Raw genomic sequence first — 114,888 nt, 5'->3', positions numbered from 1 at the left:
AAAGACCAGGCGACGAAGATGGCGAGGAAGACGATCATGGAGATCGGGTGCCAGAGGAGGCTGAGGAAGAGGATGAGGAGCGCGATGAACGTGTAGTTCACGCGGAAGTGACCGAGGTTGCGCTTGAAGCGAGCGGTGGCTTCGCCGAGTGTGTCAGGGCGCGTGAAGGAGGAGAATGGGTGGACGAGCGACCCTCTCTCTCTCGCCATCGCTGCCGGTGAGAACAGATGGGTTTGGGTTTGGGTTTTGCGAGAACAGATGGGTTTGATTTTTGATTTTGGATTTTGGATTTTGATTTTGATTTAGGATTTTGATTTAGGATTTTGATTTTGGTTTTGATTTTGATTTGGCTGGATTTGGCTGTGCTGTGTTGCCATTGGATTGTGTTTTTTTTTTTTTTTTTTTTTTTTTTTTGGTTCAGCTACTGGGTTTATGAGTTGGGTCTGGTGGTGGCAGTGGCGGTGTCAGGTGTGTAGTGCGTCGGTGGTGGGTTGTGGTGGCTCTGGGGCTGAGGATCGGTTTGGATGGCGTTTGTGGCTGGCGTTTCTGGGGTATTGGGTATTGGGTTGAAGCAGCAGTTGGTTGAAGAGGTTATTTGGGTATTGGGTTTTTGTTTTTATTTGGGTTTAAGGATATATTATTTTATTATGTAAAAATATTATTTTAATGAGTAGGATAGGAAAATAAAAGTTGGGATGTTGGGTGTATTGTAAAATGGTATTGTATAATTGATAAAGTAGGTTTTTGGGATGGTAAAATAAGATGGGATTTAGAATCCGGATGTGGATGAGGTGCCAACTAAAAATATTAGTTGATATAAAAAATCTTGTAACTCAATTAACACTTCTTGATATTTCCAAAGAAAATTCATGGTTCAAATCCTCACATCTCAACTATCAATAAAGTTTTGGCTTTATCCCCACTAACCATTTTAACTCCTTTACGTTGCCACTACCACTTCCCTCCCTCCTCCCCCCAAAGTTGAAATCACCCTCGCCTTCATAGGCCTTGCCATTGCTTTCCATCACTCACAATCACTAGATCACCAAACATTGATTGCACATGACTACCGGTTGCCTGACTACTAACCCTTGTCCACCACTTGGCTTATTCGCTGACACCAACCCATTGCTATTGGCAACCACTCATCCACATCCATCCTTGTCAATTAACAATTATCCCCATTGCCACCACTCACTTTCCTTCCCCAATTGATATTGTTGTTGTGGATTAGTTAATATTTAATAGACATTTAGGGTTTGTTTGGTTGGAAGGGTTGAAAATTGAGAAGATAGAAAATTGGGAAAAAAAGTGAGAGAATAGAAGAGATTTAGTTTTCTCTCATATGCATTTGATGGATTAGTTAATATTTAATAGATATTTAGGTCTGTTTGGTTGGAATGGTTGAAAATTGAGAAGATAGATAATTGGGAAAAAAAAGTGAGAAAATAGAAGAGATTTAGTTTTCTCTCATATGTATTTGATTCGAAGAATGGAAAAGTAGAAAGATAAAAAATTATTGAGAAGAAATTTACAATTATGTCTCTATTAAATAAAACAAAAGGTAACACAATTTTTTTACACTTAATTATTTTATTTTTTTTAAAGAACACAAACCAAAGGATTCAAAAACAGATGAAAAAACACACACACAAATGAGAAGTACATAAAAAGAAAAAAAAACCAAAGAAAAAACCAAAACAGATGGATTTAGAAAAAAAAAAAAAAAAACACACACACACACACACCAAAGAATTTATGACAAACCCATGTACACGTTGCATATGGATTTTTAATCTTTTTCTTCATCGAAGTTTCCCCTTTAGTTTTTTCCCCATTTTGAGGAAAAACACCCGCCAATTTTTTTTCCTCTCCTCCCTCCAACCAAACACCTACTAAAAATATTCTCTCTCCACTTTTCTCTCATTTCTTTTCTATCCTCCTTATTCCACCTCCAACCAAACGGACCCTTAAGAGTGCATCTCCCAAAAGAACACATTGAAACATAATTGAGCCAAGTAATCTCTGAATTAGCCTACAAAGCATTTAAGAATCATTTAAACCAAGATTCTAGAGGCCAATCACAAAGGATAGCTTAGACCACCCAGAATGAATAAAGATTTTACCAATAATTTTGTAGAATATGGACATTACCAGAATATGAAGAAAGTACATTTATCTCGTGGTTGAATGTCAATTATTTAAATGAATGCTATCCTTATTTGATAGAAAGAAGCTACTAGTATGGGAAACTCTGTCAATCTTAAAAGAATTTGTATGTGAAACACATGCTTATTCAATGAGCTTCCTTCTTTAATCGCTAGGGGTCAATTTCTCATATTAGAGAAATCACAAAATCCAAAAAAGGATGGGTAAAGCAGTGTGTACATCTTGTTTTAGTATCTCTCATGGGGAAGTCAGTGGAGAGTATTTCCAAGGAGGAATTCAGACACCCCATGTTCCTGCCTATTACATGAGAAACCATGTCCTGTTCTGATAAACAAACCTCATCCAATCATTAACTGCCATCAGATTTCTTTTCCCACCTTGGTGCTCTAGCCCTACTCTAAACACGTGGGGTACCTCAGCTTCTGAAAGCCAAAGATATAGACAATCAGAGAAACTATATTCTTTCGTTTCTTTTTTTTTTTTTTTTTCTTAAAATAAAAAAAATAAAATACTACTGTTCATTATAGTTTAGCTGGTATTTCAGTACTCAAAGCTCGGTCTCTGGACCTGTAGAAAGGTTCAAAGGTTTAGATAGCTTGATAACAGCATAAATAATAACAAGAGAAACTCAATAAGAATGCATAAATATATAACCATAGTTGAGAACAAAGTAATAATAATAATAGTAGTAGTAGTCTCGTCACAAACAAACAAACAAAAAGAAGTGAAGCAATAGAAAACTTAACTCAGGCCGTGTCCTTATCAGTTTAACCAATTAGCTAGATCTCTAAGTTCAGCTGGTCCTAAAGTGACATAGCCATTCCATTTTCCATTGTTCCCCCACATGGCATTCCATTTCACAGCACCTTTAGCTTTTTCTGATGTTCTTATGACTTATCACATGCCTTATGTTCTTTCTTTTTCTTCTTTATTTCTTCTCTATGTAGATATAATAACAATCTCTCTGTACATTGTAAAATCATCTAAAATCTACTCAGCGTATTTTGATAAACCTGCATCTCCTAACAAGCTAACATGTAACTGAGAAGTTTTACTGATCCATTTTGGGTAGTGAGATAACAAAGTCCACCTAAAGGATGGCCCATTTGAGGAAATCCATCAAAAAATTCCTACCCAAGCACTCTTAACCGGAATCATTCACTACCTTGAAAAAATTTCTGCGCTCTCTGTGAGATTCTGACTACCAACGAAAGGCTATAATGAATAGACAAAACTAAGGATCAAATATCAACATATACTATTGTCACCACTACTTACAACATTTTATTATGGTTTAAATCTTTTGTTTCATTGTGTCTCTAATATGTAATTCACAGTAGGTGCTTCCAAATTGGGATTAAGCGGAAGAGTGAAGACCGTATAGAAGAGAATCATAACACAGAATTTAGTCAAAGTATACTGAGATATTTATGAAAACAATATTAAATTGCAAAAGCTTAAGAAAAATACATTTAATGAATCTAAAGATTTCACTTCACAGTTTTCGAGTGAATAAATTTCAGTCATGAGTCTGCTTGCTACTTGTTAGCATAGTTAAATTTTAAATTTCTCTAATAGTTTAAACTTTTGCTATAAGTGGAAATTTATCATAATATTGTGTTCAAACCCTGCTCATTGCAATTCCCAACTTTAAAAGTACTTAGTTCCCACTAACATGAATTGAAATTTCAATAGTCGTGATATGATTTAGGGTCTTGGACAAGTGTGTCAAGAACCGAAAGAGATGCAAAACAACCACAAGAAACCCTATCACAGTATAAGCTGGTGAAAAAATGCGACTAAAGAATGCATCAGGAAACCCTTTCAATATCATGTATTTGGTTTGAAGACTCACACCTGATTGTCTGGTTGCACTCAAGCAACCAAGTGATTAGCAAGATAGATTAGGTCCTTTTGAACAGGAAAGGGGAACATATGTTTTTCCAAATGATGTTGTATTCTTAAAGTAGATAGAATGTATTATAACTTGCAAGAGAGATGTGATCCTATTATGGGTTAAAATCATAATCTGCCTTTTGCCATCTTTATGAGTTCTGTTGTCTTAATTTTCTAATTGTGGCACTAATTTATCCTATAAAAATAAAATAAAAAAACCTTATTTCTTCTACAATGTGTTAGAATCAACAAGTACCTCATTGGATCATTAGGGGGGTTTTATTTTGGTTGGTTGGTTCTGGAGTTTATTCCTTCCATAGGAATGTCTGTTAACTGATGCAAGGTTAGGTACTAATACCCTATGTTGAATTGCTAGTGGTTCAGCTTGGACCCTATGTTCTGAGATGTGCAAGTGTTTCAATCAATGAATCTAAAAACAAAAAAGACACCCATAGAGCTGTAAGGTACTTTTGTATTGTATTGATACCACTCTAACAATTGCAACACTTATAACATGATTGAGATACTAGATCTTCAACCTCAAGAAACAAGCAACTCCAACCATTACATTAGTTTCAAGTAGTTAAAGTTAACGTGAAAATCACAACAAACTTAAATAGTTCAAATGAAAATGCAAGAATTATGAAATAATAAACTAAAGTATTAGTAAATTCCATAAGCCACTGAATGCACTACCAATTAAAAGTACATCAATTTCACCATTAGCAACATCCATCTATTTTGGATAACACAATGACATTTCCTTAATTCAAAATTGTCGCCACAATCACAAACTCTATCACCTTCAAAAATTTTCTCCACACACAAAGCCAAAAAGAAAATAAGAACAATAAAATGGAGTAAAACCCAAATTGATCCACCTTATTACTCATCCAACTGGTGAAGCTCAGCCTTCAACAGCTCAATCTTTAGCCCCATTGATCTCTGCAACTCCGCCCTTTGGCTCTCTGGCAACTTGACCAATAGCCCTTCAAATATGTCACACTTCCTTCACAGCAGCCCGAGTGCATTCCGCTTTCTCATCAAAATACAGTCTCTTTGGACTCTATAGCTATCTCTATCTCCTCTCTGGCTTCAGCGAACTTATGGTTGATCATGACCACCTCTTTGTGGCAGTCCTCCACCAACTCATTAGACTCAAAACTATATTTCCTCAGGAGTTTAGAGTGAGCTCCTGTGAAGAGAGTGGGTGGTTTTGAGCGAGTTAGATGAGGTAAAAGATGGAGATTTGAGGTGGGTGTAGGTGTAATAGGGAACTTATAATTGGGTTTGGGAAAAGGGACAGTCTAGAATGAGTGGAAATGGAAGCATTGCGAGTGAGTCCAGAGAAGACGAAGAATTCGGTCATAGAGATGGTTGAAAAGGGTGTCTGAGTCTGAGAAACAATTTGGATCCAAAGAAGTGCACACATTGTAGGCATAACAACCAAACTTTTGATTACTAGTGGGATCTCCATAGCAAGCCCCCTAGGTCTGCCAGTCAGGCATTCACCCAGGACAAGCCCACTCCAGCATCAAAGCCCTCCTCTACTGTCTCAGACACAAAGTTGATCTCCATTTCCAAAGACAAGTATGCTCAATTGGTTGTTCATCAAAAGCATGTGGCATCTTCCTCCACAATCACCCTAGCTCACTCAGGTGCTGCATCCCATTGTCTTTCCTCATCTACTTCCAATCCTTGGATCCTTGATTTGGGTGTCACTAAGCATATGACTAATGCATCTACTCATCTCACTAATTATCATCTTGCCATATCATCACACAGTATTGCCTTAGCCAATGGTTACTTAGCCAAAATTCATGTCTATGGCTCTACACAACTTAGTCCTGAGCGGATACATATTACTTGTTGTTTATGCAGATGACATAGTCATTATTAGAGATGATTTTGATGGAATTATCAAATTGAAACCATTCTTGGAACGACACTTTCACACTAAAGATCTTGGAAAACTTTGCTACTTCATGGGCATTGAGGTGGTGAGATCTAAGCAAGGCATCAGTTTATCTTAGAGGAAATATGTAACTCCCACCCTGTTGACACTCCTATGGATCCAAATCAGAATCTCTAAAGAGAAAATAGAGAAATATTTTCAGATCATAGCAGATATCATCACCTTGTTGGGAAACTCAATCATCTTATCATCACAAGGCTCAACATTTCATTTGCAGTTAGCGTCATAGGTCAGTTCCTAGAAGCCCCAAGAGTCCTCACATTGGGATGCTGCTATCGGATGGTTCAGTATCTGAAGGAAGTTTCCGATCAGGGCATGCAGATTGGGCAGGATCACCTTTAGACAGAAAATCTACCATTGCACCTTTTTAGGAGGAAATCTTATGACATGGAAAAGTAAGAAGCAAAAATTAAGTTGTTTGATCAAGTGCAGAAGCAGAATACAGAGCGATGACAAATACCACTTGTGAGTTGACATGGTTACCACATTTTCTTCAGAAATTATTCTTCACAATACCTACTTCTATTCCACTATCTTGTGATAATTAAGCCACTATACACATTGCTTCCAGTCATGTGTTCCACGAGAGGAACAAGCACATTGAAGTAGATTGCCACTTTGTCCAAGACAAGATTCTAAGTGGAAATGTTACTACACTGCTTATGAAGTTTGAAGACCAACTTGCTGATATTTTTATCAAACCTCATATAGGGATTATTTAGAGTCTATATGTTCCAAGTTGGGCTTATACAACATATAGAACTAGAAGGGGAGAATTAGAGAAATAGAAAGAGGATATTATGGGTTGTACACTTGTATTTTATGGGTGGTACCCTTCTAGAAAGGGTGAGGAAGGTTCTAGGAAGTTTCTAAGAGTTGTCCCCACCAGCTGTCCCATTCAAGAATTTCCTCATCCTGTTGTAATCATGCTTTCCCTATAAAAGAAATGAATAGTAAGAGGGCAGGAATCAAAATCAAGAAATTCCAGCACCTCCTTTCGGCAGATATCACTTAGAGGTACCTTCTTTTCTTTTCTTTTTTTCCCTTTTTTTATTTATATAAGGAACTAGTGTCCCAGCTTTTGGCCAAACTATTCTACTTCCTACCCATGAGGCACCTCGAAAACCCCATGAACTGTTAGTGTGATGGATGGAACTTGGGAACTTCGGATTTACAACGCACCCTTCAAGTCCATTGAGCCCACCACCCAGGTGTCCCCAAAGGGACCTAGCATTTCTTTCTTTATCAACATGCTATAAGTGATAATTTATAAAAATATCGTGTCCAAAGTCCAAACCCAGCTCATCAGAATTCCAAACTTTAAAAGTTCACATGTTGGCCCTCACTCTTTTTCTTTTTTCTTTTTCCCTGGAAGGGGGTGGGGTGTGTGTGGCCTTGGACCCATATGTTCCACCATCCAATAGTTAAACTTTTGGGAGTAATAATTTATTACAAGTTTTATTCAATTTATTTTGCGTTTCAACAGCAGGAAGAAAATTCATTTTAAGGTGAGTTCTAAAACATTATTTAATTTATCCAAAAAGTGATTCAGATTCTGAGAAATAATGGTTTAGTTTCATTTTTTTTTTTTCTGTAGCTATCTTGTCGTTGAACGTTCAGGGAGTACTTACTTGTACCATATAAACAATGGCAGGCAGCCTGCCCCATTATATTTTCTATCATATCAGTTGCAAATCACTCTTCTTTTCTTATTAGAAATAAAATTTTATTGAGAGAAGATTACTTCATGTTCACAAACATGAACACAAAGTATTTTAAAAAAATTATAACAAATCGAACAGAAAAACAAAGTGAGTTTTGGAACTCAAAATAGAATTTCAAAGTGTAAAACCCCACGCACAAGACCAATCAAACAATGTGCAAATTAACAAGGATTTCAACTGATCCAGAGGTCTCTCCCCATCCTCAAAAGTGCAGCTATTACGTTGCAAATTACTCTTCAAACAACAGTGAATCTGTTGAGGGAACTTTCATGAGCCTAGTAGCAAGAATTAAACATGGTCCTGATAAGGTCCAACAGCAATTGATGAGATGTAAATTATGAAGTATTTTACGAAGTGAACAGCATTTTTCTTTTAGGATTCTACACCTAGTGGCTTTTAAGATACTAGCTTAAAAACCAGCAAAAGGGAAATGTAATTAGCCTTTTGGAAGCATGTGTGGTGTGGGGATTGTACCCTTCAAATGGCTTTTCCAGAACTTTATTGTATTAGTAGGGAAAGGGATTCTTCAATGGCAGAGGTTATGTGTTGGTCTGCTGGGAGGATTCATTGGGATGTTCAATTTTGTCATCCATCGCAAAAATGGGAACAAGAATCTTTTGATCTGTTTACGGATATGGTCTACTCTTCAACGGTGCAGGGGTTTGGTCCTGATAAGGTTTGTTGGAAGCCAGTAAGGAGTAGAGATTTTGAGATTAGAGGATTCTATCTTTCTTTCTACCCTCCTACTCTCTTATCCTTCCCTTGGAGAATGATATGGCAATCGAAGGTTCCTCCAAGGGTAGCTTTCTTTTCATGGTCTGCTTCCTTAGGTAAGATTTTAACAACAGGCAACCTTCACAAAAGACGTGTGTTAGTTCTTGATTGGTGTTATATGTTCAATAGTTGTGGGGAGTCAGTGGGCTTCATTGCCCCATAGCTTGTGAGTTGTGGTCGTTGGTGTTTTGTTTGTTTGAAATTCATTGGGTTATGCCTCATAAGGTTATTGAGTTGTTCAAATCTTGGCAGGGTAAGTTTGGGCGACATCGCAATATAGATTTTGGGAGACTAGTGCCTCACTGCTTGATATGGTGTATTTGGCATGAAAGGAATGCTAGAAGTTTTGAGGGATATGAACATTCTACGCTAGAGGTTAAGTCCTTTTTCTTGCAAACTCTCCTTGAATGGAGTGTGACTTTGTCTCATTCTTGTTTTTCCCTTCCTGTTTTACTTGATCGTTGTAATTTTGGTTCCTGATTGTGTCCCCATAATACATCCCTAATGTACTCGGGTTGGCTTGTTAATTAATAATATTTTACATTACCTATAAAAAAAAAAGATGTAACTAGACTTTTAAGCTGAAAGGAATTTGTGGATAGTGGTATTCCCCAAATCGCTGTTTCCTACTTTTTCTTTAGCAATCATGGTTTAATACAAGTCACAGGTTAGCAGCAAAGGAGACTATTTTCCTTTATTTGTGAAAAAAGTAATCTGTTGATTCTGTTCCACTAACAGGATTTGGAATTTCAATAGTCGTGATATGATTTAGGGTCTTGGACAAGTGTAACAAGGACTAGAAGAGAAGTGAAAAATCGAGAACATAATTTGAGACAACTGCTGCACCGCATGAAACCCTCTCAGGGTATAAACTGGCGAACAAATGCCACCAAAGAATGCATCAGGAAACCCTATCAATATATTATAGTTGATTTAAAGAGTCACAGCTGAAGTGATGGTCTGGTTGCAATCAAGCAACCAGCTTGGGTTTTTCAGTTGATTAGTGAGATTGGTTAGATCCTTTGCACAGGAAAGGGGAACATATGGTTTTTAAATCATCTTGTAGTCCAAAAAGTAGAATGTATCATAACTTGCAAGATAGATAAGTGATGTGGCCCTATTATGGGTTAAAATCATAATCTGCCTTTTGCCATCATTATGGGTTTTCTTTATTTTCTATTAGTGGCATTAATTCCTTCTCAAAAAACTTATTTCTTCTAGACGTTTTCGGAATCAATAAGTACCTCATTAGATCATTAGGGAGGTTTTATTTTGGTTGGTTAGTTCTGGTTTTTATTCCTTTCTGTTAGAATGTCTGTTAACTGTTGTAAGGGTTAGGTAATACCCTGTCTTGATCATTTATCCTTTAAAAATCCCATAGTACTTTTGTATTGATATCACTCTAACAACCATAACATCTATAACATGTTTGAGATACTAGATCTTCAACCTCAAAAGCAAGCAACGCCATTCATTACATTAGTTTCGAATAGTGACGTGAAAATCACAACAAACTTAACTAGTTGAAATGAAAATGCAAGAACTATGGAACAAGAAACAAAAGTAGAAACATAAATTTCCATAAGCCATTGAATGCAGCACCAATTCATAAGTACATAAATTTCACATTAGCAACGTTCATCTATTATGAATAAACTAATGCCAATTCATTATTGAAAATTCATCTCTATTCTTAACCACCGCAAATGCAATAACCAACTCTTATCATCTTCTAAATTGTTTTCCACAAAATGAAACAAAATTGAGAAAAACCCAAATAGACCCACCTCATTACTCATTCAACTGTTGAAGCTCAGCCTTCAACTGCTCAATCTTAAGCCCCATAGACCTCTGCAACGCAGCTCTCTGACTCTCTGGCAACTTGGCCAATAGCCCTTCAAACCTGTCTAGGACTTCCTTGACAGCAGCCCGAGCACACTCTGCCTCCTCATTGAAATACACAGTCTCTTTGGACTCCATAGCCATCTCTATCTCCTCTCTGGCTTCAGCAAACTTGAGGTTGATAGTGTCCACCTCTTTGTTGTGGTCCACCGACTCAGAACTGTATTTCCTGAGGAGGTTCAGGTGAGTTCCAGTGAAGTGGGTTTGTGAGATTAAGCGAGTTGGATGAGGCAAAAGATGGGAATTTGAGGTGGGTGAGTCTGAAACGAGTGAGTGGAAGGAAGATGAAGATGAAGAAGTGGGTATTAGAGATCGATGAAAAGGGTGTCTGAGTCTGAAAAACGATTTCAATTTAGACAGAGAAAGATGTGATGAAGATGGTCGATACATTTTTGTTTGTTTTGGTCTTTTTGATTTCCCAAATAATCTCTGCACTTTGCACAACAACTACAACTAAAATACGACAGCAGATTGCAGAGGTTATGGCGTTGTGCTCGGTTGTAGACCTCGGTAGCGGTCGGGTCGGAGTTAAGTGGTTCGGATCCAATTTTGCTAGGTTCTTTCAGTTGTGACAAAGCGGGCTTCATGTCACCTTAAAGTTAAACTGATAAAATTGGATCTAGACCTCTTAATTAAACCAAAATAATAATAATAAATAGGATATGAGTGATAGAAATAGCAACCCGTTTTTTTACCCAATCCAACCCGGTCGAACCCATACCAAACCCAGCTCACTCATCAATTTTTTTATTAAAAAATTTTGAACTCAATTTCAACGTAGGTTTGTATACCAAAGTTATATTTACTTTTTTTTTCTTTTTCTTTTTTTCTACTAACTATATATATATAAAAAGAGGCAACGCCTCTATCTACAGTAGTTTGATTTATTCAACCCATTCTTTTTTCTTCTTTTTTTTTGTATGCCCCTACAGTACACATTTGGTTTATTCAACCCATTCCTTTTTTCTTTTTTCTTTTGGGGTTGGGGTAATATTTTCGTCCAGTCCACTTTTTATTATTTTTTTATAAATTTTTTTATACAAAAAGTTGTTAATTAACACAATAAATTATCACAATATTTTCATAATTGTTGATGTGTTAATTCTTTATATATATAAATATATATATATATATAAATATATATATATACACACACTCTATATAAAAAGAGGCAATGCCTCTATCTAGAGTAGTTTGGTTAATTCAACCCATTCTTTTTTTCTTTTTCTTTTTTTTTTGGGGTTGGGGTAATATTTTCGTCCAGTTCACTTTTTATTATTTTTTATAAATTTTTTTATACGTCAAGTTGTTAGTTAACACAATAAATTATCACAATATCTTCATAATTGTTGATGTGTTAATTCCTTATAGGTCAAAATAAAATATCATACTAAAATTAACCACAATTAAAAATAAAGGTATTATGAAAAAAGAAGTGTTATATCCACAACATTCTTCTTTTTTCACAACGCTTTCATAACAAAAATGTGAATGTATAAAGCTAGAGTAGTAGTTACATATTTTTTTTCTTCAATTTGCACTGTTTACTAGCCTTTTTTTTTTTTTTTTTTTTGTATATGATTAAACTGTGACCAATCACAACTGAAAATAACTATTTTGCAAAAATGTTGTAACTTGTACGTTTATTGTTATTATCACAATATTTTCATAATTATTGAGATCTTAGTTTTTTATTGATAAAAAAAAATGTGAAGTCCAAATATTTTAACATTAATTTCACAAAAAATCATAAGTGATAACTGGTCAGCTATTATTGATGAATAAAAAAACAATATCAGTAATAAATCCATTTTAAAATCAATAAAAACTTGCTATCTAGAATTTGTTATGAAAAATTAAAAATACTATGGAAATCTATTTCTATTTCTATTAACAATATAAAAAGAGCCAAAAGCTCATGAATAGTGTTTTTTGGTTTATTCAATTAGTGAGCTACACTTTTTTTTTTTTTTAAGATCTTTATGTGTTTACTTTGTACTTGCTATGTAAGTTTACATTGCAGATACACAAAAGTAGTAAGTATTATACACATTCAAATAAAGGGTAAATATTGTACAAATTTTGCAAGTGTGTACAAAATTTGCTAATTTTTATGTGTCTACAATATAAATTTACATTGTAAGTACAATGCATACATAGAGATATTGTGAAAAAAAATGGGTAGATTATGGAGAGAGAAAGGCTGAAACGTTCTGAAGAGGAAGAAGACGCTTTATCGCGCAGTACCAAGAAATTTAAGGAGAGTCATCAAGCTACAGGGGAGAGGAATGAAAACCACATGGCAAGGATGGGAAGCTACAGAGACAAACTTGTGGGTTCTATTCCTGGAGCCTTTGAAAAAGCATTTGGATTTGCTAGTGCGATGCAGGAAGATGTGGAATCCGATGAAGAAGATGAAAATACTCAGGATGAAAACATCAGACTCTGTTTTTCCAGAGAAGAAAAAACTCGCATGTGAGCACCATGGTACCAAACTCTCATAATCAAACCGTTTGTGAGAAAGATAGCTTACCCATTCCTGGTTTCGAAACTTAGGAGCATGTGGAACTTGAAAGGAGGTATGGAATGCATTGATTTGGGATTTGAATTTTTCCTTACTAAGTTTGAGCTCAGAGAGGATGTTGATAACATACTCAAGGGAGGTCCGTGGTTCATAGGACAAAATTTCTTAGCCATTAGGCAGTGGGAGCCAGAGTTCAAAGCATCCACAGCAACTTTTTCTTCAGTTGCTATGTGGGTCAGATTTCCTGAATTACCAATTGAGTTTTATGAGCATAATGCTTTACTCAAAATTGGTAGAGCTATTGGCCCTGTACTCCGTATTGATGCACACACTGCTAATGGAGCTAGAGGACGTTTTGCACGCATGTGTATTCAAGTTAACCTTGATAAACCCCTTATTCGAAGCATCTACTTGGGCAAGATGAAACAAATCATTCAGTATGAAGGGGTGGAGTCATTATGCTTTGAGTGTGGACGAATTGGACACAAAAGAGAGGCATGCCCTTTCACAGTCCGTGAACCCACCAGTGATGTACAAGCTGATCAGAGCATGGAAGCTACACCTAAGGAAACGGAGAAACCAGCAGAGAAAAGTCATGATGAATTTGGAGAGTGGATGATTGTGACTAGACGCAAGCCACTGAGCAAGGCACGTGACAAGCCTAGCAAAGTTAGCTTGAGTCAAGTTGATGAGTCTTCTCAATCCCTGCATGATAAGACTCCACCTAGAGCAATGGAGCTGGAAAGAATGGCGGGCAAAAGGAAGGCACCACAAGCTCAGATTACTGTGACACCTAGAGAAGAGGGGAAGTCCAACAAGTCCCATCAAGATAAATCAATCAACGGAAAGAGTTCCAAACGAAGTGGAACACGTGCTAACCAGAACCAAAAGGCCAAAAGTGCCGTTGGAAGCCAAAGGAAAGATATGGGCCTAACGAAAGATAGTGTATTTGTCTTTGGGTCTAGTGCAGGCCCTTCAAATATTAATGGGCCAAGCCAAAGCCCAGGGCTTTTAAATAAACCAAATGACTCAGTTAAGGGGTTAATAACAAAAGCTGAAGGTGCTCACAGTAGCACATTAAGAAACGGGAACAATGGAGAAAAAAGGGAGCTGGGCAATTTTTTACAAGGGCAAGATAATACCGATTGGAGATCGAACAATCCAATGGATCAGGCAGGACCCAACGGAAGTATGGGGGTGGATCGATCTGGAGCTGATGTTAGCGTGGAAGAACATGTTCCCGTTAACCAAGGAGAGCAGAGGTTTGGGCTATCTTCCCCTGAAGAGCAAAGCTTGGGAGAACACACCAAATCCATGGTGGCATTTTCTAACGGACAGGCCAGTGGTGCATGCCCCTCCAACAGCAAACTCAAGCTCATCAAAGACAATTTTAGAGATGCAAAGCTTGGAAAAATTTCTAACGGAGGCAGAAAAGGAATGGGTGAAGCCGGTGATCACGGAGAGGAAGATTCTTCAGAGCAAACCTGTGGAATGCTCTATGAAGGGGAATTTGCATGGGGTGAAGATGATACAGTTCGCGATGGCAGAGATCAATGGCACTATCCTCATCAGAGTAACTCAAGAGTTGATGGGGATTCTCAACCATTCGGTGACTCTATTTCGCGAGAAATTGGTGAGGAAGCCAGAGATGATGGCGGCATGGAGGTTGAGAGACACTGAGGGCTCCTTAAGAGCGGTGTGCCTTGATCCCTCTGTTTCCCCTTTTAAAATTATGAATATATTAATCTGGAATTGTAGGGGTGCTATGAAACCCCAGTTCAAAAAAACTGTGATGGATTTAGTGGAGTGGCACAGTCCTATTATCATGGTTATTACTGAAACCAGGATGAGTGGAGCAAGGGCTATGGAGATGATTGAAACACTGCCTTTTGATGGGGTGGAAGTGACAGATACAATTGGTTTTGCTGGGGGTATCTGGTTGCTCTGGAGGGCTGATTTGGTGCAAGTAGATGTGCTGGCAGAAACGGAGCAGGAGATTCATGCCATCATTCGGGTAAGATCTCAAACCCTTAGCTGGATTATTAGTGCCATTTATGCTAGTCCTAGGTTTGCAGAGAGATGCATGCTTTGGGAAAACCTTAAGTTGATAGCTAATTTACATGATCTTCCTTGGGCTCTTATGGGAGATTTTAATGAGGTTATCTCTGAAGGGGAAAAATCTGGGGGAAATCCTATCTGTCAAAGAAGAGTGCGAGCCATTCTTGACTGTATGAATGAGTGCCATATGATGGACTTAGGCTTTTCAGGGCCTAAATTTACCTGGGCAAATAAGAGAGAATTAGGGGGCCTTATCCAATGCAGGCTTGATAGGTGTTGGGCCAACCCTAGTTGGAAAAACTCTTTTCCTGAGGCCAATGTGACTCATTTGGCTAGAGTGAACTCAGACCACTGCCCACTGCTGTTAAACTTATATCCTAATCTTGTGACAAATTCTAATAGACCTTTTAGGTTCCAGCCCATGTGGCTTAGTCACAAAGATTTCCCTGCCATTGTTAGGGATTCATGGGAAGGGAGAGAAGAAGATTTACCTGGTGCTGTTACCAGATTCACTCAGAAGGCCCAAATCTGGAATAAAGAAGTTTTTGGGAATATTTTTGTGAGGAAGAGGCAGATTATGGCTAGGTTGCTTGGTACTCAGAGAGCCCTTGCCAACAAACCTAATAATTTTCTTATTAATCTACAAGAGCAACTTTCTGAGGAGTATAATGCGATACTTCAGATTGAGGAGGAACTATGGGCAATGAAGTCTAGGGTCAATTGGACCATTTTTGGGGAAAGAAATACAGCTTATTTTCACATGACTACCATTACTACAAGAAGTAAGAATAGAATTACCTGCATTTTGAATGATGAGGGAGTTTGGAACCACAATGTAGAGGAAGTTAAAGAGATATTTATTAATTATTTTGAAAAGTTTTATCGAACTGATCAGGTTGCCTGCCCAATGATCCAGAACTGGGATACGAATTGGTGTTTGAGGCTAAGTGAAGCTGATGCTAACTCTTTGACTTTAATGCCATCTGATAATGAGATATGGGAAGCCCTTAAATCCATGAAGCCATATAAAGCCCCTGGTAGTGATGGTATGCACGCAGGCTTCTTCCTGAGGTTTTGGCTTGTGGTTGGAAATTCAGTGAAGAGGGAAGTCAAAAGTATTTTTGCTAACCAGAGGGTGCCTGATTATCTTAATCAAACTCTAGTTGCTCTTATTCCTAAGCAGTTGGGTCCGGAGAAAGTGAGTCAATATAGGCCAATAAGTTTATGTAACACAGTCTATAAAATTGTCTCGAAAGTTCTTGTGCAAAGAATCAGACCCTTTCTTCCAAACCTTATCTCTCCCATGCAAGCTGCTTTCCTTAAAGGAAGAAAAGGGTCAGATAATGTGATCATTGCTCAAGAATTGGTTCATTCAATTGGGAAGAGTAAAGGCAAAGAAGGATATATGGTGATAAAGATAGACTTGGAGAAAGCTTATGACCGGTTAGAGTGGAGTTTCATTAGGTTGGTGCTTACACACTTTGGATTCCCAAACAATATTATCCAACTCATCATTAGCTGTGTTTCATCTACCTCAACTTCCCTCCTTTTCAATGGAAGCAAACTCCCTGCCTTCTACCCTTCAAGAGGGATCAGACAAGGTGATCCCATATCGCCTTATTTGTTCATTCTATGCATGGAATTTCTTGGGGCTCAGATAACAAAGATGTGTGAGGAAAAGAGATGGGACATGATAAAAGCTTCTAGGAAGGGGCCTAGCTTTTCCCATGTGTTCTTTGCAGATGATATAATGTTGTTTGCTAAAGCTAATGCGAAGAATTGTGATGCCATAGTGGAAGTTTTTGACACCTTTTGCAGTATGGTTGGGCAGAAGATTAATTATGAGAAATCTAGAGTCTTTTTCTCACCAAATGTCACTTCTAGAAGAAAAAGAGGTGTTTGTAGAAGGCTGGGAATTATGGCCACCAGTAATCTTGGAAGATATTTGGGTTTCCCCATCATTCACAAAGGCAGAATGGGTAGGGCGTTCAATTTTATTCTGGATAAAGTTCAAAGTAAGCTTGCTGGTTGGAAAACCAAGCTTTTGTCAAGAGCTGGTAGACTTGTTCTTGTTAAATCTGCGGTGGCTCCTATTGCAGATTATTACATGCAATGCCATAGCATTCCTATTAAAGTTTGTGATTCTATTGATAAGTTGACAAGGGACTTCATTTGGGGATCAACGGAGGAGAAGAGGAGGATGCACTTGGTTAAGTGGAGCACCATTACTTTGCCTAAAGAGCTTGGTGGATTGGGGTTATGGTCTATGAAGTATAGGAACCAAGCGATGCTAGCTAAGTTATGTTGGAGGCTTGCTCATGAGGAAGGGATGCCATGGGCAACAATGCTTCAAGCTAAATATTTGTGTCCTAGCAGGATGACTGAGGCAGGAAGAAAGCTGCCTTGCTCTCGGATCTGGGCAGCCTGCAAAAAGGGGGGACCAATCTATGTGAAAGGCCGAAGGTGGACAGTGAAGAATGGTGAGCTTGTTAGTATGTGGATGGACTTTTGGCTTCCTGAAGGGAGGTTAAGAGATCTCATTGAAGGACCTCTTGCTAGGGGGAGGCTGAACTTACAGTTAAGCAATGTTTTGATGAGAACAAAAATTGGATTCCATCTAGCTTATCATTTGATCTTCCTGAAAGTATTTCCAATACTATTTTGGCCACTCCCTTCTCTGTTGACTCCCACTCAATTGATGAGCTTATGTGGGCTTTTTCAAAGAATGGCTTTTTTCCCCTAAAATCAGCCTATCTCATTGCTAGGGGATTAAACCCCTTGAACCTGAACACTATGTCATTCACTTGGGTGTGGAAGACTGAAATTCCTCCTAAGGTTCAGTTCTTCCTGTGGCTTTGCTTACATGGTAGTCTACCCACGGCTGAAGTTTTAGGTGCAAGGGGCTTAATTCTTGATCCAGTATGTAAGATTTGTAACAGGGAGAATGAATCTATTGAGCACCTATTCAAGGGTTGTGACTTTGCCCATAATTTTTGGCAGCAACTACAAGCACCAATCTGCACTAGGAACTCATTTGGCCTCCCCTTTAAAGAATGGTTGGAAACTAATTGCAAAGACCCTATGAATGCCTATGTAAAAGGCATACCTTGGAGGATTATCTTTCCTTTGGGGCTGTGGCAGCTGTGGCTGCATAGAAATAATTTTATTTTTACAACTGGAACTGTAGATAATCAATGTTGGAAAAAATGCTTGAGGTATAGCACTGAATTTTTTGCTATTGGGCTGGAAGCTAGGAGCAAGCCGGTCAAATCTATCATTCCAGTGGGATGGGAAAAGCCTCCGTGGGGTTGGTTGAAGCTGAATTCTGATGGTTCAGCCTTAAATAATCCCGGAAAAGCAGGTGGAGGAGGCTTGTTATGTGATCATGAAGGTAATTGGGTGAAGGGATATGTTAGAGGCATCGGGTACACCAACAGCTTCATGGCTGAACTGTGGGCATTAAGAGATGGATTGAATATAGCTAGGGAGATGGGTGTGAACAACCTTATCATTGAGTTAGACGCGTTGAGCATTGTTTTACTTATGAACAATGAAGCTGAAAATATCATGATGGAACCTTTACTCTCTGATTGCAGGAGCCTCTTGAAGCAAATCCCAAACAAGCGTGTGCTTCATGTCTACCGTGAAGCAAATCAATGTGCGGATGCTTTAGCAAAGCTTGGAGCACAAACCGGCTCTAATTTTGTAGTTTTTTGTAACCCACCGCCTGTGGTGGAAAGTTTGTTAGCTTTTGATAATGCTAACTTGTTTTGTAATAGACTTGTTTCTTAGTTAATATTATATCTTGGTTTACCGAGATATTGTGAAAATGTTATGACACATATGTCAATTCCTTACAAGTCAAAATAAAATAATAAAATATCATATCAAGATCTAGCACAACTAAAAATACCGTGACATTTTGTTGCTATTACAATATTTTCACAACTATTGAAGTGTAAGTTCCTTATAGATCAAAATAAGATAATAAAATATTAGACTGGGATCCACTACGGTTGAAAATAAAGCTATTGTGAAAACGTTGTAATATTTTGTTGTATTCATAGACTTTTTTTTTTTTTGTTGGTTTGGTTAAATTTAGTAATCTATATATAAAAAGAGTGAATGGGAAAAGCTACCATAGCTTTGCTATAGTAGTTTTGGCTTGTTCAATTTTTAGTATTTTGTTGGCCTTTTTTTTTTTTTTTTTTTGTGAATGCGTAAAGCTACAGTAGATTTTCTACATTATTTTTGGTTTGTCCAATTCGCATTATTTCACATTATAATAAAATATTAACACAACAAAGTGGCACAATATTTTCACAATTGTTGAGGTGTTAATTCCTCATAGGTCGAAATAAAATGATAAAATATCATACTGGAACCAACCACAACTAAAATAAAGCTATTGTGAAAAAAGAAGTGCTACATCCATAATAATTTTTACAATACTTTCATAATAAATTATAGGTGGTAAATTGTTTTTAGTTGTAATTTAAACTTACTAATGAAACTACATTTTTGTCCATCAATAACAACCTACTACTTATGATTTGTTGTGAAAAATGTCATGGATATAACTTTTTTTTTTTTTTTGGTGAAAATGTTAAGATATCTTGTTGTCATTACAATATTTTAAAAACTGTTGAGCTATCAATTCTTTACACGTCAAAATAAAATATAATAAAATTATAAAGGTATTATGAAAATGTTATGTCATTTTATTGTATTTTTAGAAATTTTTTGTTAGTTTAATCAGTTTTGTTGAGTCAAAATTCACTGTTTCACATACAATTTTTATGAGTTGACTTTTTGTATTTTTTTTTTCTTAGCAAACCATTTTAAGTAAAATCACATAGTTTTACACACAAAAACAAAAAGTTAAGATAAAAACACTGTAAGGACCGCGTTTGGATTAGACACAGTATGGGATTGGGTTTAAGCCCAACAAGCCCAAACAATGAATTTATAGAGCGTGGGAGAAAAAACTAGTTCTACTCTAAAAGATGGACCTTAAAGTTGCTGAATTAAATTTATTAAATGCAAGTAAAGTAAGAAATTCTCTCCTCGGCATAGCCTAAGAAACTTATTTTATAATGTCTTAATGATGAACACAGTTACCAAAACCCACAATGTTATTGCCTAGATTTTATGATTTTTTCCCGATTTTCTTTTTAGGTCACCTTCTTGTGCTATATATTACAATCTTGGTGTTATCCCTACCATACACGTGTAGGTTGGATTCTAGGAGCTCCTTCTTGTTCCATCCAACACCTCCCAGAACCATCAAATAGTAGCTGTAAGGCTGCTTAGTCACTGTTTAAGTATCACCTCCACATTAATGTGGCCAGAGAGTTAGTTGGGAGGCATGTAATGTGGAGGTAGCAGCTTTTTGAAGATATTTGTTGACCCCTTTCTTTTACCCCTTGTCCAACGTCCGACTCCTAATTGTGATGTAACTTTGAAGAAAGTCTAGGGTGATATGGCACTCTTACTGACCTCGGACCCTTGTTCCCGAGATGGCTTTTCTCCTTGGACGTTCGTTGGACTTATCTCGTACTATCTTTACTTTTCTCTTTATACCATTCCCCTTATAACCTCATTTGGCCATCCTCGGATTAGCTAACATTCTCGGATTGGGCCATAGGCCCAATTCGTATAGTCTTAATAGTACCTCTTGATTAACTGGCCCCCACAAACACTTTTCATCCTTTGTATTTGAGGTAGTTTATAATTCCTTCTTAAATTTTAAAATCAAGCAATTTTTCTCTTAATATTTTGGAAAAGAGAAAATGTCATATTGTTATTCTCTCAGTTAAACCGTAATGAAATGATTCTTAAAATATTCTATTATGTAATGTCTAAAATAATCTCACAAAATTTTAACATCCCAAAAATTTTCTTTACATATTTTGCGTTGTAGATGGTAATAATTCTTAGAAAGTTGGAATGATGATATAAGGTGTTTTATTTGTTATTTAAAGAACATTGATTTTCTAGGTTTAAATTTTTGAAACTTATAATTTACCTAATGGAAAATTCGATGACACATACCTTTTGTTATCATTTTATTTTCTTAGCAAAACTTAGCTGTTTATTGTTGGAAGATAATTATATTTGTTATCATTCTTAGAAGATTTTAGTGAGTGGATATATTGACTTTAGCAAATAAGTACTAAAAAACTATTATAGTAAAATAGATATTTATATGTTAAATAACTATCCTAATTTTGTGGTTGATCAAAATTCTTATATGAATGGGATTAACTTTTTATGATGTAATTATCTAAATTCTTAAAACTAATGTATCTTTTGATTAATGCAAATCTCTATATATTTTAAAAATCAAATAATTTATATCTTTATTTTATGATAAAAATAAAATCTAAAATTGATCTTAATCACTTCTTTTTTTTCAGGGCAGCACGTGAAACTAGTATACATAAAAATGTCAATTTATCCATTGGTAGAACCGTTTTAATTGGGAATGCCTTCTGGTTTTTCATATAGCAACTTTTGAATTTAATAAGGACCCCACTATCAGTAGCCATCTTTTTCTAGTAACCCCTATAGATAAGTTATACCTACTACATTTATTGCTAAGAAAATGAAGTAGTTGTTATAAGTAGTTATAACTACTACATTGAACAAAGAGACACAATTCCCATTTCCCAGCAATGCAATTAGTTGGATAGTAAACTTTTTTCTGCCCAAATTGGTAGTATCAAGTACCAAAGATGGTCGCCCCACATTATGTTTATTGTTTATTTAGTAATTCTCAGTAGTATAATTCATCCAATAAAAAATTTGTAACAACTGAAAATATATATGAAAGGAAAATCCCAGCTCCAATTCTCTCAAGTAAATAATAAATCTATGACAAAACAAGAATTGTGGTAAAAAAAAAACAGGCAAATAAAAAAAGACACAGAATGAAACCTCTATGGACAAAAGGGTCTACCAAGGCGAGCCCTGTGACTTGGGATAGTGAAGTGCCTTATTCTCCCTTCTTGTTCTGTCAAATACCCTTCACAAAGGAAAGCATTAGAGAACTTGTCCTCCACAACTCTATCAACATCATGCACAAACACATCAGTCTCACCCTCCTCTCTATTCCTAGCCATCAATCCAGCTGTGTATATAGCACTCATTCTTCCTGGGGCATTATCATGGTACCCAGTAGGTGCATCCACCATGATCAAGTCCCATTCTATGTCATACACTTCACTTGGAAAGCCTTTGAGTGCAAGTTGGCACTTTGAGAATCTTGGATCACTCACAACTTTGCAGTCTTCTTCCATTCCAATCTTGATGAGCTGGTCAGCTTGGTGAACCTTGGTGTCATACTCAACATGGTATGACTCTAATGTGGGCAAACGTTCAAGGATTTGCTTGATCCATGACTTGTCTTCTTCTAGGAAAACCGTGCGGCCACCATGGTTGAGTGAGGTCCACATGAGACTGTCATGACCTAGGCCAAAGACTAGGAAGTTACATGGTGATTTTTTGGCTAGGATTCTTGCTGAAACTGAGATTTCTTTGAAGGTTTGTTGTGGGGTTATGTTGGTTGTTGCATAGTGGATGAGAGCATTGGCTAGGGAAGGTGGGGTTTTGGTGCAAGTTTGTGATAAGGGTAGGGATGGACATGGTGTTGTTGTTGATGATTGTGGTCCTTGAGTGGTGCTTGTTGAGTTTGAGAGATGGGTTTCTGAGACTGGTTGCTGGGAAGACGAAAAACTTGATCTTGTTACTAAGATGAGGAGCAAGAGAAAGAAAAAGCAGAGAAGGATGAGCTTGAGGTTGATTGAGAATGGAGTTTTAGACTTCATGGTGGTTCTTGATGGCCTTGAATTTTGCTTTTGGGGGGGAGAGAGAGAGAGAGGGATATCAAACAATGGGTTCTTTGAGTTTTAGGTATATGATTTTGATCTGAGGTTATAATCAAAAAAAGAGGGGTTTGAGCCTTGAGGAAGAGGAGACAAGAAATTATTTGATTCTGTTTAATTGAAGAGAAATGGAGTGGTAGATGAAATTTGGCTACGTGTAAGACAGAGGACTATAAGGTCCAACGTAATTGTCACACTGGGGCTACAGTTTTCCTTTTCATATGAAGGATGGTTACAACCAAGGATTGTGATTCAACCATATTTTGATCAAGGAGATGGTATGGTTCATTGTGAGTTAGGACTTGAGGTTATAGAAGAGGTGACTTGAAAGGGAAGGGAGGGGACCTAAGCAATAATTGTTTGTAGTATTGTAAATGAAAATATTACTGACATTACTTGTCTACTTGACAAGTAATTCTCAAATTTACATGTCTTCTGTATTGGATCTACCATGTACATTGAGTATTTTTTTCATCAGTTTATTATAGATTTTCTTCTTAATTATTTACTCTTTTATCTTTGCTAACGTCTCAATTTTATTCTGAAAACCATATATTTTGTATGATTTTGGATTAATTTTTTCTTATAACTTTTTAACTCAATTGTTTGTGTTACTTTATTTATTTTTTAAATCTCAATTTTTTAAGCACAACTATATTTTTGCCAATTTCCAACAAATAAACAAATAAGTTTTCAAAAAAAAAAAACTAGTAATTTAAAAGCACACTTATGATGATTTTAATCTTCTTTCATGTGTGAGCGACCATGGCCCTGGCCCTCCAATTTTTTTCTAAAATTGGGCCTAACCTGTGCGAATGGGTGGGATCGTGATGCTCAAATGTCAAATTCACTGTAAAATGTATTTCCTCTTAGATCAAGGGTTTTACATGGAGTCGCCACTTATTTAATTTAAATGGAAAAATAAGAAAACCTTCACTATAAAGAAATGCTTTTGTTGTATTAATATATATGACAATTTACATCAATTTTGTAACAAAATTTACAATGCTTTTTTTATCCTAGATACAATCTAAGAAAGTAAATTATATTGCTTTGTTTCCTAGTTACATTCTAAAAAAATGTAAAATTGCATAAACAAGAGCCTAGTCTAGAACTCTTAATCTTGGTTCGGAGGCTAATTTACGAGATGGAAAGGGATTAAGCACCCATCTCGCCCGGTAAAACTAGTCTCTTAGGTTAAGATGGCCAATATTATGTCATGTCAAACAAATACAAACAATATATCATATAAACATGTTAATTTGCAAGAATTGTAAACAAATATGTGTTGGGGGATTTAACATAAAGAGAAACAAAAAGTGAAATTTGTTAGATAACAATGTAAATGTAAAGAAAGCATGAAAGTAATGGCATGTTCATCCAAGAAATTAATGTAAACAAGGAATTCCTAGCCTAGACACGTTCAACTAAGCATGTGAAGGAAAACAAAATCGTCATATTATTTGTCATCAACATAATTGCAAAAGAAAATTTATTTTTAGGCCTACCAATCATCTAGGCAATCATGAAGAGCAAAGAAAATCACCCAGACATGTTCATCCAAGTATTTAAGCGAAGATCATAATGTTAATTAGACTTGTTCATCTAAGCATTCAAAAAAGAGAGAAACAACTACTAGACATGTTCATCTAAGCATGTTATGAAAAGCAAATAATAACTTAGAAGTGTTCATTCAAGCATGTGAAGGAAAATAGAGAATTGTTATGCTATTTGTCATCATCCACATAGAATTGTCATGTGAAAGAAAACATAGAATTGGCATGCTATTTCTCTAGACATGTTCATCTAGAGAAAATCAACTACCTAGACATGTTCATTTAAGCATTAAAAAAAGTAAAACAACTACCTAGACATGTTCATCTAAGCATTCAAGAGAAAGTTGCACATTAGCCTAGAAGTGTTCATCTAAGCATGTAAAAGGAATTTCAATGAGATATATAGGCATGTTCATCCAAGCATATCATGAAAGAAACAAATAATGACTTGGAAGCATTTACTCAAGCATGTGTAGAAACTTAAAGAGCATAATTAATTACTTACCAGCATAGAGCATAATTTTAAGGGGGAAGTGATCACTTAAAGGGCTAGGTTGAAAGCAAGGAAGTACTAAACTACAACCAAAGTAAGAACAATGGTTGCACAAAAGCTTTTCTTTTCTGCTTTCTCCTAAGCTCTCCAGAGGGAATGGGATCCAGAAAATGGAAAAGGTCTTCTCTGTTTATAGGGGAAGGGATGGCTTAGGTTTAAAGCTAAGTTATTAGCTTTCTTCTGAAGCTAAGGGAGGAGATAAACCTGTTTAGATAAGCTGGAACGGATTTGGTGTTGATCCCCATTTGAATTTTGAATTTTGATGCTAAACTTGTGTTATCTTCTGCACCTGTTTCGCATTTTGACTCTAACTTTCTGTTCAAAATACCAATTGATTTAGGATTGATTTCTTTTGAAAGGAAATTCAATTCTGTACAACTTTTCCAGAAAGAGAGAAAACTAGATTTCAACGTTTTCTAGGCCAAAAATGCAATTCAAGTTGCCGCTGAAAATAGTAACGTTTTTTAAGCATTTTTCTGTTTTTTGTAATTTTTCATAAAATGTATCTTTTCCTCTATCCAATTTTTTTCAAAAAAGCAGATAAGATGCCATAAAGGAAAACTTTTTCATTTATTTATTATTTCTTAAAAAAAATAAAATGAAATGAAATCCAATCAAAATTTACACTTAATTAATTTTAAATTAATTCTTGTTGGTATCAATCAAAATTAAGTGTTTAAAATAGGACATGATCGAATCCATTGTGTAGGTGAGCCACGATCATTGAAAATTATTTGTATGATAACTTTTGGTCAAATGGTCCGATCAAAGCCCATGACATAACATTGTGATCGTTAGAGCATCAAGATTTGTTTTGTATCACAAACTTGAAGATCTAACTACTGAAATTACGATCATGCCCTTGGTGCAAAATTACTGCTTTGCCCTTAATATTGGTTAAATGTAAGTTGTAAAATGGAGCGTCTACAGAACGCCCCTTATTGACAGAGCTTGAAAAGTGAATGTCAATGTAGAAGAAAGACACCAAATTTTGCAACTTGAAATTTAACCGATGTGTGATAAAAATTTGTTAAAGTTTTGGAAACTTGTTGGTTTCCGAAAATTTTTGATCCAGAATGTGTTGGCAATTTTCTCAAAAAATTTGAACCAGTAAATTATTTATTAAAAAAAAACTTGTTGGGTTTTCTTGTGAAAATCTTGGCAAATTTTCTAAAAACTTGTCTGTTTTTTTGAAAATTTTTGAACCTGAAACTTGTTGAAAATCTTGTTGAATTTTCTTTAAAAAAAAACTGTGTTAACTTGTCAAAATTTGTATTTGTGAAAACATGTTGGGAATTCTTGGAATGATATTGTCATGTCTTTTGAAAATTTGATAAAAACCTTGTTAGGTTTTTGTGAAAATTGTGTAATCGTTTTGACAAAATTGTCGAGCGTTCTTTTTATGAGAGATGTTTGAAAATCTTGTAAGATTTTCCTTGATTTCTGAAAAAGATGCTGAAGTTTTCTGAAAATCTTGTTTGATTTTTCAAGAATGTCATGAAAACCTTGTTTTGAAAAATTGTTGAAAAACCTTGTTGGGTTTTTTGAAAATTTTGTTCCCAAACCTTGTCGAGTTTTGAGAATTTTATTAGAAAACCTTGTCTGGTTTTTTGAGAATTTTTGAAAAAACCTTGTCAATTTTTTTTGAAAATTTGTTAAATAAAATATGAAAACCTTGATGGGTTTTTTTGAAAATTTGTAATAATTTTGAAAAAATTTCAGGTTTCCTTGAAAAAAATTATGAATTTTCTGAAAATCTTGTTTGATTTTTCAAGAACCTTTTCGTGACTTTCAAGAAAAAAACTTTGTCAAACCCCAGAGCCTGAGATGTTGGACAATACTAGTCAACTTTAGTAAATGCAAGAGACTCCTTAGTTGAGCCTTGTGTGATGTAGGAGACTTCTTAGTTCATCCATGTGAGATGTGAGACTTCTTAGTTTATTAGGTGATCTAGACTTAATGCTACTGTTGAATGCCGAAATGAATGAGAGATCTTTGCTTAATTCCTACAAAGATGAAAATTTTCCTTTCTCAAGCTTGTTAGAAACCAGTTAATTTGGAACAATGCCCCTAGTATTAACGTGCTTGCATAAAAAAAAAAAAAAGATGAAAAGCTTGTGTATGAAAATTAATGGGCCAATGCTCATAATTTAGGCATGCTTAATGCAGATAAAAAAACGCAAATGGACCAATGCCCCTAGTTTAAAACTATTTGCAAACAACTTTGGGTCATTGTCTTGATTTGGTGCCTCTTGTTTACCGAGCCTTTAATAGGTTGCCTACGCTTCTCTCTTCAAGAGGATTAGGTCAGAAAAAGTTCAAGTCTGTAGGGAAGACATCTAGTCCACCCAAAAGTTCCAACCAAACCTTGCATGGTATTTTCAAAATGGACTTGTCCATGAAAAATTTTGTTTTTGAAAGAAATTGATTTTCTTCCTGAACAACCATTTGGTGTATAATGGTGCTTTTTGAGAAAATTCTTTTTCTTTTCTAAATGATCATGAGATAATCCTTTCAACAACTATTTTAGCATATCATACTATTTCAAAGTCAAGTCAATCGTTTTGACTAAAAAGGATCAAAGTCATTAAATACATGTAAACAAATTTTCTTCTTCTTTTTAAACATTGTTGGATTAGGTCTTCAAAGACAACCAAAGAAATGAAATGTAGAGATGTTTGAGAGTCATGCAATTTTTTTTTTTTTTTTTTTTTTTTTTTTTTTTTGGAGAGTGCTTCAAGTTTGGGAGACACTTTTTTTTGGGGGGGAAAGAAACAAAGAGGAGTGCCCCAAATTTGGGAATCACATTTGTTGGAAAGAAACAAAAGGGAGTGCCCTCAGTTAGAGAATTCTTTCAAGTCATTTGAGAATTTAAGAAACTATGTCATGGAGATTACTTGCCAGTGGGGCTTGATAACCTCAAGCGTTTTTCCTTTTTAATCCAAGAGAAAATATTGCCAGAGTTAAGGGTGTGCCTATGACTAGCAGAACTTCAAGGAGGTCTTTATGTATGGGTTGTAATGTAGGCTAGGTTTAGGTTATGAAAGAAATGATATAAAAAGGCTCAAAATCCCCTGTAGATATTCCCCTCAAGCATGCAATACTCAAAATTTAGGCATTAGAAGGATTTTCTTGTTTCTCCCTTTCTTGACATTGTGCTGAAATTCTCATCATTCTTGTCATCTATTCACTGGTCATCATGGATCATTTGTATCAATGTTATATCACGCTTGTTTAGAGGATCTAGAGGAAAAAGGTGTCTATTATCTAGAGGATCTAGAGGAAAAGGGTGTACCACACCCTTGGAATGTAAATAACCTTAAGAGGTATTATTATTAATAAAGGCCCCCTTCACCCTCTTTGGGTTTGTTGTATTATGAATCATACGTTATTGACATCTATCTAATTATCAAACTGAACCTTAGCCATGCCTGGCTCCTTGGACCACATGTCATGGGAAAATTGGTAACTTTTAGTCATTATTTTAAGTATTAAACAGAACCTTAGCTATGCCTGGTTCCTCGGACCACCTGCTTTGGGAAAATTAATACTCCTTGACGTCTATCTAAATATCAAACTGAACCTTGGCCATGCCTGGCTCCTCGAACCACATGCCTTCGGAAAATTGATAACTTTTAGTCATTATTTTAAGTATTAAACAGAACCTTAGTTATGCCGGGTTCCTCAAACCTCCTGCTTTGGAAAAATTAATACTCATTGACATCTATCTAAGTATCAAACTGAACCTTGGCCATGCCTGGCTCCTCAGACCACATGCCTTGGGAAAATTGATAACTTTTAGTTATTATTTTAAGTATTAAACAGAACCTTAGCTATGCCGGGTCCCTCAGACCACCTGTTTTGTGAAAATTAATACTTCTTGACGTCTATCTAAGTATCAAATTGAACCTTGGTCATGCCTGGCTCCTCGGATCACATGTCTTGAGAAAATTGATAACTTTTAGTCATTATTTTAAGTATTAAATAGAACCTTAGCTATGCCGGGTTCCTCGGACCTCCTACTTTGGGAAAATTAATATTCCTTGACGTCTATCTAAGTATCAAACTAAACCTTGGCCATGCCTAGCTCCTCAGGTCATATGCCTTGAGAAAATTAATAACTTTTAGTCATTATTTTAAGTATTAAACAGAACCTTAGCTATACCGGGATTCCTCGGACCACCTGCTTTGGAAAAATTAATACTCCTTGACGTCTATCTAAGTATCAAATTGAACCTTGGCCATGCCTGGCTCCTCAGACCACATGCTTTGGGAAAATTGATAACTTTTAGTCATTATTTTAAGTATTAAACAGAACATTAGCCATGCCGGGTTCCTCAGACCTCTTGCTTTGGGAAAATTAATACTTCTTGATGTCTATCTAAGTATCAAACTGAACATTGGCCATGCTTGGCTCCTCGAACCACATGCCTTGGGAAAATTGATAACTTTTAGTCATTATTTTAAGTATTAAACAGAACCTTAGCTATGCCTAGTTCCTCGGACCACCTGCGTTGGGAAAATTAATACTCCTTGACATCTGTCTAAGTATCAAACAAAACCTGAGCTATGCTTGGATCCTCAGGTTGCTAAGTATCAGGTCAAAGTCTTGGTTATTGTGGACTTGGTGAAATACCTGTTTTGGGTAAATTGGTACCCTTTATTAATGACTTTGTTGCCAGGTGTAATGATTCCAAACAGCAGTGGTTTTCACTGCAACAAAAGTCCTAAACAGATGCCCACGAGCATCACTTAAAGCATTTACAGGCATGTTTGTGTAAAAGTTGACTATCCCTTTAATCTTATGAACTTGTTGACGGGTAAGGCACAAAGCAATTTTTAAACCTATATGCGCGTTACAATACTGTGTATGTTCTTAAAATTAAGTTCATGCTTTTCCGAGATGATTAACTTAGTAAATTTCACCTACTTTTGCTGTTGATCATATGAAACAGGACAATTACACTATTACTCAAGTGGATTAGTGAGAGTAGTGCTACCTCATTATTATTTTTATTAAAGTTTAACTAAAATAGAAATCATGTCAACTTCAGTATTTAAATTGTAGTGAAAAAGAAAATACCCATAAGTTTCATTGATAAAAGCCTTAAAACAAGGTAGATCAAGTACAAAAAGGCAAGTTGCTTACAAATTAAAAAAAAAAGGGGGGGGGGGGGGGGGGGCAACCTATTTTTTCATTTTTATTACAAGTTTTTCTTTTGCATCCTTGGGAATTTGGGTATTTGCTGCCGTGGTAGTCTCATGGGCCTTATTCTTGGGATCCTCTTTTGGGGGTATGGCAAGAGTTGCCAACACCAACTCCATACTCTGAGAAGTACCTTTTTCCTGGGAGAGATCCTTTGGAACAAATGGAGGCAATTCGGTGCCTTGGACTATTTCTTTGTTGGCATCCCCTGCTCCTATAGTGTCCTCGGCCAGATCTACCCCCTTTGAGAAAGTGTTGGCTACAGGAGGAGCTTTGGATGGGATGCCCTGAATTTCACCAGCCTCCGAGGACACTGGGTTAGCCTTGGAGTCCGAAAAGCTTGAAAGGCGTATAGCTAGGGGGTAGTAAATACTTTCTTCTCTCCTAAGTACAGAAGAAGCCTCAACCCCAACTTGGTTAAGGGTTTCATCCCATACCCGAGCACAATAAGTCCTGCATATAGCAGGGACCTCAGCCCTAAGGGCGTCCTCAGTCTCGGCCACCCCAACATCGTACCCATGCTGCTCTGCTTCGTCTTTGGCTTTCTCTGCATCATCCTTGGCCTTCTCGACTAGAGCCTTAGCCTTCTCAATCTCCTCAAACTTCTTTTTTAGTGTAGCAATTTGGGTCTTGGAGGAGGCCAGCTGGTCCTCGGCACTACGCAACAGCAGCCTTTGGCTCTTGGCTTACTTTTCAACATTTTCGAGAGCGGCGGCCATGTATTTTCTTTCTTTTTCCTCCTCCTGCAGCCTCTTCTTGTGCTCTTGGAGGCTCTTATCAGCCACTTGAAAGGCCTCCACGGCGGCAATACGCCTTCCTTTCTCTTCCTTCATTTGCCTATGGCAGTAATTGGTCATCTCCTCTGCCCGGAAGGAGGTTGTTGACGATAATTGTTAACCAATGTTTAACAATAATTGTTAGATTATGTTTAACAAACGTTGTCAACTTATGTTTAACAAACGTCGTCAAATTATGTTTAACAAATATTGTGAAACTAGGTTTAACAAACATTGTCAAATTAGTCAAATTCGTCAAACATAATTTCACCCATAGGCCTTTTGGCGTATGGGTTTTATTGATGTGAGTTGTATCCATTCAAGATAATGTATCTCTTAATTACAATCCCTTGTTTCAAGGGAAGACCCTTTGATTCCAGGGAAGACCCTTTGATTCCAACCATGTCATCTTTACACATGAGCTTATTATTATTTTTTTTTTTTATTTAATGGGATATGTGTTTTTTATTTATTTGTGGCTGCACCTAATAATTTATTTAGGCTGCCTATGTACCCTTAGTGGGGATCAAGCCACTTCGTAGTTCTTAATTTGAGGTTTTAGATTCAAAATCCTCAAATTGATTTTGACCAATTTAAATGATGGACATTTAAGTCAAATACTTTGTATTTAATTAAGCATCAACTTAATTTTACTTTTGGGTGAAATAATTGGTTTTAATCTCAAGGATAAGTCAAAGACCATGTTTTCATAGAAATTGAATCAAGGATTCTCTTTTTAAGAAGTTAAAGTTCCAAGTAATTTTCCCATTCTTTAATTTGCTTCTTTGTAGGAATTTTAATAATATTTTGATTGAGATTTCCAAATTTAATTAAGGGAAAGAAAACTCCTTTGAAGCAATTTTATTTATGAACATTGGGAATTAGAAAATTTCCTTAGATCAATTTTTATGGTCATTTTATTTTGAGAATTATTAATTCCAATCTTGATTAAGAGATTAATTCCAATCTTGAAGGAATTAGAATTCTTATTTTATTCAAGAGAGTCGAAGACTCCATTAAAATGGTAGAGTCAAGGACTCCAATTATGGGGTAGAGTCAAGGACTCCAATTAGTGGGGTAGAGTCGAGGACTCCAATTATAAGGTAGAGTCAAGGACTCCAATTATGGGGTAGAGTCGAGGACTCCAATAATAAGGTAGTGAAAGAATTTTTATTTGGTAATGTTCAAATAGGATTTAAGAGTTAGGGACTCTTGTATAAAGCTTCATGCATGGAGTTAGGAACTCCTTATGAAACCCAACCCTATTTGTTTTACCAAACAAAAATTATTTGAAGAAGGGTGAGAGAAAGATTTTGGTAGTGAGAGAATTTTTATTTGGTAATGTTTAAATAGGATTTAAGAGTCAAGAACTCTTGCATAAAGCTTCATGCATGGAGTTAGGAACTCCCCATGAAACTCAATCCTATTTGTTTTACCGAACAAAAATTATTTGATTTGAGAATGAGGGAGAGAGAGATATAGAGAAGAAAGGGACTGATGAAATCCCATATACAAACCTATGCTGCGTAATCCTCCTCTGCTTGGTGTTGCTCTCTGCCTCTCTTTTTTTCTCTTCTTTCTGTCTTTGCTGTGTGTGTGTAATTGCTCTCTTTTTGTATTTCCGCTTCTCCCTTTTTTTTCCTCCTTTTCTTTTTTTCTTGTACGTGATTCTCTCTATTTATAGAGAAGTTCCAAAGAAATTGTTCCCTTATTTTCCTCTCAATTGATCAACTCATGGAGCAGTTTGCATCAATTTTTCTCTCCACAACTACTAATTTTGTGTTCAGCCGTGCCCACTATTCAACTTTTTGCTCTTTTTATTCGTTCCGTCCCATTTTAAATTACCTCTTTTCTGCTGGTGACATCTCCACTTTTCAACTTTTCAGGCTCACTTTCCTTATTTTCTAGTTGTGCCATTTCCCATTTCCCATTTCACTTTTTTGTTTTACTTGTTTTGTTTTTATCTTTTCCTTTTCATAGGTAGTAGGCAACAGACCACTCACGTGGCTTTTATTTTTATTTTTTTTCTTAGTATAGGCTAATCAACTTTTTGTAGATCACCATGCATGACCTTTGCACCTATCCTATTGTTTAGTCCATAATTGCCGTGTAAATATAGGTACCTATGACACATTTTATAAGTATTTTTTTAGTTTCAACAGAGGCTTGAATATCCTGCCAAGGAAAGAGACAAGGATTAGAAAAGAGGATAAAGAAAACAGATTGGGGAAAAAGGGAAAGGACATACCATAGCGAGGTATCTTTTAAGACTGAGGAAGACTTCATGTCTCCTCATGCCTCGTAGCTCGGCCATATCCTCGGGGAGCAGCAAAGCCTGCTCCGCCGCATCTGCAACGTAGCCGGCTGTTCCTCCTTGGAAATCACGAATGGAGGCGTTGGCAAGGAGAGGTTCCCCGTTCAGCATTGGGGCAAGAAGCCAGGCCGGAGGTCCTATCTAGGGGTCGCTTCTCTTCTCAATGCCCTTCTGCCCCGTTTTGGCTTGTTTGGATGCCCTTTGAGCCTCGTCCTCACGGGGGGGAAGGGTTTGTCCAGCTCCCATCACTTCCTTCTCTTTTTGCTCTCTTTTCCTCTTTAGGTCAGCTGTTTGGGAGGGAAAAGTAGGTGGAGGAGTGGGAGGCTTGGTATGAGTCACTTTCCCAGGTGCATCCCTCCCAGGTTGGGACTCTATCAAATCCAACAGACTAGACTTTGGTTTGCGCTGAATACCCATCTCATCAATTATTGGTGAGAATCGTGAGTCGAGATCAGGGATTGAAGTTTTCGGGGATAAGGCTTGGTTGAAAACTTCAAATTCATCCTCGAAATCAACTACTTCTACCACTTCTTCCTCTTCTGTGTTGATGGGGCGAGATGAAGTAGCTACTCCGGTTGTTTGTTGTGGTAACGGGGCTTCCACTTTTGGTATACCTTCAAAGATGGGAGTTGCGGCTTGTATTTGGTTTTGGACTAGGAAGAAGGAAACTTGGTGCGGCTACACTGATCCTTTGTAGGCGCAGGTCATTCGCCTTAATAACGCACTTAGGCGCAAGGAAAGTCTTAGAAACTGGGGTGTAGCCCAATATCAGGTGAGCATCTCTAAGCTGACCATCAGAATGGATAAAGATCTCAGCCTTTAAGATTTTATCTAAACTCTCCCGATTTACAAGACCGAAGTTAGGGACAACAGAGTGTGGGTCTACGAGATCATCAAGAAAGCCAGGAAGATAACATTAACGAAATATAAGTCAAAAGAAACCTTAAATACCTACATAAATCAAGGAAAAATAAAAGTGAAACAACTTTGAAATTGCGAATCTGAGCCTAAGGTCCCACCTGGTTCGCCCTCCCTCGTCGGACAAGGGAGGCCATCGTGCCAGTCCCTTGATATAATTAGAAAGTCTTTGTTTAAACCTTTATTGGAGTCAGGGAGACATTGGATCAGCCTAACCTCGGGGTACCTAGACTTAAGGTAATACCCCTGCCCGGTGAGGTGGTGGAGGTTGTAGATCTAGTTGACATCGTGGTGAGTCAACCCTAAACCCATTTTTTCATTAAGGGTATCTACACACCCTAGTATTCTAAACATATTGGGGGCACATTGGGTAGGGGCTAACTTATGAGCCCTAAGGTAGTCTTTGGTGACAACACCCATGGGGATTCTCATCCCACCTTCTATGAAGGCAATCATGGGGAAAACTACCTCTCCCTCTTTCCTATCTGTGTGCCATTGTCCCTCTTCGCAGTACCTTGTGCCCGCCCCTGGAGGTATCCTATACGTTGCCCTAAAATTTGCCATCCCCTCCTCGGAATCTACTAAGCTCTTAAATCTACCCATTTCTAAAAAGGGGTGGGAAAACTAAAGAAATTGAGAAAGGAAGTTAGAACCGAGGAGAAAAAGAAAGAATACGAAGAGAAGAGGAATGTGTAGAAAATTAAATAGGAAAAGTTCAAGAAGACTTACAGAAAGAATAAAGGTATCCTCGAACAGGTCTTTAGTATTTGTAAGGGCTCAGGTGAATTGAATTAGTGTGCAGGTTCAAGGTATGAGCGCTAGAAAGAAATGAATGCTAAAGTGAGAGGAGAAGTTGATTTGAGAGGTATTTATATCAAGGGAGAAGCTAGAAGCGGGAAAATTCCTGTTCGGTACCCAACGAAAGTATCAGTCGTTGGATGTGCATCATGCAGTAGAACGTGGGGAACAAGAGGCCGTAAGAATTTAATGAGGGCACGTCTCGAGTGTCGTAGCGCCAGAAACGTGCCTTGAGCAGTTAAAAAGGCTTCTTTTCTAGTAGAGGAGAGAGGCAAGGGACACAGGACAACTGTGGTAACATCGAAATCCTCCTTTCTTCCCAAGGATTTAGAAAGAAGGATCTCGAGGGGCTATTGTAGGGGCCTTGGACTCCAAGGCCCATCATTTGGGTATATGATGAGCCTAAAGCCCAAGCTGAGGACTAATAGCGTCTAAGAAGGGATAATCGCTGTCAAAAGGGCCTATGTTAGCAAAAGGAGAGGTCAGTGGAGATCATAACTACCCTGGGAGTTGTGTCGAGGATGAGAGCCTCCTCGGCTAACCAAGGCCGAGGTCAGTAGAGGTGGCTTGTCGTCTGGAAAAATGTCTCAGAAGCACTCGGATGATATGGATAAGCATTACAAGAATTCAGAACAGGGAGATGTTCTAAAATATCTAAAGAGAAAGCTGCTACCTCCGCATTAAATGCACTACAGCTAACTCCCTAGTCGCATTAATGTAGAAGTGATACATGAACAGTGTATTTCAGTCTTACAGCTACTACATGAGGACTTATGGGGAGGGTTGATGGGACAAGTATCCACACCAACCGTCTGGCAAGCACATGGAGGATGAATATGAAAAGGAGAGGCAGTATAAAAGATGGAGGAGGGAGTAAGATAAGGAGATCGAAAAATTCAAAAAAGAAACACTGTAGCAGTCTACAGTCAAATTTGTAATGTTACCGTAGAACTTTATATAAGAACCAGTGTCCTCGAATTCCGCCGAGGACGTCTTTTTCTTCAGTATACACTTGTGTGTTTTCATTATTTTGTCATCAAACCTATCTAACTCATTGTTCGGTTAACTAAAACCCAGTTTTCTAACCCATTCTCTATAAATTCATTGTATTTGGGCTTCTTGGGCCTAAGTCCATCCACGTGTTGGGCTAGGAACTCAAATCAGGTCCTTACAAATCATTTATTTAAAAAAAAAAATTTATAACAAATTAAAAAAAAAGTTGTTTAAAAAGTTAATCATTTTTTTTCGTTTTTCCATTAAAATTTTCTTAATATAGTTTACTAACATATGCCCTAAGGGCATACGCTAGTAAAATTCATTTCAAATTTGCCTAATTAAAGCAAACTAAGTTTTAAGAACGTGGATTCTAATTTGCATAACTGGTAAAGTCTCTTATTATTGAATAAGAAATCTGGAGTTTGATCTTCGTTCATACCAAAAATTAATTGATGTCTTGATATGATGATAAAGAACAATCATCATTCATCAAAAGCAAAGGTCTTAGCTATTAAAACTCTCTCAAGAAAAAATATTTAAGGAATCTGATTCTCAAAATAATAATAATAATAATAATTGAGGAATCTAATAATTTAAAATAAATGTTACACCATGTACTTTTAATTTGGTTTTGATATAAAATTGATATTACACACAATTTGCTTTGAACTTGTTCTTTTATTTTAACTAATTATTTTAGTGTTCAATTTTAAATTATATTATTAAAATATTTACTTTAATTTACATATATGTTTTTATTTTTTTATGGGAACATATATGTTCTAGTAAAAATTGCATTATCTAGAGAGATTCAAAAATGAAAATCAAGGAAAAGTGTGAACCAAAAAAATAATAATAATAAAGATTATATATATATATATATATATATCGAAGTAAAAGTTACCTGATGACATGGATGGAAGAGTGGAAGTCAAAGTCAAAGATCACCAAGGTCACATTGTTAACAAGAATCACCTAAACCACACTACTACACTAGCTAGCAAGTCAAAAGTTTCAAGCTAAACTACTCTTTAACGAATATTTCCTAATCCAACAACCCCATTTGGCCAACATGAAAGGTTACACCGTTACATAAACCCTCTCACTGTCTCAGGCATAAGCATAACCCACCATATCAGATAATTTTCCCATGGCTCGCCAGCTTCATCAATTGATGCAAACTCTCCCAATCACGTCTCAACTCAGCCTAGCAGTGATAACTCTTCTTTTGTGTGCCATTGCATTGCTCATGTGTGCTTCTCATTCCCGTAAATGGCATCATCGTTGGATTGCATGCTATGGTTTTGCCAATGAAGATCCTGTAATAAATCTCAACATTAATGAACCAACAATCCTAACTACTGCTGGGAATGGTGGTCATGAAAGCATGATGATTAGCGGTGAGCTCTCAGTGTGGAAGAAGAACATAATCATGGGAGGCAAATGTCAGCTACCTGATTTTTCTGGTGTCATAATATACGATGCAAATGGGAATATAGTTACCCCTGCCACTGCCAGAACTCCACGCCCTTTACTCACTTGGAAGTAATTTGAGTTGCATCTTATGCTCAATGTTGTCATAAATCTTCACTGCAAACTAGGTTTGTAACATGTTTCCGGATTGACATCTTTCAAAACAAGTTTGTATTTTCGAATATGGCCTTGCATGGCTCAGATAGAATCTGTTATACATGCTCGTTTGGGAGGAATAATTTTCCAACTTATTCTGCTTATTAAATTTATGTACAAGATTTTAAAGTTTTACTTTAATTGGTGTAAAATGCTTACTAATGTTTAAATTTTGTTAAATAGTGGTTTAGATATTTAATTGGGTAAACTACATAATTGTCCTTAATCTTTACATTGTATGTCATCTCTAATGTTTCAAATGGATGGAAAAATATTGACATGACTAACTGATTAAATAAAATATTAATGTTTTTCCCTGGTTTTGTTGCTATGAAAATGCAAGGAAAATGAAGTTGAATTTTTCAATTATGGGTTTATAATCCCATTTGTTTCCCAAGAAAGAAAAGCAAAAGAAAATGAAAGGGAAAAAAATGGACAAGTGGCACTAGCTTTTCTTTTTTAAACCGTTTATACTAACGTGGCAATATATGTAGCAGTTTATGTGGTAAAAAAATAATAAATTTATTTTGACTGTTAGTCATGTTAATATATTCCATCCATCACTTAACGATTGTCACCATTTCGACATCATACCAAAATGTTAGAAACCATATTGGCACATTTAAAAAGTTAGGAATTAAATTGAGATACAGTGTAAAGGTTTAAGGACCAATTATATAGTTTACCTTATTTAATTTTAAGCTAACACAACTTAAACCAATCCTTTTGACCCAACTGATAAATGGATGTGTTTGGTATGGATTTTGGTTTTTCAAATGAGTAAGTCCACTGCCACAATAACTTTCGTAACTTTGGTCACAATTCGCTTACCTGTTGAGTTGTAAGTGGTGAAAAAAAAAAATTTGTGGATCCATGCAAGTCTACAACTTCACCACTCATAAGTCGCTAAGTGAACAAGTTGCGGCAAAATAATAGAAATAATTGTAATATCAAACTTACTCTTTTCGAATATATGTGGTAGATTTGGATAGAATTCCTAAAATTTAATAAGGTTAGGTGAAGGTTGTATACGTAAAAAAGGCAGCAAGAATCGTAGCATTCTTTCTAAGGGAAATGCAACAATTGTCGGGTTTTTTTTTTTTTTTTTTTTTTTTTTGAGTGGGTTATAATATAGTATATCAAAAAAAAAAAAAAAAAAAGGAGAGATTTTAAAAAATTATACATAATTAAAATAAATTAAAAGCTAACGAAAAAGACCAAGGACAAACGAACTCATCTGTAAAATATACATATATTGTGTCCATGTATGCCTCTTTGTATTGATATTAAACACCGTAAATAATCGGTGTCTTTATTTTATTTATAAAGAGAACTAGATATTAAATCCCCTGAATTGTAAGACTTTAAAGAATAAAAATAATAAAAAGCGAGAGATATGCACATGGATAGAAGTTGGAACCAGGAAAGGCAAAAACTTATAGAATTAGCCCATTCCAAAAATTAGAGGAATGTGCAAAAACTCAAACATTACAGTGTTAATGCAAAATTGAAGTACATTCATTCAACTGGACCTCAGTGATTCTTTCTTATTCGACCAAGAAGCACGCCCCCTAAACCCAACAACGCTAAGTTTGGAAGCTGCAGACTTGACAGACCTAGACTTTTTGATGGCTGTTGGCTTCTTCCCACTTGAAGTTGAAGGTGCTTTTCTTGAGGTATTTGCACTGGATGATGACTTTACTGACTTTGATACCTGAACTGCTCGCTTGGAAGATTTTGCCGGAGTAGATGCCTCTTTACCTTTCCTTGTAACCTTATTTTTCGAGCTAAGTTTGGAAGCTGCAGACTTGACAGACCTAGACTTTTTGATGGCTGTTGGCTTCTTCCCACTTGAAGTTGAAGGTGCTTTTCTTGAGGTATTTGCACTGGATGATGACTTTACTGACTTTGATACCTGAACTGCTCGCTTGGAAGATTTTGCCGGAGTAGATTCCTCTTTACCTTTCCTTGTAATCTTATTTTTCTGATTTGAAATCTTAACCGATTTAACATTTGTCCGATTCTGCTCAGTTATTCGGGACCTTGCAATGTCCCTCCGAACATTATCTACAGTAAGCGACTCCAAGCTCTCATTCTTCCTCAAGGCCTCCTCTATTCGGGTGGCCAATACGAGGTCCCTTTTAGCCACCAAACTTGTCACTTTCCCTGTAAGACAAAGATAACTTGTCATTTGAAAACCTGATCAGGTACTTTTGGCCTCGACCATCAGAACTGATAAATCATCACGTTTTAAGAATTTCTTTACTTAAACAGCGGTTTTAATGTACATCTGAAGAGAGATTACAACACAGATGTAAATGGATTCGGATTAAAAAAAACAAAACTTTACAAGCTGAAAATTGAGCAAGATTCATTTTTTTTCTGAACAGACTATAAGTTAAGATGCATCCCTATTTGTCTCTTTTCTTTATTTATTTCTCCCCTCTTCTTAGATTTGGAGAGAGCTCTACAACTCAATGCAATATCAATTAAACCTTCTACCATCAAAGCTATATCTAGCCTCATTTAAAATACAGAGTAAATTACGCCAACTCTCTTGAAGTTTTACAAAATAACATTATCCCTCTTTAAGGTTTGTATAAAGGCAAAAAATAAATCCATGTTCTCTCACACTGACTTCCTCTGCTCAAATTAATTTCCTCTTTTGTAATTATGGTTACCTCTACCCTTTAACCAACTTTAAAAAAAATTTCCTCCACCTTAGCCTACTGAACAGAATCTCTCTCTCCTTTTCTGTTAGCTAAGAATGAAAAAGGTAGTGTAGTTAGTATAAGGGTTAGTGTTAACCATAGTTAAGAAATCTTTCAATAGGCTAAGGAAAAAGATGGTAAAGTTAGTATAAGGGTTGCACTTGGGACAAAAAGAGAATTTACCTACATGTGCTTGTTATGGGTTTAGGGTTAGGAGAATATGTGAATCTATACTTTATAATTTTTTTTTTTTTTTTTTTTAATAAAATAGGAAAAACTCAGATTAGTTGCACATTGCAAAGCATACTGTACAACAATCCTCACTGTTAATCAAACTCCCATGGGCTAAGCACTTTATAATTATTAAAGTAAGGAATACAAGATTCTGTTGAGAATTAAAAAATGGTTTGATGAGCTATTTGATAGCTATTTGGTAGAAGAAAGTACATAGGGTTTTGATAGGACTTGATTTGGGGTTGTAAGGAAGAAGGAAAAGAGAAGAGGAAGGGGTCAAAGATCATACAAAGGGCAATATGTCTCAATGCTTAAAAAAATCAATATTTTTATTAATCAACTCTCTCTTCTTTGAGTTTATTGAGTATATATATATATATGGACTCTTTCTTATACTAGTACTATTAGCACTCCTAGTTTGACTAGTAAACTAAAAAGTTAATAAAAAGACTTTTGGATTTAAAGAAAATAAAACCTAAAATATTAAGGATCTCTTACAAAATTCAAGACTCAACTAAATTACCAAAATAACCTTAATTTGCAGAAATTACAGTTTTTCCCTAGACAACAAATTGACCATAACTTATTAAATAAAAACCCAACTAAAAAACTGTTGTAATCCTAAGATACATGTAACTAGACCTTTAAAACCACAACTTTTACTAAAACTGGACTTCACATGTGGGCTTTATAAAATAATTCTTGAATAGACAGATTTGCAAAGCAGTAACAATTCAATCTTCCATGGTTGCATCATAGGATTAACCATAGTTAGTGGGAAAAATTAATTTGAGTATGGAATTCTTTTGTTTTTTTGCTGTAAGTTTATAAGAATGTGTGAAGTTTTTTACTTTAAATAGCAGAGAAACAAAACATATTATGTGGAGAAAATTGTTGCACACCTTTAGCACCCATACGGGCCGTTCTTCCTGTGCGATGAAGGTAATCAATCTAAAAGACAATAAAAGTAGGATTAAAGCACCAAATGCAGGATTGAAAAGAAACAATTAAAAGAGAAGAACACCTGAATGAGGCCATAGATACGATGCTTACAGAGTTTGAGGGAAAATCAAACATGATAACATGATCCACATCCAAGTCCAGTCCCCTGGCAGCCAAATCTGTGCACACCAGTGAGGGGCAATCTCCATCATCACTCTTAAACCTTTTAAGGTTTTCAACCCTGGGTTTCGGAGGAAAAACAATATGTAGGGATATCTGTATCAGTACCATATTTTGATATGAATACACAAATTAATTCAGGCTCAAAAATGCAATTGTAACATAAAATACATAAATATTAGCAATAAATGTCTAGATTAAATTCAGTTAGTATTCAAGCTTGCACATGTATAAGTGCTTTGTGCATACACATTGTGGCTTTTACCAGCAAGTGTTCAAAGTCTTCATACCCATAAATAGATATATATATATATATTGTCATGGTGTCCTTGGCGGGAAAGGAATTCTAGAATTTTTAAAGGATGAACAGTCTATTCTCGAGCTTAAATAGTTTTTCTTTCATTCTTTGTTTGATTGGACTCTAGCTTTGAAATCTTTTTCTTGTTCCAACTCTTTTAGATATGTTTTACCATTGTAACTTGATAGGTTAATTGTCTTGTAACCATAGAATACCTCCTGTATACTTTAGTTTCTTTAATCTTTGAAAAAGTTACATTATTTATCAATAGAAAAGTTAGCTCCTCATATTGAACCAAAAAAAAATTCTACAATAACCAGGGTGGCTGAATTGGAAATGGTAGTATGTGTGCTGTTCTTACCCGTACACATACTATTACTTCCGTTATCATACACAGCATGAGCTACATAGCCCACAGTCAGTATTAACCACTCAACTAAGCATAAATCCCAACTAAATTGGCATGGACCATGAATCCTCATCAACTAATCAGGATTAGACACTCAAAATTTTTTTCCATCAATCTATCCTATATCTATAATCATACGTTTTGTTGCCTCAATATCAATGAATACCTTTTTTCACTCAATAATCTTGAATAAATCACTATTTTTTCATTAATGTATTAATTAATCCCCAAAGCATCTTAAATGACTCTCTGTCTCTCCCTCATCTTTTGCTCAATGGGAGCCACCTACCTTTGAATAGATGACCTCATTTCCAATTAGTATTCATAGTGATCCATCTTAATTTTCTCATTTCCACTACACTCACTTTATGAAAATGTTGCTTATTAAGAACTCAACATTCTATACTAATCCTATACAGCATAGTTATCATATCACAGTTTCCCCTTCAGGCATAGTGAGTATGAGACAATATTCTCAAAGCATTTCACCACTTCATCAACTTATATACGTGAGCCAAATCCTCCTTAATATCCTAGGACTGTTCAACAACCCCAAGGACTCAACAAAATAGACCAGCCCAACATGTGGCCAGTTCCAAAAATATTATCAGTCAGTGGTGGGTCTTTCAGGCAAACAATCTCCTTCAAAAAAAAAAAAAAAAAATTATCAGAGGCTAAAAATATCCAATTGTTGGTTGGATGTTTCCTAAAAGTTAACCCGAAGAACCTGACTGCATCTTCCACTTCTCTTCATTCTCCATCATTTTTTTCCCTTAATGCAGTCATTTGTCTATCTCATTGCTGAAACCCAGATCTGACACTGGTCAGCAATCCCCATGTCCAACATTCAATCTCTCTTCTTCCTACTCTGCAACCACCTGTCAGTCAGCCTCAGCCAACATCTCTCTCCCCCTTGTGTAAATCTGACACTCGACAGAATCATCCAGATCTGCTGTTCACTCCAGCCAACTCTTCATTCTTATCATCATCAACTCAACATTCGATGAAACCAGCCAGCTCAACCACCAATCCAAAATCAGTGTTTAGTCGATAACGCCGTGAATAACCTTGTACTCTTATGAGAATCTTAAAAAACAAATAATTGAAACATTTGAATCTTAAATAGCCAACCAAAATAAATATAAAAGAATAGCCTATTAAAAGAAAGGGGGGGGGGGGGGTGTGGGGAAAGTTTCTCTTCAAAACTAGATAAATGTTGTGTTACTCGCACAATACTAGACATAAAGCACCACCAAGATCCCCAATATCCTCATGATACAGCCAGCTACAAAAAACCAGACATGACAAGTCATTTCCATACATAAAAATCATTTACGCTTACTCAACTACACATACAAATTACCATCAAATGTAACATGAATGAAGAGTCTTTTTTTTCTTTTTTCCTTTTTTTTTTTTTAATTTACGAAAAAGAGAACCCAAGTACACAGGAAGTATACAATGGCAACCCAACCTCATTTTGTTGAATGAAAAGTTCCTCCTTACACGTGATAACTTATATTTTCAATCTACCCCATCTAGAATATTGAATATGTTCAGAGGGCTCTAAACCACATTGGAGCCTCGACAAGTTGGAAAGAGTTCAATCCTTGAATCTTGACAAATAAAATAAAAGAAGACTGAAGACTTTGTGTGGCAGAGCTTCTTCCATACATTTTTACCCAAATAAAATTGCTCACCAAATTATCCTATCTGAATTTTAACAGGCATATTGTATCCTTTGTGACCAAAACAACTGGCTTGATTCATGGAAATTTAAGTACTAACCAAATTCACACAGTTTGTCCTGAATATCAAGCTCAAATAATATCATATAGTTCTATGCAAAAACACTACTATACCTTGACAATACTTGGTGAAAAATAAAACTTCCAATCAAATGAAACATCAACTCAGAAAAAATTTAAAATTGTGATATGAGAATTTACAACATATAACAGAAAGAAAGGAAGGCCAAAAATAAGAGGAAAAGAAAACCCTAATGCCCACAATCTAAGCTAGTAGTTGGTACAGACGCAAGATAAGGACCCCCAATTACATAGACTACTTTTTTTTTTTGATAAGTAAACGGCCCAATTACATAGACTAATGATTGATAGTCATGCCATTTTTGGAAATTTTAGATGCCAAAAGAAGCCAACCAGTGGCCTTATGGATGGAGAGCTGCTATTAGTTGGGCCTAACTCCTAATGCCTCATCAATCAATGTCTAGGATTTGCTTTGATTTATCAAGGATAATTGTAGCTTGGTGTTCTCTGATATGATAATCATCAAGCTAATTAGTGTATTTTTTTTTATAGGTAATTAGAAAACTTATAATAAAGAGGAAAAAAAAGAAAAGACAAGTACAAGATGTTCATGATGATGAACAACAACACAACACAACAGCAATAAAACAGCAACACAGCACAACACTACACAACACAATAGCAAGAGAGAAGTCAGGAAACTAAGCTAAGGGAAGGCATAAACTCAGAGAGGGAAGAACACTCAGTAAAACCCCAGCACTGAGACCACTCCATTAGACTGCGTTGGCATAAAATCTTTAACTCCTCCAACGTTTTCTCTTTATCTTCAAAAGATCGACAATTTCGCTCCAACCACACAATCCACATTAAGCACCCTGGAACCAAGTTCCAAATTTCCGAATTATGCTTCCCAAGCCATTGATGCCAACTAGATAACAAACCCGCCACCGAACCCGGCATAACCCAATGAATACCAAAAGCCTGAAGCATGAAAGCCCATAGGGAATGTATAATAGGACAATGAAGAAGAAGGTGGTCTACCGACTCTCCATCAGAGCAACACATACAACACCAATTAGCTAGAGGACGACCCTTAAGCATTAGGTTATCCAAAGTGAGGATCCGACCATGGGCAGCAGTCCACAGAAAAAAAGCCACGCGCTTTGGAATCTTTGGTTTCCAAACACCCTTCCAAGGAAATAAAGAATTCGAGGCACCCCGAATCTCATGGTAGTAAGATTGGGTGTTGAACTTCCCATCCCCTTTCAGCCCCCAGCGAAGAGTATCTCTCCTATCACCTCGAGGAATACGAGGATGGATAAGCTGAAAAAGAGAGTAAGAAGCAGCCAACTCCCAATCTTCAAACGCTCTATAAAACCTTAAATTCCACACTCTAACAGAACCCCCTTCTGGAGCCCACAAAACCTCAGAGATGCAAGCATCCTTGACCGCTGAACAAGCATAAAGCGCAGGATAGCGATCTTTTAAAGAATTCTCACCAATCCACCTATCATGCCAAAAGCGGATACGAGTACCATCACCCACTTCATAGTGTCTATGATTTGTTTAATTTTATTTACTTTATGTATTTAATTAAAGCTTTTCTTTTCCTAATTGTTTTCCTTCAATAGATTAGTGCTGAAGACTCTGGCAAACCTAGGTGCAGGTTCCTAGGTTTTACTTCCTTGCTTGGTGCTGATTTCTAGACTATTTTTATTTTTCCTGTTCTTCATTCAATTTTGGAGTTGCATCAATTTGGTTTTTTCCTGTGTCAAGAATACTCATTAAACAGTCGTAAAATAGTATGCATATTTTAACTAAAATCAGACTACAAATATGTAATGACATATATTTTGAACATGACATGATTTCTTTCACTTGAACCTCTAACATCACGGTTCAGCAGCCTCCTAAATGAAAGCCATGTTTGCGGCAGTTGAAAATACAACTACTTGCCACAGAAATGTAGTCAGTAAATTGCAAATATAAAGAAATTTTGGGAGCCTACTGGAAGAGATGGGAGGATTATGAATAAATATGTTGTATCATATCACCTTTGTTCAGCAGGCACCTCGCCATGGTAATTCACTGTAGAAATCTGATTTTCACCCAGAAAGTGATCCACAGCACGGCTAGAATTTAATGTGTTACAGAATACCATCACCCTGTTTCCCTTCGATAAACTTGGCCCCAGAACCTGGCTTTTCATCACCACATAACCAACAAAAATTTTGCTTGGTGAATTAACTTTGCCAAGTAATTCAAGCATAGCTGTTCTACACCAAAAATTTGATTGTTGTGTATAAAATGGTTAATGAGACCATGATTGGAAGAACCAGAGCTATAGGCTACATAGACTATTAAATTCATTGTGAAAAGGTTAAGGCTGTCACAAGCACCCAAGCCAGCAAACATAGACCAGAACAATAAAATCAAATGCTAGAGGCAGGGAGCTTATGAACCCAACTTCAAGGAAGAATAAGTTTCTGACAGATAATCCCAAGATTGTTTATACTGGTGCTTTGGGTAGCACTCAATGTTTACTTCAATTCTTGCAACCAAACACGCAGTGTCAAGTTGGATAGGTGACATTACTTCGGCCATTGATGTTATATTTTGCATTTGCATGTGATTATTTCCCATCTTCATATCCCTTTTCTTTTCTATGTGTAATTTTATTGATCATTTTCATGGCTTTTCGTGTAAGCTAAAATGTCCAAAGGTGAAAATGTTGTGTGCCATAGCCATAATTATTTTTGATAAATAGGTAATACTTCATTAATTAAAAAGGAAAGTAACACAAAAAACCAAAGCACACAGGCAGTGTGCTAAGGACACAACAAAAAAACTAAAGTTCTTGAAAATTACAAAAATCAATCAAATCAGCCAAAGAATCAAAAATAAAAAGGCCCGAAGAATTGTCCACCCGAGAGTCTGGAGAAACAGCTGCTTCAAGTCATGAATTGATCTCTCATCTCCATCAAAAGTACAAGCATTCCTTTCTCTCCAAATACCCCACACAAGGCAAAGAGGGATCATGGCCCAAATTGCTGCAGCTCTGTGCCTATTGAATTTATGTGACCAGCTAGCTAAAAGATCGACAACCCCACTTGGCATCACCCACTGCACCCCGAATAAAGAAAACACCAAGTTCCACAACTCTCTAGCTATAAGGCAGTGCATAAGTAAAAGATCAATGGTCTCCCCATATTTAATTATTATTATTCATTTTTTTGATAAGTGTTAAAGAGTTATTTTCTGGTTACTTGTTCTATTAGCATATTAATAAGGGTACTTGTGTAATTATGTTATAAACCCTAATATAAATATAGCTGACAGATTAAAGCCTAAACCTTATTTTCTTCACTGTAGCTCTCTCCCTTTATTTTCCCCTTCTTCTTAATTCTCTAACCTAAATTTCTATAGTTTACAATTTAACTACAAGCATGCCACAGCCATACTATTAGGAGGGAAATGTTTCTCCACAACAAGAGAACTTAGGTCTTTTATTTAGAGGCTAAACTACGTTCTTCAAATGAGATAGAAAAATATAAAAGTAAGGAATCCAAATTCACAAATACCATCATTAAGCAACATATATAAGTAGCACATTGAAATATAACCAAAACATGCTTTTGATAAGATCATTTCACACAGAAGTACAATGTTAATGCTACTATTACTAAATTTTTTGCTAAAATACTAGTACTACTAATTAGTAGACCTGAAATAACATTAGAAGTACTAGTAAAGGACATGTTAATTAATAATATAAAGGGGAAGAATGATGGGGACTAAGCTTTTTTAATTAATTGTTCAGATAGGATAGAATGAAGGGGAAGAATACATGTTGCCGACCCTAATTAATCTATTGAGGATCCAGAGCTGACCTTAAGGTTTTGGGACTAAACTTTGTTAATTAATTGTTCGTACATATAACCATTACTGTTTGTTGATAAACAGAAAAATAGAGCAAACTACTACAGAAGTCTACCTGTAATAATGCTTCCAGCTTGTTTTCAGAACCTGAGAGTTTGATGAAATCATGTCGAGCAGATGCAACTTTCTTATGCAGTGTTGATGTACGCAAATGTACAATGCCTTGAAACTCCTCATCGACCAGATTTTGCACTGCCTGCAAATGTCAAAAATCAAGTTTTTTTAAAGACAGAATCTGTGTAGAAGAAAGACCATTAGGACCATCTGCTAACCTCAACTATGATACAACAGTGTTATCCTTTAAAGCCAGGAATTGTACTGTAAGTCTCAAGGTTTTGTGCATTTCTAAAGATCTTCACATGAACAGAGCAATGGCAACGTGGCCTTCCAACATTATTTCAGACCTCTACATCCTCCAATTTTCAAATATCAGGTAGGGGATAGAGTAGCCAAATATTTTATATTAGAAACAACTGTTGAATTCCAGGAAAAACCAAAAAAAAAAAAAATCATATCTCCCAAAGAAAGCCTAAACAAGGAATGATCTCGTAATATCCCAAAACACCTGCCCCACCTCCACTCCTACTCCCATCCCCTAAATAAAAAATAAATAAAACCAAAACGAATTCGCAAAATAAAGCAACCCTTACTGTGTAATCCCCTAATTAGATTTATTAGGAAAACTGTGGTTCAGTTATTAGATTTATGCCAACGGACCCTCTTTGATTGGTCTCGGTGTTGGGGTCTCTCAAATTGTTTTACCCTTATGGATTTCCTTTCATCTATTAGAATAGCTTAGTGGCTGCTTGTTCACTACCGTGAACTCTTTGTTTTTTCATGCTATTCCTTTATTAATAATATTTTCTTCTTACTTATCATAAAAAAGTAATCCCCTAATTATGTTACCAAACAATTATAAGAGGAGATGGCAGGTCAGATATTATGTATTAAGTAAATTATTACAGTGCAGCTTCATTCGGACACCACATGCATGTAAAATAATCAATCCCACTGCCATTCATATGAAAAATCCAAGTATTATGAAACATAATCATAGACAAGAACGGAAATAAAATATTAATTTGAAAGAAGGATTTTTTTTTTTTTTTTTTTTAAAAGATTATTTTGCTTTCTGTTCTAACCTTGCTAGTCTAGAATTAGCACTCAAGATATACAGATTAACCCCATCAAGATTTCTTTGAGAATTAAACTAGGTTTATTTTTACATGCTAGAAAAAAAAATGATATTTATGAAGTATATAAACAATTTCATTTTTAGTAAGATAATAACGCATATCACCATACCCTTGTCATTGTTGCAGTGACCAAAACAGTTTGAAATCCTTCACCACCAGGTTTTGATGCACGATTTTTTAATGGGCCAAGAAACTTCCGAATGTCAGGTCCAAAGCCACGATCAAACATGGTGTCAGCCTCATCCAACACCTACTAAAGGATTACCACCATCATTAAGTGAACCACCTTATTAAAATGAGAATACAATAGAGTTTGCAGTTTTCTTACACGTCTTAACATTGATAGAAACACACAATAAATAGTGCACATCCAAAAGGTAGGAAATTTCCTATAAACAAAACTGCAGAATTTTATTGAGTGTGATACTCACCACATATTTGATATCACCATAAACTATGTTGCCCTCCTCAATATGTTGAAGAACCCTGCCAGGGGTCCCAACTACCATATCGATTGGGTTATTTAAAGAATCCTCCTGGGGTCTTACCCTGCCACCACCGCTTACCATGGTAGAACGGAACCGTGCATGATGACTGATAGACTTTGCAACACGAAATACCTATAAAACCAACCTAACTTTAACTGCACAGTGTAAGTCAACATGGCAAAGTTATCTTCAAATCCTAAAGAAAGAACAGAGGTACCTGCTCAGACAACTCCCTTGTGGGGCATAGCACTACAGCTCGAGGACGCCTCGGCCTCATTAGCATACCACACAATGCCTCATCCTGTCTCAGCAACTACAAAAACAAAAAATTTGATAGCATTTATCTTATTAATTCTGACAGAACATTGGTTATTGTTGCAGGGATTATATTGAGCGTTTTCAAATGTGGTGAACATATAAGTAAACAGAGAAGTGGATTGCCTAAAAAAGTTCATACTGGTTCCAGATTGGAAAATTTTTGATCCACCCAATACATATTAGATGTTGTGAGGTGAACGTCAAAGAAACGGTTTCACATCACTCAGCAACACACATTTTAGCAATTGAACCACTCAAATGTATCAAACATGTACTCAAAAGATTCCATTTTAACAATGTTGATGCAAAATTACAACACATACAACAAACACCAGCCCCCAAACTTCCATCTACCCACACGAAAATAAACATTATTAATAATAATAGTTTAGACAAACAACAAGCAACATTGTTGTTTGTCTCAAATTCCAAAAGGTGCTATTAGTTGTTTAACAAGGAATAGACTTTCATTCCAAACCAAGAAAGCCCAAACTAAGTCAAATTAGGAATTTGAAACAATTTCTAACAATCTCCACCTTGACTCAAATTGTAGAAAGCAAGAGTCACAAATTGAGCGGAAGTCTACAACACAACATAATTGAAAGCAAGCCCAAAGCCTATTTTTAATTGACCCACAAGGCAAAAAGTAAATAAAGATAAAACTTGGTTAAAAAAGATGCAAAAGTTTGAAACTAAAAAGAAAAATGAAGAAGAAGGAGTAGGTACCTGAACAAGGGGAAGCATGTAAGCGAAAGTTTTACCAGAGCCAGTGTGAGAACCCAAAACCACACTTTTCCCTTCCAAGACAGCAGGGACACCAATACACTGAATCTCAGTAGGAACTTCAATACCCATCTCCTTCACAACCCCCATAACCTCCTCAGTAAGACCCAACTCCTCAAAACGCTCAACCACTTTCTTCTTCTTGTTCTTGTTCTTAAACCCATCTTCAGTTTCAGTCTGGACAGCATTCAGTGGCTTTGAAGTTGTTGTAGTTAGCGGGGGTTTGGAGGCAGAGTCTTTGAGGTGTCTAAACCTCAGACGCTCCAGAAGCATGGAGTGCTTGATTTGGTCAGGTTCGGTGGTGGTGGTGGTGGTGGTGGTACATAGAGGCCTAAACCCTTGTAAAACCCTAGTGGGTTTTGAGAGTTTGAGAAGTGGGAAGCGTTTGGCCGAGGAAGAAAGGCGAGAGAGAGTGAAGAGGTTTGGGGAAGACAGTGAAAGAGTGAGAAGGCTTCTTCTTGCTGCTGTTACACTTCCTCCCATTTTGTGTTTTCTTTCTCTTGCAGCACCCTCGCTGCTTGTTTCTTTATCAACTATGAAATGGATGGATTGACGAACTGATTTTTATATATATATATATATATATATATATATATATATATTTTGACCCAGTTTTTGGTGGTTTTTTTTTTTTTTTTTTTTTTTTTTTTTAACAATAACTTACCATTTTTTTTAGAAGCCTTTTTTTTTTTGGGCTAAATAAGAAGCTTTTCAATAACATATCAAAGTGATAAAGAAATTGCACTGCAACTTCGAATTATATACTCTATAACAAATTTTTTTTTAAAGGTTTGTATTTTGTTACTCAATTGACACATCTTAGTTTGTTTCACATAAATAATAGGGTTCTAGGTTCTCTTTTTCACTAGTTCTTAACCCATTACATGGTTTTTTATTAAGTATTTCACCTAACGTTTATAGACTTTTACTTACCTTACATCTCATCTTCTCAAAGAACTCAATTCTTAAAAATGCAACTTAAAATTTAGAAATGCATGCCTTGAGATTTAAATGGATATTAACCTTTCATCATTTGCACTAAAAAAAAAATTGTTGAAGCCTTGAGACTTAAAACAATTATGTGCAATTTCTAATAATCATCATTTGTGCTTATTTTACTTACAATTATTTTATATTGTAAGTAATCTTTTTAAATCTCAACCATTCTTGAAATATACATCATATATAAAGTATTGAAAACTCCAAATATCCCTATCAAAAAAAAAAAAAAAAAAAAAAAAAAAACTCCAAATATAACACAAAACTTTCATGTTGAGTTTATGCACTCGCACACCCCACCCAAAAAAAAAAAAAAAGCTTTCGCTTGTGTTTGGTTTTATGTAAAAAAAATTTTGACCATAAAATACTTTTAGGTGAAAAGATTTATTGAAAAATAAAATATTTTCAAGTGTTTGATTGTATTTCGAAAAATGCTCTATAAAATGTTTTTCAAGTGTTTAATTTGTATTCCTGAAAATACTCTAGAAAACACATTTAACTTTAGAATATATGTATTATTTAATTTTTATTTTTGAGTATTTTGTTATTTGTTCTATTATTTATGGTGAAAGGAAGATAAACAATAATATAATAAAAAAAATCATGTGAAAAAATATGGGTTAGCCCGTAACTAGATTGATCCAACTCATTTTTTACTTGAACCGGACAAGTCAAACCCAAACCCAAACCCAATCAATCTAACCGGTTTGCCCCGTTCTAAAAAACGTGTGTACTATTAATCTCTGGCTACTGCAAAATTTATTGCTAAACAAGCTGCCATAGCTTTGCTCTCACTATCATTTCGGCATCCTGATGCTGTTTCTGCTACTTCTACCAGGTCTGACGCCTCATCTTATAGCCACGTTAAAATTTATCTTGTGCCTTCTAGGATTAAGATTGCCAGCTGCTTTTTTGGCTAATGTAGGCATGCCAAAATCCACCAATATGCTACATCAGTGACATTTCCTAACGAAGAAGCTGCATGAATAGTGAATACAATAAAAAAGAAAAAGAACACCCTGCAAAGCAGTCACTATTTTCTTTGCAATCAACCAACAACTTGAAATTCTTTCCCTGTGTGCTTAATCCGAAATCTTAGACCGAGTCACATAGTGCCATGCATGAAAAAGTGTAACTGAGGGCTATGGTAGTTTTGTTCCAGTATTCACTCAAAAATCTAGACCAAGCCACCTAGTGCCATGTATTAAGTGCAATGGCAGCAGATGGTAGTGTTTTTCAGGATTCACTCAAAAAATTCATCACAGAGACAAAATCTCACCATAATTTCACATTTGCCTTGGGTACTGAGAAGATTGCTACCCATTGTCCAGAATCAAACAAGAGGATAAAGCTAATGACAAATTTCAGACTACAACTAAGAACTAAGTAAAGAAAAACTGAGGTCTAATGAGATTCAACACCAAATCCAGAGACCTTTGCTAGTCATGAATAATGAAACAAAGTTAAAATGGCAAAAATTTAGTTTCACTTTGACTGTAAATCCCTGACAGTAAGAAGCCTAAAAAATGTCAACAATCAAGTTGCCAGATACACCTCCAAAAATGCAACAGGACCAACAAACTTACTACAAGATTTAGCTCTACTCTACAAATGGTGACGCTCATAAAGCCCATCAAAAATGGGCGCATAGCAACATATATACAGGAATACCTATCAGATTAAAATCCTCTTCATATGTTGAAATGAAAGGATCCATGTCATGATTCAGATTTAATTTTCACGTATAAAAGGATGTACATGGTGCCACGTCATTGAAAATTTAATTCAACCAGATAACATGGCACTATATACACCTATAGATTGGTTAACTACAAATTTTTTATCATGAAATGGATTCTCTCAATTCTCAATTTCAAATCAAATGTTGAGGACCCTTTTCCATATATCTACTAGTGAGAATTGGGCTAGCTCTATTATCCTGTAGTAGTGAAAAAGCAGAAAAGTAATGTCACGATTCTGATGCGGTTATATTAAGGGAATCCATAGCCTCAGCCACTTTCTTCTTCAGAACATCCAGAGACTCAGTGAGATGAAATACTTCTGTTTTGTCCATCTCTAGCAACATTGCAGCAATTTGTCCTGCATGACTATGCTCCAGTCGTTCCACAAAGGGAGATAGCTGTTCGCCTAGTATCTGTCATTTTGAATAACAGAAGTTACACAATGTGAAAACAGCAGCCAAAGGTTACAAAATTTTGAAGCTTGAAACTTTTGTAAAGAATCCAAGACCCTATAAACAGACAATCTAAATATCAAAATCATTAAGACAAGACTGAGGTTACACCATACCTTCGCCGCTGTTGAAGTCACCAAAACAGTTTGAAATCCTTTGTCATTGGATTTTGACGCATGATTTTTTAATGGCCTTAGTATCTTTTGGATTTCAGGACCAAGGCCACAACCAAACATGGTGTCCACCTCATCTAACACCTACAAAGAGATATTCACCACCATTAAATGTTTCAAGGTGATCAATGCAAGGACACAGATACAAGCTTTACAAACCTGACAGGAATATCCATATCCAAGATAGCAGGACAATCAAAATCCATATGTGATAATTACTGTCTTAGGAAACTAACCAAGTATTTGATTTCATCAGGAACCACATTTCCCTCGTCAATGTGTTGAAGAACCTCTCCAGGGGTTCCAACTATCATGCCAATTGGAGCATTCGACAAAATTTTCTGGTTCGAACCATTAACCTTTTCAGACTTTAGCTGTGCTGCCTGTGCAGAATCGCTGATAAACTTTGCCACCTGAAACACCTGTGAAGTCCATACAAATTTAATACTATGGGTTGAAAATCCTTGAGGTTTATTAGTGCTGCAAATTCTTATAACTATGCTTCAGGAAAAAAAAAAAAAAAGAGAGGAGAAAAGATGGGTCCTGACCTCATCAGATAGCTCTTCTGTGGTGCATAGCACTACTGCTCGTGGATGCTTGGGCTTTGTCTCCTGACGCAGCAGCTATAAAAAAGAAAAAAAATTAATTAGTTTAATTGAGTTACTCATATTCCACTTACTACAAACATAATAATATTGTAAATTTGTCATATCAACGTAATTATATAGCAACTTAACAGCTTCAATTTTACATGGTTGTTTTGGGAGGGGAGGTAGGTCTTGAATAGTATTAATAATTTGACAGCCTAAACATTGCAGCAAAAACATAAGATGGCCTAAAATGCTAGCAATGAAACTATTAACAATTGTCAGTAGGAATCTTATAAGAAAATTAGAAGCAAAGTAATGCAATAAAAAAAAAAAGGAAGTGAAAATAAATGAAATGTGGAGTAGCTTTGCATTTGTATTTCAAATGACAAAATTTCAATGTTAAATGCACACACATATGGTGGTAAAAAAATAAAATAAAAACAACACCTGAAAAAAAAAAATTTTATTTTTAATAATCTTTATGAATCTAAGAGGTCAGGTCTTAGGGCAATGAAGTGAAAACCTTATGAACTTTTTAATCTCTATGAAACTAAACAAGCAATTAAAACAAAAACAAAAACAAATCCCCAAAACAAAGTCAACCATAATATTAATCCTACTAAACCCACAAAGCAATCATTAATTAAAGTCAGATTTTGAAAAAATGAAGGTAAGGAAATAATAGAAAGAAAGAGGAAGAGGAAATGCATAGAAAAGTTACTTGAACAAGCGGCAACAAGTAGGCTAAAGTCCTGCCAGACTTAGGCTGAGCACTAAACACCACACTCTTCCCATTCAAAACAGCAGGAATCCCAACACACTGAATCTCAGAAGGAACAAAAACACCCATATGCCCAGCAGCCTCAGTCAACTCCTCACTCAGACCCAACTCAGTAAAGCTGCTCACTTCCTTGGTGGGTCCATCCTCATTTGCAGAAGTTGATGATTCCGGTGATGGTCTGGGTTTGGTTTTTGGGGCATCATTTGAAGAACCTTTGAGTCTTCTTTGCCTGAACTTCTCAAGAAGGATTGAGTCTCTGTTGTTGTTGTTGGGTTGTTCTGAATTGGATGCTTTGGTGGAAAGAGAGGTAAAACCAAGAAGAGCCCAAGAGGTTGTGTGTGGTTGTGGTTTGAAGACTGGAGAGAAGAGAGAGTATGAGAGAGTGAGAAGGGCTTTGGTTTTTCCTCTCATGTTGTTTCGCTGTTTTCTTCGTACTTTCTGTTTTGGCTTCCGCCGCTACAGAGTCGGTGCGCCCTGGTTTTACTTTTCTTTTACTATTCCTTAATATTTTTAAAACTAATTAATTTTCTGCTTTATATGAGAAATGATCAAATACCCTAATTTGTTAAATTCAATGGAATTTTTTTGAGTAAGTTGTTAAAGAAAAATTTGAGGATTGCATTATTTTTTTATTAGATTCCATTTGTAATCATTGTGATTTCGTTGGATTTAATTGAAAAAAAGTACAAATTGGGAAATTTTCTTATTTTTTAAACATAAATGAAGAAATTAGTTGGTTTAAAAAATAAGAGGGGAAATTCAAAATTGTGAACTTCTCCAAATATAAAGGGAAAAGTACTTTTTCTCCAAGTAATAATCTATATCTACAAATTGCCACCTTTGGAGGCTTCATAGATTTCCATGTCATAATTATTTTATTTATTAATTTTTTATTCTAAATTAGAACATGCTACGATTGAGAATTTTGTTTGGTTTAAAAAAATGGTCACTCATCACTCAGTTTTCATCACCCATCACTCATCACTCAGTTTTCATCACTCATCACTCAGTTTTCATCACTCATCACTTATTACTTATCACTCATCACTTAAAACACCCCATCTTGTTTGGCACCATCACTCACTTATCATCACTCAATATTTTTCAATTATTTGTGGGCCCCATACTTGTACCTTGTGTAGCTTTTACATTTTTTTTTTCCCTTCAACCCCCAGTAGCTAAATTCACTGAACGTAATGAGAAAAAAAAATAATTAAAAAAAAAAAACCAAACTCACTGAACCCAGAAAAAAAAAAAAAAAAAAAAAAAAAAAAAAAAAAAAAAAGAGAGAGAGACGAAGAACTGAAGAAAGAATCAGTGAAGAAAAAAAAAAAAAAAAGGAGTCAAGACCGAATAGTGAAAAAAAAAAAAAAAAAGAGAAAGAGACGAATCAGTGAAGAAAAAAAAAAAGAAAAGAACGGAAGACCAACCAGTGAAAAAAAAAAAAAGGAGTCAAGACCGAACAGTGAAAAAAAAAAAAAGAGAAAGAGACGAAGAAGAACTGAAGAAAGAATCAGTGAAAAAAAAAAAAAAAAAAAAAAAAAAAGAGACGAAGAACTGAAGAAAGAATCAGTGAAGAGAAAAAAAAAAAAAAAAAAGAACGGAAGACCAACCAGTGAAAAAAAAAAAAAGAGTCAAAGGTCAAAAGTTGCGGTTGTGGGTCCCTCCATGTGTGTATAATTACAAAAATGTCATTGAGTGATGAGTTATGAAAATTGAAAACAGCTAAAATGTGTTTTCAGTTTCCATAACTCATAACTCAAAAATCAGAGAATTGAGTGATGGAAACTGAGTCATGGATCATGAGTGATGGTGTCCAAACAAAAAAAATTTCTGTGGGTCCCACAAATTTTGGATGATGAGTGATGAAAACACAATCATATCACTCAAAACTCTCTCATCCAAACAACCCCTAAGTCTCTCTTTCCCTCTCTTTGTTTGCCGTCTTTGCTGCTTCAAGTCTGGCCCTCAAAAGCTTGGTACCTTTTTCTTTTCATCTACATTTTCCTAATTCTTTTGTTATTTAATTTGGTTCTTGAGAAAATGCTTCTTGTTTCTCTCTTTCTCTCTCTAAAGCATGGTACTTTTTTTTTTTTTTAATCTATGTTTTTCTAATTCTTTTGTTATTTCATTTTATTGCTACTCCTTCGGTGTATGAAAAATTGATTAACTTCATATTATTTTTTAATTTGATTTATCCTATTTTAAAAGGAAGTCTAACCTAAGGGAAAGAATGAAGAACCATAAAACAAGGTAAAATAGATCCTAATAAATCCTTAGCATATATTTAGACCCCTTAATCATATTTTACAGCTTAATCACCTTTTAAACTTACACAGGCAATTAGTCCAAATTTACATGATTAGCCAAATTTCATATTGCATGCATATTCATAACATAACTAAAACAAATAGAGAGCAATATGAAAATGCGGAAGAGAACTCAAAAAACATAAAAATATCAAGACATGTTTTCAAAGAGGAAAGCCCAAGTACTCATAACTAGCTTCCCAGAGTCATTGCCGTTGAGCTGCCAACAGATATCCACCAAACTTGTAGAGCTCCGATGGTTTACATGCCTTCAATTAATTCACAACACTCTGTTTTTGGTGATGGAGATGAATGTTACAATTTTCTCTCAAAGGTGTATGTAATGGTGAGAGAAATGAAGAAGGAGAGTCAAAGATTTTCTCTAAGGCTCTAGCTTGCTTTCTCTGCAAAGGGTTGAGATGAAAGAATTAAGTAAAACCAATGATAGATTAAAAAAACTAAAAAAGGGGAAACGTTGTACAATATGTACCATTAATATGAAGGTAAATGCTAACGAGTGCTCTTAGGACACTGGTTAAGAATTCAATTAAAGAAAGTTTTGATATCACTTTTATGAGAAATGAAAAAAGCTGTCAAAACATTAATTGTTTTTTTTTTCTTTCCCCATAAAAATTTTCTTTAACTGGTTTCTTAATCAGTGCCCTAAGGGCATTCGTTAACATGACCCTAATATGAAAACTAGAGCATTCCCATCAAAACTTTTAAAAATTTTAGCATTTAGTATTTTAAAAAGCCACTTTATTAATTTTAACAACTCATTTTACAATACACTCAACATCAAAAGTTCTATTTTTTTACCATTTCGTTTAAAATAATATAAACTACTCATTAAAATAATAAAAAACAACTACACAAACCACCTTTTCCACCATAAGTATTAAAATAATAATTTTTTATTAAAGATTGGAGCTAAAGTAAGCTTTCAAAGATGAAAGTTCACTGTAGCTCAGTTGCTTTTTTTTTTTTTTTTTTTTTTTTTTTTTTTTTTTTTTTTTTTAAGTTTAGCGTGTTTGTTGTATCTTGCTTTTTGGTGCTTTTTACAAACTTGATGTTAAAATTTAGATTTTATAGCATTTAGCATTCTTAATGAGAATGCTCTTAGGTATTAAACTTAGTTTCTATTTCACAACTCTTTTAGCACAAATCTAAATGTGTCAAGGATCGGATGTAAACGCGAAATTTCAGTGAATTCAATACTTTTTTTTTTTAGTACTTTGAATACGTATAGGTAACATTGAGTTCAATAGAATCTCTGAGTCAAAGAAATTCTGATGCTATCTACCTACCACTAGGTAGATATACAAGATTATGCAAAAATTCATACTTGGAAGTTAAATTTACATGCCGCTTTGGTAGTTCTTACATAAACAATGTCAGAATTGAGATGCTCATGATAATTGTAATGCGCAACATCACGTCTAGGTCCTAGAGGTTCACAATCATAATAGCAATGGTTTGATTATCCCCCTCTTTTTTACTTTCGAAAGTTTAGGATGTACAACGCCTAATGCTGGGTACAGACGTACTCAGAGCTAGTGAGCAGCCCTGGAAGAAGAGGGGGTTAATTTCACAGAGGACCATACTAATAAACTTGATGTGCAAAAAGTTTGGAATTACAAAGTGAATATAACTGTGTAAGCAGAAAGCACAGTATCCAGTGCATCAATGAATATTTTCAAGAAAATATAGAAAAAAAAATATAATCAAAATAACTCCAATTGTATTTGAATACCATCATCTCACAAATGTAAAATCATTATTGATACATCTTATGGAATAAGATCAGAAGTGTAACAATGACTCAAAAAAAAAAAAAAATATCAGAAGTGTAACATCACTTGTAATATTCAGGCTTCAAGACACCAACGTAAGGCAAGTTCCTATATAATTCCGCAAAGTCCATTCCATAACCCACAACAAAATAATCTGGACACTGCAAAAAGAAAATAGAAAATGATAACATATTTATATTTATGACAGTTCATACCAAACAAAAGTCAACATAGTGCAGCAAAAATCAAATATTTTTCAAGAGCCTACAATTTGCTTTATTGGTATGTTACATATACACCTAGAGGGTTTGAACCAACAATCTCACCCTTTAATTATCTTGTAAGAGAAGAAATTATCAATTTGAGTAAATGATCATCAGCTTCAAGAGTACATCTAAATACAAAAGTTCATTGTTTGATTACTGAAGTTCCACTAGGAAAATTATCAAGTATGCTGGTTAATGCAAGAAGTGCGCACCACACGTTACATTTCATATAAAGCACAGATCATGTGGCGCCATTATAGATAAAATGCCAGTTTGTACTAAACTTGTAGTATCACTCAATATTCATACAGCATCACTCTTAAGAAAATTACAACATCTAAAATGCAACAAATAGCATGGGAGAGCAACAGGTATTACAAAAGACACGTTTTTGTCTTTGATTTGAAGAAGATTTTGAACCCCACTCACAATGTTTCCCTTTCTCTTTTCTCCTGGTGTGTCCAAGACATCCACGATTCAAATCTCCTATCCCCCGTTGTAACTATTGAATTATCAAAAAAAGTCTTCAATTGTATATTTCCTTTTTATTATTTGCCCATAATTTTCAAATAAGAAAATAAATGAAAATAAATAAACTTTTACCTAGTTTAATTTCGTTCTGTAGAGAGAGCATCAAATGCAATGTTACTCTTATGTTTTGGAATTCAATTATATCTCACCCGCAGAGTTAGTAGTCCCGGGGTTGGTGAGTGAGTTGTAAGTTGTAACACATAACATTTAGGTGAGTGAATTTCTAAAGCAAAACCAAGAAGTACTTAAAAGAGTCCTGGCAGTGAACCTTTATTGTGTCAAAAGAAATATATTGTTGATTTCAAGTGGCAGACACAGAGACGGGGAAGTAATAGGATAGAGATGTTACCTCAAACCCCTTGTAAAACTTTCCTTGACCCAGTGGCTGAAAATGAACCTTTCTTCTTGTAGGTTTATCAAGGAAGGCACAAACTGATACAGAGGATGCTCCTTTTGATTCCAAATGAGCAATCAGACACGATAGAGTTCTTCCCGTATCAACAATGTCCTCAACCTGACACAACAAACATGTCCATCCAATTATATACCCTACACCATTACATACACCAGCTTCCATTCATTTGTCATCTTGATTTTGAACAAGGTAGTACCAAAAACCTTATCAGCTTTTTAATTTTTAGAAACAAAATTGAATATAAAAAACATGATTTAACACGATTAAAAAAAAAAAACTTAGATTCCCAAATAATTAAAAAACACTATTAATTTAAACAATTATTGTTAAAATAATATTATTTTCCAAATTTTGCCCAATGTTAAGATGCTATATTTTTCATAAATATTTTTTTTTTTAAATGCCGCATTATTAAGATTACTAAAGTAAATTTTGTATCTTTAACGTTTGGGGGTGTTTTCATTTAGTCCCTTAATATTTCATAATTTTAATTTTGATCATTCATGTTGGATTCCGTTTTGAGCCATGTTTATTTAGTTCATGAAATACTAACTCTAAAATGCGTGAAATAAACACAAAGTTTATTGATGTAAGTAGAAAACATGTCACAAATACTCTTCAGTTTTAATGGATACAGACGGACAGCATAGTTAATATAAAAATCAAACATGATGGACCAAAATGAAAATTAAAAAACGTAAAGGACCAATATAGAAACATCCAATAACTTTTAAGAACCAAAACAATAGTAGTACAGTACAGAAAAGAGAACAAAACATTGAAGCTATAAAAAGTAAAAACCTTTGTTTGGTATGTTATTGAAAAAGTCAGACAACCAATGATAGAGAAAGAGAGAGAGAGAGAGGGAAAGTACCAATATAACGTGCTTTCCCTTGACATCAACCTTCAAGTCAAGTGAGAGCTTAGGGGCCCCAGCGGAGATGGTACCGGAGCCGTAGGAATCGGCGCGAACGAAATCAACGGAGATGGGAAGGTCGATGTTTCTTACGAGGTCAGCCAAGAAGAGAAAAGCTCCGGTGGCCACGCCAACGAGGACAGGTGGTGGTGGTGAGTCTGAATTGGCGGCGCCACCGAAATCGGCGGAGATTTGGGAGGCCAGCTCGCTGACGCGGCGAGAGATTTGGTGTTGGTCCCACAGGACTCTCTCAATGTGAGACTGTAACTTCAAGGCCATTTTGCATATGATGTGTTTTTTTAGGAATAATCTAATATAAATACCAGACGCAATTGGTTTTCTTTTTTCATTGCGCTTTTAAATAGATAAATAAAGTCGTTTTCACTTTAATGCTAGGGAATCCATCAAAGTCTTCTTTCTTTCTTTTTTTCTGTTAATTCTCATAACGTTTTCATTGTAAATTTGTTTCCTATTATGATGGTTTGGCTTTCGATGTAATTTTTTTTTTTTTTTTTTTTTTTTTTTTTTTTGGCTTAGGAAAAACTAAACTCTTCAACTTATTGGAAAAATTATTGTAAGATGAACTTTTTTTTTTTTTTTTTAATTTGAATAAAATCAAGTTTAGGAATGTCAAAGATTATTGTAACTTGTTAATATCTTTCGATATTATTGAGTGTCCTGTCTTAGGCTCAATTATCAAAAAATATATTTTCTTCAATTTGTTTGTACTTTATTTCATTTTAGAATGTTCCAAAATATTGTCATGTTTTTAAAAATAAAATTTGTTAATTTATTAATGTTCATATTATGTCCCTACTTCATTTTCAAAACTATTTGAAGAAAAAAAATAACAAATATTTAAAAAAATCAATATAATTGAGACACCTTTTTAGTTGTCTCATTAAGAATAACTCTTTATAAAAAAAAACCTGATAAATTTATTTAAGGTTAGTTTTGTAAACTTATACATTTTTATAAGGCAAACAAAACAATAAATGATATTCTCTTAAAAAGTTTGACTTTTCAAATAGGACAAACAGATTGGGACTGGGAGTATATCCAGTTTGACAATTAGAATATGTTGTGTAGTTAATAATATATGCTTTTTATGATGTATGTTGTTTTTTGTTTTTTTGAGAATGATATGACCGTATATTGTTAATAAAATACATTTATAATATATTTTTGGGTCATGCTAACGAATGCTTTAAGGTATTAGTTAACAATCTATTTCAAAAAAGTTTTGATATCACTTTTATGAGAAATGAAAAAAAAAAAAAAAAAAACTGTTGAAATATTAATTACTTTTAATTTTTTTTTTCTTTTCCTATAAAAACTTTCTTTAAATGGATTACTAACCAATATTTTAAGAGCATTTGTTAGCATTTTTCTATATTTTTAAGGATACAGTTTGTGTCAAGTGCTTTTTTACACCAAACATGTTACGATGTAGACACATGTCCAAATCATATCATGTCCATTACAAAAAGACACTGGATACAAGCTTTATCCATTTTTAACTCTTATTTATCCTTTCTAAAATAAAAATAACCCTTGTTCATCAAATAAAATTTACAAATTTCAAACAAATTCCTTAAGATATATATTTATTTTAATAATTTTTACTACGGAAAAGAGAGATTTAAACCCTAGATGTCTTGAAAACACCATGAAGTACCAACTAGTTAAGTTGCAAGACTCTTGATAAATCATTAAAAAATATTGAGTATAACTTATTAAGAAAATTTATAATCAAAAGATACAATTATGAAAGAAAAATTAGGGGATTAATAGTGTGTTTCAATAATTTAGGGGATAAAATGTAATTAGGCTAATAGTTTAGGGTGAAAAAGTGATATTATTGGGGTCTTCCTCTATTGGGAGCTGTTAGGCCAATGGGTCGAGCTGTCCATCTAGAGTTCAAATCATTCCTCCTTAACCGGAACAATTGAATTTATCAAAATAGTTTTTTAGTTTCTATATGTGTGTAATGGTTATGGTTTGAAGCTGCCAATCGTGGAGTGCATTTTGGAGATCCTCTTTGTAATCAATAGGACAGTGCAACACTTGATTCACTTTGAGTGTTTTCTACAGTGATGGCCAATGGTTTAAAAGGCATTATGGGTATAAGAAGATGAATCCCTGACAACAATAATTGGAGTGGAATCTGACCCATTTTCTCATTTGAGTTAAATGTACAAAATAAATAAGATTTCTTTTTTGGACCAGATAGTACCCACCATTTAAACTCCATTGCATTTTACTAGTAAATGTATCTATCAGGAATTAAGCCTTCACATGGAGTTGAGATCTTTACATATTGATTCCTCTAGGCAATGAGGAGGGGAAGGAATCTAACAAACTCACAAGCTCAAATATTCCAGGTGGTTTGCTGATGATGAGAGATTGAATACTGTCTTCATTCTACTTATTTAATTAGCTAACTGAATCCTGGCTATTAGAAATTTATAACTAAGAAAAAAAAAAAAAAACATATGATGATTTCTACTGGCTGGGGGGTTATGTATCCAATTGGTCTTTTTCCTTTTCCCCACTTCTCATAATGAAGTTTAGTGCAAGTTGGACCGTAACCAAGGCCATAGTCTCTAGCTTCTTTCCTTAATTGATTAAGGTGGACTCCTTGAAGTTGCTGCGAAAAATATTTCAACTTTCAAGGCTATCTTCCTGTATATGATTGAAGATTGCGATGGGATTCAATTTTGGCATTACAAAATGGTAAAATGACTGTAGACATGAATTATATAGTTAGGAAAGATAAATTCAATTGTGTTTGATTCCCATGAGATCCTCCAAGAGGACAGGGCAGACTGAATTATGTTTTAATTTGCTCTGCTTTATCATACTCATTCATTGGGCCTAAAAGGATGAGGTGGCTTTCCCATTCTCCTTTGTATTACCTTTTTTGTGACAATAATATTTTTGCTTAAAAAAATTTTACCCCATAACTGAATCAATACATGGTGTTATGCCTTCTATTTATCTGATAATTATTGTTTTGATATTTCCTAATAATGAGAGAGAGAGAGCCTAACTACTAACTTGTTCGTTTGCAAATCATGTTGTTTATGAAGATTTGAACTTCCTGTCTTTGAATTGTTTAGTGAGAATTGTAACTGTTTGTTAACATGAAAGTCATGCATTTCATGTAGACTGCATGAACTTCTTTACTCTTGTAAATTGCATGTTGCTCAACCACTGGGACAGTCTATAAATACCAGCTTGTACAGTCAATAAAGCAAATAAATCCATTCTTTCTTACTAGCTATCTAGTACGTTTGCTCTACTAGTTTCCTTTCATCTCTTAGGAGGAGTAAACAATTGTTAGTGTCAGTGTTGTATGTGAGAATTGGAGGTAACTAAATGGATTGGCATTTTTCATTGCATTCCATTTGGTTTCCTCCAATATCTCATGTCCAACATTACATTAGTATGTATCAATTTCCCAAGTCTCATTGAAGGAATGAATATGCATATTGATAATGTCAAAGTCGTATGTGAGGATTGGAGAAAACTAAATAGATTAGCATCATTTGGGGCATTCTGTTTAGTTTCCTCCAATATCTTATATACGTCATTACTTACATGTGTCTCTTATAAAATCTCAACAAATTAGCAAATTAAGATTATATATTTGAGGGTTTGTATATTTGATATTTACAAAAATGGGGGAGGGGATTAGAATCCTAGTTCTCTTCATAAAGTAGAGCATATATGCAATGCGACCTAGCTATGTGTCCCTTAGCAATGATGGACTTTAAGTATTAAACATTGAATTTCAATAATTAATTTGTGTAGAAAACTATAAATTCTGATTTTCAATTTGTCTCCTTTATTTTCCTTTCAATATTGGTTTTTTTTTTTGGTCATATATAAGTCCTTAATTTTAGGAGCATTTAAAGCATAAGTTTATAAAAATATATAAGTAAATCTCTTTAGCAAAAGATTTTTATTGTTGTCCAAAAACAAAGTCATTTGGATTTATACTAAGAGAGTTAAAGCTATTGGAATATAATGATACATTTGACATGGCTTCTCTTGAGAAAATTTTCTGGCTCCGCCACTAACTATATAATATATAAAGCAATCTCATATATTAACGGTTAAGATTAGATATGTACGTTACATTCCAAAAAAAAAAAAGAAGTGTACCTTAACATTCTCTTTTTGATATATGGTAAACATAAAGAGCTCAATAGCTTTTTTAATAAAATATTTTATTGATCATTATAAAAAAAAATGTAATGATTAAATCCTTAATTTGTAGTATAAAAATATATAGAGTCAATTTTCAAACAAATGTTGCCTAAAAAAAAATTCAAACAAAATATCTAGATGATGAATCATAAAAGAATATTGAGTATTGCTTATTAAGGAAATATATAATTAAAAGATACAATAATGAATTAAAATTTTGATATATATATATATATATATATAAAGAAGGTTAACACAATTTAATTAAAAATAATTCATTTAAGGAAAATTTGAATGAAAAAGTCAACAAATTGATATGAAAATAAATTAAAACATTTGAAATTTTTTTATAATTTTCTTCATAATAACTTTATATAATTTAAGAGTACCACTTTATTTTGATTGAATTGGATAAGTGTTTTGTGTATGAACACCGAACACGTATGTTTGTTGGATCGAAATAAACTGTAATTTTATTTATTTTTTGTGGGAGAAGATCTTAAATTGTAATTTGATCATTATAGTGCAAATGTGATTCATATTACTTTGCATGTATAGTGCTATTTAAGTTTAACATAGCTGTAGGTTATATATAGTCCAACTTTTATTTCCTATTAATATAATATTCTAATTTTATGTAGAAAGTTCCTGTGGTTATCAGCGGATTCAAATCCAGCAAGGCAGTAAGTTCTTCTACCCATGTGAGATGTGGCAAACAGGACAAGATAGGAAAAAAAATAATAATAATAATATCGCCTAAAATGATTTTTTTTATTTTTTTTATTGAAATATATGAATTTAAAATGTTTATTGTGTGGAATTTATGTAAAATCCATCGGCCCATGCATACAAAACCAATATGCATGCATGGATAATTCAAATTTCATGCTGATTCAATTCAATGACATGTAATGATCCCATAATGATTAATTTCGATATTAAAAAAATAAAAAATAAAAAAGCACAAACGTAACATAACCCTTTTATAATTTTTTTTGAGTACTTGTAGGAGCACATTTTTTGTGTCACAATTTTGATGTGGTCAATTATAAGTAGTTGTCTATCACTTCCACCATTTTTTCTCCACCGTTTGCAATTTTTATATTTTATTTTGAAACTTCTACCTCTTAGAGTTGACCATATCAAAATTATGACATAAAAGTTTTGTTTTTAAACTACCTCAATTTCTTTTGAAAGTAATATAAGTCCATTTAAAAAAAAAAAAAAAAAACCCTAATTGGTATCGTGACTTGATAATAAAGAATAATCACTGTAGAGCAAACACCATAAACTTGATATCTAAAGTTTAAATTCCACCTACACAAAAAGCTAATTAATATTTTGGCATAATAGTAAATAGCATTCATCACAAGTTAAATATATAAATAAAATTATATAAGTCCATATATTTTCCGAGTCCCGATGGAAACATTAGAAATAGAGGAAGAGCATATGATAGGCCCAGCTAAATGCAGCTACAAGCCCACAACAACTATAGGCCCAAACTCAAAAGCCACAAATTTCCAAAATTTTGGCGCCAAAGTCTCAGAATCAAAATTTCCCCCCCAAAATGTAAAACCTCCAAAATAAAAGAAAAAAGAAACAGAGAGAGAGAGAGAGAAATGTCGTCGTCGACGACTATGTTCATCGCGGTTCAATGCTGCCAATGCTCCACAATGCAGGCAAAATTTTACTATCTATTCAATCGTCTATTATCTTTGTCTAAACATAAATAAATTACTAGTATATGAAATGATAATATAATATCTGTGTGATTTGATGGAAGTTGAGATTTTGCCTCAGGTGAAGCAGCAGCAACAGAAGAAGAAGAAGAAAATCAGCAAGTGGAGGTGCGTGGTGTGCAACCAAATGCAGTCTGTTTGCAAAGTGTTCGCTCAGGGATTCGTCGCCAAGGACCTCCGCGGCTTCGTCCAGTCCTTCAACATGTCCCGCGCCTTTACCCAACCATCCCCACTTCCACAATTCCAAGAAGAAGAAGAAGAAGAAGAAGATATTGTCCACGACGATCGCGTTCATAATAACAAGAGACGAAGCAGCGATTGGAGTCAATTCCTTGATCCTGTGGAAGTAGAAGAGCAGCAGGTTGAGGAAGAAAGTGATTTTGAGCCTAAGATTGTGACGGAGTTGCCAGAGGATTTGTTCAAGAAACAAAAACTCAATGCCAATGCAGACCTTCTCTACAATCCGGTTTTCTCCAACAGAAATTCCACCGCCAAAAATGTCATCTCCCCAAGTAATTCTCTCTTCTTCCTTTTTTTTTTTGGTGATGTGATTCATTTATATGCAAAGTACAACCAGAAAAATATTGAAGAAAATATTCATTTCTCTTTTTATCTTTCTGAAAATATATACATAAGCCTGAATCTGATCGCTAGATATAAACAATAAGTAGATTTCATTTTATCCTTCTGCATGTGCATCATTTCTTGTGTTACCTGAATAGGAGTGTTCATCCACATCCAACCTCGCCTAACAAACCCGGTTCGATGATTCAACTTAACACAACCCAACCCTCACCTCCAGTGGTTTTTCATGTGTTGATGGGTTGAATTTAATCTTATTTTATTTCATTGAAGTTTGGGTTGGATTTGGCTTTGGTATTGGTTTCAACCCAAGCTATTGATAATTTGAAGTAAAAAAAAAATGTTTATTTGATTAGTTTTGATGAAATTGGAATTTTAGACTCTAACTGTGTAAGTTGTGATCATTTATTGAATAACATGCATAAATAATTTGAATAAAAATCCAATATATTTATTAGGCTCTAATTTGGGTTGGATTTTAGAGTTATCACAAGTTGGGATAGATTGGAGTTATCACAGGTGAGCTATCCCAAGCCGAACCTATCCTAATTCATGTCATGTGTTGTGAATGTTAATTGAGTTGGCTCATGACTGTCTTGCATTGCAGACAAGGACCCAAGGAGGTATCAGCCTTTCACCAAGGGCTCTTCACAAAGGAATGACCGCATGAAACAAGATGATGAAGGCCAGGAGCCAAGAAGGAAACCTCAGCTTCCATTTCCAACTACCAAAGCCAAAGGGGTTTCCAAATGGAACGACTACATTGCGCAAGATGATAATGAGTACTTGCAACTTGGAAGTGGCAGGAATTTTGAACACCAGCTGCATTACCATACCTTGGAGTTCGAGACCATAAACAATGATCAAAGGGTTGAAGATGATGTCCACCCTGATTTCTTGTGAAGCTTGCTCCACATTGTGCTGTGCATCCTCCCTTCTCTCATACGGATGTGAATTGCATCCATTTAAACACGCTATGTTTGGAAGTTTAGATGAAAAGAAGAGGAAATACTTCTCTTTTTTGTTTAGATGTTTTGAAAATTGAAAGAGAAGAGAGGAATAGATACCTTAGCCTTTGATATACTTCAACATTTTGTAATGTGTAAAAAAAGGGGGATGTATAACATTCTTTCCAAAAATGATTCCTCTTCTTTAAAAATAAATCAAAAAATTCAAACAAGGGGAATTAAATTTAAATCACAGCCCTCTTCACTCTCATCTCCTTTTCTTTCATCCAAACATTGAAACATGAATGCAAATGAGTATCTTTCTTAAATTAAAGATGAGAGAGAGAGAGAGAGCCCCAAATAAAAATAAAAAAGGACAGAGAAGGGGAGGGGTAATAACTACAGGAAGCAGTTATTTTTTGATAATTTACAGGAGGCAGTTTTATTCTTCCCAATATTTTTGTACAAAGAGAACAAAACCATAAACAGGTTGTATTAATTGGGGGAAGAGGTTATGACTGTAAGGTATTCCAAGTTGATTACCATTTCATCAATGAACAGTGAAAACAGAATTTCCATTCCCGTTTTGCACCAACTTCCAATGGAAATTAATATATGAATAATACTCTACACATAGGCAACATCCAAAGGGAAGTCTTAGGTAAATTCATGAATCAACTTTTCAAAAAGACCTTATTGGTGTTACACATCAAGCATGGGGTGGCGAGATAAACTTCCCACTCCTGCCACAACTCTCATGGATTGAACATAAAAGAAGAATCATGCGTCATGTTAGAATTCCTAAAACAATTAAGATTAAAAAAAAGAAAAAAGAAAAAAAGAAAAGAAAAAGAGAGAGAGAGTTTAAAAAATTCTACAAAAATCCCAACTTAATTCCTAAGATATCCATGATAGTAATAATGATAGTCTAAAGGAGAAAGAAACTGAAAAAAAAAATCCCTAATAATCTCAGGTCTTTGAATACCCTCCTCCATACCAAATTTGAAGCCCAAAAAATGTCAGCAATCAAATTGCCACATAGAACACCCCCCCCCCCCCCCCCCCCAAAAAAAAAAAACCAGCAATTTTAGCGAAAACCCCAGAAACAATGTCAGCTCATCAAGCCCTGTAAAAAATGGGCTCCCAAATAAATTAAATGTATTTACCCTCATAAATCCACTTCAATCATTCAGTGCCAAGTGCCAACGAGCCAAGCTGATCACTAACACCGGATTCTGTTGCAGCAGCTTTCCGTAGCACTTCCATTGCCTCGCCCACCTTCTGCTTCAGGGCATCTGGAGACTCAAGGAGATGGATTACCTCTGATTGATCCATCTCCAGCAACATCCCAGTCACCTTTGATGCATTGTGGGGTTCAAGATTCTCCACATGGGGATATAGGTGTTCACCCAGCATCTGTAATTTTATGAAACAAGTACAACAATTACTTTCCAAAGACTATGTTTATCATATTCTCTAAAGGTCATTTCAGTCAAACAATGTTTCTCAAAAAATCATATATCATAATCAATATATAAAAAGACAAGAAGAATAGCATACCACACGCTGATTCTCTGGGCTAGCAGAAGCTAAAGCTGATGAAAGTGTTGAGATATGCACTGGCCCAGGTCTCTGGATATCAACAGGAGCTGCTGGCATCACTGAACCATCAAAAGGCAATGGCATCACTGGACCTACTACACCTTGAGGAACCCCAGATGCATCAACGCCATTTCGAGAATTTCCCATATATCTAAAGCCTTGGTTGGAGTTACGATGCAGTAACTAAATTTGAGGAGTGGATAAAACAATATTAGAGGTAAACAAAATATCTATTATCTTGGACTACAAAGTCATCATGATATGATTAGCAAGTTATAAAACTATAATTCAAAAAATAGGAAACAGCAAATTTGGGCAATGAAAAATATAAAAAGTAAACAAATAAAAAAAAGGCCAAATGAGCTTCTGGAATAAATCAGTAAGTAATTAAAATAACTCGATAGTTACAATAGGGTGGTGGGGGGATTTGAACCTTGGTTGTCACCATTGGAAACATCAGGAGGTGCAAAATAACATTCAAAAGAGACTTGAATCTATCAAATTTTAGGTCGGTGTCCATCACATGACTATAAAGTAGAGAGCAAACATTAAAAATGGAGATATCATTGAGTGCCCTGTTGAATGAAGATTCATCATTTAGTTACATTTTATTCTACTAAGCAGGATCCTAGTATTATACAGCCTCATTAAGTATTAAGGAAGTCATGCAATCTTAAAGCCCAATGTTATGAACCCAGATAATGAGGGAAGAATGAGAAGAAAGAAGGTTTGGTTACATCACCTGCTGCTGCTGTGGCACCTGTTGAAAGTTTCCTCCTCGCCGCACGCCCATTCGATGCCCTGACTGTCCTTGCCTCTGAAGATGGTATGGCATGATATAGTTTGGAGCAACACCTGGGCGCATGCCAGGCAAGAGTTGCTGCTGGAAGCCGTAACCCGCAGGCTGAGGGGGCATCAGGCCAGGAGTACCTTGACCAAAATACAACTGTTGCGAGGCAAATCTGGGTGCCCCAGGATGATATCCCGAAGGCAAAGGTGCCATCCCACCAGGTGTTCGTATTTGAGCAAAACGTGCCTAGAAGGAAGAAAGTTTAGGTAATTGTCCATCAAGTTTGATACATTTGACAGAGAATACAAGTAATGACACCAACTTCCAACCATCATGAAAAACAATTGAGAGGCATTTTGTTTTAATTACATGTGCACAGTGCACCCATTAACTTTTAAACCCATGATCTCACCCTCCACCCTTAAGAATGGGAAAGAGGGGATAAAGTGCTATTTCAGAGAAAAATTCCCTAGCCGAATTTAAGATTTAAAGAATATCACCAATTTTGTTCCGTTAACTTTTCAACATGAAGCTCAAGAGAGAAATTTATAAAGTGAAAAAATTCTATATTCAGGTATAAACTTGTAGAAATGGATGGAAAAGATTTGCTAGTTGGATAGTTTGACAGCAACGCCACAAACAATGTTGATTTGAATATAAAATTCTTTAATTTTACAAGTATCTGTCATTGACAAAAAAAAATGCAACAAAATTTGTTCACTTCTGAGATATCTCCTGCACTAACAGCTTGGCATTTTCCAGTTACAGAGAAAGACACACATTTGGGACATAACAAGACCATCTAAATTACAGTCTTGCCATTGTTCATTTTCTTGTTTCTTTCTCTTTTTCACAAGGAAATGCTCTAGAGATTCAAAATCAAATTTCCACACAAGTGCTCAGATATTCCAGTATGTCCAGCATTTGTGTGAATGAAAAATAAAAGGCTACAAGACATTGACTGCATATTCAAAAAGTAGGCACTTGTTTTATCAACTAATAACTAGGATTACATCAGTAAAGACCATCCTTATAACATCCGTATCAAATGTCCACAAAATTAAGCAAGCCACAACTGCACATCAAAGTGAACTATGTTTCCTATATAACCATTCAAATATGTATGAAGAAAAATCACCTGAAGCTGAGCCTTCCTATCTTCTTTGCGCTGGGCCACAGCAACAAAAAGAGGTTTCCGTCCAATCATCTTTCCACTCATCTCATTCAACTGAGCAGAAATGAGAAAGAAAATTCATACATTCATGAGTGAAAGCAATGGTGCAAAAGTAGGGTCTGTCAAGTGGTCCTAGAAAATGAATTAGTAACTTACAGCTTTAGTAGCTTCCTCTGGAGTAGAAAAGGCCACAAAACCAGATCCCTTGCTGTGACCTTGTGGATCAAGCATTACCTAATTATATTTAATAAAAATGTGCCAAACAAAAAGTTACTACTAGAAAACAATTATTATAATTGACTCATAGATAAAACCACCAAGGACCATTGGGATTCGGGAGAGAAGGGAAAAAATCACTTCACTTAAAAACAATATATACCTTGCAAGAAGTTATTGTTCCAAACTCAGAGAATAACTCCTTCAGCTTATCATCATTAATGTTGTCATCAAGATTTTTTAGATATAAATTAGCACCTTGCAATTTTTCATATCTGCTAATTCTTTCCTGCTGAAATTTGGCCTTCAACTCGGCCTCCCTTTCTGCTTTCCTTTGAGCCCTCCCCACATATAAAACCTTGTCATCACTGGTAGAGGACCCATTCAACTTCTCAACTGCAACAGCAGCATCGTCTGGGCTCTGGAAGTTTACAAAACCAAAACATCTGGACTTCCCATTTGCATCTCTCATAACTACTGCACTTGTGATTGTACCATAGGTGCCAAAAAGTTTCTTAAGGTCCTCATCAGTAGTTGCTTCAGCCAAATTTTTCACATAAACATTAGTAAACTTTGGTGAGCCATTTTGTTGATTCCTCTCTTGACGTCGAACAAAAAGTCCAACATAGACCTTTTTATCATTTATCAGCATACCATTCAATCGCGTAATTGCATTTTGTGCTGATTCCTCATTTTCAAACTGTACAAACCCATAGCCTCTAGACTGACCATTGCTATCGACGGCCACCTTGCAAGAAAGTACAGTCCCAAAGGCAGCAAAAGTTTCATTCAATGCCTTGTTATCTATTGATGTGTCAAGGTTCTTAATAAAAACATTAGCATATCCGCTTTTCCGAATACTAGGATCTCGATGAGAATACATAATCCTGATAGGTTTCCCATTGATAGGAGTAAAATTCAAGATCCCCATAGCATGAGCAGCTGCAATTAAGGAAACAGAACAGGGTCAATGCTAAGCTTGGCAACAAAACAAACATTAATTTGGAAACCAATAAAGAGAAACAAAACAGGTCAATACTCACTAATTTGTTGTTTCCAAGAGCATAATTGGAATATTATTTTTGAAAAAAAAGGGGGGGGGGGGGGGGGGGGAAATCCTACGAATTTGATTGGAAAAAAAAAATGCATAGTTGAATTCAAACTACCAAAAATCTTGGTAACTAAGCGCAAGTCTACAATTATTTTCTGTATAATGGCAAGCATATAATATAAAAAAATATATGTAAGTATTATATGTTGAAAACAAATTAATTTTCTATCATTTAATAATAGAAAAAAAAATTAATTTCTACTAGTTAAAAAAAAAAAATTTGTTGGTAAAAACTAAAATTCAGAAAGAAATTAATTACAAACAGTGAAAATTCATATCAAACAAACCACCAATCCCCAAAAAAAGTTCAGAATATTCCCCAAAAGAAAAGGAACATTTTTTTTATAAGCCTAAAATGAAATTCTCCAAATAAATAAATAAAAATGAAAACAAACACATATAATCTACCTTAAAGATGAAACCTTTCATTCCAAAAAGGTCCAAAACTATGAAGCCAAAACATACATTGTTCTCAATTCCAAAAATAATACTCTCAGAATTCACCAAAAAAGTAGTTTTTTTAATAAAACAAAATAAAAACATTCTAACCAAAAAAAAAAAAAAAAATGTAAACAAATTCTATAGGTAATTGAACAATATACGATAGAATCAACCCAATAAATGTAACCATACACCGAGAAAGTACGACACAGATACAGAGTATGAGTACGGCACCAAACAAAATTGATCAAACCCAAAGCTCAATATCCAGATAATTACAATAAAAATACCCAAAACACAAAAATTAAATAAAATAAAGCAATACAACAATTCACTGACAACCAAAAATCATTATTCTTTTTTTTTTTCTTTTTTTTAATTACTGAATTAACAATCGCAGCTTTTCGCACAGAAACAGAGACACACAGAAATATCAAATATCCACGTGCACATATTATACACATACATATATACGTATATATAACAATGTGATCGTGCCTCACATATAATCAAATATATATATATATATATATATATGTATATATGATGATGATGAAGATGAAGATGAAGAAAAGAAAGAGAAAAGAGAAGTGGGATGAATAGAACAGACCTTCCTGAGCGTTGGCGTAATTGACATAAGCGTAGCCAAGAGAGGACCTGCGGTTCTGATCCCTGCAAACCCTGATGGAGACCACCTGAGATACCTGGCTAAACAGGTCGTACAGTTGTGTCTCGTCCACCGTCGCATCCAGATCCCCCACGTACAGCGATGGGTTCCCAATCATGTTCGGGCTCAACTGGGCCCCACTCCCCGCCGCCGCCGCCGCCGCCGCCTCCGCACTCCCTCCACCTGTCGCCCCCGCCGCCGCCGCCGCTGCCATTGCCGTCTCCCAACAACAACAACAACAAACAAAAAAATATACAAAATTCTGAAAATACAAAGTTTTTAGAGATTTTTTTTTTTTTTTTTTTTTCCAGAGTCTGTGATCAGATATATTAATTTATTTATATAGGGCAACGAAAAGCTAGGGCTTTGTTCTCCTAACCTAATATGGTAATCAATTTTTTTTTTTTTTGGTTTTTAATTTTAATTTTTCTCTATTTTTTTTTTGGTTCTGAAATAGAGAGAGTAGAAGAGAATAAAGAGAGAGAATAAAACAGAAGAGAGGCTTCCTAATATATATCTAAAACTTTCGAAGCGTTTCAGGAAGCGCACGTGGCATTCGTCTATTGTACATTTTTTTTTATTTATGTCCCTCCCTCCCGTTCTCGCGCTTTTTTATTATGTTTCGTTGTCAGGTTTTTTCACATCGGACGGGACCTCTCTTTTCTTTTTCTTTTTTAATCAATAAATAAATAAAAGTCACTATTTTTTTATTATTAAGCAAAGTCTTCGTGTTTAAGGTAACAAAAACATCCATGTTCTGGTCAATCTTTGCTATCTTCTCCGTTTTTTCCCTTTCAACTGCAACAACTAGACTGGACAAACATGTAATGCTCAAGTGGATACTGATAATTTTAGTGTTTACTAAATTCTTTACTATAAGTGGTCAATCTATCATTTTTTATTGTCCACTCATAATTATAAAGTTAGCAAATCATAAATTTTGCTGTGAAATAGATGTATTTGCAGATGGATTGAGTAGGTACTTAGGTACAAGTTTTATCCAAATTTTTATGTTTTGGATCAATCTAGCATGATCCGTACTTTTTGAATTTTTTGGCAAATTAATACTATTTTATTATTAATTATTATAAAATACTACATTGTTTGGAAAACTATTTGTGGGAATAACCTTTTTGTAAAATTGTGTTTTTGAAATATGATTTTTAGTGGTGAAAAAAAACTTGCTTGCTTGTTAAGAGTTGATGTGGCATAATGTACACCTGGATATCATGTTTTAGAAACACAATTTTTAGTTATATCACATTGTGCATTAAATGAGTTCAATGTAAACCCAACTTTTGTATACAAATTTTCTAATTTGTGAAGAAAAATTTTCCAAGGCCAAATGCATAATCATATTATTAAGCAATCCTATATGAGTTGCTCATTTAGATAGAGGGTAGGTGCAATTTATTTGTACAAATTAACAAATTTTACATTGAAGTTGTGTTGAAATGATGTATTTCAACACGATTTCAATGCAAAATTAATATAATTGAAACTATGTTTTTAAAACACGATTTTTAGGTATTATTATGCCTCATCAGCTCATGCCAAATCAATATAATTTATGTGAAAATATTTTTTTTCACATGATTTCAAACTTAAAATCATATTAGAATTTAGAATACGATTTTTAAAGAAAAACTATTCTCCTCATTTATTTCAAAACGGTGCCATTTTTAATAATAATAATAATTATTATTATTATTATTATTATGCCAAAAAACCATAGTTTTTCATATTAAACAAACAAATAAGATCTTGAGTATTTTTTTATTATGTAAAAAAAAAAAAGGAGAATAAAGAAAATTAAATTTTATTATGTATTAAAAACAAGTTCAAAAAATCCTAGCGAGATGGAAAGGAGAGAAATTTAAGCCTTCTAATCCATCTAACTCAATAATTAGCACCAAAAATAGATAATTGCCATAAATTTTATGGGCTTGTAATATTATAGTAATAGGTTTAATAACTTAAAACATTGTTTATCATTGGACTTTAAGTGAAATACTTATGATATAATATTTGCCAAGTATTGATAACCTTGGGCTTTTTACTAAATAATGCCAAGTAGCTAACTTGGGTTTTTAATAGTGTCAACATAAATTGGGTTTTTAATATTGCCAATGAGAATTGGGTTTTTAATATTACCAATGTGAATTGGGCTTTTGATATATTGCCAATAAGAGTTTGGCTTTTGATATATTGCCAATGAGAATTGGGATTTTGATGTTGCTAATGTGAATTGGGCTTTTGATATTACCAATGAAAATTGGGCTTTTGATATATTGCCAATGTGAATTGAGTTTTTGATATTGTCAATAAGAATTGAGCTTTTGATATATTGCCAATGTGAACTGGGTTTTTGATGGCTTTTGATATATTGCTAACGTGAATTGGATTTTTGATATTGTCAATGAAAATTGGGCTTCTAATATATTGCCAATGTGAATTGGGCTTTTGATAAATAAATTACCATGGGTTTAAACTATGGGCTTTGAATTTCATTGATAAAATAGCATTGCCATGGACTTGAATCATGTGCTTTTGAAATATTGCCAAGGGTAAGTAGTCTTGGGCTTTAAAAATAATGGGGGTGTGTGCATTGGGCTCATAGGGCCGATTTTTGGCTTATCTAAATAATGATAATAAAATTGGATAAGATATGAGATTTCGGGCTTTTGTAATGGTTTATATCATGGCCCAATTTAGATAACGATATAGGAAATATTTGTGGGCCAATGGGATGAGAAATATTCATGGTGGCCCAGAATAATTTATGGGCGAAATTTTGGTATTTTTGGTGAATAAATAAATGTGATTAAATAGGCTTGAGACATGTGGTATGAGTGAAAAAATTATACCTCAACAATCATCATTAAAGGAAGGGCGTAAATGCACTTTTAGTCCCTACATTTTGACGTTTTTCCATTTTAGTCCCTACATTTTATTTTTTCCACTTTTAGTCCCTAAAATCAATTAACGCGTTCCATTTCGGTCCTTTCCGTTAGCCCACTACCGGAATTTGCTTAGGTGGCAGTCGGAGGGATTAAAATAATAATTAAAATGCCACATCACCATGACACTTCAACATATAAATTTAAAAAATTAATTTATTAATTTTTAAAAAATTTAAAAACATAAAAACAAAATTTAAAACATAAAAATACATCAATTTGAATCAAACACACAAAAAACCCAGAATTGTGGTGACTTTTTTTCTCTCTCTTCATTCTCTCATCTCCTCTCTCTCTCTCTCTCATGTTGCTCTCTCTTCTCTTCAAACCCATTCTCTTCAAGGCTGAAACCCATGGTCGTGAACACCATCACTAGAGCCACCCATGGCCGGACCCACTGTCACAGTCCACTGCAAGCCACCACCCACTCTTATTATTTCTCTTCCCTCTCTTCCTTCTCTCTCTCATTACAAATCAGCGAATGGTGTCGAGATTGGTGTTTAGGGTTTGGTTGTTTGAAGATCGGCATTTGGGGCATGGAGATCTGCCTTTGCCGTAGTGGAGATCGGCGTTTAGGGTTTCTATAGGGCGTGTAGATCAGCGTCGGCATGGTGGAGATCGGCGGGTTGTGGAGGTTATGGGTCGTGTGGGTTGTGTGGTGGAAGTTTTGGGATGTGTGGGTCATATGGTAGAGGTGGGTTGTGTGGCGGTGGTGTGGTGGCAGTTTCTGGGTTTGGTTGGAAGTTTCTGAAAAAGCAACCCATGGTCTCCACCAAGCAAAACCCAGACCCACAACAAACAAAACCCAGACCCACGGTGAGCAAACCCAGACCCACGGCGAGCAAACCCACGACAAACCAACAGCGAGCAAACGACGAGCAAAATACATGCAAACAGCGAGCAAATCGAAAACCACCAACCCAGATCGCAACCACCGAAACACAAGACCAACACTCTAAAACCCAGATCGCAAACCGAAAATCACCAACCCAACTACCACCCAAATCGGCCAGCCACCACCATTGAAACCCAAATCGCAACCCACTGACCAAAATCTTAACCCACTACACCCAAATCACAAGACCCACTGATCCACAGCCCCTCCAATCCACTGCCAAAAAATCGAGAGAGAGAGTCCAAGAAAGAATAAAGAAGAAAGAAGAGTGAGAGAAGATGATTTTCTGGGTTGTAAGTTGATGGCTGATGACGGATGTTCTTGGTTTGATTTTCTGATGTATTTTTATGTTTTAAATTTTGTTTTTATGTTTTTTAATTTTGTTAAAATTAATAAATTAATTTTTTAAATTTTTATGCTGATGTGTCATTGGTGATGTGACATTTTTATTATTATTTTAATCCCTCCGGCTGCCACATAAGCAAATTCCAGTAGTGGGCTAACGGAAAGGGCCAAAATGGAACACATTAATTGATTTTAGGGACTAAAAGTGGAAAAAATAAAATGTAGGGATTAAAATGAAAAAATGTCAAAATGTAGGGACTAAAAGTGCATTTACGCCATAAAGGAAGTGCTTGACTAAACCCCATTGGCTCCCCCTTTTCAATTGTTTTAGATCGTTGGGAGGCTCACCTAAGTGAGGGCTAGCAACTAGAGTTAGCTAATGAGAGCCAACTATGTTTAAAGGCAAAAATGGGTTAGGGCAGAAACTCTGGGCCACAGTTAGCTAGAGCATAAAAGCTCTTTTGGGGTGAAAATTTCGAGTACAAGGCTTCCTCTATGAGCTTGAGATGCTACCAACGTCCATTGTCCACTTGGTAGCACAATTGGGTTGGGCTCATGCAAAAGGTTTGAAAGAAAACCAACCCATACCTTTCAAACCATACTTTCTCAATTTCTTCAATTAGTCGCATGGGCTTAGGCCATACTTAAAGAATAAAATTAAAATATAGCACGTGAATTGAGCTTGAAGAAAAAATGTGTCATAAAAATGGGTATTAACACCAGCTTAAAAAAAAAAAAAAAAAAAAAAATGTAGGTCTTCCTCCCAATCAACTCATCGCCAAAGTTGGAGTTTTATATACCAAGTACACATTTTCCTAGAAAGATTGTCCTTACTTTCTATTGATATTTTGAATATATATGTTTTTTTTGTTGTTGTTGTTTTTTTTAGGGGCGGGGGGTAAATAATTGAGCTATTGAGCACTAGCACAGTTAGTGAACTGATAGACCTAGATATATTCGGTAAAAATGAAATTCTTATATGGGTTTAAATTTAAATATGTATGTAGGCCAACTTCTATTTCAAGAGGCAAGAGTAGTTCTTGTTGTCAAATAAAATTGGGCTGCAATCACGTGACGCACATTTTATTGTTTTTGTATCAATCGATTTTTTTTTTTTAATTTTTTATTATTGTTTTTGTATCAAAGGATTGATTGCTCATGTATATGTCTAATTTGAAATTATTTAAACTTTTTTTTTAATTTTTGCGTAGCTATCTTTATACCATATTTGGCAACGAAATCTAGAAAGGAAAACATATTTCATCTCCAAATATCAACATTACATGACAAAATATAAAATTGGTCACCATATTAACTTTACTTTTGTTTAATTGAGTCCTCTAAATTTTAAATTTATTCAATTTAAGAATTTCTTCCAATTATATTAAAAATTTTCTGTAAAGTATGCAATTAACTAATGCAAAAAGATTTTTTGAAAACAAATTCTCACATAAAAAATCTATAAAACATTTTTATTAATTTTATAGATTTTTTTTCTTGTGAGAAAATATTTTTTAAATGATAAAATTTTCACAAAATTAAACAGAATGCTTGAATTAATTAAATTTTAAATTTAAATAACTCAATTAAATGAAAGTAAAATTAGATAACTATAATAAATTTTAAATAGTGGAATTTACATTTTAGCCACAAATTTATTATAAGTTTCCATCCTATTCAGTAGTCAGACACATCACACATCCCTTTCAAAAAAAAAAAAGACACATCAGTACAGCACATGTACAAACTTGAAACTACAAAGTACAAACATCACACTCACACACAATGGGAGTTACTACTTCTAAAACACTCTATACCGTCTGTATCTCTCAACTTTCCAAAACCTCATTGTCACTTTCTTTTTCTCTCCATTCTACATTTTACCTGTGTGTTTTGTTTGAACCACTGGCCAAGAAATGTGCCCCTTCTTTTTTTAGTTTTTTGGTCTTTAATTCTTGTTTTTATTTTTATTTTTATTTTTATGATCTGGGCATTTCTCATTTTTCACAGTGCTTGACTTGTGTCTGTGTTTGGTTGCTGAGAAACCCTGGGAAGAAAATAAAAGAATTTTTATTTTTATTTTCTAGTTTAATATATCTTGTTTTGATTCTTTTGAAATGAAACTATCATGCCAATCTGAAAACTACTATGTTGAACTTGGTTGAGTCATGAGTGTATGGTTTTAGTTTATTTGGGTTCTACTTCTAGCATAGATATGGTGGTTTTTTTTATTTTTTATTTTAATTTTGAGAAACTAGCATAGATATGGTGGATAAATTGGGATACTGCGACAGGCTTGTTTGTTTGTTTGTTTTACCAGAGATCCAGAAAGGGTTTGAAAGGGACTGAGCTAATATCCTATTTAATTTTTTACTTAGCAGTAAAAGAACAAGAATTAGAAATGTGGCAAAATGTTCAGCCTTGTAATTGGGTCGATGTGATTTTTCAGTTTTCTTTGAATTAGATGTCATGTGGTTTAATTGATGAAAAATCTGGTTTGCATTTGCTGAAGCTTTTGCGGTTTACATCGTGCAGGCTGGCAGGGACGAGCCAGAAGTTTGACTCAGGGAAGACGGTTTTACTGTGCGGCGGTTTCAACCCTCTGAGTCTCTGACTCAGCTACTAATCAGCTGTTGAGATTTTTTGTGTTTTTGGCATGGGTTATAATAAAATTATTTTTGTTTAGAATTTTTTAAAAGGCATGAGTGTTTAATCAGGATAAAATTAGTTAATTGAGTTTAATTTTTTTTTAAATTTTACTATTGGTAATTTTTGTTATTGAGTTTTTTTTTTTTTTTTTTTTTTTTTTTTGAACTTGTATGTTTTGTTTTAGATTTTAGATTTATAAATTTTTTTATGATCACTAAAATGAGGAAAATTCTAGAGTTACAGATTTTTTTATAAATTACTAATTTGATAAGTGGATACTAGTAAGTAAAAAATGATGTGAGTAATGGGCTTATATACAAACTAATAAGAATTTGCTACTAAAAAAGTTTGTAAAAATGTTGTAAAAAAGTTTTTGAGTATAATATTACTCTTAAAAGAATCAATAATATTATTTAAGGAAAACATAATATAATTTTATAGAATAAAATTGCTAAAATTAGTATACATATATAATAATTTTTTTAAAAAAAAATTGGGGGCCATTGCCCCGTAGTCCAATGATGGCTCTGTCCTAATCATACCATATGTTGTTGGATAGGTTATCATGGAAGAAAACTTTAACTAATTATAGTGTTTGTTTGGCTAGCTTATTTTTTGTCAAATTATTTTATTATTTAGCTTATTTTTACTATTATTTATGAGTCTCATTACACTTTTTGGTACTATTCATGAGTCCCATTATACTATTTCAATTAACATTACCTTTATTTATAGTACTTTCAGCAAAAAGTTTTCAGTTTCAGTAAAATAAGTGGATTTCAAATAAACCCATTTCAAATAAACCCATAATATCTTTTATCTTGCTTTAATAAGACTAGGAAGAATTATGTAATATTGTCCTCATCTAATGGCGAACTTGTGCTGTATCCCTAGTGTCCCCCACGTCCCAATGCCCAATATATATATATATATACACACACACACACACATATATATATATATATATATATATGAACATAGAAGAAAAGAATATAACATTGGAAGGTTTACATGTTTGTAGCCTTCCTAAACTTAGGTTTATAGGTCATAAATAATGTAGAAGTTCGCACTAGCTTCTTCTTGAAGCTTTATCTCTTTCAACAAACTTATTTTTAGAGAGTTACAATGGGTGAGGGGGAATTTTCATCCTAAATTTTCCTTTGGAAACATGTGGAGGTGCCTATCAGATAAGTTACAAGGCTCTTGGCTATTTTTTATTTTATTTTTGTTTCTTTTGAAAATACACTGTAAGCTAGGCTAGAGAATGTTGTTGTAATGTTTTGTTTTGGCTAGAGATTGTTTTAACATAAGACATAAGAGGAGAGAAACTTGTTAAGAGCCTTGTAACTCAATTGGTTGACATCTCTTGGTATTTTTAATAAAGACATTCAGAGTTCAAATTCCTCTCATCCAAATATCGAATTAAAAAAATAAAATAAAAAAGGAGAGAAACCTAAAAACCATAAGCTAGCACTCTGTCTAGATCTTTTGCTTTGTCACCCCCCCCTACCCCCCCCCCCCCCCCCCCCCCTCCCCCAACAAACACGCACACACAAAAAAACCACCTTAGCTTCAATTTTGATTTTAGAGGATAAAAACAGTGAGGTGTATTCTGCTAATCTAAACTCACATTTATATGTATGTGTATATATACAAATATTGTGTAGGCAATTTAGTTAGTAAATATCTTCACCGAAACTGGCATTGCAGGTAGAAACTAATTTGACAAGTTCAACTATTACCTTCTTCAATCTAGTAAGTGTTGTACTTTACTAAGGTTTGTCAATTTTTTTGGTCAAGTGTAATAATATAATTACAAATACTTTGTGATATATGTATGGTATGATGAACATGGGTTGAGAATTGCTTGTGGTATGGTTTGAATTGGAGCAAGTGGGTGGCTTGCATGTAGTATCAAAGTGGTTTATTATAGCATTGGGAGTGTTTTTTGATCGTTCATTGCTTGCTGTGTAGGCTGTGTTATATCATATTTGTATGTTATGTTATATCGTAATAATGAATCTTTTTATTTGATTTGAGATATGATTGTGGGATTGTTTGAATTGGAGCAAGTGGTTGATGTTTATGTTGTGTTATATCATATTTGTATGTTGTGTTATATCATAATAATGAATCTTGTTTATTTGTTTAGACTCCTTAAAAACAGATTATTTAACCTACTGAATTAGTCAAGTAGTTACTTAGGTTAATAATGAGATCTAGGTTAAAAAGTAATAAATCATATCATGCAGTGCGGAAAAATAAATAAGACAACGATATGATTATCTCAGAAAACCAATGAAACCAACCGTTTCAAGGTAAAAACCTGGAGATGATTTGACCTAACTATTCTCAAGGTAAACAAATTCTATGATAAAATGGAAGATTACAATAGATTTAACCCTAAATCTAAAACTACCTCAAGTAGAACTTACTAACACGACCATGTGCAACTCTGACTCTAACGACTCTTCTATTTTGGATTTGCTGAACACTCCCTGTTTTGACTTTGAGCTCCCACTCAAAGGTTTCAGATCACCATCAATAGTTGATATTTTGCAGCAACTTGGTTCCACCAATTCTTGATTGTAGATCTCTTGATTCAACAAATGCTTGTTGGGTTAGAAAATACAGAACCTCTCAGATCTCACAGGAGTAACTCACAAGACTTCCAAGAACCTCTAAAACGTAGTTAGGGTTATCATTTAATACCAAGAAGTGTTTCACTTAAAACCCTAAATGTTTTTGTAGTGTTTGGATTGAAATAGAATTCTGTAGAAAAAATCCTGACTATGATTTTTGATCAGTTGAAACTTAATTTCGATCAGTTGAACCTCACAGAAATTAACTTCTCCTTTCTGTAGCTTATAAGTTCTTGAATCCTGATTTGTACTATCATGAGCAATGTCTAATACATAATCTAGACATGTTTTGATCTCGGTTTGCCAACATACATAAAAATAAAAATCTAAATATTTAACCCTAAATACTTAGAACCTAACAAATCTATTTGTTTGATTTGAGATATGCTTTTGGTGGTTGTTTGAATTGGAGCAAGTGGTTGGGTTGCATGGAGTATAAGATGGTCTTTTACAATATTTGGAGAGTTGTTTATTTATTTATTTTTAATTCCTTAATTTACATGATGTAATACATCATAACACTTAACAAGAAAGATTCATATGGTTTTGAAGTTAAAAGAAAGTAATAATGAAAATTGCAATGCTAGTTTTAACTAAGTTTCATTATTACAATTGCATGTTGTAAATTAAGGCAAAAATACAAATTACACCCTTTAAGTTTGATCAATTGTCATTTTGGTCTTGTAAGTTTTATTTTTGTCATTTTTGTCCAATAAATTAACATTTGTTGTTTCCATTAGTCCTTTCTACATTTCGTTAAAAGAGTTGCCGTTAAGGAGGACTAACGGTGACAGTAAGACTTATACAACCAAAATGACATGCCATTATCTTGACAACTTGACCTTTACCTTACATGTGTGATCAAACATGGATAAGAGTTGGATGTCACTAGGCAAGACACCTTATGATAGGCTAAGTCAACAATATATTGATGGGGGTGATGCCGTTTCTTCATTTTGCAATGGCAATATTTGGTGCTGAACTGACAAACTCCTCTTATTGTGCATATTCATTTGCTTCTACGTGGGATTATGCAATCACAATAAGTGGTACGAGCATGGAGAGCCTTGTGTATTGGACAATACTCATGATCATGAAATGTCAAACACTGATCGTTTGGGTGGTATTGATGCCTTGGTGGAAGGTAGATAATTGAGAGGCAAATCGATTGAAATGGCACAAGATGAGGAAGTGCATAATTTTGACAAATGGTTGGATGATGTTAAGCCTAGGGTCTTTCCTTTAAAGAAAAAAGAAGAAGCATATAAAACACCCCTAAGAGCATTCTAATTCAAATGTTGTTTTTTATTTTTTATCATGTTGTTCTTTTTTGGGGTTTGTTATTGATTACTAATTCTTGCTTATTTTCTTCTTTAAAAAAAAAAAAAAAAAATCTTGCTTATTTCCTATTTTAGGACTCTATACAATTTATTTGCATAAGTAGCTTAAGCTACCTAGATTTTAAGAACCGTAAGGACAACATTCAGTAGTTTTTCTTTTCTCCTCTTTTTTTTTTTTTTTTTTTAAATATTTTTTATATTTTAATTTTCCCATTCAAACCTCTGGGAAAATTTTCTGTCTAATACCATCCACAATTGGTATGTAAGTTTTTTAGATCTAGCATTTTGGCATTTCCTTAACTGTTCCCAAGGATTTCTTTAATAAAGTCATCTGATTTGTAAGTATGGTGGTAGTTGAGTACAAAACTACTTTTGAGATTACATCCATGGATTTCTCCTTTGGGCTTCAATGGTTTTCTTGATGCCTGTTGGAACATTTTATGGTCATAATGTCAAATAGAGTGGAATATGAAGGAGGCTCAAACCTCGTGATGGCGGCTTACACTAAGGCTGAAGATGGTGTTCTTGTAGAGCTCATGAACAATGAAGCTGGCAGTAGTGACTCCAATGGATTTTTTTTAGGGGATTAGTAAAAAATTTAAAACAAAAGAGAACTTGAATAGATTGACATCACAATAAATAAATATAAACCCACAAATACATAAAGTTTTATAATTGCTAGCATATAAACTCAAGAGTTTTTATTTATTATTTATTTACTAGCATATAACCCATGCAAATGCATGGATACATTTAAAATTAAACACAATTTTTATTATAAGATTATAAATAATTATTCAAATTATTAAAAAAAATAGTGTGGTGTGTCCGAGGACTGAGAAGGACGAGGAGCGGGATGTTCCTCACCAAACCATTTGTAAAGTGCCTCAGATCTGAGAAGGTGGCCAACCCGAGTAGAGGATGGGAAAGAGGCATGGTGTCTTATGAGTGCCCAATAAGGAGAGGTAACACTCTGAGGGAGAAGCAGTGGGGTGTAGGAAGCTACCTGAAAAGATATACCTACCACCCCCCGCATTAAATGCTCTGTAGCAAACTTATCCGCTGCATTAATGAAGAGGTGACCCCTGAGCAGTATTTTCACAGCTAGCAACTCTTTCTACCACCTTCAGCAGAGCCTTGATGGGACAAGTACTAGAGGGAGAGTTTTGGGATGTACACATGGAAGGTCATGATGCAAAGAAATAGGATATATAAGAAGAAAGAAGTTTTGAGATGATGGGACTTTTTTGGGGAAAAAAGTAAAAAGGAGAAAGAACATTGTATAAACTGAAATAGCCTTAGAAAGACTTATATAAGAACACATCCTCAGGAAGGACCAAGGAGATCTTTTTTACTTATTTGACTCTTTTTTCCTTGATTGTGACCTGCATCATTAGCTAGAAACTTGATATACAACTGTATTGTGATTGCCTTCCCATCTCTACACTAAAATAACTCTATTGTTCGGCTTGGGTTGAAGTGCAAGGCACCATTATTCTAAGTGGGTTTGGGCTTCCAAATCTAGATCTTACAAATAGCATTTAACACATGCATACAAATAAATTAAACACAATTTTTATTATAAAAATATAAATAATTATTTAAATTATTTTTAAAAAAAGTAAACGTAATTAGTCACATATTAAAACTCTTATTTAAATTTAATACTACTTATGATCATTTTTTTTCCTAATTTTTAATAAAATAGAATGTGTGGTGATTTTTATTGAGTATATGTGATTGGTTTTGTTTTGTTTTTTTTTTTTTTTTTTTTTTTTTTTTTTTTTTTTTTAAATTTTATAGTTCATTAATATTAGATTCTTAATATTTTGCACTCATTAACTCACTTAGCACAAAGATTAAAAACTTAGGTAGACACATGGCACAAACTTAAGTAGATAATTATGATGTAGTCTTCACATAAATTTAGACACATGGCACAAAATTGGATTTTAATTTCAAATTTTAATTAAATTTTCTCTGAGTTTTACCTATTAATATATATATATATATATATATCCTTTTATTTACCATGAGTAATAGAGTTTTACGTAGACCAAACTGTTGATAATAAAGTTTAATATGAGGTAATTTACTTAAATAATTAATGAAAGTGTAGACACTTATTGCAAAGAAAGATAGTCACTGCGTGCAACTAGCACTTCTAAGACCAACCTTTTATTATAAGTATATTGTATATATAACATTTCTACCTTATAATTAATAGGTTGAAACTCTTACTTACATTTAAGTACGAAAACATTTAACAATAGATGGATGATTTTATCTAGGTAAGTGAGATGCTCATCTCAGTTTTTACGATGAGTATTATATGAATGGGTCACTTGGAATTAAGAAAATTAAAATTAACACTTGACACTTGACACAAAATTAAAATTAACACTATTTATGTAAACTCATTATGTCACGACCCAAATCCATGGATCATGAATTTAGATATATGACTAACTTGCTAATCTTGCATAACTCAATAAACATAATTAATTCCAAACTAAATAAAACTCCAAATAAATAATGTTCTTAATAAACCTCTTACAATATCTAAAATCCAAAATTTAGAAATAATCGCCAAATACTGTAAAATCTTAAGCAAAATAAAAATAATTAAAAGTCCTATAAGGCTTCAATCATTATTGAAGTCGCCTAAAAACTTCCACGCTCTACCTTGCACCTTACAAAGTGATCCAAAGGTTCTGCTTCCCAACTAAACTTTAATCTGAAAATTATAATTGATGGGGGTAATCCACACATTTAGTAAGCAATTATACACAATACACAACATAATAGAGTCAAGCAAAGCACAAGTATTTTTTATTTCACAAATTCACTCGTAATACATATAAAATCAAATCTTAAAATCATTTGAAAACACATACAGATAATTGATCAGAGCACAATGTCACATATACACATAGCACATATTCTCACATACAATCCTGTGAGTGGAGACCAACATTTAACTCCTGTTGGTGAGGGTTCAATATTTAATCTCACATACAACCCTGTGAGTGGGCTTACATATATATTTGATCAATTTATTAAAAAAAAACATTTAGTGAGTCATATATCACAAAAGCAAAGTTTATACAAAAGTAGAATAATTCACTTAATGGTAACAATCACTCCAAATATAGAGGCATATTGAAGATCAAAATATCAAATTGAAACATAAACCAAAGGATGCTTGACTCTCTTGGGGAATGAATAGGAACTAAGGAGTTTATACAAGTATTTTACGATTATTGAGTAAATCTGAAAATTCAATTTGCTAAAAGAAATGTTTTAAATACCATTTGGAAAATAGGAATATAACTATGAAATCACTTGGTTTTAGACAAATTTAAAGAACAAGAACCTTTTTAGAAAACTTACATTGAAACTCAATTCTTTTATGAAAATAGTTTAGTTTAGAAATCATCTTTTAAATGAGATTCAGACGTTCAACATGTTATTTAAAATTCGAAATTTCTCTTTAAAACATTATTTCAAAGTCAAAGTTTCTCTTTCAATGTTTCTCAAAAAAAAAAAAAAAAGTGTTTCTCTTTCAATGATGTAAAAATGTTTTTGATAAACTTTAGAAAACGTAAGCTTAAAACTTCTAAGAGCCTAAAGAAAAAAACTTATGCATATTATGCATAATTACTTACCTCCACTTTAGTCTTCCGTAAGCTCTAAACAAAAAAAATACTTTAATCAATAAGCATGAAATTTTACGATCATAAACTATTTTCTAAAAATACTAAAATCCTCCACAACCTTCTCTTTTTCCTAGAATCATAATATAGTTAGATCCATGGTTGTCAAAATCCTGATCTAGATCATACAATCCTACAATATTACAATCCCACCTGCCCAAAATGATCCGGATCTTTCAAGGATCTTTGCTATCATTCAGGATTGGTAGGATCGTACGATTCTGATGATCCTAAACGACTTTGATTTCTTGTAATCATCTTTAACTTGACAGAAAGCTTAGTTGGACCCAAATGAAAAATAAAATCCCAATGGACCAAGTTTTTCCACTCTAATGTAGAGAGAGTGTCAGTTGGACCCAAATAAAAAATATCCCAATAGAGTGTCATGTTTTGAGATTTTTGGCTTCTTTAAATGATGCTTACAAATTGATGTAGTGATGTATGGTAATTATATCAATGAATGTCTAATTTATGTAATTATTTAACATACCAATGTATATTTTTTGTTTTTTTTCTCAAATAATGTAGGATCTTACAATTCACGATCCGATCTTACAATCTACAATTCCACCTACCTCCCACGATCTTATGTAGGATCCCGATTTTGACAACCTTAGTTAGAACTATTTATATGTAGAAACATCAAATCCAAATATACTATACGTAATAGTTATTCTAAAGTAACTGACCATATATCAAATATCAAATTAAACCAACTACAAGACTTCATGTTATTATTATTGAACGCCACCTTGTGAAGGTTCTCTTTAGGTTCTCTATATACTATTTTCGTGTTTGTGTGTTCTAATAAGTATTAATGTTTCCTAATATATATATATATATATATGGATGTTTATCCCACATTGGTTGTGTGTGTTAGAGTTTCAGTTCTTATAACCCTAAGCTACTACTACAAAGGTTAGACTCTTTTTTAGTAGTACTTTGGTTATGTAATATATTATAAACCTGTTTAAAAAATTCTATATACTACTTTCATGTTTGTGTGTTCTAATAAGTATTACTGTTTCCTTAAAAAAAAAGGGGATGTTTATCCCACATTAGTTGTGTGTTAGAGTTTCAATCTTTATAACCACAGGCTACTACTACAAAAGTTAGGCCCTTTTGTATTGTAGTGGTACTTTGGTTATGTAATATATTATAAGCCTGTTTAAAAAACTCTATATACTACTTTCGTGTTTATGTGTTCTAATGAGTATTATTGTTTCCTCAAAAAAAAAAAAATATATATATATATATATATAAATATATATATATATGTATAGGAATGTTTATCCCACATTGGTTGTGTTTGTTAGAGTTTCAGTTCTTATAACCACAGGCTACCACTACAAAGGTTGGGCCTTTTGTAGTGGTACTCTGGTTATGTAATATATTATAAGCCTGTTTAAAAAACTCTATATACTACTTTCGTGTTTATGTGTTCTAATAAGTATTACTGTTTCCTCAAAAAAAAAAAAAAAAATAGGGATGTTTATCCCATATTGGTTGTGTGTGTTAGAGTTTCAGTCCTTATAATCCCAGGTTACTACAACAAAAGTTAGACCCTTTTGTTTTGTAGTGATACTCTGGATATGTAATATATTATAAGCATGTTTAAAAAACTCTTTATACTACTTTCGTATTTGTGTGTTCTAATAAGTATTATTGTTTCCTCAAAAAAAAAAAAAAATATATATATATATATATATATATAGAGAGAGAGAGAGAGAGATGTTTATCCCACATTGGTTGTGTGTGTTCGAGTTTCAGTCCTTATAATCCTAGGCTACTATTATAAAGGTTAGGCCCTTTTGTAGTGGTACTTTGGTTATGTAATATATTATAAGCCTGTTTAAAAAATTCTATATACTACTTTCGTGTTTGTGTGTTCTAATAAGTATTACTGTTTTCTCAAAAAAAAAAAAAAAAAAAAAAGAAGAAGTCTAGTCTAGTCCTTCAAACCAAAATCTTTCATGCTCCAAAATCTAATAACCAAATCAAAACATAGCAACGATACATTTAAACGGAAATTCTATTAATCTTTAATGAAATTACATGCCAATATTTATATGACAATAGTTCTAATAAAATAATAGATCCACCATTGTCAAAACTAGGGAGTGATTAACACTAGCTACAGCCTATAGACAATGCCTCCAACCGTCCCTGCACTTTTCTTTTTCTTTTTCTTCTTCGGCTTTTGGTTAATGCATATAATGAAGACACCCTAGAGCATTCCAAGATTTTATAGCTTCTAATTAACCTCAATTTAAGGTGTTATTAACTACTGACCTATTTAGATAAGCTGGAACTCCGAAGGATTCCAATAACTCTTAGACTTCTTATTCAAATAGGTTTTTATTCTCTTATCTTTTTCCTTAAATGATAAGGAGACTAAAAGTTTTAATTCCCTTATCTTTTTGTAACTGAAACAAAAATAAATGAGGACTACACGTTTCCTAATTGTGCAGGTTATTGTTTCATCTCTTACTTTGGGTAGAATTCTTTGTTTGGCCACAAAATTACATCTTATATGTAGCATATCCAAAAACTAACTATAAAAATAATCCTATCATGACACTACGTGCTTATTCACATCACCTCTCAAAGCTAAATAATAATTAATAGTAATGATGCTTGAAATCATCAGTATATTATTCGTCCAACAGAGCCAACGTCTTCTTTAGATGCTTGCAAAATAAAGGAGAGATTTTGGTGGAGAAAACACCAGTGGAGTGTTTTCTTAAAACCCTCTGATGATAAAGTCAGAATTATAACTTTAACTAGTAATGGATAATCAAAGCTTTTTATGGGTTTCTAGAATGTTTTGTGTGTGTAACTTTCCTTCATTTGTTTGATTCCTTTTATAGGAGCTGGACCTTGTAACCTGCCTTTATTACACCATAAATCAAGCTTTATTGCCTTTGTAACGTATTAGGAAATTAAGTTGACCATCTTTAATGATCAACGGTTACAGAACCTGCTGAAGGTTTTGTTAGTTACTGATGTACATAAATCAGCATTAATGTCCATTTATTATTGTACGGCATATAGTCAGAAGCCTCCTTCATCGAGCCCCAGTTAGGGAAGGCCCATGAACAATATCACTCTTGGGCTTATCCCCTCATGTTCAGCCCATGAGTGGCCCAAGAACCTTAGCCCGTTGATCGATATCTTGGTATCTAAATACACCTCAATTATCCCATGGTTGGCTAGGGCACCAACAATGTTTGGTTAATCCTCGGCTGACTATAAGTGCCCTGGGAGATTGTGTTGCCGACCAAGTTTTGGTGGCTAGCACCAGTTCCAACGTGATAACTCTCATTCCCAATGAAATTTATTGTTGGTTAGGAATAATTAACTTGGGCCCCACCCACACGAGTGGAATTAGACAGTAATCATAGTTCCACCACTAGCCTTAAGCTATAAATAGCAGAAGGAACAATGAGATAGGGGTTGGAAATTCGTATGTAAGATTGAGAGTGCAACCGAGCACACCTCAAAGAGTGTTCCTGTGTGTATTCTACTCCTGAGCTCGCTCAAGGACTGCCCTTAGTAGGACACCCAATACCCACTATACAAATGAATTGTGAGCCCAAACTTTAGACCCAGTAGAATTAAGGGCTTTGGGTACGCACAATTATCATTTGGACGAAACATTTTCTGACTCATCAAATAGTGATGATAAAATCAAGATATTACACATTATTACTTATTTTATTATTCAATTTTAATTATATTGTTAAAATATTACTTTTAATTTATATATAATTCTTGATTAAGTGGAACATTATACCAATACATTACTAGTTTAATTATCACCAAAGAAAACCTTCAAAAACAGTTTCAATCCAAAACACACCTACTTTTTATGTTTTCTATATTTTCTTTTTTAATAGATATTGAGGAGGTAAATAGGTGATCCCTGTTTGAAATGAAACATGCAGTAATAGTAGGCATTCAACCCAGCCTGCCTGATGGCTGATCGCACTCGCTTTTGAAGTCATCGGCTGTTTATTATGTTTTTGTTTTGTTTTGTTTTGTTTTGTTTTGAAACCATTTGTTTTTGGAATAATTTATTAATTAAGGGTCATGCTAACGAGTGCATTTAGGGCAATTGTTAACAATCCATTTGAAGAAAGTTTTGACACCACTTTTATGAGAAATGAAAAAAATGTCAAAACATTACTTTTTTTTTTCCCATAAAATCTTTCTTTAACGTAAAAATTTTTTTTTCCCATTAATAATTACTTCCTGGGCCTTGAAGTCACTGCGTTTAATGAGATTTGGCTTTCCGTTTTGTATTTTGTAAATTTAGGTATAACTTAGAGCATTCTCATCAAAGGTACTAAAAATTCTAAATGCTATTTTTTATCATTTTTAACACCTCAAATCACAAAAACACACCTACAATAAAGATGCAAAATGCTAAAAATTTTAGCATTAAGCTACGGTGAGCTGTTATAACAGCTTACTGAAGCTAGATTGTAAAAAAAAAAAAAAAAAAAAAAAAAAAAAAAAAAAAAAAAATTATATTCTCACTAATGATGGTTGTGGTCCAACGATGGTCGTGGGTCGTGGTCTAATGGTCCGATGGGGTGATTTGATTTTGTGGGTCTGGGTTCCGTGGTTTGATTTCATGGGTTTGGGTTCTGTGTTTTGATTTCAGCGGGGTGATTTGATTTTGTGACTTGGTGGGTTCGTGGGTCTCTGACTAGTGTGGGCATTGGCGTTGAAGGGAGATCGGCGTAGGTCATCGGCTAGGATTTCGGCGTGGGTCATCAAGTTGATCGATGTGGGTCTCTAATTGGCATGGGTCTCTGATCATCGTGGTGGTCATTGGAATTGTGGTGGCTAGCCAAGAGGGAGAGAGGATGAAAAAAAATAAAAACAAAAAAGGAATAAAAAATAATAAAGAAATAATATTTAAATGAATTTGTAAAAAAAAATTGAAGTTTTGATGTTGAGTGTATTCTAAAGTGAGATGTTAAATGTTATAAAGTGGCTTTTTAAGATGCTAAATGCTAAAATTTTTAAAACCCTTGATGTGAATGCTCTTAGGAGTACAACGTTTGACCCTCGACATGAACAACAAGACAAGGGAACAAATTTTGATTTGACAATTTTTATCTAAAACTTTTGACAACCGTTGCGTATTGTTAGTGATATGTAAAAAAAAATGATATAGATGGTTAACCAAAATGAGAGCTAGTAAAAATTTGTCAACTTAACTATTTCTGTTGTGCTTCTCAAAAAAAAAAAAAAAACTATTTCTGTTGTGAAATTTTTTGTGTTTCTAGCATTACTCTTTTGTAAGGTTGTAAATGAATTAAACTATTTATGAAGAGCTTGAGAAAAAAAACTTGTTTATATTTATTTGTTTAGTAAACAAACCAAGTTTATTTAGGCTTGATTACTAAACCAGTCAAGCTCAAACATAATAATATGTTTTTGAATAAACTTGTGAACATGATGGCTCAAATTAACCATATATAATACTATATATTTATATGTATACTTGTCTAAAAATATATTTATATAGACTTGAAATTAGGTGGTATAAATTTGTAAATTGGTTCATATGATATTGTGCAAGCCTGAAATGAGACTGTTGGGCTCAACCTCACTTGGGCTCATAATTTATTTATAAAGTGGGCTTCAGGATTTCCTACTTTGGGTCGTTCTCGGCACAGAGACTCAAAGTAATGTTCCTCCTCTCTTCCTAAATGATTGTTTTTTCTCTCTCTTTTTTCTGAACCCATTCTCCTTCCCTAACTTCTTCTATTTATAGCTTTTAAGTTAGTGGGGAGATCATGATTACTGCCATTGTTAGTGCAATTGAAGGTCCAATATTATCTGTTATAAGTGGATGTTTAGGTGAGAGTGAAATTGTTAGGAGTCTTAATTAGGAGGATTGCTAAATGTAATGACCATTGCTATTTTAATTGGTTAAGTGCTTGGCTGCCTGCTAAGGTACCTAATTAGCTAAAATAGCAAAGGTGAGTATGTAGGAACTACAATAAGGTTATAGGGATGCTTGTACCCGAATCAGGTGTGAAGGTTAGTGAAGTTAGTTGTGACAGCTAGAACAGCTGGAGTGTGAGTTAGTTACATAGCTGTAAGCACAGCCATGTGCAGTCACTTACCAAAGAGAATTGGGGTATAAGGATGAGAGGATGTAACCATAAGGGGATCAATACAGTAAAGCTCATTCTTCTTTCTGTTACTCTATTCTTCTTCTCCATTCTTTCATTCATCCCAGGAGGCTTAGCTAACCTCGAAATTTAGCTATTATCACCTCATCAATTCAGCAGTTAACAATTGGTATCAGAGCAGAGATTCTGTGACTAATGGCTGAGACACGATCAACAGCTGCCATGGCAGCCACTAATGAAGCTATTTCTTCTCTTCGAGCTACTTCTGATCATCATGGCAAAAGCATCCAGGAAATGCAAAAGATTCAGGAGATTCATACCAGAACAATGAATGAGATGAACCAACATCTTATTTCAATTCTTCAGAAGTTAAACACGGATGACAATAGATCACAGGAACCTTCATCTACAATTCCTAATTCTTCAACAATGACCCTTGGCAAACCTGTTAGGCTTAATTTTCCTCGCTTCTCAGGTGATGATCCTGCTAGCTGGGTTTATAAAGCTAATCAGTATTTTGCCTATTACCAAACTCCAGCTATGGAGAAACTTTGGTGGCTTCCTTTCACATGGACCAAGAAGCTCTAGTGTGGTACCAGGACGCAGAGGATGCTGGAATTTTCTGTAATTGGGAGGGTATGGTACAAGCCTTGTATGTCAGATTTGGATCAACACCATATGATGATCCAATGGAGGCCCTTACCAGGTTGAAACAGACTTCATCAGTAGCTGTTTACAAAGCTGAATTTGAGGCCTTATCAAATCGAATCAAAGGCTTATCATCAACACACAAGATGAGTTGCTTCTTAAGTGGTTTGAGAGATGAAATCCGTTTGCCTGTGAGAATGTTAAATCCACCATCATTGAATGCAGCCTTTGGTTTGGCTAAGATTCAAGAGGAGTATTGGAGCAGTTGCAAAAGGAGTTCTAGAATCCAACAAGAATCGGGTAAGCCATCTATTTTGGGTCCTCCTAGAGTCAACACATTTTTAGAGGCCAAGTCTAGAATTCCAATTAAAAGAATCTCTCCTGCTCAAATGGAAGATAGGAAAAAGAAAGGATTATGTTATAATTGTGATGATAAATGGAGTCCTGGTCATAAATGTAAAAGTGCCAAGATATTTCTGCTTGAGGGAATTGATTTGGGACTTGATCCACAGTCGGGTGTCAAGATTACTGAGTTGGAAGAAGACCTGGGAAGTTCAAGGGCTGAGAAAGAAGACACTAATGCCAATCTTGAGGAGGTTGAGATAACCTTATATGCTTTAATTGGCAACCCCATGCCTGGTACTATGAGGATTAGGGGTAAAATCAATGGAGTAAGTATGGTAGTGTTGCTTGACACAGGCAGCACCCATAACTTCATTGATGCAGCCTTAGTCCCTGGACTGAAATTAGCAGTTGACCAATCACAGACACTGGAGGTCAAGGTAGCCAATGGTGCCTTGATCAGGACTAAGGGATTTTGTGATCAAGTACCAGTCTGCTTGCAGGGAAGGGAGTTTTCTATTCAATTCCATGTGTTACCACTTGGAGGCTGTGATGTGGTGCTAGGAACACAATGGCTAACTACATTGGGGGATATTCAATGGAATTTCCAATTCTTAACTATGGAATTCTGTCATCAAGGGCACAACATCAAGCTGCAAGGATTGAAGCAAACTGATTCACATCTCATTGATGGTGACCAATTTCTTAAAACCCCAATCAAAAAGGGTCTGTTGGTTCATATTTCAAACACTTCATCACTGGAGAAACAGGCTGCATTACCTGTGGCAGTAACTGATCTATTGAAAGATTTTTCTCATGTTTTTGATACTCCAATAGGTCTGCCTCCTCTCAGGGGTCATGAACACCACATTACCCTTAAAGATGGAGTTCAACCAGTCTGCCAGAGGCCATACAGGTATCCTTTTTATCAAAAGAATGAGATAGAAAAAATAGTTAAGGAATTGTTGAATGCTGGTTCTATAAGGAATAGTTGCAGCCCCTTTTCATCTCCTGTTTTGTTGGTGAGGAAGGCAGATGGTTCTTGGCGTATGTGCATTGATTATAGACAGCTTAACTTGAATACCATTAAGGATAAGTTTCCAATACCTGTTATTGATGAATTGCTTGATGAGCTGAATGGTGCTTGCATTTTTTCTAAACTTGACTTAAGGTCGGGCTATCATCAGATTAGGATGAGTGAGGAAGACATTCCTAAGACAGCCTTTAGGACTCATGAAGGGCATTATGAATTTCTGGTTATGCCCTTTGGACTCACTAATGCTCTTTCAACATTCCAGTCCCTAATGAATCAAGTGTTTCGACCCTACCTTAGAAGGTTTGTTCTTGTGTTTTTTGATGACATTCTGGTGTACAGCAAGTCCCTAGTTGAACATATTTCTCATCTCAAAACTGTATTGGAGGTGTTAACCAAGGAGAAGTTATTTGCAAAGAAATCCAAGTGTGTCTTTGCTTGTGAAGAGGTGGAGTACTTGGGCCACTTGATTTCTGGTGAGGGAGTAAGGACAGATCCTAGGAAAACAATGGCAATGCAACAATGGCCTACTCCAAAGGATGTTAAGGCCTTGAGGGGATTCCTAGGTCTCACAGGGTATTACAGGAAGTTTGTGAGAGGGTATGGGCAGATTGCAGCACCACTGACAGCCCTTTTGAGAAAAGATTCTTTTGCTTGGACTGAAGAAGCTGAGATGGCATTCCAGAATCTCAAGTCTGCTATGTCCAATCCACCTGTCTTAGCTCTTCCAAACTTTGATAAACTATTTGTGGTGGAGTGTGATGCTTCAGGTGTTGGGTTGGGAGCTGTGTTAATGCAGGAAGGGAGAGCTATAGCATTTCACAGCCAGGCTCTTAAAGGCAGGAGTTTAGCTTTATCAACTTATGAAAAGGAACTGCTAGCCTTGGTCACTGCTGTGCAAAGGTGGAGGCCATACCTGGTTGGAAACTCCTTTCTGGTAAGGACAAACCAGCAGAGCCTCAAGTATATTCTGGAACAGAAAATTGGTACACCAGCCCAACAAAAGTGGATCACCAAGCTGCTAGGGTATGCCTTTATTGTGGAATATAAGAAGGGTAAAGAAAATGTAGTAGCTGATGCTTTGTCCAGACAGGTCCCTAGTGATGAAATCTCATCTCAAAATGGGGTTTTGTGTATGATTTCTTTCCCTACTCCTGACTGGTTAGCTCAACTTAAGTCCAGTTATGCTACTGATGCCCATGTTAAGAGTATTTTGGAAGCTTTTCAATCAGGTAAGGAGGGTCCTAAGGGATTTAGTATGCACAATGGGCTGCTGTTGTACAAGGGCAGGATGTATGTGGGGTCATGTGAAGCCTTAAAAACAGCTATTCTGCAGCAAGTACATGATGGGCCATAGGGGGGACATTCTGGGGTCCTTAAAACTTTGCACAGGGTTCAAAGGGACTTCTATTGGCCCGGATTGAAGTCAGATGTGAGGAAATATGTTAGGGAGTGTGACACTTGTCAAAGACTCAAGCATGAAACATGTCATCCAGCAGGTCTACTACAGCCCTTGCCTATTCCAGAGAGACCTTGGGTGGCTGTGAGCATGGATTTTGTTGAAGGCTTGCCAAAATCTCAGATGAAGGAAGTAGTGATGGTAGTGGTGGACAGGTTCACAAAGTTTGTTCATTTCATAGCCTTGTCACATCCCTACACTGCTTCTAAAGTGGCAAACTTGTATCTGCAACATGTGTTTAAATTGCATGGGATGCCTACTTCAATTGTGAGTGACAGGGACCCTGTTTTCACTTCTCACTTTTGGCAAGAACTGATGAAACTTCAGGGCATTCAATTGGCAATGTCCTCAGCATATCATCCCCAGACAGATGGCCAAACAGAGGTTGTGAACAAGAGTCTTGAACACTATCTGAGAGCTTTTGCAGCTGACAGACCAGCCACTTGGGTGGAGTAGTTGCCACTTGCTGAGTATTGGTTTAATACCAACTTCCACACCTCACTCAAGCTCACTCCTTTTGAAGCAGTGTATGGCTACCCTCCTCCACGATTGATGGACTACATTGCTGATACAACAAAAATTGAAGGAGTGGATGCTCATTTGAGGACTAGACAGCAATTGACTTCCTTACTAAGGCAGAATTTAGTAGCAGCACTAAACATAATGAAGCTATATTCTGACAAGCAGAGGACTGAGAGAAGCCTCTCTGTGGGGGATTGGGTGTTCCTGAGGCTCCAACCTTACAAACAGAAGTCCCTTAAGCACCATCAGTTGAAGAAATTAGCTCCTAAGTTCTATGGACCATTCCAGATTTTGCAGAAGGTTGGGGAGGTGTCATATAAATTGGATTTACCTCCAAATTCTAAAATTCATCCCACCTTCCATGTATCTTGCTTGAAAGCTAAGTTGGGTCAACATGTGGTTTCAATTCCCACTCTACCACCTACTGATATGGAAGGGGCAGTCATCACAGAGCCTGTAGCTGTGCTGCAGGAAAGGTCACACCAGCTTCGAAATAGGACCATCACTCAAGTCCTAGTTCAGTGGCAAGGAGAAGGTGTTGATGATGCCACTTGGGAGAACTTATATGTGATGCAGCAGAGGTTCCCTCACCTTGTGGGCAAGGTCTTTTAAAGAGGGAGGTATTGTTAGGAGTCTTAATTAGGAGGATTGCTAAATGTAATGACCATTGCTATTTTAATTGGTTAAGTGCTTGGCTGCCTGCTAAGGTACCTAATTAGCTAAAATAGCAAAGGTGAGTATGTAGGAACTACAATAAGGCTATAGGGATGCTTGTACCCGAATCAGGTGTGAAGGTTAGTGAAGTTAGTTGTGACAGCTAGGACAGCTGGAGTGTGAGTTAGTTACACAGCTGTAAGCACAGCCATGTGCAGTCACTTACCAAAGAGAATTGGGGTATAAGGATGAGAGGATGTAACCATAAGGGGATCAATACAGTAAAGCTCATTCTTCTTTCTGTTACTCTATTCTTCTTCTCCATTCTTTCATTCATCCCAGGAGGCTTAGCTAACCTCAAAATTTAGCTATTATCACCTCATCAATTCAGCACTTAACAGAAATGTAACGATTATGGCCTTGGAACATGGTTCTAACTCAGGTGAATTTGCTTGGTAGTGATGTTCCCCGTGCGTCCTATGGTGCGCCTGGGCAAGGTTTCACTGACCGTTCGGGAAGTTTTATGTCGAGCATAGTTCAGAAGCCGAGGCCCAAAACTCATATTCTTTGAAGGCAGTTTCAAGCAGAGCTTAGGGCGATGGGGCCGTACCATTGGGCTTAAGCCCAGGGCCCATCTGGGTCTTGGGACCTCGGTACCGTATAGATATAAAATTATTATTTGTAGTTTATCCATAACATAAACAATCCAATTGTAGTAAAAATTTATAGATTTGTTAAGAATTAAAATATTTTAGTCATGATTTTACTATATACAAGACAACAATATGTTAATTAAGTAGCTCATAAACAAGTTAGAGCTCGCTTGACAAGTAAATGAACCAAGTTTGAACATGTAATTTTGTTTAGTGGTTTACTCAAGTTCAACTTGTGTTTGAAATTAAATTAGATGAACAAGTCTAAACTTTAAATACTCAGTTCAACTCGACTCGTTTACCGCCTACTCTTTTGATTTTGGTTATGTTTAATTTCTTGCTTCCTGAAAGCCATAAAAAACAATTGACTCGGAAAGTTAGATGTGGGGTTTGTTTGGATACCACTTATTGTTGAAAACTGAAAATACTGTAACAAAATAATTTTTAAATGTGTGAATAATGTTGTACTTGCAGATCCCGTAAACAGTGCACAGGATCCACAGAAATGAAACACAAACATTGGACGCTAGGCCTAAAACGCTATACAAACTCAGTCGTGGTCTAATCTAATCTTCTAAGGTCCCAATAGTACCGGAAATTCTATTCATTATGTGGAGAGGAGCAATTTTTTTTAGTAGAATCATAATCAATTGGGTCCCTGATTCCGTTGCATAGGCCTCTAAGGAAATCTAATTATATATGCTTTAGTTTAGACTCGAATCTCAAGGTGGAAAAAACGATAAGCTAAAGCTCAAAATTAGTAGGGTTCTTCATGACTAATACAACATGAGTAGTGTCCAAACAAAAACTGACGGACATTTTAATTGATGCTATATATTCTACAAAGAAGATTTCTGATTTTAAAAAATAATATTTTTTTTTTTAAATTTCGACTACAGTATAATATGTACAAATAAAGGGAAGCCTTTGAGAAAATTAATTAAAATACCCGCCATGCACGTGGATATGAAAATCAAATACTTCCCCCAATAACTTGGGTATAATAATAACTAGTCGCTAACCCGTGCGATGCACGGGAAATGTATTGAGTACAATATATAATTTAATCTTTCTTTATTTTACTACAATAGCAAAATTGAATTTGTAAAATAAAATCATATAGCTAAAACATTTGTTAATAGCTATATTATTATTATTATTATCAACTTAACAGTATTTTAATATATGATACCAACATACTTCAAGAAAATGTCTAACACTGAAAACAATTTCGAAAACAAACTCAACTAAACAGTTTGATGAATAAATATATTACAATCTATAATATAAGCCAAGAAATAAACTTTGAAACCAATATGAACAAAATCCACGTCAAACAAAACCATTTTGATCATTAAGAATATGACTCACTAAAGTCATGAAAAACACAGGATTCATTACAAAAAAAAAAAAAAAAAAAAGCATCTTTAGTCTTTATAGATTTTGCCTAAGTACCCAGATACGATGACACATACTCACACAAAAATCATTAAAGAAAGAATCAAAGAACATACACAACATGTACATACGCTATGAAAGTAAAAATAAGAAAAACAAAAGAGACATAAACACGGACAATTAAAGAAAAAATATAGGAAAAAAAAGTTAGGAATAGAAATATAAGATAAAGATGGGTTACCCTCAAAAAGAATAATCCATGGATATTCATTGAAGTCTTCTAGATAATTTCTGATAATAGAAAAAATAAAACCCAAAAGTTACGATGTTAAAACTTCCAAAAAGGCCAAAAAAAAAAAAATTTAAAAAATCAGAAGATTCAAAGCTTTAAAAGTATTGAAATAAAACAATATATATATATATATATATATATTTAATTATAGAGAAATATGAGTTACCTTTTAAATGTTAAAATTCAAAATATTAAAACTTTTAAAAGGTTAAAAAAATTTGAAGATTTAATTAAAAGATTCAGGCCCAACAATTAAATAAACAAAACAACAATTGACAAACTTATAAGAAAAAGTAACAAATCTATAATTTTTATTGAACAAATCAAATAACCCTAACCTTGATGCATTGATCGAAGAAGGAGAGGAGTCCAATACATAAGTGGAATATGTGAATTGTGAAGCATGAGCCGCCCTCAAAAAAATTCTTGAAGAAAAATAAGTTTTAAGGAGAAAATTGTGTTGCGGCAAAAGAAGATAATAGCAGATCTAATCATAAAATCTAAAATAAAAAGAATTTAAAATAAAAATAATAAAAAATAATAATAAAAAGAGTAGCCCTCATACCTGATTTTACAACTGGTACACTCCTACCTACCTTCCCAGCACAATAGTAAGCAATTAGTGCAGTCTTGCTCAGACAAATCAGGTGTGCACTGCACAAGTGCATATAATTTTTTAAAGTCTGTTGTGATTGCTCAATTTCCAGACAGCACTAATTCAGAGGTAACTCTCCTTTTCTTGCAAAACTATCCTATCAAATATATAAATACATGGCTGGGTCATTGTGGGTTTTGTTCATTTTGGGTTATTTAAACTAATCTGACATAGCTGCTATGCAGCGAAGAGAACCACCTGCTGCGGCTTCACTTGTTAGGTTATTTAGGGGCTTAGGTTTTCTACGCAAGCAATTCTTAAATAGGAGAGAGTAGAGACGGTGGGAGAGTGTCCTTATTTGGCTAGAAGTCTAATTTGGATTGGAAAAAGAAAACAGTGATGAGGTGCAAAATTTAATTTAAATATTGTGCTGACGTGGAAAATTGTGGGAGCTTCAAAAGTTTCGGTTATATATATATATATATATATATATATATAGACTAGTAGCTAACTTGCACTATGCACAAAAACCTACTTATTTGTGAGATAAACTAAAATAATTTTATAAAATCTTAAATTGATTAAGAAACTACACCATTGCATGATTTGCTTTTGTATGACTTCCATTCAGTGGCTGCTCCAAGATTATTTTCTAGAGGTTTCAATAAGAAATATAAATTATACAAAATTTTAAACAAAAGATAAATTAAATATATCGGCATCACAACAAAAAAAAAATCTTTAATACGTCAAGTTTTACAATTGCCTTTTACGATGTTTCGTATTTTGAAATTATTGCATGATATCTTCATTATCAATCCTACTAGCTACATATGCTTCAATGTACATAGTCAAGCAATCATTCATGCACTAATTTCTCATTTGATTGATTTATTTAAAATTTCTTAAGATCTAAATGAGCTTTTCCTAAGGTTTAAGATTAGCAAATTCTACTTTTGTTGTTAGGCTAATTAAATTTTTTTCCTAGATTTTAGATCAAATTGATTTGTTATTGAGATTTTTCTTTGTGTTTAAAAAGGTCAAGATATTGTTAAGATGATTATATTTAAGTTTGTTTCAGTTGGGCTTAAGGTTAGGGTGTTCAAAATTTTATTTTAAGTGTCAATACAGGAAAAATAAAATAAAAAATATTATAATAATTTTTATTTTTTGGTTCAACTCAGGGGGTTCATTTGAACCCCTTGGGCTCCAAGTAGAGCTGCCCCTACTTCAATTTGTGTTACAATTTTTTGTAAGCTATTGCTCTAAAAAATTCAGATATTAAAACTTCTGAAAGACCAAAAATATTAAAGAATCAGATGATTTACTGCTTAGAAATTATTGAAACAAAAAAATATATATGACTAAATAATAGAAAAATATAAGAGAAAGATGAGTTATATTCATAAGAATAATTCATGGCTATAACTATTGAAAGGAATTAAAAGATTCAAAGCCTACAAATTATAGCTAATATATATATATATATATATGTGTGTGTGTGTGTGTGTGTGAGACTACACAACAGAGAAATATAAGAGAAAGATGTGTTACCATCAAAAGAATAATTCAAATTTAAAACTTTTGAAAGGCCAAAAGATATTAAAGAATTATAAGATTTACTTCCTATAAATTTTTGAAATAAAACAAAATGTATATGATTACACAATAGAGAAATATAAAAGAAAAATTGATTACGTTCAAAAGAATAATTACATGGTATAGTCATTGAAATCTATTAAACATGTTCAAATATTGCAAAAACTAACACAAATTCAAATGTTAAAACTTTCAAAATGCCAAAAAAGATATATAATTAAAGAATAAGTTATTGAAACAATTCAAAAAATATATGACCATTCAAAAGAGAAATATAAGAAAAATGAAAAAGTACACGAACCCATAAAGTAATAAGTTCATGTACGAAAATCACTTTTTAAAAAATACATGAAAGACCATAAAATAATTTTTTTTAACAAAGTAGAAGAGAAGAAAATAACATAAGAATAGCTCATACCTCAACTCGGCTTTAAAAAAAATATATTGGGGTTTGCACTACTTTTATAGTGTTCATGATTAATCTCACAAATTTGGAGATAAATTATCAACATTTAAGTTTGAGTTTAAGTTGGACTTGAGATAGAGTTTCACTTCTTATTTAGTTTGGACTTTGGCTGTTGATGTCAAAGATTAGTCCTCCTCGGGTTGAAGTTGATACCGTTAATTAAAAAAAGTTAAATAATTTTGTTTTAAAACAATGATAATGATGTAGCAAGTTCTAGAAATGTCAATAAAAAGTCAAAAATTTCGGTTATATATATATATATATATATAGAGAGAGAGAGAGAGATGCTGCATCTACAACATTTTTACAACAAATCACAGGTGGTTAGTTGTTATTGGTTCAAATTTGAAACTAACACTAAGATTACTTTTTTGCCTTAACAATAACAACCAGTAACAACCTGCCACTTAAGATTTGTTGTAAAAATATTGTAGACATATCATTTCTCGTATATATAATCATTCAGCTAAAAAAAAAAAAAAAAAAACTTGGGCATAGTAATAAATTAAACTTCATGTTTGGATTGAACTTATTATTACTGAAACTGAAACTGAAAACTGAAAATACTGTAGCAAAATAATTTTTAAATGTGTGAATATTGTTGTAGGACCCATGAACAGTGCATGAACAGTATGTAAATAGTACATGAACAGTATTTTTTTCTCTGCATGTAATTTTACTGTTCACGTGCAGAAAAAAAAAAAATTTAAAGACAAAACGTATACGTTACTTTCAGCTGAATCCAAATGGATACTAAGATAGTTCCAATTTCCATGGGCTCACAACAAACTATTATTTCTGCTTTTTATTAAAGAATACCCTGCTCAGTGCAAATTAAATAGTGACACTGACATACACCAAATTTTTTAGGGTTTATCGAAATGGGTGAAGCCAGGCCTAAAAAAAAAAAAAAACCGTGGTGGGTATCACCCATAACTATTAAGTTTAATAATCACGTGCAGCGTGAGCAGGTGCTCATAGCAGTATGAGTTTCTTTAACTTGGAATTTTAGTTGTGATTCTTTGAAAATGAAAAAGAAACCCACGTGATGAGTTTGTGGGTTGTGGCTCAACCTAACTACAAGAAGTTTGGAATGGGATTTGGTCGGTTGGTCCTCCCAACAAGATATATATATATATATATAGCAAATTACATTACCTTGAATTGGATCCGTTTAAGAAGCTCCACACACTATAGAGTTTTTTTTTTTTTAATATAATTATAATGAGACATACATTTTTCTGATAAGTAATAATAAAATAAAATAAATTTAAAAAAGAAGAAGAAGGAGGAAGAGGAGGTTGTTCCATTAACTAAACAAACTCAGTAAGGTTTTTTTCTTAAAAATATTGTTTTTGTTCCTGAACTTTACTAGAGGTTTTGTTTTTATCTTAGAACTTTAAAAAAATTCGTTTTTTATTTTTATTTTTATTTTCAATCATTCTTTCTTTCTTTCTTTCTCTTTTTGTCTTTCTAACCATCCCTGTTAGTTTTGATCCTATTGTGACCTAACGGAAAACTAAGATGATCTGAGTTGAACAAACCTTTAGAAATATGAAATTAACCTCAATGAACAAAAACTCCCAAATCAACGGGTGAAATCACAATCGTCAATGAAAAGTCACAAACTGGACGAAATGGAAGCCGAGCAGAAAACCCGTAGAATCTAGTGAGAAAAAAATGAAGAAGAAGAAGGCAGTCTAGGCAGATGCCTAATATGGATCATTAAAAGTCACACAGGAGAGCAAAGGAGCTGAAGAAGAAGAAGAAGGAACTGCTCACAATCTTGAAAATTAGAAAATTGAGAAACAAGTCAAAGAAATCACTTGTTACCCACTGAGTTATGCAAAACCCACAAAAATGCATTATAAATAATACTATTCGCATGAAATGCACAAAATACCACTACATAAACCTGGTCACGCATTAATTGCATCCAAATTATACAACATGCTACAGTAATATGTAAATTCATTCTTTAAGCATTTTTATTCTCTCTCAAGTCTGAAGCTCTCCTCAGTCTCTACAACAACAAAAAAAACCCCCAACATTTTCTCTCTCGTCTCTGAAGCTGAAAAAAAATTATCTCCCTCTGATACACTGATACACACACTCATGTCTGTCCAATAACTATTCCCAATCGAAAAAAAATTAGTGTACATGCACATAACATGTCTATATATGCATCCAGTATAAAAACCTCCACTTTTTGAAAGACACCAACACACGATTTCACTCATTCACATGGTTTGCCCAACATGAAAGGACGCAATCTCTTACAAAAGAGCCATATCATTGTCAGCTACTCAAAAGAATTAGGCCGCCTAGCTACTCGGCTAAACCTCACTGATATTTAGTTCATCAAATGCCCTATTTTACGCCTGATAGTAACCATGATCTCTGCCTATATAGAAGCCAATAATTAAAGACATGAACATTGAGATCGGCGCCGTTAATGGCTCTCCATCAGTAACCACATAAAATAACCTTATAGAAAAGATACTCAAGGAACCAATTTGGAGAAATTATTAAGCCCATTAAGAGGATTGCTGACGTGATAAATTTTTATTTTTTATTTATTATACTGATTAAAAAACTCACTCATAAATTTGCATATAGCATCATCTCAATGGTCAGGAAAGATCACATCAACAATCCTTCCCTATATGTACCTAATAATTTATCACAAACTAGACTCAAATTCCTTTTCAATTGCCTTGAATAAAGACACAAATTTTGATATAAGAATCGGAGCAGTACGTAGCGGCCGACACGTCCTCTAGTTGACCCCTTTTTGCAGGCATTAATTCTCTGAGTCAAGCAAGCAACAAATTGCATCATAAAGTTGAATTTTGATGCTTCAATAAAACAGTATCTCTTGTGTTGTGTAAGCTATGTCATGCATTAAAAAAGTAAGTAGTAGCCTTAATTCATGCCTGGTCCAAGTTTGAGTTTTTCAAAAGATGGGGAGGAAACAAAATATTTTCTCCCCATTAATTGTCTCTTCTTCCGCTCAATTAAAATTTTCTAATATTGATTCTCAAAAAAAAAAAAAAAAAATTTATAATATCATCCTTGAAGGTATGCAAAGAGGTTTTTGGATCCTGTCAAAGACACCTCAATCTCTTTTACTTGGATAATTGTTGCAGCTATGTCTAGTATAAAAGAATTTTGCAATATATATATATATATATATATTTTTTTTTTTTTTTTTGGAATGTGTCTTTTGTTTGCCAAGGATATTTGTATTTTTATTTTCAAAACATTGTGAAAATATTTTTCAAAAAAGTGCATTGAAATATTATTTTTAAGGAAGTCATGATGCACAAATGTGTGTTTAGTATCATATTTCTAGAATATTTTTCAAAAACTGGGAAGAGTATTCACTATGAGTATGAGTTTTTAAGAAAAAAAGAATATTACTTTTTGTGACACGACGTGAAATCCACGTTTTTAATTGAAAACTATTTTTAGAATTCTAAAATACCACATATTTTTAATCCTCTAAATTGAAACCCTCTGAATTGAAAGCGGTATTCTAAATACTCTATTCAAAGTTCTCTTACCAAATGCATCATTTAAAAGTGGGACCCACATGTTTGAGGATTCAAATCCCTTCAAAAAAAAATGTTTGAGGATTCAAATCCTTCACAACTGTCTTCAAATAACATTACCAAACAATGCCTAATTTTCTGCCCACAAGGTTTCAATTTTCTAGCCACCAGATACAAGCCGTTCTCATCCTAAAATACTAGATGCTATTTCCATCTCTGACTTGTCTATTTGGGTCCAAATGGGGGTTCAGTAAGGGCTCATTTCTTCTTATTCTTGGTTTCTTTGGGTTAATAAAATCTCCAAGGCTAGCTCAACTAATTGAGGTCTATGGTGAAAAATATAAGCTGTTTCTTTTATTATATTTAAATATTAATTAAATAACATTTTCAATTTTATATTTAAAACCTACTTTTTTTTTTTAAGATGCAAAATTAATAATAAAGTTTTTGTATCCAAGTTCCGCTAAAATTTTATTTTCAATTGATAATATGGTTAATCCCCTTATTTTTCTTGTGACATAGTTAATCATAAATATGATTATTAATTTTTAATTTAAAAAAAAATTTAAGCATATGCAACTATAATAGGTGTTGTTACCCAAAATATACAAATTAAATAATTTACACACAAAAAAAAAAATAGACTAGTTCTATTAAAAAAAAAAACTTACCAATACAAATGGGAAAAGTTAAAACTAATAAGGAATTTATTGTTTAAAAAAACTGATTAAATTATTTAATAAATTTTAACAAAATAAGGAAAGTGGATTGATGTATCACATCAACCCAAAAGATAATAGGTATAGAGGTGTAAAACAATAAACTTGCGTAGAGAAGAAGATGATAAGTTTTGTTCAAAATGATGTAATGTGAATCATGTGATAATAGATACAGAGGTGTAAATGTGTGTGAAGAGTTAAAGGGAAGGGGGAAGGGGGGAAGATAAATTATGGAAATAAAGAGATAACAAAAGAGTACCGCTATCGAAAAAAAAAGGGGCCTTACTCTTTTCTCTTCATGTTTTAATAAAAAAGAGTAACACTACTGACACAAAAATTTTTACAATGATTAAATTTGTAAGTTTTTATTGATTATGATCTAAACTCACCACTGATACCACCATTGCTTGGATATTGAATTTTTTTTTTGTGATATTTTACTCAATTACAGTCTATAGCATATAAAAAAAACATATTAAAAAAACATATCAAAGAACGTGTGTATATATAATATGCGCGAAGTTTGAGTTAATTAGTTTAAATTTTAAACAATAAGATTTGTAAGCATTCCTATCAGGTGTGCTATGCCAAATGTCATTTTACCACATCAAAATCTACTTTATCAATTTTAGCACATCATTTTACAATACGCTATATATCAAATATTCTATTTTAACATCACACTACATTAAAATAATAATTAAAAAAACCCAGCTATTGTACCGCAGTAAAAAATTGTACCTTAGCAATTTTACAGTACAATTCTACTAGTACAAATTGTTATTTAATTTGAAACACCTTGTGCTACAGTACAATTGTTATTTAATAGATAATTAAAAAATTATTATTTAATTATACAACATGATACAGCACAATTCTATCAATACAATTGTACTACAGCAAGTTTGCTAAAAATGCCAAAACTTTTAGCATATGAAACATCTCATGAATCTTGTTTTTTGGTGTTTGGTATGCCAAATATTAAATATTTAACATTTGGCACACCTTATGAGAATGCTCTAAGGCGCAAGCTCCATTAATTGTGTCGAGTGAGTTTAGCCTTTAAAAGAATATAGTATTTATCTTGTGTACTACAAGTTTATTTATTTATTTGGTTATTTATTTACTTTATTTATCTTTCACCAATGATGCGGTAAATAAATAAAGAGGCCTCTCTCGTGCTCACCAAACATTCAACCAGGATTCATATTTCAAGCCCATTAGTAAAAACTCTCAACACGAATTCAAATATATCAATTTACATATTCAATTTTCAAAACACCTCAGGTCAGATTAGCTATTTTACACTACATTTCATTAAAATAAATAAATTTTTTCATATTTTTTTTTCTTCGCACACAATAATCATCATTTACTCTCTTTATTTATCATTGAGATACATAAAGAAGTAATAAAAAACTAAATACAAAATGAATAGTATCAATATAAATTTACACGATTATTATAGCAAACATGTATTTTTACACAACTTGATGTGAGTGAATTTTGAGTTTAACTAGCTAAAATGTAGTCATTTTTCTATTATACAAGCACTAATGCGAGGTCTCTAACTAGAAAAAGTCCAACTCTAGAACCATAAGCTTAAACCCTCGTATATAACTCGCTGTAGCCTTCAAGGAAAAAAAAAATATATATATATATATATATATATAAAACTGAGATTGTGGCCATGCTTTTTGGTTTTTTTTGCGCTTTTGTTTCTCTAGGGAATATTGTTCCTTGGCTTGACTCAAGCTGACATCCATTACTATGATTTTGTTGTAAGTATCCTTCTCTCTCTCTCTCTCTCTCAATTTTTTTTTTTTTTTTACATGAACAAATACTAGTTTGTTACTAGAGTGCACTATTCCACCTTTTTTACTATTTGTGAGCGCAACAGCTTCCTCCCTAGGAAATGGGAAGTACGCCTCAGCCGAGTAGATCGAGACGGAGAAAGGATTGGAGTCACCATCTAGATTAGATCTAGGAACCATTTAATAGCACCCCTACGTGGAAGGATTAAGTCTTACTACCAGAGTATGGGTTTAGAGTTTAGGTACGGTTTTGGGAAGGTGTTAGCCACCTAAAACCCCTAACCCGTGGGTCGGCTTCTAGTTATTGTGTCTTACGTCTTAATCCTATTAAAGGCACATTCAACATTGCATTCTATAGTCACACACACACTATCATACATCTAAGCATACAACATGGCATCCGTCATCCCAAAACCCTAACATACATCTATCATGGCATCATATCATCATAAACCCTAGCAAGTTCCTATCTCATTACATCCAAGGAAACAAACAAATCATGGCAGAAACCAAACATGGCAGCAATTAAACATATTATCCTATTCAAATCATGGCATGTAACCTTGCATATACATATCCATCAAAAGAAGATAAAGCTCCTATAACAAACAAATGCATGTTCATGTGAATGCATGACTTACCTTACAGCATCACAACACTTATGCATTAATGAATGGACATATCATGTGCATGTTCATGGTAAAACAAAGAAAACATAAGAGAAAACCCTAATCTAATCATGTTAAGAACAAACAAACAAATAAACTGAGAAACAGCAGCTCAAGAACATAAAAACATGACAAAACAGAGGCATATGACATAAAAGAAACAAAGAAACAGAAGTAGAAAACTCATATTAGGGTTTCTAGGCATGAGTATGCGTGCATACATAGGCCTACATACGCAGGCCAGTTGTATGCATATGCATACTTCAAGCCTACGTATGCATGCAGGAAGCATGCACTCACAGACACGCCCTGGAAAACCCTAACCTAGGAAAAACTAAAAAAAGAACACAAAACAAAGCAGAAAATTAAACTAACAATCTAGCATGCAAGAAATGATAAAGCAAGGAAAAACTAAACTAGCTAAGCATATTATAACTTGAATAATCAAGAAAAACAAAGGAAATAGAAAGATTAAAACAAATAAATAGCAAGAAAAAAAAAAGGTTTATAACTTGTATCTCAAAAACAAAAACTCTTTGGTTTGATTTTGATCGTTCTCCTCAGTCAAATGTATTCACAACCAAACAAAATTGATTAGTAAACTTTAAAATTTGAAGATCAAAACCAATAAAGGCCTCAATCAAAAGAAAATTGACTTGAGAATGTTTTGTGAAAAACTCCCTCTTTGATTCACTATTTCCAGTGAATCTTGTGTTTTCCTTTTGGATTTTCTCTGTCCTTTGAAATATACCATGTAAGGTTTTATATAGTTAAAAATTTGGGGTTTGAAACGGCTCACAGACGATGTAGGATTCATTCCAAACCTCAGCTTTAATGCAAAAAACTTGCCTTTCATAGCTCTCGGGAACCCTAGCTGCGTATGTAGGTCCGTGCCTGTGTACGCATGCATCAAACATGCGTACGCATATGTGTGTATGTGTACGTAGGCCGAGGGTTTCCTTGGCCTTTATTTTCCAAAAACAGATTTATTTGCTCATAAAAAATTATATTTTTCATTTTAACATTTCCCAAGTCAATTTAGAATTTGATTGAGCCCTAAACCAACCTTGGGCCTTAGAATTTCAACATCATTGGGGAATGGGGGCCCAAGTCGTAAAAGGTACAAAATGCAATGTCTACTCTATTTGATTAAAAACTTTATTAGTTCAAATCGTGTACCTGAAGGAGACCAACTCTACAAGGTTGAGTAGCACCAAGAGCTTATTGGTTGTAAATGAAAGTCTTTCAAACCCTATGATCATAGTTTTTAAATCTAGACAATTCAAAGAACCTAAAATTGAGAGGTTCAAGATTTTTAAAGTCGAATCAATGTCAAACCGTGATAATATCATAATTAATTAAAATACAAATAAAAGTATATTAAATTTGTAAATATTAGCAAAATTGACTTAGAATATCTAAAAATTGAAATAGACTTTCAAATAAAATTTCATGATATTATAAGGTTAATAGAAAATAATATACATAAATAAGCATGAAAATAAACTTGAATAATTATCCTTCAAGTAGAAATCATTTTGATTAAATAAAAAAAAATCACTTTTAATTATTTTAGTAAATTCTCGTGCAAATGAATTATTCTTAAATCACAAGTAAATTTAGCAAAGAAAATAAATTTAGTAATATTTAATAAATTGATAGAGATGTGATACAATAAGTTGAGAAATTGTAAATAATGTAAGTATAAAATAAAAATAATAATAGATCATAGTTAAACATAAGGATTTCAAGTGGTGTGATGGTTACAATGCTAGTCTTGGTTCTTAATTAAGGGCAATGTGACAAAGACTGTTTATTTCTCTCAGTTTTAGAATGTCGAACTCATTAATCTCCCACACACAAATGCTAAAAGAATTTATTAATCTCCCACCAGTAAATAAATTTAAAATTTCAATCATAAGTTTTTAGTTTTTGGTTGCTTCACTCTATAGATAGTGTTTGCACATCAGATTGGGAACAATGTCCAAGTCTACGTGGACGACATGTTAGTGAAAAGTTGACGGGAAGATGACCATTTAGACGACCTCAAGGAGACCTTCGATACCCTCCGCTCTTATAACTTGAAGCTCAATCCAAACAAATGCACATTTGGAGTAATGGCTAGAAAATTCCTAAGGTTCATGGTGTCTTAGAGGAGAATTGAAGTTAACCCAGACAAGATCAGGGACATAATAGAGATGGCACCACCTAGGAACATAAAAGAAGTGCAAAGCCTTAACGGTAATGTAGTGGCACTGAGCAGGTTCGTCTCAAGAGTAATGGACAAATACTTGTCTTTCTTTCACACGTTGAAGAAGTCCTTCGAATGGACGGCTAAGTGTCGACAAGCATTCGACGACCTAAAAGCATAATGTGTTTTAAGCAAGGGAGTCAA

General features: G+C 34.4%; 8 protein-coding genes across 10 annotated transcripts; 2 read left to right on the top strand and 6 right to left on the bottom strand.

Moving 5' to 3' along the window:
• Positions 1-2,120: 2,120 nt before the first annotated feature.
• On the bottom strand, positions 2,121-10,968 carry LOC126713581 (embryogenesis-like protein). 3 transcript variants are annotated; one of them, XM_050413352.1, is made up of 2 exons: positions 10,326-10,968; positions 2,121-2,591 (listed from the first exon to the last, which is right to left on the bottom strand). In XM_050413352.1, exon 1 carries the CDS (start codon positions 10,828-10,830, stop codon positions 10,330-10,332), a length of 501 nt encoding a protein of 166 aa, XP_050269309.1. In that variant the 5' UTR covers positions 10,831-10,968; the 3' UTR covers positions 2,121-2,591; positions 10,326-10,329. The 3 variants fall into 3 exon arrangements, with proteins under 3 accessions (XP_050269309.1, XP_050269308.1, XP_050269310.1); XM_050413351.1 differs by lacking the exon at positions 2,121-2,591 and adding an exon at positions 2,637-2,736; XM_050413353.1 differs by lacking the exon at positions 2,121-2,591 and adding an exon at positions 7,615-8,064.
• Positions 10,969-21,845: 10,877 nt separating this feature from the next.
• LOC126713577 (glucuronoxylan 4-O-methyltransferase 3) lies at positions 21,846-98,106 on the bottom strand. Its single transcript, XM_050413347.1, has 2 exons — positions 98,103-98,106; positions 21,846-22,852 (listed from the first exon to the last, which is right to left on the bottom strand). The coding sequence occupies exon 2, from the start codon at positions 22,849-22,851 to the stop codon at positions 21,964-21,966; it is 888 nt and encodes a 295-aa protein (XP_050269304.1). The 5' UTR covers position 22,852; positions 98,103-98,106; the 3' UTR covers positions 21,846-21,963.
• On the top strand, positions 37,157-37,795 carry LOC126713580 (uncharacterized). Its single transcript, XM_050413350.1, has one exon. The coding sequence runs from the start codon at positions 37,176-37,178 to the stop codon at positions 37,572-37,574; it is 399 nt and encodes a 132-aa protein (XP_050269307.1). The 5' UTR covers positions 37,157-37,175; the 3' UTR covers positions 37,575-37,795.
• Positions 39,064-51,475, bottom strand: LOC126713573 (DEAD-box ATP-dependent RNA helicase 39-like). Its single transcript, XM_050413344.1, has 9 exons — positions 50,865-51,475; positions 50,038-50,133; positions 49,764-49,952; positions 49,442-49,582; positions 48,192-48,332; positions 46,252-46,394; positions 41,653-41,782; positions 41,502-41,550; positions 39,064-39,820 (listed from the first exon to the last, which is right to left on the bottom strand). Exons 1-9 carry the CDS (start codon positions 51,402-51,404, stop codon positions 39,177-39,179), a joined length of 2,073 nt encoding a protein of 690 aa, XP_050269301.1. The 5' UTR covers positions 51,405-51,475; the 3' UTR covers positions 39,064-39,176.
• On the bottom strand, positions 53,308-56,139 carry LOC126713576 (DEAD-box ATP-dependent RNA helicase 39-like). The gene is made up of 5 exons (XM_050413346.1): positions 55,599-56,139; positions 54,836-54,910; positions 54,524-54,709; positions 54,231-54,371; positions 53,308-54,075 (listed from the first exon to the last, which is right to left on the bottom strand). Exons 1-5 carry the CDS (start codon positions 56,067-56,069, stop codon positions 53,890-53,892), a joined length of 1,059 nt encoding a protein of 352 aa, XP_050269303.1. The 5' UTR covers positions 56,070-56,139; the 3' UTR covers positions 53,308-53,889.
• Positions 59,687-62,213, bottom strand: LOC126713579 (uncharacterized). Its single transcript, XM_050413349.1, has 3 exons — positions 61,847-62,213; positions 60,907-61,071; positions 59,687-59,921 (listed from the first exon to the last, which is right to left on the bottom strand). Exons 1-3 carry the CDS (start codon positions 62,165-62,167, stop codon positions 59,823-59,825), a joined length of 585 nt encoding a protein of 194 aa, XP_050269306.1. The 5' UTR covers positions 62,168-62,213; the 3' UTR covers positions 59,687-59,822.
• LOC126713578 (uncharacterized) lies at positions 67,707-69,566 on the top strand. Its single transcript, XM_050413348.1, has 3 exons — positions 67,707-67,785; positions 67,907-68,357; positions 69,035-69,566. The coding sequence occupies exons 1-3, from the start codon at positions 67,726-67,728 to the stop codon at positions 69,328-69,330; spliced, it is 807 nt and encodes a 268-aa protein (XP_050269305.1). The 5' UTR covers positions 67,707-67,725; the 3' UTR covers positions 69,331-69,566.
• Positions 70,332-75,839, bottom strand: LOC126713574 (polyadenylate-binding protein 3). The gene is made up of 7 exons (XM_050413345.1): positions 75,319-75,839; positions 73,320-74,098; positions 73,097-73,174; positions 72,905-72,994; positions 71,719-72,012; positions 70,935-71,159; positions 70,332-70,790 (listed from the first exon to the last, which is right to left on the bottom strand). The coding sequence occupies exons 1-7, from the start codon at positions 75,587-75,589 to the stop codon at positions 70,560-70,562; spliced, it is 1,968 nt and encodes a 655-aa protein (XP_050269302.1). The 5' UTR covers positions 75,590-75,839; the 3' UTR covers positions 70,332-70,559.
• Positions 98,107-114,888: the final 16,782 nt, after the last annotated feature.

Source organism: Quercus robur, chromosome 2 (assembly GCF_932294415.1).
Source record: "Quercus robur chromosome 2, dhQueRobu3.1, whole genome shotgun sequence".
Taxonomy (NCBI): domain Eukaryota; kingdom Viridiplantae; phylum Streptophyta; class Magnoliopsida; order Fagales; family Fagaceae; genus Quercus; species Quercus robur.
Note: the sequence above shows the minus strand (reverse complement) of the source record. Positions and strands in the feature narration are given on the sequence as shown.

Excerpts from the sequence above, each read along its gene's own strand:
- LOC126713581 (XM_050413352.1), bottom strand. The coding sequence starts at position 10,830 with ATGTATCGACCATCTTCATCACATCTTTCTCTGTCTAAATTGAAATCG.
- LOC126713580 (XM_050413350.1), top strand. The coding sequence starts at position 37,176 with ATGGCTCGCCAGCTTCATCAATTGATGCAAACTCTCCCAATCACGTCT.
- LOC126713574 (XM_050413345.1), bottom strand. The coding sequence starts at position 75,589 with ATGGCAGCGGCGGCGGCGGCGGGGGCGACAGGTGGAGGGAGTGCGGAG. Across the intron at positions 73,175-73,319 it reads GAACAATAACTTCTTGCAAG|GTAATGCTTGATCCACAAGG; the intron begins GTATATATTGTT and ends AAATATAATTAG. Across the intron at positions 71,160-71,718 it reads AGGTGCCACAGCAGCAGCAG|TTACTGCATCGTAACTCCAA; the intron begins GTGATGTAACCA and ends CCTCAAATTTAG.
- LOC126713576 (XM_050413346.1), bottom strand. The coding sequence starts at position 56,069 with ATGAGAGGAAAAACCAAAGCCCTTCTCACTCTCTCATACTCTCTCTTC. Across the intron at positions 54,911-55,598 it reads ACTTGTTGCCGCTTGTTCAA|CTGCTGCGTCAGGAGACAAA; the intron begins GTAACTTTTCTA and ends TCTTTTTTATAG. Across the intron at positions 54,372-54,523 it reads CTGATGAAATCAAATACTTG|GTGTTAGATGAGGTGGACAC; the intron begins GTTAGTTTCCTA and ends ATCTCTTTGTAG.
- LOC126713579 (XM_050413349.1), bottom strand. The coding sequence starts at position 62,167 with ATGGCCTTGAAGTTACAGTCTCACATTGAGAGAGTCCTGTGGGACCAA. Across the intron at positions 61,072-61,846 it reads AGGGAAAGCACGTTATATTG|GTTGAGGACATTGTTGATAC; the intron begins GTACTTTCCCTC and ends TTGTTGTGTCAG. Across the intron at positions 59,922-60,906 it reads AGTTTTACAAGGGGTTTGAG|TGTCCAGATTATTTTGTTGT; the intron begins GTAACATCTCTA and ends TTCTTTTTGCAG.
- LOC126713578 (XM_050413348.1), top strand. The coding sequence starts at position 67,726 with ATGTCGTCGTCGACGACTATGTTCATCGCGGTTCAATGCTGCCAATGC. Across the intron at positions 67,786-67,906 it reads GCCAATGCTCCACAATGCAG|GTGAAGCAGCAGCAACAGAA; the intron begins GCAAAATTTTAC and ends ATTTTGCCTCAG. Across the intron at positions 68,358-69,034 it reads CAAAAATGTCATCTCCCCAA|ACAAGGACCCAAGGAGGTAT; the intron begins GTAATTCTCTCT and ends CTTGCATTGCAG.
- LOC126713577 (XM_050413347.1), bottom strand. The coding sequence starts at position 22,851 with ATGAAGTCTAAAACTCCATTCTCAATCAACCTCAAGCTCATCCTTCTC.
- LOC126713573 (XM_050413344.1), bottom strand. The coding sequence starts at position 51,404 with ATGGGAGGAAGTGTAACAGCAGCAAGAAGAAGCCTTCTCACTCTTTCA. Across the intron at positions 49,583-49,763 it reads ATGGTGATATCAAATATGTG|GTGTTGGATGAGGCTGACAC; the intron begins GTGAGTATCACA and ends ATCCTTTAGTAG. Across the intron at positions 48,333-49,441 it reads TCACTGCAACAATGACAAGG|GCAGTGCAAAATCTGGTCGA; the intron begins GTATGGTGATAT and ends TGACATTTGCAG.